Source organism: Centropristis striata, chromosome 18 (assembly GCF_030273125.1).
Source record: "Centropristis striata isolate RG_2023a ecotype Rhode Island chromosome 18, C.striata_1.0, whole genome shotgun sequence".
Classification (NCBI taxonomy): domain Eukaryota; kingdom Metazoa; phylum Chordata; class Actinopteri; order Perciformes; family Serranidae; genus Centropristis; species Centropristis striata.
In genome coordinates this window covers 12431198-12574956 of record NC_081534.1, presented here as the reverse complement: position 1 = coordinate 12574956, position 143759 = coordinate 12431198, and the positions used below count along the sequence as shown (strand labels likewise).

The following is a 143759-nucleotide window of genomic DNA, read 5'->3' as shown; positions in this document are numbered from 1 at the left end:
TTCAACATCTGCTTTATCACTCCAAAAAGCAAAAAGAGCAAGAGGAAGTGATAGAAAGCTGGAGAACATGATGGAGAGGATGCAGGGGAAGCAGGAAATTGAGGTGTAATACATTTTTTCTAACAAAAACGCTGTGTATCTGCAGTTTTTTTTAAATGTGATTAAACCTGCTAAAAATAAACAAGAAAGTCTTTTGGTTTGCCTTTCTGTTTTATTTTCCTACTGTGTCACATTTGACATTACAAACGTGCCACCAGGCTATTATTCCAGAACCCCAGTAGTCACATAAAGATCCCATTGGACCGAAACCCCATCAGTCCGGCAGCTCATTATCCCAGAAACAAAAGCCCACCGCTCTGAAGGCCTTTTACTCTGGAAATAGCTGACTTTTCTCATGAATGCTTCATATGATTTCCTGCAAAAAGTAGGTAGGTATTCGGCAAAATGTTGTCTACTTACGAAGCAATGTAATGTTAAAATCCACCTAGGTTGCATTTGGTGTGGGTGGTAGAAGAGGTCAAACAGAACACTGGTGTTCACACATTATGTCCAGACTTAAGTAACCCTGTTTTATTTTTAAAGTTATTTTTAACATTATGTTGTTTCTCGTCGCTGGACAAAATTCTGTGGGATAGCTACAAATTACAGTGCATTACTTTTCATAGGAATAACTATGAACAGAAAGCCTGGTTAATTTACATTTTAAAACGAGGCAAATAAAGTCTTGAACTGACTAATGTTGCATTGCATAAACAGACAGTAAGTCATTTGCTCATCTGCCTTAACAAAACATTTTCATAACTGCTGATTTGTGAGTGAAGTATGATGTCAAATTAAGTAAAAAAACTATAGAAAAGGACTTTTTCCCCCCATTATTACAGTCATAGCATCGCAATGAGGGGCAAAAATGATTCCGCCTACCCGGGTGTCATGTTTCCATCACTGCTAATCGGAGCCGGAGCCTATAAATACCCGTGACTACTGCGGAGTCATTTTTCCCGTGAATGAATGACAATAATAACCTATTCCTGCTAAAGACAAAAGCCAAATGTAGGTGTAAGTGGGCTTTTTGTCCAGTGGGAAGGGGTTTAAGATGCAAGGTGGGGGGGGGGGGGGGGGGGGGGGGGGAAGCTACTGTGCATTGGAGGGAAGGGGGGAGAGGAATGAGAGGGTGGGCCACAGTAGATACAGATGTTGTGATTGTGTTTGTGTCAGTGTGAAATATGATTACTGTTCTCTCTCATTAGGGAGATGATCACCCTCGTTGCCTGCCACACACACACATACACACACAGCAACAGCGGGAAAGCAAAGGCGCTAAATGGGTAAGCACGAGCATGTCGGGATGTCTTGAGTGTGACCTGCGTGTGTGTTTGCAAGTCTGCATTTTGCACATTTTTTGACGAATGGGGTTTCTCTGCATCTGTGCATGTGCCAACGTGCCTGCACGCGTGTGAAATTCTCACATTTGTGTGTTTGTGTGTGTGTGTACACATCGACATGTGTACGTCCTCTCCCCCGTTGTGGTAGCTGGTAAGTGATTCCACAGGCTGTTGGCGGAGCTCCAGCCCAGCTCAGAGAGGAGAGAGAGAGGGAAGTGAAGGGAGAGGAGAGGAGAAACAAGCAAACAGAAAGAGAGAGAGAGAGAGAGAGGGAGAGAGAGAGAGGCAGCGGCTGTGTAATTAGTAGCAGGTTTTCTCAGCCCTCTGCTTCTGTTTAATTAAAAACTGAAAGAGGGAAAGAGGAAACAAGGAAGGAGAGGGAGCCCGCAAGAGCGAAAGAGAGTTTTGCATTTGTTTTTGCCAGGGGCAGGTGTGAGGCTGGTGCTGGGAAAGATGCCCAACAGCTCCAGGCGTCTCCCACTAGGCTTCAGGAAGAATAGTTAAAGAGATGAACTCCACCAACAGTTTGATTCATTCAGAAAGCGAATTAAAAGTGAATATGTTGGCTTTCTCTCATATCGAACGATACACATGACAAAAAATTTTTCTTGTGTAGTCATAACAACGAGGCCGATGAGTGATAATGTAGGTGATGATGTTAGAGTCTTTTCTTTTTTTCCCCTTATCCTGCAGCTGTGTATCCGGGCGATGATGACTCAGCGATATCGGCAGAAGTCGAGGTGCTGATGAAGAGTTCTCTCCGTCTTCACTAACCCAGGGCTATGGATCCATATTGCTGAGCACGCTCTTTCTCTTCCACCACAAACTCCTTCCTTTGTCTCTTTACTCCACCTCAATCTTATCGCCAACTTTGTTGCTGTCATTAGTCTCGGCTTGTTGGGGATCACTGCCCTGTTTTTCTGTTTTTCAATTTCTATTTGTCCTTTGCGTTCTTGCTCTGTGCCTTTTTCCTTTATCTCTCTCCCTCTGGTCCGCCACATATAGAAGCTTCCACTATCAGGTTTGTTTTGTCACGCACTGTTTTCTCACTTTCACACAATCTTCACCTTAATGAAACACAGTGGCAGAAGCTGCTGTAGTGTTGATTTCCCAGCAACATGCTGACGAGGAAAATCCCTACTCCAGATTTTTCAGGACAATCTTTTTTATTCCCTTAAATCTGCAGTGATTGATTTTGTGGCCACTAGGGGGTGGCACAACTAGCTGTAAACACAGCATGGACATATTATCACCCTGTAGAGTCTTGATAGTGATTATGTTAGCAAACAGTGGCTTACACATCCAGCAGCAATGATTATTTGTTGTTGTGTTTCCGGCCTTTTGACAAATGCAATCAATAGATCTGTTTTGGTCTCCACCACCCCCTCAGGGGAATATTTGACTCTTTAGTTTATAAATACAAAGCTGACCGTTCTCATTCACAAGTTGTTAACTACTGATTCTTTTTCACAGCCTTCTGCATCTGATACCACTGCACAAAACACCCGTCTGTGGTATAATGAGCAACAAAGTCTGTGGAGAACCAGCTGGACAAATGGATCAAACAGACATTATTTTCACCCAGAAGACCTAGTTTGTTTACAACGTGACATCAAGGGGACCTAACAGTGAAGTCGTGGGCCCAAAAACCAAAACAATGAGCTGAAAGATGCTAAAACACTGGACAAAACCTAAAAAGTGCAATTTGGGGCAATAATTCATTGTGGTTTACACCCAGTCTTATTAATGTGAAATGCTGAATAGAGCATCTTTAGGACAAATATACATAAAGATTTAAAGCATATTTTCGAGACATCTGTCCCTGAAATACATTACGCCACCTCCCCAAAATAAATGGAATTTGATTTGTGCTTCTCCCACTGGATGAATCAAAGACATCACTGCCAACAGAATGTGATTAAAACTTCTTTTAACAAAAAAAAATAGTCCTTAGAACACAGTGGTTTCTACTGATAGCCAGAGTAACGACAACAAGCTGTTTTTTTAACAAAGAGATGCTGTTGAATTTTTGTACAAGCACCACAAACAAAATTTCACTCTTCTCCACTATGTTGTGGTGGAAACAAATCACAGAAGCAGATATCTTAAAAAGCAAACAGTTTTTTCCTCCAAAGAGGACTGACGGCATCAATCGTTTCAGCAGGTGCACCAAAACAGCATGTTTTTATTTTTTTTATTTTTTTTTACCCGAACCAGGATCTTTTGCTATATTCTAGTTTTTATGCCTAAATCTAACCAAACCAAACCTTAACCACAGCACTGACAGCACAAAAACAGGTTTATTTTTTTTTTTACAGTGATGTGTAATGGTTTTGAAAGGCACAGATTAATTACTATGTCGCCCTGCCGACAGGGACTAATGAGGTATTTTGTCATTTAATTTGGACCACTTGTTGCTTAAAAGCTGGACATATAACCAAAACCATCATGGCTAGATACCACGAGGAGTAAGAAATGTGTTTTTTGTTATTTGTTTGCACTGAACCTTTAATCATTTGTGTGGTAACTTTAAGGTAAGGGAGTAGATGCATTTGGTTGCTGTAGAAATTCTGGGAGCTGCACAGCACTGCCAATCCTGAGCTGCTGGCGATGGCTCACTGTGTGTTAGCTTCATTCCAGTGATACAACCTTGACACAAAAAAACTGTACAGCTCCTTCTGCTCATCCCCTCTGTCTTCGCCTCCTCTTCTTTCTGTTTCTCTCACTTTGTGTCAATATATTTCCGTGTCAAACCATGTTTTCCTCTCTTCCATACAGAGCTGCTTTTTTGTTGCAAAATGTGTCCATGACATGCTTCTTTTCTCTTTGCTTTTTCTCTTTCATCTTTTCAGTCTCCCCATGTTGAGAAGTAAATGAGAGAGATGAACTGGCATTCGGTCAGGTAGGGAAATAAAGACAGGAGGAAAATAGAGGTGGGAGGGAGAGAAAAAAAGAGGGGAATAGAGGCAGAGAAAAGGGGAGGGGAGTTGGGGAGTGAAGAGCCGCTGCCAAAGCCAGTCAGGTGGAGGAGAGTGAGGAGTAGTGAGATAAGGAGACAGCCAGAGAGCGGGAGCTAGCAGGCACCCGAAAGAAAGACACTGATACCCTCTCTCTCTCACTGTCTCTCTCTCGCTCTGTCTCCACCCCACCACCACCTCCTCCCTTCCTTCCTCCACTCCCAGCCTCCTCTCCTCCTTTGTGCTGTGTCTCAACGGAGCTGCGTTTGAGTGGCAGGCCGTCACAGATCAGCTAGCAGCTAAAGCAGAGGGCTCAGTGTGCGTGTGTGTGTGTGTGTGTGTGTGTGTCAGCCAAGGCAGGGGGCTGCCAGCCCAGAGCGAACAGATCAGGGGAGAGTCTAAGTGGGTTTATCAGTGCCGCCGAGAGCCAACACACACACATACACACACACCACACACACACACACACACACACACACACACACACACACACACACACACACACGGCATAAACATGAACACACAACTGTCACACACAAACAGAAAGTAAAGAAACAAAGAAGTGGGGAGTAAGACACACATACAGTCAGATTTAGGCATATGCTCATGCACGGACGCACACACACACACACACACACACACACACACGCATACATACACATACAGAGAGAGAAAGGGGTATTAGACCCAACCAAAGCAAACCTGTGAGCGTGAAAGCGCCTTACTGCCTGCCTGCTAGCAAGAGATGTGACTGGATTCTTAAGCAGCCAGCTAGAGAGTGAGGGCTGCTAAATACACTCACACACACACACACACACACACACACACACATACTGCTCATATCTCAAGGTTCAGACGAAGGCTCGTGCCTCATTCCTCTTGTAGCTCGGTGCCTCGGATGCCCCAGCATGCTTGTTGAGGTAACGATTAGGTGTGTTTGCTCGCTTCTGTCTGTGATTTCCCAGGGTGTCGTATCTTTACTTTGATCACATTTATTGACTATTTCGATTATTTTTAAGGAGGTGACGTTTTTATTGTAGTTTAGACAGAGGCAACAGAGGATATAGAAGGGGAGCGTTAAGCATAAAGTACACCTTAAGCTCAGTACATGCAAGGACATCCTGACTGATGCAATTTGTTGGACATTACGGCGGCCAGGGGAGCTAAACGCAACGTACTTTAAAGCTGCTCCAATCAATATCTTTATATCTAAAATGAATTAAATGACTATGTGTGTGTGAAAGGGGTCACCTGTAGTGATGAACCCACAGAGAATTATCACCGGGCTCTATGGTGCATTTTAACGTCTTTAAACTTATTATTTAGGGCCCAGAACTGAGGACACCTGTCTGACCTTTTCTGCTCTAAAGCTTGGAGAAGGAAGTAAAATTTGAGACTGTAAAAGCCAGAAACAATCATTAAGGTACGATAGCTTGCGTTACTACTTTAAATAAGCCAAAAGACCTCCACCAATTACACCAATACAACCTTAATATACCTGTGACTTATGAAGTTAGGAAAGGTAACATGAAGCAACAAAGTAAGTGGTACAAACCATAGAAGTTTGCTAACGTTAGCTAGCTATGCTAATGCCATTAGCAAACTAGCATTAGCATTAGCTGACATGATTACATTTTGCTTTTTTGCATTTTCCCCACTTGTTGTTTGCATATTTGTTTGTGTTATTAGCTAGAATTCTTGAATAATCAAGTTTTTATAGCAATGTCTCCTCTGCCAGAAAAATACACTGAGCTAGCTGGCTGCAAAAAGCTTAATGTTATCATCTCAGTTCACGTTAGCTAGCTACTGTTGTTTTTGGTTTACATCAAATTATGACAGCTTACCTTGATATCAGCCACTTTGCAAGGATCCAGGTGCAGTCAGGCTGTGCGTCCATAGTGTCCGAGCCCAACCCAAACCTTACAGGCAGTATGTTAATGTAAGCTGGAGAAAAGTACCCTGGAGTGGGGCAGACCGGATTCACCTAAATCTGTCTGATCTGTCTAATATCTAACCTGGTGAAGCTATGAAATAACTGGCATAAACTAACAGGCATTGAAATAAAAGGACCAGCAGAACCCAACCCAAACATAATTTGTGAATAGTTTTCCAAACGCTGCCCATTGGGCATGGGGAACTCTAAAATACACATCTTTTTCAGAGAAAATGCTAGAATTCCAAAAGACAAGCAAGTACAGAATTGCATCAAGTAATAAATATGATAGCAGAAATATGTGACAAAACACAGGCTTTACATCGAACCTGTAATGATGTCCCTCCTTCTAAATAATAAAGCCAACACCTATCAATATCTAATGAGTGGGTGACTTCAGAAAATCCTCTTTCTAGAGGTGGTTATTTTTGGCGTTTTTTTTTTTAAAGCATTTGTGTGATTGCTTTTTTTTTTTTTTATGTGTCATATATGTTGTTAAAGTGCATTGAGCTCCCCCAGCCATTGCAAAGGCTCATTGCACGTAAAGCCTATAATGGGCAATTATATTTATTTCCAAGTTGGTTTCCATATATGTTAAGTGTGCACGATTAATATGTTAATTACCACACGCGCGTGTGTGTGTTTGCCTGTGTGTGAAACCTTCTCCCTCCTGGTGCACTGTGTGATATCTCTTTGTGTAGCAATGGAACAGGCAGGCCTAATTACATCTTTAAGTGTGTAATTAGCAGCGAATGTAATTGGTGGTTTGCACACACAACACACTCTTGCTTGGAAAACACAAATCATGTCTGACACAATGCCTAACATGGCTATTTACTGCAGCAACGACAGGTGGTATATGCACTCACACGGAGGTTCTGAATGCACATACTGACACATCTACACAAAGGTGCAAACACATAGGCAGTACTATTTGTTTTAAGTTAGGACAAGATTACATTTTTGCGTTTATTTGATAGCTGACAGTATAAATACAGACAGGAAATGTGGGGGAAGAGAGATGTATGACATGCAACAAAGGTCCCTGGCTAGAACGAAATGTAAAAGTTGTGATTATTTGGTGTGCCTCTCAACCTCTAGGGCACCAGGACTGTTAATAACTTTTTTTAATTAATTGTTGTTGGGGTTTTTTCTAAAAAGAAGTTAGTGATAAATTCACATCACACTTCCCAGAGCCCAAGGTTACATCCTTAAATTCTATTGTGCAACAAACAGTCGAACAATACCAAAAGATATTCAGTTAAGAACGAAAGAAAGGCAGAAAAGAAGCTTCTCACTCCGAAGCTGGAACCAATATTTTGATTGATACACAAGGCAGTGTGTAGTTTTAGGTATCAGTGAGACAATGTCAAACACCAAACTGTGCACAGCAGTTTGTAACAGCAGTTTGTAATCATGCAAAATGATTTGACTCCCTGGAAACTTATGTTTGAAGGAAACATTTTATCATCCATCCTACAGTGATGATCACAACGACCAATGGACTAATGATGATTAAGTTTAATACTATTGAAACCCTTTTTAATAACAATATGTACAGATCTAAATTAAGTAACTAACCGAACCGGGAGCTGAATTATCTGCTGCGGTCTCCTCACCTCCAAAACAAAACGACCTGGTGATTTAAACCAGAATACACACTGACTGAAAGAAATTTTGTTAAAAATCTGTGTTTCTCCAATGCTATTCAGCATGTCTGTAGAATGTGTGTTTCTCTTATAATTTAAGATCCATATGGCCGAGGATTAAAATCCTTCATCTGGCTAAATTATGTAGTTAAACCGGCCCAAGATCTATAAAATGTATTGTAAAAACGGGCTTGAAATTGGATAAAAAGTTCCACAACACACGTGCAACAAGGGATATAATGACATTGACAGACGACGGACACTGAGCATGTCCTTGATTAAAATGATAGATTTGTCTTGGTTTGAAAATTGTTGGAACATTTATGATAATGTAAGTGTACAACTTATACAACATTATCCTTATACTCAGGATGAAGGTTATGTTCCTATAAAACTTATTAACACATGTTTTCTGTTACCAATTTAAAGTCACCGAGCTCAATATATCTAAGAAAATAACCCAGATAATAGCATCAGGGCTACTTTCTTAGACTTTACAGAGCTCCCTCCAGACCGCCAAATAAAGTATACAGCTGTTTTCACGGGCTGAGTAGTACTCCTCATGAGTAAACTGTCTTTATGTGTTGGTGGAGCATCCTTTTAATAAAACAATGAATAACTTCTGTGTTAATTTTAGAGAAAATGAACATTGTTTGTGGGCCTGACAGTCCATGCATGATTGACATGACAGTTCTCATACTGTACTTTCAAATCCACACACACACACACACACACACACACATAGAGGATGTGTAGAAGGACAGAGGCAGAGGCGAGGTGAGAGAGATTGACAGGGCAGGCCTCCAGCCTCTCTCCTGTCCACAGAAGGGCTGTTTGTTTAGAGGAAATGACACGTGCTGCAGAGGAGGAAATGATCTGCTTGGCCCCATGTAAGATCCTCCCTGGCACCAAGACCACTGCACTCAGCTCTTTTCTCTCCTCCAACACACCCTCACACACACACACACACACACACGCACACACTGCCCCCCTCCGTCCCTTTCTTCCCTTCATCTTCTCAGCTCTCCATCCATCGCTCGTCTGTCACGGCAGGAGTGCAGCCAATCCATCACGGGTCGGAGCTAGGCGAGCCGTTAGGGCGTGTGTGTGCGTGTGTGTGAATGACTGAATATGTGAGTTGTGTTTGTGTATCAAAGTACCACTGTAGCACACACTGAACAGCCTCTGTGCACGAGTCCACTTTATGTTTGTATGCAAGCTTTCACTCGCACACACACACACACACACACACACACACACACACACACACACACACACACACACACACACACACACACACCTACCTTTCCTCGCTCCTTCACCTTTAATAAACAGTGTGACTGGTGTGTGTGTGTTTGTACGTGACACCGAGGAAGTGGATTGGCCCTGCCTTCCCCGTGCTCTGCTGACAGATCGTTGGACCATGGCTGGCTGCAAAGAGCCACACCATGCTGGGATGGAGACTTATGATGAAATATCAAATTATGTAGCGGAGGAGTGTGTCTGTGTGGGGGCTCACATGCACACACACACACACACACACACACACTTGTATGTACGACAACACACCTAATCGAACTGTTGCCGTATTCCTCTATAAGTCTCCCACTGAGTCATTATGATCTGGTGGCGGCAACAAGCCAGCATTACTGATGGCCTGTTGTTTTATTTACATAATACATCTTCTTTAGCCTGCTGATGTGGTCTCTGTAAAACCACTTTGGATTTATGAGGCCATTTTCACGCTTGTTACCACAGGAAATATGAGTGTCTATCAGCATGTGTTAGAGAGGGAAAGAGTGAGAGTCACAGCTACAAGCAGCACTGACAGCTTCACTCACATACAGTACATGTGGACACACACACACACAGCTTGCCATGCTTTGTTTTCTGGTGACAGTGAATTGTGGCTGTGTGCAGAAAGCCAAATTCAGGCTCATAAAACATACTAGAGCTGAAGCTTCTGTGGGAAGTGTGTGTACCTCTCTCTCTCTCTCTCTCTCTCTCTCTCTCTCTCTCTCTGTGTGTGTGTGTGTGTGTGTGTGTGTGTGTGTGTGTGTGTGTGTAGTATGTTGCAGGTTAACCACAGAGTAAGTCTCCAGAGTTGCAAAGCCATCCAGGGGCGCATCGGGATCAAGCTAAGCCCAGCAGGGAGCTCTTGGCTGGGCATCAATATGCACCAGCACAGCCTCTCTGCACTAGATTTCATCAGTCGAGTGTGTGCGCGTATGATGGTAAGTACCTGAGCTGATATTGTGTGTGTGATGGTGAATACCTGAGCTGTGTGTCTGGAGTTATTTTATGTGAAAGCACTGATGTGTTTTTTGTGTGTGTTTGTGTTTGTGCCCATGAATCTGCATGTATGTTTGGACATTTACTCGGAGCACTTTGTGGTTGTAACCACAAAAAGGTTGAAAAGGGAAGACTGAGGTTCTTTGCATCTGTGTAGGAAAGAGGTCAGGATTGAACAAACATAGGACATTTACACCCACTTACATGTATTAATTTTAACCCAAATCATGATATCCCAAATATTTTTCTTAACCAGACCATGTAGTTTGTTGTCTAAACCTAACTAAACTGTATGAAAGAAGTGGATGTAGTCACCCATTGGTTTGAAGCCTTAACCCTATAAAGCCTGAACCGTGAAATAATTGCCAGAAAATTCAAAATTTTCAAAACTGGAGTGTTTGTTGAACCGGCTAACATTTTTTTTAATTCAATATCAATTTTCATATATAAATTTAATTTGGATCATATTTGATACATCAGGTCTTTTTGTGCAATTTGTTGCTCACAATTTGCTTTTCTTGAACTAACATAATCACATAAAACCTAATATTTTTAACCAAATAAAACTTTGACTTTCCTTTTAACATTTTCCTCAAACATACAAAATATTTTTTTCCATATAAAACAACATCATACATCTGCTGATATGAAGTTTTCACGCAGCAATGACAGATCCACCAGTGGAACCAGCAAATCATTTTTGTTACATCTTGTATTTTTGTGAAATTTGTTGCTCAGTTTTTTTAATCAACAATTCATGTATTCATCAGGTTTTTCAGAAAAAAAAATATCACACTGATGATGTAGAGGTCTCAAAAACTCATGTATCAAATATGATACACTTGGCTTTATAGGGTTAAGTTAAGCATTTTGGCCCTGAAACTGGTGATTGAGACCATTAACTCATTATATGAATATATACTGAGGTAATAAATCCAGCGAGAGGTAGGACCGTTTTCTCATAGACTTGTATACAGTCAGACTATGGTTTGCAACCAGTGGAGTCGCCCCCTGCTGGTCATTAGAAAGATTTAAGGCACTACAGCACTGACTTCACTTTTCAGGCCACTATTCGAAGGCTTCAGAATATATATTAAATAAACCTTGAGGTGAAATTGTTGGGTCAACACCTGTTTCTAATATGAAGAGTTTGGAACTTTGGAACTTTTACATAAATTACACTTAAATATTATCAATAATAATAATCACTATTAAGGTTGTTGTTTTTAAAGTCAAATTTAATTTGTGTTTCTCTCTGCTTATTAGCGTCATGACATGAACCCCAGCCAATTTTATTCTGAAAAAATCTGATATTAATTTGTATAAACCGAAATGGCTTCTCCAGTAATTTATTAGATGTGGGATTTATTTGCAAAACTCAAATTATGAAAAGAAGGTGAGTGAAATAACAATCAAATCCAAGTCGTAGTGCTCACTGGGGAAACAAACACTCAAAATCAAAAGCAATTTCAGTATCGATGGCTCATGTTTCAATAAAAATCAATGGTGCTTGCCTTGTGTCAGGTAGGGTCAACTCTCCAATTCAATTTCCTCCTGAGGTAGAGCTGCACAGACAGGGGTTAGAGAGAGCAGGGCATGCATGTGTGTGTCTGTGCTTGTGTGCTGTATGAGTATGTGTGATGTCCTGTGATCACATGCACACACACACACATAGAAGACCAGCATGAACTGGTCGTAATAGCCTCAATAAAGCTCCTCCAATCGGCAATAAGCTACAGTGATGACAGTGTTTTTTCACATGTTACATGTTCATCCTTCTGTCCCATACTTTCAAATTCTTCTTAGGAGTTATTGCACCTTACATCGTCTGTTTACCAGCTAAAATCCCTGCAGAATAAATGTTCTAACATATTAATTTTTATTTAGAAGTCATGAGTCATGTTTTTGACTGGTTTATTAACATTTAGCCTTTTACTCATAGGACTGATTCCACTTTAAGTTTATGCTGCACAAAGGTGATTGACAGTCAGCACTCATAAACATGAATATGATGTCATTGATCATCATTGACTGCATTTTCATGCACACTAATATTCCATAATAAGTCCAAACATGACAATATTTCAAGTTTGATACAGGTAATGTAAAGGAGATATTCTTTTTGGATATTCTAAATTCAGCCTTATTCCAAATAAAGCATCTTCTCATTAAGAAATGTGGGATGTCCTGATATTATTCAGGTTTTAGGAGCATTTTTTTGCCACTATTTGTGACACACGGTCTCTTGATTACAGTCAGCTCTGCGCGTTATATTAAAGATGCTCTTTAACTATTTTACTTTCTTTAGCGCATCTGGTTGTACACAAACCAACAAATTTACAGGGTAGGGGTAAAGATTCATGCCTTAAAGAAAAACCCAATTTTTTGGTTGGAAATAGTGAGATATCAACAAATATCTAACCTTTTTTCTAGATGATTGATTGAATGAAAGAGGTAGGCTGCATTCATACAGTCAAACAGTGGCTGAAAACATCCTGTTTTGGCACACAGAATCCCAATAGCACAAGCAGCTCCAGCAGTTCCACTATTCCATATTTAGACATGATAAATATTACATTAATTGGAGTATGCACAGCTCAGTGTAAACAGGAATATGAATGGAATATTCATTTTTTTATTAGTCTTCTAAACAGCTTAGCAGGAATATTCTTTTTTGGAATAAGGGCAAAACCCCCAAAGATTTTGTGCATGTAAACCACATAGTCTTTCTTCTTTTATTATCATAGACATTTTTAAAAGTTTTTAAAAATACTGGGCTCATATGATGATCACATGTGTTCTTTCTTCTTCTTCTTCTTCTTCTTCTTCTTCTTCTTTATTTATACAGGCCAAACTCAGAAATCCCAAATTTTCCACACGAGATGCCAACCTTGATTTTAGTGAGTAAAAAAGCCTGATGACAACAATGCCTTTAAAAGTTAAGGGTTAATGAAGAGCATTGCATTCAACTTCACCCATCCTACAAAGCAACACATCAGAATTCTAACAATCTCAATATAACCTTTACAACCTTACATTCTCATTCTCTTAAATGTTTCTTCCAAGCCTCAGACTTTCTACAGAAGTCCCTGTCAGAGTAACAGAGAACCTGACATCAGCAATCCAATAATTTCTCCTCTGTCCTTCTCTACAGTAAAATTGGCACCATCATGCATTTCTCTACTTGTCAATGCTGGAATGGCATTGTGAGCGATCATGAAGGACAGCACATTTGGAAGTCAAAGTTCAATTTATTTGAAAAATGATGGCGCTGTGCCACTTGACATTGAAAATAACTGTCTTAACCTGCACAATGTTGTACTTGAACATTTGGCGTGAAAGGAGGCTCTGTGTTCTCCTTCACAGCCCACCTTTTATTAGACGCAAAATTGGGAATGAATTTGTTCCCACAAGTTGAGGAATTGGCAAAGGTTTTTCAATTGTCTCCGGGCTCCTTGAAGCACACACTGTGTTACATTCTTATACATCTGGGATGTGTTTTACAATTCTCATGAGCTGTGTACATACAAAATACATCACGGATGAAATATAACCCTTCAAAAAGAAGGCAGAACACCTCCCACCTCCCCTGAAAACCCCATCTCCTTCTCTAACACACACACAGATACACTTTACACAGGCTCCGTGCTGATTGGACACGGGCAGGGGTTTGCAAACAGAACTGCTAGTGACGGGAACTACACTGAGCGAGAGAGATGAGAGGAGCCCCTGCAGTGCTGAGGATTGGGCCGCAGTCCTTCATGCTCTTAACGATGAAAACATCAAAAAAACAAGACAAACGGGCGAGGACACAGACAGCAAACGTCTTCATAAAGAAATACTGTCATTGGCCTTGAGGCTGGCGAGGTTTTATGTCAGCCTTGTAAACCAGAATCTGTCTGGTCATGTGAGTGTGGGGTTTATGAATGTTCAGGTGCTTTGAAGAAAGAGAAAGGAGGAAGAAAGGAGCATGGATCACTGACCCCCAACCATCCCATTCCATTCAGATTGTGTTGCTATTTCCCGACTGATCTATGCCATCTGGCTGTGGATCTAAATTTTGGCACCCTATCCATGTGGAATGCCCCGACGCACGGCTCAGCTCGCAGTGAAATGAAGGGAAAATGAAAATGAAATGAGCTGAGCTTCTTTCCTGATCCTGGTCTCAGCTCTGTCCTCTGCTCAATCTCATCACCCCCTCCCTCCCTCACCCCCTCCTTCCCCTCTGTATCATCCTCCTCCTCCTCCATCCTCTCATCCCTCCCACCTCCCCCCACCCTCCTCCTCCTCCTGCACCCCTCCTTCCTCCCGCCACCCCTGGGTAATCAGTGTGCTCTCTCATTCCGTGGCACACGGAGACACATTGATCTGGCGGTGCGCACTCACGCTCGTGAACACACACACATTCACGCACGCACGCACACACATACACACAGGAGTTGTCTCTCACACACATAAACACGCACGCACATACATTGATCTGGCCCGCAGGTCAAGTTCAATAGGAACAGCCAAGCGGCCTTTTTTTTTTTTTTTTTTTTACAGACTGGCTCTGCGGTACTGCAAGGATCTCTCTCTCTCTCTCTCTCTCTCTCTCTCTCTCTCTCTCTCTCTCTCTCTCTCTCACACACACACATACACACACACACAAATACACACCAAGGCAATACATACACTTTCTTTTCTTTTTACACATACAGACCCTGGCAGCTGAATTTCACAATAAAAATACACAATTAATGACCTCAATATATAGTAAAAAAAAAGACATTTGCGAGCATCCATCACCTCTAATTTTAACACCTTCAACACCAAGTCCAAAAAAACAACCTATTCACGTGGTCATAAGTAGAATTCAAGGTCACAGGTTATAATTGGATCACAAGTTTTCTTTTCGAGTAAGTGATGTTTTGATCATTGTTTCACCTATATTAAAGGGTACGTATTATGGTTTTCCTTATTTTCTGTCATATAATGTTACAGTGTTGAATGTTAAAACATTCATATTAAACCTTCCCATAGTTTCAAATTATGTGGTAAACATATCTTAAAGTAATCTTCCCACCCCCCCAAAAAACTTGAGAGAACATTGTGTCTAACTGTTTTTTCTTCTCTGTCAGTCCATGGTTGATTTCCATATATGGTAATTTGCTCCAGGCACGCTACTGCAGTGTTTACATGACATACACTGCAACATGTAGCTCCATCCCCATTTTTTAATCAGATTCCTGCAGGAAAATGTTCAACTGTGTAGCTTTTGGTTAAAGGTTAAAGTCTTTATTGGTGATGTTTAAGTTAAATAGTGCTCCTGCTATACACCACTACCATTCCCAGCTGCAATGACAGACAGTATATATTCCCATTCAAGTTAGTATATACATGGCAGTGGAAATTTTGGCTTCATGTGCCACTGAGCAGTTTTCATAGGAATGGACGGGCTCTGTCACCACTTCTCTTTAAACATCCATGACTCTCTCATTCCTATGAAAATTGCTCAGTGGCGCATGAAGCCAAAATTTCCACTGCCATGTATATACTTACTTGAATGGGGATATAAAAATGCAGCCCTTTTAGACTTTCCAAATGTTATTGGAACAAATAGATCAATATGCGAAAATAAAACGAGCCATTGTGTGGGTGATGTAACGCTCAAAAATAATGTATCCATGGATTTAATCTTTTCCCAATGTAAGGGCAAAAGTCTTTTTTAACTCTATGACATCATGTGACGGACCAGGAAGTTGTAATTTACCAGTTTGGCCACTGGCTTTTAAGTCTTTCACTCTTCTCGGTCTTGCCAAAAAAGCACATGCACAAGAACCAGAAATGCTGGCTAATCAGAGCAGACTTGGCATTTTTGGAACAGAACTTAAAGAGACAGGCAATAAAACGGAGCGTTTCAGAGAGATTGTGAATACTGGTATATGCAAACAGACTGTACAAGAAAAATAATATGTTTTTTAACCATTAAAACATCTGAACATGATCTAGTAGAAACCCCAGATACTGCTATGAATCAAAAAAATGAGGACAATATGTCCCCTTTAATGTCCTCTTGAATAAGTCCAAATGAGGTTGGTTTCCCTTATGTTAAAGTAAAAAAAAACACCTTAGCTGAGCCTACATGCTCCATCTGTGTTTTTGTACAAATAGTTGTTAATTTTTCTCTGAGTTCAGGCTGGTAGGAACACATAAATACAAGCATCGTACAACCAAAGAGACATGAACAGAAAGGCAGGAAAATCAGAGAAACACTCACAAACACGCTGGAGACACATAAGCCAACATCTCAGTAAGCAGGAGCATGCTGGGATTGTTTGGGAGGGGGAATCCCACTTGACTGAAATCTCTCTTTTCCTCTCCCTCTGTAATTTTTTTTTACTCTTTTATGATTCCGGAGTAATTTATCCCTCAGAGAGAGAGGGAGACGGACATACAGAGAGGGAGAGACAGCGGGGGAGAGAGAAAGAGAGAGAGAGAGTCCCACATTTGGCACTACACTTTGATTTAGCGAAATAAATTTAATTTTGTTTGCTTTATGCAAAAAAGCAGCGTCGGCCTCGACTCGTGTTGATTTCCACTGGAGGCAGAAACATCGCTAATGGGAGCTAGCGCCGCACTCACCACAGCTACAGGGCTACGACACTAACCGAATTAGCCTCATGCATATATTTAATACAGACCTGCTACACAAATTAGCCGAGTAGTATGTAGCCTAGCACCTCTCCAGTGAGGCTTTGAGATCTGAGCTGCAAATTAATTGGCAAGGTTGCCTCCAAGAGTAGCTCCTCTGTTTTTCCTCCACCCTGAATTATGCTTTCCAATTGCCGAAACACATTTGATATGCATGGGGGGAAAAGCGTGTAAAGCAGTGTTCCTTCACAAAAGCAGCGTTTGCTTTCGTTCCTTCACTTTTATGCATCTGCCACTCATCTAATGAGAATATGGGTTATATAGCTGTGTTATTGCCTGAACATATAGGCTAATAACATAAAGTATAGCCCTGCATATAAAAACATTCAGCTTCACATAGACCTATTGCACTGCTTTGATTCAGTATTTGAAGGTAAATTGTAAATTGGTTTTGTGTATATTCATTAGGAGTCACACAGATTCCACATGCTGAGAAACACTGTAATGAACTTGAACAAATCTGAACCCATGGTAACAAGAGACAGGAAATACTGGGGGACTATACTTTGACAATGTGATTCCCTGAAAACTTTACAGTAGCAGAGACATATCAAAAAACACAAAACCGCAACAAATGTCGAAGTGTCAGTGTTCAGAACACGGTGGATTGTGTTGAAAATTATATTATATTAATTATAATTAATTAATTAATTATTAATTATATTTAATGGGCCGAATATATTCAGCCCATTAAATGTCCATTATCAGTTGTTATCAGCCTCATACATATGGGTCAGAAAGTGTTCTGCTCCACCTATATCTGCAAACGGTTGTTATCACAACAATAAATGGTCAGTTGTAGTTTAATTTGGTTAAGGCGCCAAAACTACATCATTACATTTAGGAAAAAGAAACTGCATGATTAAATTTAGGAAGAACACAACATCAAGTGCTACTAAAGGTCAGGACACTTGATATAGAAATGTCATATTTCGTTTCATACTTTCACTTTGACACGGACTTGAAGTGGAAATCCTGTGTTTTGTCTTTGTTGATATACTGACACCATATCTCCTTATACTACGTCACTTCCTCCTTTGCTCCTGTAATAATTGCTACGGCCACTAGAGGTCAGCATACAGTGAACGTTAATATGAAATAGCATTTGCATTAACAATGTGCTGCCTTCTGAACCTACTATAAAACGCTTTTAGAACCCATTCAATCACATAACAATGTTCAAAAACTGGGTGCCTTGTTTATAGTTTTAACTAAGTGTGAGGTGGCTCTTTCATTTCTTCGGCCCAGCAGCATTTTTGGATTGCTAATGCTAGATTGTGTGTAGGCCTGGCTCATCTCAAACAAGCTTAATAATAGTTGGGCCCATTTCCATTTCCAGCATTTGTTATTGCTCACTTCTGGTTTTGGCATTTGTGTTATTTGTTTGCATTTGTTTGACACTTCTTGGCCACTGTAAAACTGTCTAGAGAGGGGGTAAAAACAATCTTGAAAGAAAGAGAGATACTTCATTTGTGCTTGTGTGTTCAAGATTGAAAACAAGTAAGAGAAGAAGACAGAGATTAGTTTGATTACCACACTGAGAACAACCATTATTGCTCCCTGAGGTCTCTCCCCCTATCCATCTTGGTTCGATCCCTGGACGTACATCTTGGCTCAGTTTCAGGATCTTTAAATGCAGCTGTGGTTTAAGTCAAGCCTCACAACTTCACAACCAGGTAGGACTCATTGTATATCGCAATTTGACCTTGATTTTAACTTTAGATACTGTTCAAGACAGTTTTGGGCATACTCTAATTAATTTCAGTACATGAAGTGCACAAATAAGTTTACTGGGATCAATTACGGACGAGAGGATGTGCTCAAGTTGGAATAATGTCATCTGGAAAAGTACAAGACCTTTTTTGTTGGTGCTTCTCAAGTTAAAGAGATTAGGTGAAAGTTGCTATATTAGTTTCTGTATAAATTTCGGAGGACATTTCTCAAAATGCCAGCTTTTGAATTTGGGCCTGCCGTGGGTGCTGCATGTTGCAGTGGGGGTGGGGGGGTCTGTGTCTTTGGGAGCGTGTTTTAAAAGGCGACACAAAAGTAAGAGGTCCATTGAATAGAGGCCTCCCTTGGCCCTGCCCCCCAGCTAGTAGGGCGCAGTGTGATGGCGGGACAGCTGGGTGGAGGGACAGAGAAGCAAGCTGCAGAAAGAGTAGTTGATGTAGAATAAACACACAACAAGTGACAATGCAAGCACATGGCCACAGTTCAAAAAAAGGTGATCCATCTTGTTTTCTATCTGAAATGGAAACCTAAATCTGCTATCTTAATTCAAAATAAATAAAATCCACCTTTTTATACATCTTTAGAAGGTACATACATCATTTTTACAACACATCCTCACACCTATTGAATAGGTCATTCACCAGTGCCAAAGTGACATACAGTATATGGCTGTTCTATTACCATTGTGAAACTATCAGTGTGGAGAGCAAAAAGAGACAGAAAGCATTGTCTCAAATATAATCTCAGAATCTATGGTTGACTATCCTCTAACATTGAATTACCTTTTTAATATTTATTCAGTCATTATCCCTATCCAACTCGTGTTGCGGGGGGCTGGAGCTGATCCCAGTTGACATTGGGTATACCCTGAACAGGTTGCCAGGGCAGCTTTTTAAAAAATGTTTTATATTTTTTTGGCCATTTTCAAGGCTTTATTGAGAGTGAAAGGGGGAGACAGAGGGGAAGACATGCGGGAAAGGGCTCTGAGTCGGATTCGAACCCGGGTCGCCATCTCATGAGGTCAATGCCTATGGTACGCGCTCTACCAGGTGTGTCACCGGGGCGCCCCCAAGGGCAGCTTCTTATGTAAATCTATACTTCTACTCCTCCACATTTTTTGACAAATATTGTTCCTTTTACTCCACTACATTTAGCTCCCAGCTTTAGTTACTTTATAGGTCAAGACAAGATTAGAAACATTAAAAAATTAAAATTAAAATTAAAAAAGCCCTATGTATGTAAAATTCCAAAACTGCTTACATAAATGCATTAAAAATTATAATAATTATCCAATAATATATTTGGACATAACAATATAAGTGGGGCCATTCTGCATAATGAGTACTTTCACTTGAAGTACATTGTGATGCTGATACTTTTGTACTTTTCCTTCAGGCAGGTTTTGAATGCAGGACTTTTACTTGTAGTGGAGTAATTTCACAGTGTGGTGTTAGTACTTTTATTTAAGTAAAGGATCTTAATATTTCTTCCATGACCTACAACTTTATTCCTGCATCTCAAGTTGTAGATCAGAATCTCAACAATGGCCTCTGCACAGAAGAGGATATCTGTCATCTGGATATCGCTGGCTACACAGGGACACCAGAAATGTCAGACTGATAGCCAATAGGTTCTGGGAATTACATAGAAAGTTAAGTGTAGCTCGCATGCATGTTTCCAAAATACTTTCAAAAAACGGCCACAACGTGATTGACTGAAGTGGCCCAGACTTCTTTTTCTACCATCCTCCTTCTCTTCATCCTCTTACCCTCTCCTCTTCCTCCATTTCTCTCTGCATTGTTGTCTTCCATTCATCTCCAAAACAGGAGAGCTCACCTTTGGCCGCTCCTGCTCTGATTTGTAATTGACCAATTTAGTAACTAGTGTTTGCACCTGTGAGTCTTCAGTGTAGCCAATTGATCAGCGTCAGCATTTTGAAGAACAATGCTGTCCGCATGAACACAAGAGTCTTTAGTTATGAAGATTGTGCCAAATGCAGTGAATTGTGTGCAGAGGATTTGACAAAAAATGTGTGATTTAGAATTGGCAGCTAAGTGAAAAGCAGAAACTGTGCCTGTGTTTTTGGAGAACTGATTTCAAGGGTTTCGGACAGGGGTGTCAGGTTTTGGTCATTGTGTTTCAGGTGTTAGCATGTACACAGTTCAAACACAAAATGTATTAAAACACTTGTGAAACAATCAGTACGTTGTCTTTTAAATAAAAAGGAAGTGTGAAAATGCTGTTGATGTAAAGCACGTACATGTTAGCTTTCTTGTTGAGAGTTGAGCACAGTTCAGACCAAAGATTTGCGTAAGACAAAACCATTTTAGAAGGATTCAGGGAAAAGTTGTAGTAGTGTGAATTGACCTTTCTCAGCTTGATTCAAGGTGGCTGGTGGTGTTGTCTGCGACTCAGCTGATCAAGTTGCTAAAGAGGATCACCATATCCATTTTTCTGATGTACTGTCATCAAAATTTGACTAAACAAGATACTTTAAGACACTGTCCAGCTACATCATCTCTAGTCACATTGATGTAAACTGGCAGGGGTCAGAATGTTCTAGACCAGAACTTGCAAGTAGCTGCAAATGAGTCTCATCATGAATTTTTATCTGAGCTGGGCTTTAGATAAGATTAATACTACTCTTATCTATGCAGTTAGCTTAGCTTAGCACAAAGACTGGAATCAGGGTGAAACAGCTGACCATAGTAACAAAATGTTATTAACGTGTGTGAAGCATATTGTTGTTTTATGCTTGGCTAGCTGTTGTCCTAAACTAAGCTAACTGACTGTAGCTTCATACTGAGCGTTCAGACTTGAGATTGTAATGATCTTCTAATCTAACTCTTGGCTATGAGATTGAGCATATTTCCCAAACTGTCAACATTATCAATTTTACTGTTTTGTGCTCAGAAAACTGTCCCTTATGATTAGGTGAACCAAATAACCATTTAAGAAAGAGACATAAATCTCTGCATCGGTAGAATTAGCTGATCAGAATATAGATGTGCAACAGTTTTCCTTGCTGTTGTCTGCCCACAGCCACATTGATCAGTATCGGTAATTGATACCCAGACCTGTGCTTGTAAGATCAATCGGAGCAGTGATGTCCGTCCTCCATTAGGGTGTGAAACAGTCAATCATGCATGTCAGCTCTCTGTCTATAAGTCATTCTCCCCTCCATTATTGCGGCGCTGTGTGTATAACCGCAGACTGTTTGTTTCTCACTCTTTCACACACACGCTGCACCTCCGTGAACACATTTATGAGAGCTTTACTCACTCTGCTCATCCCCATTGACGAGTTCAAATTTACTGCCTCAATCTCCTAACTGGACAGAGTGTACATCCACATAGATACAACTAGATATGTCGCTGCTGAAGGCCAATTCAGCACTCATTCATATCGACTACACTCGCACGGTAACCCATTGTGTGTCCATTTGCATGGATAGAGGTAGATTTATCTGTACTGTAGGCCATAGAGCCGACTTGTGTATGGACGTGTATGGAGATTTACTCCTGTTTTAACCCCAGGGTTAGCCATCAGTATTGATTGGAACAGACTTAGCCTGATTTTAATCCCTGCTTGGCCCAAGACTATCGATCAGGGCGCTGAGCTTTCAAGTGGGTTTAACGACCTACCTGCACCTCCTCCCGCCCCTCGCTCCCCTGTTCCTGATGCGCTCTTTTTCTACTTGGGTAGAAAAGGGAGAGGTTTGTTATTACACCCCAAAGCAGAAGTGACGCGAGGTGTTAAACTTGCACCCATGGGCCCACACACTCCTCTTCCAACATCAAGCCATTACAGTAGGCTGTGACAGCAAGCTGCCTGTAAAATATGACTGCACTCATGCTTTTCCTATCTGGAGTTTGTGTTGGACATTATAAAGCAAGAGACGAGATGAATCTGTGCACTGCGGCAGCAATGTCATAGCAAAAATACCTGCTGGTGAGTTATGACCACTCACCTAGAGGTAGGAGCGTCCCTTTATGTCTTTATGGGTTCTCTCAAGACAGTTATATGGGACAACATGGTGAGTCTTATGGGAGTCCTGGTGCCTTGGGAGTTGGGGAGTGTTGTGAATTTATAGTTCAACAGAATGGTCACCACTCTGATTGGTCCGGCACAGTAACACTGTAAGAACCGGGGCTTTATAAGTAAGCGAGTATGTACGTTTATATGCACGCACACACATATTTATTTGCCAGACCTATGCAGAAATACAAATTTGAGCACATTTCTGCTTGTTGAAAGACTTGTCATTGTGTGTGTGTGTGTCTGTGTGTGTGCGTGTGTGTGTGTGTGTGTGTGTGTGTGTGAAGGATGGATACTGTGCTTGGCGTTTCTCCTCCATTTGTCCTCCCAGAGGCAGATCAGGCGAAGGGGAAATAAATTGGAGAAAGAGAATAAATCAATGCTAAACTGAGCACCAGTGAGACCTCCTAACCCTGAAAGTGTCACACACACACTCACACACACAATGTGAAACGTGTCCAGGGAAAAAGGTCCACGTATCCATACAAACATTAACTCTCGCACACACACACACACACACACACACACACACACACACACACACACACACACACACACACAGGCTAAGAAAGGAGAGGCTGGTAGTTTCTACACTGGTGTGTATTGCACTTACTGATATTTCCACTATATACAGTGCACACTTCAACTATTACTACCACTTCATCTTCAACAGAAATTAGAGTTGCACCCAGCCTCTACACATCGACTGACACTTAATCTAATTTTTACTTTTTAATTGACATTTCAACTGCTTTTACTCCTTACATACTACCTCTCTGGTGCTTCAACTTTAAATGACATTTTAACTGCTTGCATCTCTTACTCTTTAATTAACAGTAACAGTAATTCAACTGCTTTCACTTGTCATACGTAAAGTGTTTAAATACCAACAAATTCTCACTCCCAACCTGTTCAATACAGCAGCTTGGTCAAACTACAGCCCCTTTCAAGCCGCCATAGTGACGTTTCACCTACAATCTGAACATGTCAAAGGCGTAATGGGGGGACCAAGTGATCCCAGCTCTGTACTGCCTTCAGAGCTAGTAATCGATTCATGTTCAGCAAATGCACAACAACTTTGCTTGAGTCTGTATAATCTCTACAACGAGGAACAACATGACAGGCAGTTCATCAGCCATGATTGTTTTGAATGCACTTGCTCCTGCTGGAAATGGACGCCAATATTACGGTGTTACAGAATCAGAATGAATATCCTAAGGTGAAATGATGGCAGAGCTTGTGGCAGCACTTCTGTGGCATAAAAGCAGTATGGGCTTTTGACACTCTGCATACACCTCTACCATTAGTGTTGCATGTGCAAGGCTGCATAACACATTGTGAAAAGGTCATCATTTTATACATATGGTTAACGGTGTGAATTGAAACAAAACTCCTTAGTTAAGTTTAGGAAACGTGCATGGTTTGGGTTAAAATAAAAACTTTTTTAGGAGGACAGTCTGCTATTGAACAGAATCTACACATGCTGACATGCATGTGAGGCGTCATGGTGTTGGGCCACTGACCAAGCTGCTATATATGATGAGTTGGGAGTGAGAATGTGTTATATATACATACTGACAGTTCAACTGCCTACAATGGTGAGACTTTTTAAAATTCCAACTGTTTTCTGTCTCTAAACATCAAGTGATACTTACATTGTTTAGTAGTGTTTGGTACAACTGACAACTCAAATACTCCAAGTGACATTCAAACTGCTTTCATTATTTACATACCATCTGACACTTCAACTATTCACGGTGCACTTAACTATCTCTGGCACTTCAACTTCTGTCATAATTTCAACTGCATTCATTACTTTTTAAATGACACTTCAATCGCTTTCATCCATCACACTTCAGCTGACCGCTCAACTGCTTTCACTGCTAAATTAAAATTAAAATTTCAAATTCTTTCAGCAATTTCACTTTCAAAAGCCACTTCAAACGCTTTCAGGGCCTCAACTTCAGCTGACACTTCAACTGCTGCAAGTGTTGCAACTTAAATTGCAACTCCCATTCAACATCTCAGATGCAAACAGTTTGACATTTTAAGACATTTTAACAGGTTCATTTTTTTAGCATAAGCAAACACAATTTTAACATTTTAGTCCTTGCTGGTAGATATCCAGGATGGATTCACACAACTCTTTCTCAAACACGCCGCAGTGCGCATCATATTGGAAGAAATCAATGTATCAGTGAGTGTGAGGAAACAAGCAGGATGTATTTTCTGACTGCAAAACCAAAAGACAGCGCACCATAACAGGACCTCCTGACATCGCTCTGCAGTTTTCACAGTCTGCACCGTACTGAGAGGAGGCTGCACAGTCCAGGCTACAGATGGAGCCGAGCCCTGGCGGTTGGGGGGCAGAGGGAGTGTATAGATTGGGATTATGGGGGTGCATTGGGGAAAGGCTCTTCAGTGTGTTTTCTATTCAACCTAAGTCCTCTAAGACCTCCTCATCTCTTCTGAGAGCAGCAAGCTGAGATCTGATCTAATGCCGAGTGCCACATGCGAGTGTGTTTGTGAGAGAGACACAACACTTTGATGAGGGCCTGCTGGGGATGTGAGTGTGTAAAAGTAATGAACGAGTCCAGAATGTGTGTGTGTGCTTACGTTTAGGGCTAATAAAGGAGTCCAAGGTTTATATATTTCTCTGTGTGTGCCTTGTGACTGTGCACTCTCCCTCATCCCTGAAGGGCTGTTTGGGGTATTCTGTGCAGGTTTTGCTCAGGGGGGAGGTGAGTTCTCGGGGTCTTGCATTCAGATGTAATTAGCCCAGACAATGGCCTGGTTAAAGCTGGAATCCTTCGAGCCCCCTCTCCCTTTGATTGTGTGGGCCAGCTGTGGAGGAATGGCCATTATCTCCCTGTGTCCGGCAGCATAAAGAAGCCCCCCCTGCCCCAGTTACCCCTGCGTTAGGGTTCCCACAGGGGGAGGGACATGGGTCGGTCACACACTGGTCTGGAGAAAGTGAAAGCAACCAGAATACTGGTTCGTTTGCAAACATTCGCTCACATAAATGGCTTCACCTCACACTTGAACCACTCTTCCTTTAACTAATGTGGGAGAGTGGGTGGCACTATTTACACAAGAGCAAAACAGTAGCTTTTCACATCTGGATCTGACTTGAAAACAGCTTTCAGGGATTTTACGAAATCAGGTTTTTAATATTTGGAATATAATTGAATGTACTCCTTGAAAAATGCTTGATTTTCAACATAACCTGACATTTCACAATGTAAACCAGGAATCTTTTAGTATTTTAAATATTTATAATATTCTGAAAAAAATAGAATATCTCAACATTGTCTCTTTCCAGAAATCATGACCGAATTACTTAAGATAATCCACAGATGTTGTTGTGAGCAGTTTCATGTAGGAACTATTTTATTTCTAGTATAGTTCCTTTTTTTGGCATCTATATACACTATATACAAGAGACGACAGATATCTTTTAGGTCGATATCTCCAACACACTCAGCAACTCCCTCCACATCAATCTAGATAAAGATATATTTTTGATTTTGCTGTGATTTGTCCCCTTAAATGAATCTTGTACAAAGCCACTGATGCCTTTATTTTCTAGGTGTATGTAACGTGTGTGTTTGTTTTTGTTCCGTCTCTGTGCGTTTCAATCATAAATATCTCATAGAGTTGTGCCTGCGCATAGGGACACTTAGGCCCATTAGACTTGCGAAGAAATTGAATCTTTACAGCACTGGGGCCATATAATTACTGTTAATTTAACGCTCAGATTCTTCATCATTAACTCTCACCGTTGAATACAGAACGAGGGACACGGAAACGCAGACAGTATGTGTGCGTAACCACTGCATGTGTTGACAGCATACCCAACCCTTTGACTGAATTAACAGCGACCTCTTCGTCTTGTAAGAACAGGACTCGCATCGTTTATGCGTTATTAAGTCCTGTAATTGGGCAGCCAGTAGTTTGCATATTAGTCTATTAGGGTAATATGTTTTGCCTCTCTCAACACACGGCTTGCCAGAGCCCCTGGCGACACATTTGGTAATTCTCAGAATTACACCCTAATCATAATCCAGTGTTCTTTCGATCCCCATAATTCAATATGCGTCAGTTTATGTCTGTACATCTTTAGCTTGATTACATTCAAAGCATTTATCAATTAACCTATCTCTTTCGATTTGGAATTTTATACATCTTTGGTCTTTAATTTACAGTATAAGCTGAATTTGTGTGCATTGATTATAGCTATGAAATTAAATGGAAGAGAAAAAAAGCAGACATATTTTCATGATGATGTTGCTCTGCACCTCTGTCTGAAGGTGAAACTTGAATATTTTTTTGGTCCTTTGAGGTTCCTGTAACCTCTTAATAGCTGTTATGTTTTATAGTCAGTGTCCCACTTTGAGCCAATAAAATCACATATCCTAAATACCAGTAGTTGCCAAAGTAGGTCCAGGGACCCCCCCAGGGATCTAAAAGGGTTTCGGGGGGGCTCTGCAGAATGGGGATTAGTTTAATTTCAGTAACGTTGCATTGATTTAAAGATAGGACCAGCAGATAAAGCAAAATTAATGCTTTGATGAATTTTTACTCACTAACTGCTATTTTCTTCCCAACAGTGCCAAGACAAAAAGACAAAACTGCATTTTGAGTCTACATCCTTATAGTCCAGTGCTACAATAATGCTGATTAAGTACAAAGTGAAAGTACAACAGTGTATTAAAAATATGATTTTTTTTGCATGACATAATATACTAAGAGTGGTATGCTCATTGCATAAAATGAACTGTTTGAGAGAAAATTAACACACATTGTTAAATTATTATTCCAGATGCATTTCCAAGTAGGCAACATTTCAATTTGCATTTCAATGCCATTTTATATTGGGTCAAAAACAAGGCATTACATCACATAAAATCATTTCATCTGTTTTGAATGTAACAGCTTAATCTGCAAAGCTGTAAGCTTTTACTTTCTCTCTCTTTTTTTCATGTACTTCTGTTTGCTTCCACTTTAATCACAAAATATCACAACTACTCTTCAATTTATGTTATTGGTATCCCACAAGTCCTCATACATAAATTAGCAAATTGGATGTTTGTCCTTAATTGGCTGAACGAGTAGATACTTTTATGTCATAAAATAAGCTCTATACTTTGCTTTTTTATGACATAAAATACTATGACTTTTTTATTGCATGCATTTTTGGACATCCCATATTATATGGTGTTTTCTGTCATTTCTGGCCATATTAGGCTCTAATATGTATCAAAAGACTAGAATTGAACCATTTAAAGCATTTTAGGCATTTAAAAAATTGACCATTTTTGACAAAAATCGACATGCTATAGTATTACTTTTTTTGAGGGTCATTTTTGGAAATCCCATATGGTGTTTTTCTTATAATTTCTGGCCATATTATGCTGTAATATGTACCAACACACTATAATTGACCCATTTCAAGCATTTTTAGGCATTTTAAAATTTGACCATTTTGGACAAAAATCAACATACTATGCTATGACTCTTTTTTTTTGGACATTGAATAATATGGTGTTTTTCTGTCATTTCTGGCCACATTATGCTCTAAAATGTATCAACACACTATAATTGACCCATTTGAAGCATTTTTAGGCTTTTTAAAATTTGACAATTTTTGACAAAAATCAACATGCCTTGTCTTGTATGACTTTCTTTTGACGTCGTCATTTTTGGACATTCCATAATATGGTGTTTTTCTGTAATTTCTGGTCATATTATGCTATAATAGGAACCAACAGGCTGTAATCGACCCATTTTAAGCAAATTTTAGGAATTTTAAAATTTGACCATTTTTGACCATAATCGATGACTTTTTTGAGGGGTCATTTTTAGACATCCCATAATATGATGGGTTTTTTTGTCATTTCTGGCCATATAATGCCGTGATTTGAATCAACAGACTGTAATTGACATTTAATTTAATTTTCTTACTTTTACTTGTGTCTGTGCGTATATGCCCTTGCCCTAGTAATTTTGCTCAATTTTTGTGTTTTGTGCATTTATTACAGCCAATGACCTGTTCCTATGTTCTTGATGTGTTGTATATTGGATTGTGAAAGTCTGCCATTGTTTATATGTTATATCAAGGTGTATTTTTGATGCTTTGTATGGCTTTCTTGAATTGTGAAAGTAAATAAAACATTTGATTAAAAAAACAGACTAATTGACTCTCTTTCTTTTTAAAGCATTTTTAGGAATTTTGAAATTTGACAATTTTTGACAGAAATCAACATGAGATGAAACTTTACTATGAAACTTTTTTTGAGGGGGACACACTATAATAAAACATTTTTTTTGTTTTACATTTTTGGTCTCTATATAATGTTATATGTTATAATTTTGCCATTATTAGCATCTTTCGGCATGCTAAACTCTCATATTTTCTTTACTAATGTTGGACATATTATACTACTACATTCATCAACATCCTATAATTGAGTAATTTTTTTTCTTTTAGCATTTTTGGTAAAGGCAACTCAAGAGCAGGACATAGACACAGGAAAGCCATCGAAAGGTTCAAACAGTTTATTAGTAATATGCAGCTAAAGGCAGGTGGGGCTGAAGGGGAATCAGAGAGGGTGAGGGATGAGGCGATGAAACAAGGCAGGTCCGAATGTGGCAGAGTGAATGGAGAACAGGACTTCAGCTGCTGCAGCAGAGATGAATGGGGTACAGGTGGGCAGGAGATGGTGAACCAGAAGGTAGGTGATCCTGAGCACAAGGGAAATTTTATTCGCAGACAGGTAGACAGCACAACAAGTTTTCAAAAAATAATCACAAAAAGCACTGGAAATAAGGCCAAATAACTACCAATATAGTTAGTACAACAATCTGGCAAAGAACAAGGGATGAGCCAGGGTTCTTATACTGAAGCTGATGAGTAGAGGAGAGCAGGTGTGTCAGCAGGGAGGAGTTGACTAACGGATCATGGACAGCTGAGTGGAGAGTGGAACAGCTAGCAGGAAGGAGGCCATGTCTACAACCATACACACACAAACAGACAGGGAAATACCCAAGGGAGGGGAAAACACCAAAGAACACTGGGAAGCTATAGCTTAAGGCCTACTTCTGGATATACGATAGTATGGTGTTTTATGTCATTTTTTAACATATTGTGCTATAAAATGTATCAACAGACTATAATTGACCCATTTGAAGCATTTAAAGGCATTTTAAAATTTGACAATTTTTGACAAAAATCAACATACTATATATTAGTATGACATTTTTCGAGGGGGTCATTTTTGGACATCCCATAATATGGTGTGTGTGTGTGTCCCCCCCCCCCCCCCACCATTTCCGGACAAACTGTACTACCACATGTATCAACACACTATAATTGACCCATTTGAAGCATTTTTGACAGAAATCGACATAGTATGGCATTTTTTCGAAGAGGTAATTTTTGGACATCACATAATATGGTGATTTTTGTCATTTTTGGACAATGACATGCTACTACTTTACTATGACTTTTATTCATAAAAACGTGAAGGCAAACTCTACTATGACATTTTTTAAAACATATTATACTAAGACATTTTTATGGTATTCTATGTTACTTTTTAGTAACTTACTAAGGGGCTTTTAAAATAATATACTGTGACTGTGTTCAACATACTATGCAATGACTATTCTATTCTGTGACTTTTATGACATACTATAATTGGATTTTTTTCGTCCTCTTTTTTTAAACTTACTATCCTAAGACATTTTTATGATATACTGTACCATGACCAGGCTAAACTCACACTTTTTATTGCATACTATATTGTGACATTATTATGTTACTCTGTAGTATGACTTTTTACAAGACATCCTAAACTTTGACTTTTTTTTATTCCATATATGCTATTAATGACGTTCCATACTAAGAATTTTAATGGCATACTATATTGTGACCTTTTTTTTTTATTATTAAATGAAGGGGAACACTCATGGAAAGTACACACTTGAAAATGTATTTTGGGTTTTAATACTTGTGTATATTTACTTTCATCTCTACACTTGAGGTTGATGATAATTTTTCCTCTTCAATATATTTAAAATCAAGGCCTGTTTCTGTTGTTGAGGGAGGTTTGGGAAACCAATGCTCGTGTGCCACTGTTTGTGCATCCGTCTCAAAGTTTACCCAACAAGCAGGTGTAAGGGGGTACGGTGGGCGCAGAGCGGGCTGAGGATCCATTCTTGCAGCCTCCTCTCCTTGGCCCCGAGCTGCCCTCTCCGCTCGCCCCCCATTATTTGTCCCGACGGCCGAGCGCGCGGCCCCAATGAGCCCTTTGGAACGGAACGAAAAGAAGGAGCGAATTGCAGCTGTGACGTGGGCGTTGTTGTTCCATTCACTGCGCTCGCCATGGCAACGGGGCAGAGGCCCTGGAAGCACGCAGCCCCTCTCTCTGGACAGCGTCCTGAGGGCAGAGAGGCAGCTGGAAGTTTCTCCTCATGATCACTGCTTAACGTTTCATTGCGCAAAATATCCCAAATATGTGTCTTTAGATGCATGGAAATTGGATTAGATTCATGTTTGGCAGTTTGGGGGATTTTGACTCTAAAAGTTGTATTCTTGAGCGCATAAACGTGGTCACTTCACTGATTTATAATCTGCAATCTGCAACTTTTACGCACCGTTTTGACGCACGAAACCAATACACGTGACCAACTGACCCAGATTAATGTTAATAAAGTACTTTCAAAATAAATACTTTTTTTCCTTATAGCTGAGCTTGTTCAGTCTGCTCCGTGTTTACACACAGCAGCCCGATTTCTCCCTCTACTTTGTACTCATGCATGCTGCAGGACTGCTGGGCAGAGTGATTGGGGTTTCTGTACAATCTCCCGTGACCAATGAGCGGGGTGCTGTCAGGGGTAACCACATCTGTCAACCGTTCTTGGCCAATAAAGAGCGGAGCGAGGCGGACCACAGGTGCGCGCCTCTGCGTCCCCTTGGCACAGCGCCCGGGAGATGCTGGAGAGAGACGCCTAGCTGCCCCGTGGCGCAAAAGAGTTACTGTCAAAGGCAGCCTCCTTTTAACTCCAGCTATCACTCTGGCTCCGATAGTTATGGCGACCGCAACATCCAACCACTACAGCGTCCTCACCACCCCCAGCAGCGCGCCGCCGCCGCACTCGGAGTCCGGGAGCATGCAGCAGGCGGCAGCGTACAGGGACGCGCACACCCTGCTCCAGAACGACTATAGCACGTTACCGGGCGGTGGACATCCGCTCAGCCACGCGCACCAGTGGATAACGGCGCTGTCTCACGGTGACAGCGGGGCGCCCTGGCCATCTAGTCCCCTCGGAGAACAGGACGTGAAGCCCGTGCTGCACGACAGTGACCGAGAGGAGCTGCAGAACTCCAGCAGTCTGCAGCAACAGCAGCAGCAACAGCGACACCCTCACCTAGCGCACCAGCAGGCGCATCACGACGCCAGAGCATGGCGAACCAGCACAGCCACCACGCACATCCCCGGTATGGCGACATCTGAGGGCCAGAGCCTGGTGTATTCTCAGTCCGGCTTCGGTCTGATGCCAGGGGGAGAGCAAGGGGGGATGCACCACCACCCCCTGCGGGACGAGGACCACCACAGCCACAGCCCGCACCTCAGTGAACATGGAGGCGGCCCCGGGGCCCACCAGCAGTCTCTCTCACACCATCACCAGCACGGGGGTCATCAGGACCACTCAGACGAGGACACACCGACCTCGGACGAGTTGGAGCAGTTTGCCAAGCAGTTTAAACAGCGACGCATCAAGCTGGGCTTCACCCAGGCGGACGTGGGACTGGCTCTTGGGACGCTGTATGGAAACGTCTTTTCTCAGACCACCATTTGCAGGTTCGAGGCGCTTCAACTTAGCTTCAAAAACATGTGTAAACTCAAGCCCTTGTTGAACAAGTGGCTGGAGGAGGCGGACTCCACCTCGGGGAGCCCCACGAGCCTGGATAAAATCGCGGCACAGGGGAGGAAAAGGAAAAAGAGGACCTCCATCGAGGTGGGCGTCAAAGGGGCTCTGGAGAGCCATTTTCTCAAATGTCCAAAACCAGGAGCGGCGGAGATCAACTCCCTCGCGGACAGCCTGCAGCTGGAGAAGGAGGTGGTGAGGGTTTGGTTTTGTAACAGGCGGCAGAAGGAGAAGAGGATGACACCCGCTGGGGGACAGATACCAGGAGGAGAGGACATGTACGGGGACACCCCTCCTCACCACGGAGGACAAACTCCTGTGCAGTGACCCCCCTAGTGCAGTTATTCTGAGCTAAACACGGACCCCTGAAGGAGGAATAATGCCTCCTTATTTGTTTGATTCTCCTGTGCTGCTGGACCGCTTGGAACTGGACCTGATCCAGTTTAAATGTTGGACCCACGGACACGCACAGTGGGGATTTACAGTGGCACTCAAGCACTAAAAATACGCATAGCAGAGGAGAGGAACTGCCAGGCAGACTGGGATACGGCTGGTGTGTGCTAACCAAAAAAAAGAAAAAAAGAAGAAAAAAATGCTTTTCTATACCTTCTACCGAGGCGCCGATGTGTCGTTATGTAATGTGTCATTAAAGAAAGGCAGAGTGGGATGTGGACACGAGGTGTCCGCGAGGGGGACAAAAATATAAAAACAAGCTCGTGGGGCTCGATGATAAGTCGCAGTCAGTGTGGGTAAATAAACGCCATCTTTCCATCATAACAAAAGCAACAGGGGTTCTTCACAGCTTGTGGCAAAGAGAGGGCTGAGATGGCAAACACCTGCTGTACAATGTTCAAAAATCAAGCCAATACCAGCCAAATTATTTTATTATTATTATTATTATTATTATTATTATTATTATTATTATTATGGAGATACATTTAATTAAATGTGATGTATTGATTGTAGTGTCAGCACCATAGTTTATTTAAATATGAAAAATAAATTCTTACATTCAGACCACAATAATAATAAAAACAGTAATAATAATAATAATGATAATAATAATAATAATAATAATAATAATAATAATATTTTTTCCATAGAGACTGGTTCACTTTACTGCTTTCCTTTCTGTGCAGACATTTCTGTGCGCCTGTTTACAGTGTGTCTTTGCTGTTTGTTATTTCTGTACTTTTTCCAAAATGCTGTGATGAGAAAGACCGAGACTGTCCGGCTGGAACACTCAAAGCACTCCAGCCCATTTTTGCCTTCCTTTTACTAAGAAGAAAAACAAACTGAATCTATCCTGGTACCAGCTCTGGCCGCAGTGGCTATATTACTACTACTACTACTGTATGACTCATTCATCCTGAGAAGACTATTTGTGGGATGTATCTCAAAATGTTTTGTATGGCTTCGTTTGTTTGTTTGTTTGTATGTTTGTTTGTTTGTTTGTTTGTTTGCTCAGTTTTTTCTCTGTCAGTCTGTGCCAAAGCACAAACACAGACACGTGTTGTTGTGCCACTTAAATCCTGTGATTAATAACCTGATCTGATGCTGGGAGGATGAGGAGGGTGGATGAGTTGGGGAGGAATTCTCTGACTGAAATCTAAAGAAAATGTAGAAATTCAGAAACTCAAATTCAACTGAAGGGTGTTAATGAATGGAAGGAAAATGTAATATTTTAATAACCCATAATGTAAATTTTAGACAATTTCCACGAGACGTTTTGCGTTTCAAAAACTTTATGAATGTATTAGGAAAATGTCAATGAGATGTCCCACTTTTTTAAAACTATTATTTTATCGCCAATCATTAAAAGCAAACAGCAATATTTTACATATTGTTTTGAATATATATAATTCGCCCTTAATTAATATGAGGCCTAATGTTTCTGTAATTCTGACTACATCACACGTAATCCTTCAGCAGAATTTGAGTTTCTGTGAAAAAAAAAATCAAAACCAAAACAAAAATAGCATCGACCTGAAATCTGTGATCAAACGAGAAGAGGAAAAAGAAATCAACGATTGCACAATTTCTATCTGCTTTTTTGTCATTAAATCGTATTTGTTTTCTATATCACTGCAGTCTTTGCACGTTTATTGAGCCTCAGGAAAAGTCGCGAGCTTTTTATTATTATTATAACTATTAATATTATTATGTATTTATTTATTTTCTTCGCACGCGGCCTTGCATCATAATTATGGATTTTATCAATCCGTCTCGGCTGCTTTAAATCGTCCTTCAGCTGTTTGTGTAAAGTGTTTATACCGCTGCGCTGATGTGCTCTGATATCCGTGAAGATGCTCACACACACGGTCACTGTTCTGACATTAAAACACACCGCAGCGTTAATTAATATTTCCATCACAATAAATATGGACACTAATTGACAATTATGACGAGACGTCATTTAGAATATCAAAACAATATCTGATTGCACACAGGCCTGCCTGTAAGAAGGTCTAAACAACAACAACAATAACAACAGTGAAGGCCTGACTATACGAGCTGGTGTATTTATAATCAAGAATTATTAGTGTGTAATCTGGCCTGCTGCCTTCATTATACAAAATAAAATAATTATAAACACGTTCTATGTATCATTTTGATGTTCTAGGAAATCATTTGAATAATTGTAGAAATGCTAAATAATATGTAATACAGAAATATTGTAAAATTAAAATTGTTTATTAAATGAGAGAGCTGAGAAGCCAGGACCACAGTGTAAATTTAAAAGTATTAGTGTTATGATTGTTTTCAGACATTTTTCAGTATTTTGTTGCAGCAGGATTTAAAAAAAAAAAATCTATTTTAACCTGTTAGAAATGGGCTTTCATATTTTTAAGTACACCTTCTTCCTTATGGTTGCTTTCACCTCATGTCTAATATTTATTACGTTTTGGCCAAATCAGAAACAGTGTGTTGGTGCCACCTAGTGGCTGCTGCTAGTTAAAATCAGACTTGGGTTGGACAGAGTTTGGCTGCTTCATCATCAGTGAATCAGTAATTGTTTTATTTATTTAATTTTATTTAGCTTTTTTTATGTGACAATATTCCTTTCTATATTATAATATGAGCAGGGCTATAGGTACAAATTAGACACTGGGTCGACATCATGTCCTTTTTAAAAAAAAAGCAGATTCCAGTATTTTTCAATCATAATTCTTCATCATTTCACTAGAACTTTTAGAACTTGTATGTTTGGAGATGAAATTCTTTATTTTACAGATCTGTAATTTCCTAATAATTTCACAGGTTTCATTAATATATTTATCTAATGTGGTACTAATCAAAGGGAAAGTAGTGATCATTTATTTTAGGTTAGTTGGGTTACATTTACAAGCAGTTGATGTATTTTAGAGGAATTTTTCTTTGAAATGGCAACTCAAGGTAAATAAAAATTTGCCAAAAATTTAAATGAGCAACTATGGAAAATAAAAACAATGAATAAAAAAAATTAAATCAATGCTACAGCCCTGGTTAAAACTTGAGTTATAAGTTAAGTCAATTTTATTTATATAGTCATCACTATTAACACAATACGGCTCGCTGGGCAAATTTAAGAAAAAATGGGAGTAAGATTGAACAATGTCAGTTTTTTAAATGTATTTATCATTTCTAAATAACTTGAAAGTAAGGCTTCAATTTGCCTCTATAATGTGCCTACTTACAACAGGTATTTTATTTTTTAGTTTCTATAATATGATATAGAACTGTGATATCCAAGCTTTTATTTTGAAATTGAAACTAGTAACTTGTGCAATTTAAGCACAAGAAAAAGGTATAAAAAAGACATTAATATTTTTGGGTGTTTGCGGATGTTTGTATTTGTATTTGTGTGTTTCTGTGTGTGTTTGTGTGTGTGTGTGTGTGTGTGTGTGTGTGTGTGTGTGTGTGTGTGTGTGTGCTAAAGCTGGTCAAAACCCAGCTCTCTGGAGGACCCTGTTGCCTGGATTCTGTCCTATCAGCAGGCGACCATCTGCCCTCCTCCCGGCCCTCACACTCGTACAGGCATCCTCTGCATTATTCATATTTTTCACACACACACACACACACACACACACACACACACACACACACACACACACACACACACACACACACACAAAGGCACATTCACTCCTCCCTGCACACAGCGTCCCACCTCACACATCATGCACACAGCCACGTGTTAGACAGCCACACACACACACACACACACACACACACACACACACACACACACACACACACACACACACACACACACACACACACAGCTGCTACCTCTGACACTGTACTCCATCCCTGACTCACCAGAGATGCTTTATACTCTGGTGTCATTGTCAGTTCTGAATTGTCTTGTGTGGATGGAGATCTCCCAGGGATTCTGCACAATGGCCACAGAAACGCAACCAGCCAAAGTCATCAAATATCATTCGACTGTTTGTCTCTTTTCCCTTTTCATGGCCTTTTTCTCTCACCCGAACCCCGCGCTCCGTCTCCACTTTCTCTTTCTTTGCCCTCCTTTTTGCTCTCCGTTTCTCCAGAGCTCCTGCACAGGCACAAAGAAAAGGGCAGAGAGCTAATTCTTCAGCATTGTTGGGTGGGCTTTGTATTATCATATGGCAGCGAGCACAGAGGGAGAGGGATTATGAGACAGATATATGCCAGAGCACAAGTGCTTTTTCCCCCCTTAGGTATGACTTTTCATGCACATCTCACTAAACACCAAAACAAGAATAAAATACCACAGCTATATTTAATGAAATATTATGAGTAATCCATTGTCATACAGCTTTTTATCTCTAGGTATGATACATTCATAAGAATCTTTTTAATGAGTACAGATCGTGTTATTTTGCTGTTTTTTTAACCCCTCGGCTCTCTTATTTACAGTTTGATGAGATTCCACAAGTGTTTCAGCACACACAACACCACAAGACAATATGGCTTCTAAAGTTTACAAGCAGAAATCTCAATGGAGAGCGACACACACCTCGACCCCTGACCTCTGACTGCTGAGCAACACTGAGACAGATGAAGTCGCCCACAGATCTGGAAGGACAGTGTTTCCTGTAATGGGTGAGCTTACAAGAGGGACTTTGATCATCAGCTGATCAGCGGGACGGCTGACCTCACCATGCTGATCTGAGCTCCAGCACTCAGTTTGGTATTTTACCTCAATGTTTGTTTTTTTTCAACTGGACATGAAGCTCTGCACAGTAAAAATTCCCATTTTTGACGGTTAAATTTGCAGCAGATGAGGGACTGTAATATCTGAACACAATGACACCGATATTATGACATGAATATAACATTTACCACACGTGACGGCTCAAAACATGGACACGCATGCAATCACGGCAATGACTGACTGGCAACATGAGAATATGCACTTTGTTCAGTGGGAGTCGCAGAATCAACACCAACACACAGATCAATACGCCTGATTGACTCTCAGCCAGAAGAAAAACAGGTAAACAGAAGAAGAAAAGTGCAAAAAAAATTAACAATAGTATTGTTAAATTGGAATATATAAATATAAACAACGTTAAATAAATAAATAATAATAAATATGACATATAAAAACATAAGTCATATGCTGGCACTGATATAAAGTAAACAGCTTTCAGTTCCCATAAGGCCAAATCTGACTAATAAGAGAAGGCAAGAACATGCAGGCGCAGGGTTTTAAGACAAAATGACATTTTTAAGTTAATTTTTTTTGCTTTAGACTATTATATTATTGTACTAAAATGCATCTGCAGCTCACACACATAAAGGCTCTACTCTCTCTGAATTAAAGGTCTGGATATGAGACCATTGGTGTTGATGTTTTTGATATAATTCTGTAAAACTGAGAACCCAGAATGCCTTAAAGTGAAGAAACTCTCATCAACATCATGGTCTTACTTTAACAAAATTTATGACAACAAAACCCGATCTCCTAAAAAATATATTTTTCCTCTCAGATTACGGTTGTGGTATTAAACACATTAACATTGTGAATTGAAACAAAACTACATGGTTAGGTTTAGGAAATTATTGTTGTTTGGGTTAAAATAAGTATGTTTGTTATGTCACAAGTATGTTATGTAAGTACATTTGTCTGTAAGTTGAAATAAGTCAATAACGACTTTTGGTCCTGTATAAGTTTGACCCATCCATTGACCCTGAACTTTGATTCAAAACGTGATATGTAAAAAACAAACATAATCTGGGGGAAAATATGTTTCCCTTGAAACAAAATTAACAATGCAGTTTATTGCATATGGTAATTTTTGGGAGACCCTTGCCTCTGTGTTAGATATATGATGCCATATTGTTCCTATTTTACAGAATACTGCTACACATTAATGCTACATCTTTCTTTATTAATTTATTTTTTGTGCCACACCTTCACACAGAGAGCCTGACTTATTCTGGATTTTAGAGTTTAAAAAAAATCTGTAAACAAAATTTTGGCCTGTATTAATTAATTAAAAACATAACCAAACACTGTTGATTATAATTAAGGTTACAATTTGGTCACAATATAACAGTAACTAAGATATGTACTCAGCATGTTACATTTTGAGGTTGAAATAAACTCATCACTGCCCTCTAGTGGTCATGGAGATTCTTCTAAATGAGTTTAAACATATTTTTGGCATTTCAGTACTGCATTTTCTTGATATATGCACATTCCAAATTGTGTGTGTGTGTGTGTGTGTGTGTGTGTGTGTGTGTCAGGTAGGAATGGTTCAGCTGTGAAACTTCGTCAGCCATCATTCTCACTCAGAGTGTGACTCATCCATGCGCTATGTGGACAGACATACTGTAAACCTCTTGCTTGCATCCATATCAGTAGCCTCATCCGATAAAAAAATTACAGTAAAGTACACATCATTTAAGTATACTTAGTAAACCTTAATGTGCACTTCCTTAATGTACTAAATGTGCTATTTTTGACGTTCTAACAATGTACTTAGTATCATAATGATATCCCCCTTAGATGTACTGAAAGAATACTTGACTGTTCTACTCAGACACACCATTTAGATGAACTTAAATATATTTAAGTTATTTTTCTTTTTGAGAAATGCTTACATTATCCACTTTTCAGATAACTATTTATACACTCGTAATATATTAGAAATGCATTTATATTTCAAGGAAAATATTCAAGTTGAGACAAAATAAGAATTAAGTGCATTTTTAAAAGTACCATACTAGTAAAGACAACTTTAAGTACATCATAAAATGGTCTAAGAATAAAACAGTGAAATACACTGCATTGTTAGCAAATCAGAAAAAGCACACACTAGTACATTAATCATGACTACACTAAGTATACTTAATTAAGACTACTAAAGTGTACTTTTTTTAACCTGGTTTACACACATAGTGTTTATGTGCATTTGCTGAGTGACAAACACACATGAAACCTGCAGCGAACCATCACACAGCCTGAACAGCACGCAGCTGACAGCACAGCATTAACCTGCTCTGTTATTGCTCCACATGTTTCTGACTCACTCCATCATTTTGATTCAAACCAAACAGCTGAAAGGAAAAAAGTCCTTTTTCCGGATGGCTACATCAGAGGCACGACAAACAAACTGCATCATCAAACTTAATAAATAAGCCAGCTAAGATAATCTACATAGATAACATTGTCCACAGTAAGTGAAGTGTAAAGGGTCATTTCCATTGGCACGTACCAGCCATGCACTTTCATTCAGACTATATATCTATTTGATCTGTTTCTACATGATTGTTTGACTCGCTCAATGCTTGTATGAATGTAAAATATCCTAAAGCTACAGTCCTCAATGACAATCCTGATGATGTATGTTGCTAATTATGCTTCTAACATGGGAAAAATTATGTTTCTTTTTGGCAAAATAATCGTCTTAATAAGACAAAAGATAGTTTCAAAGTGCTTGTGGCAGATTTTCTATCAATTATCTTCCATGAACTTTTACTGCGCTAGTTAAATATGAGCAGCAGGCATTACTTTAACATCCCAGTTGTGTAGACACATAGGTGGAGGACATCAGGCTCCTCATACTGATCCTAGACCAGCAGAGTGGAGACTACTACAAGACAACTTCCAACATAAAGCAGAAACACCTACAGTATTTACACCATATGACGGAGGGGATTATTCTATATTTGCAGGCTATCTATACTATTTATACTCATATATAATCAAATATTCTATCTATTAAATCTGATCCATTTATATATTTACACTGTTCATTCTCATGAATCCCTGTACAGTTCCCTACGTGCCGATGTCATATCATTACAAGGCGTTAAGGGTTCAGTTAGTCAAACACACACAAGGCTGGGCGGTGCGAGTTGCTACAACAATGGACGACGGGGGGCACGCACACACTTAGTTGCCATGGTAGTGGCAACATGACGACAGGTAGAAGTTGTGACTGCAGATGACGTCGAACACGTGGAGGAGTTTCTCGGCAGCCGCGTCATTTACTCCTGGTTTTTAATCTGCCTCTGTTTTCTCTTTACCTCAACTTTTTAATCCTTTGACCCAATCATTCCTCCACTACAGTGTGCAAGTTAGACCTCCTCAACTTCTCCACTGACACAGGAGACACCACTCCCCACTTATGTTCTGTTCCCAGAGGTAGGGGGCATGTGCACAGGTGAGACGCAGCTCCCTCCTGTGCTGTGCGTTTGTGTGGCGTGTACGACACGTGTATGTTTCGTCAACACTTGTCGATTTCAGAGCACTCCGTGTCCATGTCAGAGTCATACAGCGAGTGGCCTGTGGGGTCGCTGTCGGGCGACAGAGGGTCCTTTGGTGTGTGAGTGTGTGAGGAGTGCGTGTGTGTATTGTCCTGAAAAGTGTCCGTGCGGGAGTAGAGGCCCAGGTCCTGGAGTTTAGAGGGCGAGAAGCTGCCCTCCGTGCTGTCGCTGTAGCAGAAGTCCTCCAGGTCCACAAACCACTCGGGCCAGAATCGCCGGCGGATGCGCTCGCAGTACATGGCCAGGTTGATCAGCTCACCTGCAGGACACACAGCTGAGTGGGTAAGGTGCTCTGGAAATGTCATGCCATCCTTTAGATAAAAAAAACTGGTAACTCTTGACTAGTCATTTGGCAATAATTTTGATAATTAATACATAATTCAAGCAAAAATTAAATTTTCCAGCTTCTAAATTGTGCAGATTTGCTTTGTTTCTTTGTCTCATGTGATAGCAAACTGATCATTTTCAAGTTTGTAGGTGCTGATTGGACAAAAGAAGCATTTTTAAGACATCACTTTGGGCTCTTGGAAATTGTGATGGATTTTTGTCACTATTTCCATGATATAAGCCTACAAGTTTGCTGTCAAACTGTATAAAGAGCTAAAAATTGGACACTGAGAACAATACCAATGTTATGTGCAATATGACCTTTCTTAGTCATGTGCAATATGACTAAATAACATATTTTCCTAATCAAGTGTTTTCCAAACTGGGAGTCAGGATCTAGTAAGGTGATTAACAAGTGAAAAAGACATTTCTTGTAACACATCTTTTTCTGACTAAGAGAAAATGCCATCGATTAAGAAATACAGCATTACAGTTTTACCTAATGCTTAAATTATGTTTACCTGACAGAGTGTACGCTCAAAATAGATTCATTAAGAAAGCAGTTTGTTCTTTATACATAAGTAAAAGATAAATATGTATTTGTAAAAGTAGGACATTGCTTCTGGATAGACATAAAGCTGCTGACTTTTTTTTTTCCTCTTACAGATGAACTTTTATCCTCTTTTATTGTATTGAATTGTTTTGGCGGTTTAGTGGTGGGTATCTATAATTCTCAACTAATAAAGTTTAAACTGTCATTATGAATGGATTTTATAATAAATTACTATATGTTTCTTCATAACGTGGCTAAACTCACCTTTGATGAGCTGCTCCGGCCGTGTTCCTGGTAGCGTCCACATAGCAGGGGCCAGGTGACTGAACACTGCAGCGTCTACTGTTGAAAGCTTAGAGCCCATAAGATACTTCTTATCACCTGGGAGAACAAACAGAAAAAAATATGTCAAATAACTACACAAACACAATCAAGACACTCTTTAAACTCTGAAAGGAAATGTTCCACCTTTTGGGAAATGGTCTTATTCACATTCTTTGGGAGATTTAGATAAGAGGATGATGACTGTTGTGCCTGTATGATAAATATAAAAGCAGAATCTGGTTAGACTAGCTTAGCATAAATACAGGAAACAGTGGGAGAGAACTAGCCTGGCTCGGTCCATACATGCATTTGTGCAGAAAATGTAGAATGAGAGGATACTGAAAGAGAAAAGAAAATCACTTCTGGCCACAAAGTCAAAGGCATCAGAGAGGTGATGCCTTCAGGGTTATAAAACTTTAACCTTAGCGAGGGCTTTTTCTAATGCAACAACACTTCCCTCCAACGCTCTGCAGTTCTCAGATCTGCCTCTCTTACATCTCCGACCATAAACTGCCAGAGGTTATGTATTGATTCTACACTGCAGTGCGACCTTTTCACCACAGGAGGTCAGCATTGTGCTACTATTTGATCAACATGATGTCTCCTGTTACAGTTCTCACGGCACACATTGAAAAGCCACTGCAATGGTTTTTACTTTGCCAGTAAAGTCCATATGCACTTTATGTGTTTTTTATGCACACTGTTCACTGCACCTTGTTTTTTCCATGGCACCTATATTTTTATACTGTATATTTATATTTTATTCTGCACTACAATCAATACTACTTCTTTAGACATTTTAATTTTTATAGCATTTTATCGCTTGAATATGCCTAGGTTGTTTTTTTTCATTTAATTGTGTTGTTATTGTCTCTGTGTGTAATGCTGCTGCTACACTGTAATTTCCCAGCTTGGGATAAATCTATCTATCTATCTATCTATCTATCTATCTATCTATCTATCTATCTATCTATCTATCTATCTATCTATCTATCTATCTATCTATCTCTCTCTCTCTCTCTCTCTCTCTCTCTCTCTCTCTCTCTCTATCTATCTATCTTAAGCTGCTGATCTGCTTCCAGAGTAAACTATGTGAACACAAACCTTTCTATAAACTGCTATACAATACAAATATTATATATTTATTTTATTTTCCATTTCCCCTAAGTGAAATATTTTAACCAATATCAGTCCTGATCTTAACTTTCAAATATTTATCAATTTTCAGAATTGTAACACTTTAAATGTCAGTTTGTTTACATAGTGCTACTGTTGTGTTTAAAAAACAACAACTAAAAAACAACAACAACAACAACTACTACTATTTTTTGTATACTAAATCCTAGGGGAAATGCTCAATCTGGTGTAAAGTACAAACTGCAATTTTGAAAGCCTGATGCAATATAATGCTTCATTTTATACTGTAATGGACATAGGATAAAACACAACAACAACCTTAACCTGTTTCAATGGTGACCTTTTTGTCTTTTAGAGTCTGAGTGTCTGTATTTTCTCAACCCTGTTTATTGATATACTTATTCTAAGAGGTTGAGGTTGAACATCCAAAATTTACACACTTGCCAAAATGTATGCCACATGTAGTTACACAGCAAACATGATAAACAGGTTTAAAATTAAAATGCCAAAAATATCTAAGTAATGCACAAAGGTTAAGATGACTGGCTTGTTAGTGTTAATTCACATTCTTTGAAAATAACTTCAATAACTTCCACACATATTAAAATCGATGAATCTTATAAATGACTAGCATCATCATATTTATAAATAAAAAGAGTATTTCCAGATTTCTTACCTAGTAGAGTGGCCAGGGTGCGCATGTCCTTCTCCATCAGGGCATAGACCTCCTCCTCAGAGAACCGTCCAATCCCGTGCCCGTACATCTCTCTCTTAACGATCCCGCCGGTCAGGTGACTCAGGATCCACTTGAGTAGGTCACTCAGCGGCCCGCTCACTGACAGCATCTTCTGGGTCTCCTCCAGGTTGTCCACCCACTGACAGTAAGCTATCGTCCTGCAAAACACACAAACATAACGATCAAAATAAAGCATTATATTATACATTTCATGGTGGAAACATAGGCTGCAATTTAGTTTTAATTCCACAAATATTTTTTCATCTTAAAAAAAAGAGATGATTATTTCTATTTCCCACTTCACTGGTCCCTCACCAGTAGAAATGTTCCTCCACCATTTTGGTGATGGCACGAGACACGGCCTTCTCCTGCGGCGTCAGGCTCTTGTTGAGGCTCGCGCCCAGCCTCTCCTCCAGGAAGTCGATGATGAATTCGGTACCAAAGACCTGCTCCTGGTTGTATTCAATCCATGGCATTTTTCCCTGTGGTGAAAGCTTCCCATCAAAGTAGTTCTGTGAGAGATAAAGGATCCAGGGAATGAGATACAGAGCAGAGGAAGCATTTTGTGATAATGTTTAAATTGGAATTGGATCAAGACAAAACATATAAGTAATATTTTAACTATCCCTTGGAGGAAAATGTGTGACAGTAGCAACAGAGACACAGATAGTAATTAACCACAGCAAAGTAATTACAACAAAAATATCTAAGAAGAAATGAGGATTAAAACACTCAGCTGTAAACACACACTGGTAGAAAATGACAAACAGAAGAACGGCTGTACCTGGTAGGGCAGGTCCACCATACGGAGGTAGGTCTCCATCTTAAGGCAGAAAGGGGACAGGGAAGGGACGCCAGTTTTGGGCCTGGAGAACTGGTGGAGTATGATGGCATCTTTAGAGTCCAGCTCTTCCTCCTTTCTGTATGGGGGACAGAATGACAGAGCTTCTAGTCACACACAAGGAGAGACTTGAAAAAACAATTATATCTGTGTGTATATTTGTGCTTATTAGGTTGCAGTAACATTATTATTTTCACTGAACATTCAGTGGTGGTGGAAGTATTCAGATCCTTTACTCTAATAAAAATACTAATACCACATTGTGATACTCTTGCTATGAAAATGTTATTTTAGTGGTAAAGATAAGCAGGAAAACGTACTTAAAGTATTCAAAGTTAAAGTACTTAATGCAGAAAAATGCCCCGTGACTGTTTTAAATGTGATTATTAGATTATTATTAATAAACATGTATTAATGTAAAAGCATTTTACATTTTTAACTACTACTTAATGATTGTTCTCATGATGGATTCATCTTCTGATGATTTTCAAACATACTCAATCAGCTAATTGATTCATTAGCTTATGCAGGCTGGACTTGTATTTACTGCCGGGTAGTTTAATTTATAACAAAACATTATATTTTAAAAACTCTTCATATATTTTTTGAGTAAAAATCCTAATTTGTAAAGTAACTAGCAACCAAAGCTGTTAGACAAATGTAGTTAAGTAAAAAGTATGATGTTTCCCTCTGAAATGTAATGGAGTAGAAGTTGAAAGTGGGATGGAAAAAAAACAATCAATCAAAGTAAAAGTACCTCAAATTTGTACTTAAATGCAATACTTGAGTAAATATACTTTTAAGAGATTTTTACTAATTTCAAATTTAACACAGAATCCATATAACATATGGTATCAACTTAAAAACAGCTACAACAACTTATGAGACATAATTGAGCAAGAAAATGTCTACTGTTGACCTTTTATTTACCCCTGAACATCTCCTGTCCCCAACCCTCTAAAAAGAAAAGGGTGGCAAACACAAAGTTACACTTTTTTAAGTGTTCTTTACCTGTACTGGTTGTACTGGACTTAAAAGGAACAAGAACAGTTTTCATTTTGAGTGCACTCTGCTAAATGCTAAGTTAGGCTAACAGCTTAAGTTAGCCTAATTTAGCATAAAGACTGAAAACAAAGGGAACACAAAGCATTGCTCTGTCCACTTGTAACAAAATCCGTCCTGCAACACCCTTTAAAGCGTACTAATTAAAATATTATTAATAATTAATTATGAGGCTCCTACATTTCCTTGGCTGGTGACCTCCTGGAGTCTCTGTAACCTCACAGAGCCAGGCTAGTTCACCAGTTCCTAGTCTTTATGCTAAACAAGCCTAAGTGTGGTAATATAAAGTGTGTGTGTGTGTGTGTGTGTGTGTGTGTGTGTGTGTGTGTGTGTAATGGGTGGACTGGCCTATCATATGATTTAATAAATCAAATTGCTCTGCAACCAAGGTCCTTTAACCGGCTCTGAATGATCGTCAGCCCCGGGCCATTTACACCAGCCAAGGGAAAACTGCAATGTCAAAATAATGAATCATACCCTGATGAAAGATTATTCACATGTTGGAAGCTACTTCACGGACAAGGACGGGCTCTGCAAACAGCAACAAATTCACGTGGGCACAATGCAGCATTAAAAGGAGCTATCCGGCCGTGTGAGGTGCTGAAAGCCAGCAGCCTCTGAGCTCCGGAGCTGTCTATTCCAGTGTGGTGCTGAAACGCCCGCTCGCTATTAAAAAGGCTGGTTTTGGTGCAATAACCTGATGAGTGTACCGTGCAGTGAAGCCTAGCATACAGCTAGAGACCAGGGTGTAACACTGAATATCACACTGGACAGAAACAACCGCTTGTGGGCAGAAAAATGTCCCGGAAGCTGGCTAGTCAGTCTGAATTAACATTTCACTGCACAACAAACAGCCGGTTATTTCCGTATAAAAATCGACCCTGCATTACCGACTATCCGATATAATGTATGTAGCCTATAGGGCCTGAACACCAGGATGCTACTCACTGACAGTTGAGATAAAACCACTTATACATCATGTGAACATAATTTTAATATTCCTAGTGAGGTTAGAAGCTGATGGTAAAGCATAAATGTCTTTTATTTTGACACCGGCTGTGTTGTAGTATTGCTGTGGGCCTGTGATCCGTCAACAACAGAGGGCCTGGACTGCAGGCATTTTTTTAAAGGACAACAGACTTAAACCCTCATTTCATCCACTGAACAAACGTTAAAAAATATATGAACATATAGGCTGCATATTTATATTTATATTGCCATTTCCGCCCCAGCGGCTTCGCCCCCTAGTTGTAAATAACCAATATGGTTGGGGCTTGTTTACATCAGAGGGTTTTTTCCACACAACTGCAGTGCTTCAGACTGAGACCAAACACCGGAACGTGTGTGTGGAGCAGCAGGAAGGGGATCGCAATAAAGAAGAGGGGAAAAAAAGAAAAAAACACAAGATGACCCTATACATAATGTCCCCTCGTCCTTGAGGTAAAGCCTACAGACAAACGGAAGTGACCTGCTGTCAAAGTCTATAATGTCAGTTCATATGACAGGAGAACTGTTTTAATAGGCCTATGCGTACAGACTAACTTCTCCAACGAACATTAGAAAATAGCCTTTGTAATTGTTTTGAACGACTGAGCTCGATATGAGCCATGACACTTGCCCTAGGTCGCTCGTGTTATTAAACCGCAAAAATAAGCTAATTACAATGGGAATGTCAAAATGTGTGTTTGTGAGGAGGGGGTGTTGGGGGTGGTGGAGGGGTCCGTTACATCACAACCCACCCACTCACGATTCCTTATTCTCCACTGACTCCGCTCTCACCCCGCCCAGCCTGACTAGATTAAGTAATATGAAGCCCTAGAGAAAATACAGCAGAACTGGGAGGTTTGGGGGTAAAATTATGACCAGAATATGATCAGCACTGGGTTTCAGATGGATGTGAGGCCTGTGTGTGGAAAGTGATGAGCTCTGCAGCTTCTACAGTGACTCCTCTGTGTGTTTTGTACCTGATGGCCAGCAATTCGTGCAGCAAATAAGCAGCAGCAGCGAGCAGAGCCCCTCCAGTCAAATACAGCGTTTTCCGCCACCACGAGTCCGACCCCAAAGCTGACATGATCCCGCCGTAGTCCTGCAGTGGGTAGGCGATGATGTACCCATAAAACGAGAGCTGCTCATCGGAGCCCAGCAGGCCGGAGGAGAAGCTCTGGTTCTGGCCAAGATCAACCACACACGACCGCGTCCAGGCAAACCCGACGCGCCAGTACATGCTCTCTGTCTCCGGCCACTTTCCGCCTCACTCTGGCAGCTCGGGGCTTCATCAGCGGGGGCTTCATGGGTGCAGAGGGCTGCAGGTGCGCGGCGACTGGGCGAGGAGCGGCCGACTGGACACAAGCGTCCCGCCCGGAGCTTGTCCCCGCAGCGGGGTAGACATCCTCCGCAGCCCGCTCGGAGCTCGCTGGCTGTAAACTCCCTCGCTGATCTCACGGTCAAGTAGGACGAAAAAACCACAACGCTTCCGGATATCTTTCAAAATAAAAGTCGACCTGTACCTGTATTGGAACTCTCTAATTCATATAATTCATATAGGTTTACATAAATAATACATTAAGCAGTCCCATGTTGAGTTTTGTTGCATTTTGGTAATTTACAGGGTACAGATTACTTTGAAATGTAGTCAGTTACTGAATAATGATGGCAATTTTTAACTAAGTAACGTAATTTATCGGATTCCAAAAGTAGCCTAAATGGAATCTGATCTAATCTACTTCTGTATTATTTTAAAAAGACTGAAAACATTGCACCTTATACAAAATATGGCATATCTAGCAGCTGCAGTTGGCCAATTAAAATTATACTTTTACATTAAAAAAAAATCAAAAATACAAAATACAAAAACAGCCCTGTAATGTACTAAAAGGCACAGGGCCTTCTAGTGGGGGTAAACTGGTAGTATTATATCATTTTAGCCTTTTTAAGAAAAGATTTTTGTGATTGAAACGTGAGGCATCAAACAAAACAGTTTTAGGACTAATCACGACCAAAGGAATATGATGGAAAAAGAAAATATGCACACTAGGAAATGCATATCAAAACACAAAGACAACTCTATAACTTTGAGAAAGAGTAAGTGTTACCAGTTATCCCTCTGCTGTAGCACCACTCATTCAAATACTATTTTGCTTTACAGGGATTGATCTTAAGCATTATCCTGAATCCACTATTATTTACACATGTGCTGCTATAATTGCTGAAAATGTCTTCCATTAATGAAGCCTCCCAGTTATGTCAGTTTATTCTACCTGATAATCCTGTTGATCTTGATTTTTTTTAATGCAGGGGAGGAAAAATCGGTTTTATTTTGAAGGGGAAATGCTGGTTAACGGACTTCTCCGCTGGCTTTACGCAGCTGATGTGACGTCACTGGTACTGCCTGTACCACAGATTGTACCCCATGGTACATAACAGCTAGAGGCAACTAAAGGTAAATACATCTTCAGATGCTATTCAGTGAATTAAGTTACATTTTATTCACCACAATCAGGAGAGAATGTGTACTTTTTTGTTTCTACTTTGTTGACAATAACTCCAAGTTGTTATTAAAAATATATGGTAGTTTTAAAATATCAAAACTGATACACAATATGTTACATATTACATATTCTGTTTCTGCCACTAGGGGTCCTACCACAGCCTGTGTGTTGAACTGACATTGAGGTTCCTTAATGTGATTTAGGTAACATGCTAGAATATTCTCCTCAAGTCCAGCTTGAATAACAGCAGTGAACCACTCGGTTTAGCACACCATACATTTTATTACAATAAAGGATTTTCCAAAATAATAAACAGACTTTCAAGTAATAAAAAAAATTGGGGGATTTTTTAAAAACAGAATTAGCAGGATTATTTGTTGGGTGAAGCCCTTTAAATTTTCATGTCCATTCATGTGAACGGTCACGTAGCAGATGGAGCCTGCCGAAGGGCAGGAAAGTGTTGGGCGGCTCAGCAGAACAAGGCTGCATCTAACTTTCCTCATTGGCTTCCATGTCTCACTGTCACTATGAGAGAATGACAGGCTAGTGGCTTTTAACACCATATTTTTGTGCCTTTTCAAGTTTTTTATTCCAAAGTGACAAAATAAGAGCACAGAAAGCTACTGAGGAAAGAATTTGAAGATGCATCCGTGCAATGCAACAACATCCAGCCTTAAAATGCATCATACCATCTTTCTGAACTGGAAAATGTGCTTTTATGAAGTGTTTTCTCTGTAACCAGCAGCTTTCATTTTGTAAGGCTTTTTAAAGCACCTTGATTTGAGTACAGCCACACACAGCTCCCACTGTATTACATCACAAAAATATAGACATCTACAGGTATATGCACACAAATATTGCCACAATTCAGCGATTAAATAGATGGTGGATTAAAAGTAAAGAACGTACAACCAAAAGTTTGCAGACGAATCTAGAACGATTGTAATTTAGTCCAAAAAGGCCTTCCCAGACAAATTGAAATCAAATTTACAAAATATAGCTTTACGCGACACATTATTCTACAACTAAAGCAGAATAAATGGAAAAAATAATTACAACACAAAAAAAATAAGCTTGGCAGCACAAACAGAATCATGACGGTGAAACAAAAAGGTGCACTTTTATCTGAAGCACTTGTACAAAAGCAAAACCAGCTCGACTTACATTTTTCTTATCAAGCCAAACATTAAAGATAATAAATGAATAGAATTATAAGGCTATTTACAAAATGGAAGAGGGAATGGGATGGAGAAGGTGGAGTTGTCATGAATCAAAACAGTAAATTCTTGTATTCAAAGAGTTAATTTCTTCCATAATGAGGAGCCATGGCTCATGATTAACCAGCAGAGACCTCACAGGGCAGGAGTATCCAATCACATCACAGTTACACAGGGTGATATCCAATCAGATCCAAACAGGATCAAAACATTTTACAGAGAAGACTACTATAGTCCCTGAGGAATGAAAACCCACCCAGACTGGCCACTCACACTCACTCACATTGCACACACACACTCATACACACACAGTACTTGTGATCAAGTTTTCTCGAATCCCACGGAGCTCCACATGAAAGGACTCACTCCTCTGGGCTGTTCAAGGATGTCAGGATCATCACAATGACATTAAAGCAGGTTTCTACTGAAGCATCACATCTGTTCCATCAGTTTCCTCCCCTAGCTCCCCTCTCCTTCCCCGTACCTCCAAAATGTTCCTCAGTTTTTAGTTCATTTCAAGTCTGGAGCAGAGTACAGAGCCTCATTAAGACAACAAAGCTGTTGTCACAGATTGGCTGTTCACTGCAGGCGTTTCAGCGGTTGCTCGCTCAGTCCATAAACCCATAATGATCAGAGAAGGGAAAGTTAAGACATGGCTTTTTCCAGCCAGTATCACAAAGGTCGCGCTGTGTGAAATATTATAAAAAGATCCATCCCTCTCTACGTCAACATCATGGATTACTACGGAAATATAGACACCGTGCTAGGACTGGCTGTAGGAGTTGCTTTGGTTCCCATTGGAGCTCTGGTCACTCTCACTGTAGATAGAAGAAATAATTACGGCTCATTAAGGTAGAGTACAAGGTGTCCAGTTTGCCAAAATTTAGTTAAGTTACTTTGACACCAGGTAAATGCAGCTTTACACCGTTTTAGCAGAATTCAAACATTTACTATATATTTTAAATGAAAACAAATGAAGCAATCAATTAAAATATGCAGGTTCTGCATACAGGGTTAAGACAAGTTGGGTTTAAGACTTTTTCAATGCCACTCAGGATCATTTAAACATTGTAGGGGGGAAAGGAAGCAACATCAACTACTTAGGGTGAGGAAAATTTGTACATTCGTTTTTCTTTTTCGGCTGAAAACAAGGTTAATGTTCCACTATCTTGTTCTGTGTGACATAATTGTCAGAGGCATTCTGTAAATTATAAATATTAAAAAAAGATGTTACGTTTTCTTTTGAAGCTTTACAATGCAATGTTTCAGCAGGATTCACAAGACTCTGCTTCCCATGTCATTGCTTTTTTTTTTTTAAGAGATTTGAAAGATTGATTTAAGACAAATTAGAACAAATGAAGGCCTTATTTTAAGATAAATTTAATTCTTTAACAATTAAAGGGTCTGCAGGGACCCTTAGTAGATGACAGCAGGGTTACACAGAGAACAGCGTCTGTTTCACCTGTTAGGAGGAGGTTTGGGTTTAGGCATCTTGTTCAGCACTGCAGCTATTTCTTTTCTGTCGTCAAAATTTTTCCACTGGTCATAAAGCTTCAGAATGACACGGATGATCTCCAGGATCTGGTCAGAAAAACATAAAGACAGACGTAAACATGTTGACCTACAGCTTCTAAATAGAAGAAATTGTCTGTTCAGAGCGGCCAAGTCACACAATGACAATTTAAAAAGTTTCATACATTATATATCCTGACATTGCATCAATTCACACAAGGTCATGCTCTAGCTCACTATTTGCCTACATAATAATGTTGAACCAGCTTTTCTCATGTTAAAATACCTATAGAGAAAATGGATATATTATACAGTATGTGATCAGTCTGTCTGTCAACTCTTTAACTGTGTTCAATGCCAATATTTTACATTTTATTACATTATTAATTTGTGTTTGCTTTTTAGGCCAACACAATTAAGTGTGTTTTTAATTCTCATGAAAAAAACAAAACAAAAATAAAAACACAGGAAGCAGTAAGCCTGTCTGCACGCTTAAACAACAGTGGAACATCAACTGTTTTACTAAAACACATGCTGCCTGCATTCATCATCTACTTTTACAACATCTGCCGTGACTTTTGGTGTGCCGGCTAATGTCTTGAACATAAATTAGATAAAATTCTACAAAATCAAAACATTTGAAAAGGATTTATGATAAAGCTTCTGCAGCTGTTCTTACTTTGTCCATGTCAACAGAAAGCTCTGCAAACCACTGCCTGGCATCTTTCTGCTGCACCACACAGGCGACATGCAGACAGGCTGTGGGAGGAAGAGAGCTGATCATGTTCCATCTAATAAATCTTATTTCAAGTCAGTAAGTGCATTAAAAAGATGTAATGAGAAATGCACGGGGACAAATCTTACCCAAGGCAATCATGAAGGGAGGGTAGAGCAGACACAGATCCGTCCTGTACGTGTCATTCACTATTCGCCTGGTGCAGATAGATAACAGACACTGAGTAAGTTGACCAACAAGAGCTAAAGCTAGTGTTCAAGGATGTCAAAAGAAACAGATAAATGTACACAAAGAGTACAATACCAGGCCAGGGGCAGCAGCATGTCCTCCTGTCCCATATCCTGCACATACTGCAGCAGTGGTCTGTAGGGGTGGTACACGATCAGGCAGCAGTCCTGAAAACATAAAAGATTATAACAATAACTTATCCAACAGAGTTTAAAACCAAGCAAAATACAAAAGTAGAAAAGATCCACTCACCATCAACTCCAGAAGGTAGAACTCACATTCTAATATCTGTAAAGACAGAAAATCAAATAGTTTATCATACAACACGTCAGACCAGTTACACTGAACCTGATTTTACAATGATTGAAGGAAATACAGATGATGGCTTCTTTGCAGAATCCCACAAGAAAAATCATATACTTTGAGGAAACATTGGCACCTAAGCATCCTATAAAACCTGAGGCAGGCAGTTTTAACCACTTTCATTCAAAATGAAAGCACTTTTCAAACTTTGAAAACATCACATTAAAACTAAAGTGTTTTTAGGTATTTTGTGAAAACGAAGGAACCCTGAAGTTAATACTTCATCCATTCATTTTTAAAATCAACCAAACAATAAAGAGAGATTTCTAAGTATTTTTTTTTACCTCTTAAAGACCAGATTTAGATTTTTTCAAACCAAAGCTCATAATAGAAGAACTATAAGGCCAAAAAGCATGTATGATGCTTCATTTGAAAGGTGGAAGGTCACATGTTCTCAATTCTGAAAATTGTTTGGCATGTGGCGTTAATACAACCTAAACAACAGTTCAAACATCTAACCGTACCCGCCGGTGGGCAGATGGATTCTAAGAAGTTCGACTACATTTTAGTCTCGTCTTTCTTTATCAACAATATTCCATGTTGATATAGTTGTAGCTAGTGTTTAATGATGTTTGTGCAATCTGATATGGCATTTTGAAGCTTACACTACCTCATTAAATCACATAAGCATGGTGTGTTCACTGGTGTGTCAAAAGGATGGTTAAATGCCGATGTTGAATTTCACCATTGTGGGAGTCAATTAAATTAATATCAAATATTTAATGTATATCTAGCAAAAACTAAATTTTACTTTTGGCGTTGCCAGATAAACCATAAACACTTCTGAACGACATTTACGAATCACAAATATGAAACACATAAACTTTATTAACCTGAACACCAAGGCTGTTATTGTTACGCCCCGTTTGTCCCCGTGCCACCATCACTGATACTATGTCTGCAGGTTGGACATTAAAAATTAACTTTCAGAGTTGCAGCATCCCACTAACTCGCTCTCTGCTGTGTGAACCACTCCCTCCTTTTATCGCTCCGCGGTGGCCCACTATAAATAATAGTTTACACAGCTTTCAGACAGGCAGCGTGTCGGAACAGCCCCGTTGACGTCCTGGCAACTGGGTGGAGATGCGGGATAAATAAAATACTGACAGTGGACACCACTTAATGCCACAGTGAGAAATGCTGCACAGAACCTATACATGCTCGCAGGCAGCCGTGGTCCAAGCCATCTCCCACAGCAACAAGATTTCTATCGGAGGTTTGTGAACATTAGCTGTGGAATCTCACGCACCGAGAGACACCGACATGGCAACACTGTGATACAGTGTAAGGGGCTCCTGGTATGCTGTAATGTAGCACAGCAGTGCATAAATAACTTTGCAGAGGAAGCAGGAAAACAAACAGGTGGTTGATTCATAGCATAGCTGATACACTAGCATATAGTTATTTGAGTGGTTCTGTATAATAATGGACACACTACAGTTAAATTTGAACTACAGTCCATCTCTGTCTAGTATAAAGTTGAAACACACTCACTTTGTTATTAGATTGCTGAGAGATTATGACTGCATTTACTGTTTAACAAATGTAATTTCTACTGCCATTTTTGACATTGCATTTTAGTGTATGTGGCTCTAGATACCAGCATCTAAATGCCTAACGTATAAACTGTTACGCAGATATTTTACTTACATGATTCATTCTGTAAGGGAACTCCTTTGGAAAGGCATAAGAAAATCTTGTTTTCACTGTTTGACAAAAATGAAACATGATTAAACCATGTTCACTGAAGAAGGAACACAATTTGACTTTCAAGCAGAAGAAATATGTTTCTCAACATGGTGACTTACACACAGATGTTGCTGCAGAGATCAGCCTGGTATTGGACACAACTCCAAATTCCTGAAAGTAAATAAAAGTTTGAGTTCGGATCAGATAACAAAGTACATATACAACAGGAGCTACTACTTCACTAGTGTAAAATTCATCACAGAAATTCCATACCTCAACTTTAGAAGCTAGGAAAACACAGGTAGGAGCCATAAGCACCGGATCTATACTTTTCAGGGAATACCTGCCATAAAAGGAGATTACAATTCAGCTTTAGCCGAGTAAAATGTAGGCATAAACAAAATGCAGTGGAGATTATGTGAGGATGAAGATCCTAAAAGTTTTTCAGGTTTCACCAAGTCAAATGTAAGACCTTTCTAAGACCATTATAAATGAAATATATTTTTTTCTATTTTATACTGGCAAATTACAAAGGATCTGAAGGGTGATCAGAATATCAAAATAACTAAAATGTAGGTTTTCTCGCAGAAGGTGCAGCAAGTTTCAAATTCGTTATTTTTTATTTTTGTGCCAGGTCTTGAAATAACTTATTTTAGATTAAAGTAGCATTAACAGCAAAGTTTTACCTTATTACTTGTAGAAGTGGATATTTATTAAAGAGAGGAAACCGTTAAGGACATGTTAGCCTACACACCACATCACGACACACTAGCTGGATGAGCTCTGGTAAATTCTGAACGGGTTGCACAGTTTACATTAGTGGTTATTGGCTCAACGTTGGTTTTGTTTGCTGTTTATGCTGTAACAAAAATATCAAACAAAGTTCAAAGTGATACTGAAGTAAATAAAAAACTAAGAATAACTTAAGAATCCAACCAAATTTAAGACATCTTAAGACCTACATTTCAATTCTGTTGAAGATAATATGTAGTATACATTAAGGGTATATGGATAGGAAATAATATAGCATCACTGGCAAATAAGACACTTCACGTTTTCAGATAAAACATTAAGTATAAGTAAACCAAGTATTCCATAGAATTACATTTAAGTTGTACAACCACATTAGTTTAATGTGTATGTAATTGTAATGTGTTCTTTTATCTCTTCATCAGTATAATACTGAAACCTCTTCCGTACCTGGCATAGAAGCGTTTGAAGTAAACAGTTGCAGTAGCAATGACCTGCTGCCGCAGCTTAAGGTGTTCCCCCAAAGCCTGGATCACTGTAAGAGACAAAATTAGACATTAAATACCTTTTAGTAAACAAGCCTGGCTTCTTCATCAAGTTATAAATACGTGTTGGGCTGTGAGTTAAAGAAAACAGAATTTTAAAAAGGCAAAAAAAAAGCAATCTAACATACTTCAGTTGGACGGTATAAGTAACATATACATGGTGCTGTGTTACTTAATGCAGTCTAACAAGTCAACAGGTATTGTAAATGAGTGCAAATGTCAGACTACAATATGACGTGAAACAGCTTTAATAAATACCATTGGCAAAGAAAATCTGCAGCTTCCAGTACTCTTCTTCTGAGAGAAACTTCAGGTCCTTCTGGCGCTCTTTCATCAGGTCCTGCTTGTCCAGAACCCACTGCAGACTTTAAAGAATAAAATAAAAATACAGTTACTGAAATATACTCAGAGTTACGCTGGTACTTCAAACTGTCACCAACCAAGCTAGCGGGTAGCACATAATGTGTTAGCCTTCTTTATTGCTGTCGGGGAGCATGGACAACATAAAAGGAAGCTAGTCTAATAAAGCTATTATAAACAGCATTTCTCTTTAATAAGTTTGCGTTTCGTCTTAATTAAACTGCTCTTTTATATCGTAGCAGCTGTTCAGGAAAAACTGTTAGCGTCGCTGCCGCACAGACACAGCTAGCTTAGGCCTCACAACACACACACAGACTTATAAAATAAAGACGTAACATGACAAAATGTCATTAAAAACGTACTAATGAGAACTTTGCCAGAAGTTTCCCGCCATCTCGTAACAGCTGAGGTAGAAAAAGACACTTTCTAAAGATGAAACTTTCCGACAAATGAAGCGGATAGCAACAGCAAAGTAGTTGTGCTAAGCAGACATTAGAGTGACATCAAAAGCGTCCCGGTGAGGAACATGTCAGACGAGTCGTTCCGGAATTCTAGTTCCGCCTTTTAAACGTCTAAATCAATCTATCTATCTATCTATCTATCTATCTATCTATCTATCTATCTATCTGTCTATCTATCTATCTATCTATCTATCTATCTATCTATCTATATATATATACATATATATATATATATATATAATTATTATTCTTTTTTCCTTCAACAAGACCTGTATACAATTTTGTTGTATGTTATTAAATTTCGATATAGTCTTTGCATCAACGCAATCATAAAAAATAAGAAACTGATTGGTAGTGTGGACGGATCGGAATGGATGGTGTGCTACGGAATTAACCATTGTGCCTCACTAGGGACATTTTAAAAAAAGTATTTTTTAGGTAGCCTCTGTTCCTAAAAAAGTCCATAACAGATGAAAAATGTCCACTGTGAAAGCCATTAACCGCCCAATTTTCCGTCTCAGGACCATTACAGAATGCAAGCATGAATAATCATTCCACATACAATCAATCACATTAAGCCTGTTTTTTCCACGTTTGCCTTATGGGGCAAATACATTGCTAAAATGAATACTATTTAGCATTTAGTTCACAGAAAATATGTTCATGTTTTTTCCTCCGTAAGACTGGCATTATAAACAAAGTGGGATATAAAAGGCTAAAATTCTGAAAAGTAATAATTTGGTGTTATCAGGACTGAATTTGGTTAAATGATTAAACTCAGTGAAAGTGGAAAATAGCATTCAAATATAATTCTATAACACTTAACACAGCATTGTGAGTACAACGTGCAGTAATGCGGGCACACATTCCTATGCAGGTAAGTCAATAGATTAGTCATCATATAAAATTAAGATTCTTTCAACCTCCTCTTATAAGTTAATTGACGTAACCTTGGTAGATGTTTGTGGGGACATTCCCCCTCGGGTTGGGAGGTTCAACATTCCTCTGTAGTGTTCAGGGAAGGGCTGAGGAGGGTATAAAGACCCACCACAGACTCAAAGGTGTGAGTGACCAGTTTCCAGTCTCCAGTTGAAGTTGCAGAAGTTACAGGAAAGTCAACATGAGCCGCAGTCCAGAGAGGATGTCTTCATACCGCCGGCATTTCGAGGGCGTCTTGGCCGCTGCTCCTGCCTACCAGATCCGGGTGTCCAGTCCCTCTCCCACCCGCAGGGACACCCGCCACCGGTCGGCCAGCTTCACCCGGAGCGGTGGGACGCTGGGGCGCAGGGCCACCTCCAATAAGGCTCGCATGACCAGGTGAGTCACCTGAAGTACTCAGATCTATTACTTTCAAGTAAACGTCTTACGTAAATGTAGTAACAGCTAGCATAAAAATAGGCCTACCTAAAAGTAAAAGTGCATACACAATGTCGAATAATGTGCGTCATATGTTATATTAATGAATTAATGAAGTTCTGATTCAGTAATGTGTGCATTACTTTAATGTTGCAGCTGGTAAGTGGGACTTATTACACCAAGGGAATATTTATTTATTTATAATACATTCTAAGTTATTTGTTGATTTTATTTGGTTTAATAATGTAAATATGCAAAGAAACTAGTAACTACATGTATTAACTATTAAGTTAAATAAATGTAGTAATTATAAAAATGTTCTGCTGCTTCCTTGGTCCCATCTGCAGCAGTGTGAGTATGGGAGCGCTGTGCTTTGGTATGTCCATGGGACTTGGACCAAAACTGGACCTGGATGCGGCTGCAGCAGAGAACCAGGCCTTTATGACGACTCGCACCACTGAGAGGCAGGAGATGGTAGCCCTTAATGATCGCCTGGCCGCATATATTGAAAAGGCAAGATGACGAATCACACATTTCCTCATGTTTTACTCCTAAAAGACCACACAAATCATCATCATCTTAATTTTCTGACAACTGAACCTGAACCAACTTCTACTCTTTTCATCTTTAGCCCATATGTTTTTCTTCAATTATTCTTGCATAAAGCATTATAACAAGAAGCAAGACATGTATAAAACCAACTAACCCTAACCCTAGGTCGGTCTCTGTCTCCTGTATTTCTTCTTGTAGGTGCGAAACCTGGAGTCTCAAAACAAGCTGCTGGAGGTCGAGATTGAGGCCCTAAAGAGCCGCCATGTCAGACCATCAGGCCTCAGGCAGCTGTACGAGTCTCAGCTGAAGGACCTCATCAGGGACGCTGAGAAAATGAGAGTCCAGAGGGTGAGGGAGGTTATATCTCATGGCCGCAACACATTTCTATCATGGTTTGTTGTGACTGCTGCAGAAACTAGATGTTCAAATCATGGTACCATTTGTGCTCATTATCTGCTGCATTTTTTTCACATTTAACTCCTGTTTAATTATGGTACGTATGATCTGTCCAGGATATGACCTTGGCTGCCAAGGAGGCGATGTTGGGCCAGCTGGACATGCTGAAGGCCAAATACGATGATGCTGTGGATGCCCGGAAAAAGGCAGAGCATGACATTGAGAATCTCCGTCCGGTAAGAAACAGTGGAACATCTTTTCACAATTTTGAATCCAACATAATTCAAGGCTTGAGAAGAAAATGTGGCTTTTATTTCACTAAATCATTCAAACCTTATGGTTCAATGTCCCAGGATGTGGATAAAGCAACATCAGCACGGATTGCTCTGGAGAAACAGCTGGAGAACCTGGAGGTGGAGCTGGCCTTCCTGCAGAGAGTTCACAAGGAGGTAACGTATGCTGGTCTCTCCATCCACTGCTACTACTGTACGTGAGGCTGATGGCTGGTGACTGGCATGCCTTTCATTTTATCAGTAATGGTTTAATGGATTGGTAATTACTGCAATGACAGGTTATACTTAAATCGAGACCTTGATGATGGATAGAGTGAGTAAGGCAACAAACATGGTAATTATCAGCATGGTGTGAAGGGGCTCATAGGAAGCTAAAGAGGAAAGCTGTGACTAAAGTGGTCCAGAGTGGAGGAGTGAATATTTCCATCTAACTACTTTCTTATTACTTTGGATACAGGCCATGCTGTTTTAGTGCCGCATGTATCGCTATTGTTCTAACTCTGGTTATTTGTGATCCACTGACAGGAAATTGAGGAGCTGGTGCAGCAGATCTATTCAGCAACCGCCAAGGTGGACCTGACCTTTGGCCTCCCGGACCTCTCCTCTGCTCTCAGACAGATTCAGTCTCAATATGACAGCATTGCCGCCAAGAACCTACAGGTAATATGCAACAATGAATCGTGTCTAGGTGATATATAAATACTGTGAAAGCATCACAACTCAGTGAACAGCTCACAAAATGAATGAATAGATGCTTAACTGATGATGCATGGTGTTTAAATCCATCTAAATTTGTGTAAGCCATTGGTGAAGAAGAGGTCGTAGTCATTGTTTCAAGCGTTGAGTTTGGCCTTTGGCTGTTGCCATCTTGTTTTGGATCCAGAAATGACCATATTTGGACAAGAGGGTGGAGCTAGTGATGTTGCACAGACTACCATCCCAGAAGGGTGCGGTACCATTATGCTAAGTTACCCACTAGTGTTTACTGTGATGTTAAATTACAGCCGACTATGGATTGAGATCAAAAACTCACAAGGAAAATTATTATGGAGGCCATAAATCAAGGGAGAAGTAGGGTAATTTTTTCATAGACGTCTATACAATATAAAGTGGTAGAAAGTGACGCTACAGGATGGTGATTAAGAGCACAGATAAGGATGACCTGGAAAGACTGACCAATCAGAGCATACTGGGGTTTTTTTGGGAGGGTGGTTTAAAGAAATAGACGCTAAAAACAGAGAAAAATTTGTTTTTTGAACATTAAAGCAAGTAAACATGTTCTAGTAGAAACCTAAAGCACATGTTTGAAGCTGTAAATAAGCATATGTCCCCTTTAATGTCTGTTCTTTTCCAGGAAATGGACACTTGGTACAAGTCAAAGTTTCAGGACCTGACCAGCGCCTCCACCAAACACGTTCAAAGTGCTCGAAGTGTGAGAGAGGAAATCGCAGGTTATAAGAAGGATGTGAGTTTAATCTTCTGGTCTTGTTTATTATTACATTTACCTCTTCTTAGCACAAACCAGCTATGGGTGTATTTGTCTGTCCAGCTTCTGAACAAGGAACGTGAATTGGAGGCGCTGAAGACGAGAAATGAGTATTTGTACGCTCAGATTCGTGATGCAGCGGAGAAATACAAGAAGGAAGAGGAGGGCTTGCAGGTGACTGACATGATGTGCCCCTTCAGGATATATATGAGATATTTCAAATGACTGTAAAGACCTTTTCTAGTCACCCTCTGGCCCGAAACTCCTTAAAATTAAACAATTGTGTTGTATTCTATTGCACCAGGAGCGTATAGAGGCGATTAAGCTGGATCTGAAAGTAACAAAGGAGAAGATCGCTCTGCTGCTGCGAGAATATCAGGACCTGCTCAATGCCAAGATGGCTCTTGAGATTGAGATCACCACCTACAGGTGAACAAAACATCATATTTCGTACCTTTTTTACCGAACATAAACCGGACTTGAAATTGTAGTAAAGAATTAGTGTCCGACTGATTGCTTGGCTCCTGATCTTGCTACTTGCATTGGAGATCGGAGGCGTGGACAGTCGGAACAGTTGCCTGTTTGGAGCAGAAAACTCTAAATACCAAGAAAATTATTAACATTTAAAGATTCCATCAACTTTACACTCAACACTGCACTGCCTTGGGTCCTCAGCAATAAAACTGCCAAGTGGGACTTCCATTTGCTGAACATTACTTGAGACATGCAAAGGACAAGCATACATACACAGACACAGAGATTCCTTCCTTTACAGCTAAATGATGCTGCTTCAGCACTTTTGGCCAAATACCACGTAATTTATCATGGTTACTCAGATATCATTTCTACATAAGTCCACAAAACGTGGTTTCAATAGCACAAAGTCTTCAGGAGATATGAAAATTTTTGCCCAAGCATTCAGGCAAACTTTTACAGTTATGGAAAGGAAACTTTTCCAACTTAGTCCAGAGATGTTGGTGATGATTGCTCCAAATTTGTAGGTGTACCAGTGAAAAACTGATTGGAAACGGCAGATAATTGTTCTAAATGCACATAAGTGTGGCTTATATGGATAGATTTGTCTGGACCCACAGAATTCAGGAAAAAAAACCTGAGTGTAACGGTTCAAAAGTTAACACCAAAATGTAAAGTTTCTTGTTATAGCACCACAGTCGACGCTGCACTCCTCTGGTTCCTCACTAATAGAGCGGCCAAGTGTGAAGTAGATGAATAGTTCTCGAGATATGCGAAGAACAAACACACACACACAGATTCATTGTTTTACAGTTAGATGTAAGACGCACAGGATATTTTTCCCTTTGTTTGCAGCATTCATTCAAACTTTACTTTCCTCTGTTTGTTCATCAGGAAGCTGATCGAGGGGGAAGACAGCCGTCTGAGCACCATGGTCCGAAACCTCTCCCTGACTGGAGGCATGCATCTCTCATCCAGTGTCAGCATGCGCTCTGCCTCAGCCTCAGTCTCAGCTTCAGCTTCAGCTTCAGTCTCTGAGAGCTCAGCCCCTGCAGCCGCTTTAAAGCTAGACGAAGGCCCCAGTGGCACGACCAGCGGCGGCGCTGAGAAAGCTCCAGGTGCTGCCCGAGTGGAGACGGCCTCATCTGACACCCAGACAGATGGTATCTTAGAGGAGCAGGCAACTGAGACGTCTGAGAGGAAGACTGTCCTCATCAGGTAGAGGGTGACTTTGGCACAGAATGTCTGTCACCTAATATTTTTGATTTGTTCTCATTTAGAATCTCTTACTGAAACAGTAAAACTTCTTATTTCCCAGAACAGTTAAGACAGATGAGGACACTTATGAGAGTGACACACAAGAGCGCACCATCATCATTTCTGGAGCAGCGGACGACACAGAAGAAGAATAGATCAACCCCAAATCATACTGAGTGACCCTTGCGACCCTTCCTTCCAGTTCCAGAATTCCATATTGATTTGGAGGGAAAACCCAAATGGAGAGTTTACACTAAAAGCTTCAAACTGTGACCCGTCACTCTGCTCTACCTGCTCCTAACTCCCTGTCAGCCTCACATGCCTTTCTGCTCTTTTAATCCCTAATCCTGTGTGTCAGGAATGTGTCTTTGAAAAAATAACAAAATAAACAGCAAGCAATCATAGTTGTAGTTGTCATTTGTATCAAAAGAGACACTTACACCCTCTCTTTTTTTCATTTCCATTATTTATTTAAACCAAAGCAGCAAAGGTTTTCCAAAAGACATTCACGGGAAGAACAACTTCTACAACTCCCCTCATGTAAACTTGTGATTTCACTGTTTCATAAAGCAAAGAAATTACATCTAGTAACAGATTCCATTAGTAGGAAGTTAGGTGAAAAGTTAATTGAAACCATTAAAACCTTCTTCATTTGTGTGAAGACTTGATGTTTTAATCATGGCATATATACAGTAAATCAGCCAATTTAGACTACATAGAAACCCATAATTTACAGGGACATTGCAGCCTGTTGGAGAAATAATAAGAAGCCATGATTAGAAATACTTAAAGTAGCATAAAATCCCTTCATTGTCTCCCTCCGTGTCCCATATCTTCACAATGACAGACAATAACAAAGAAGTAGAAAATGTGAGTAAAGTACCAAGTGCAAGTAACAGTACAAAATAATCTGGCACCTCATTGAAAGGAAGCAAATTGATAAATAGCAACATTAGAGTATGATGTCGTCATCTGAGATTGCATTCAAAAAGCACCGATTGATTAGTTAGTGTTTTGTGATTGTGCGTATCTATTGCAGTGGTTTGGGTTCGCCCCCCACTCCCCCAGCGAGACGATAAACAGCAAGGCTGACTTCATGTGCCAGGGCATCAGCGCTCTCCTACAACACAAATATGTATCAGAACACAAAGGGATAGGGAAAGGTCCAAAAGAGGAATAAAGAAAGAAATCTCACCTGTGTTTCTGCCTCGGAGTAAACTCTCACTACATCCTCGGTGCCGGAGGGTCTCACGAAGGAGCGGGCCTGTTTGTACTTCTTCACTAAGCTGTCGATGGCCTCCTGCAGTCCTGCTGGGCTCACTGCCTTTCTCTCTGCGTCTGTTGTGTCGATCACCCTGCGGTCTGACACCTGCAGAAGAAAAATCAGCTGACTTTAACTGCTTATGTACAATATTCGTGTCGAAGTGGCACTGATGGGGGTACAGCAACAGAGATCAAGAGCTCTGATCTCCGGAAGTCTTTGAAAGCATTCTTGAGCAAGACACCGACACCTTACCAGATCTCGGGTTACTGCAGTCACAGGTGTATTAAATGTATTTATTTTTTTTAAATTGATAATAAAGGCCTTAAGGAAGGACACTTAATAAAGGTCATGTTTGGTCAAAACAAGAGAAGCAGGGCTAATTTCTTTCTATGAAGTGCTGATAAAATGGGGAGAGATGACTGAAGCCCACACGTTAATCTAGGTGTAATATTTTTAATAGAGGAAGGAATCAGCAAAGGCCCCACGATACAATTTTATCCCGATACTTGAGTCACAATATATTATATATATATATACACGATATTTTTGCAATATTAAGCATTTTGCAAAATGGTGAGTATTGCGATACAATTTTTTTGTGTCCACAAAATTAAATTCAATCAAGAATTGTTTTGTCAAATAAGTCTGCTTGTAGCACACCCTCCGAAAGATGGTGGACCCGACTGATGGTTTTCACAATGTTTATTTCCATACAAGCTCCTTATTAAGTCCATAAATCAACGTGAAACCAACGTGAGAACTGTAGTACAGAAAATAAAGAAGATACAGTTACATTCCGTTCTCACTACTGTATACACAAAGCCATACACAACAACAGCAGGTACGCAAAGTTAACTTAACATAGCTTTCCAACACAAAAATAAATACGACCACAAACACTAAACACTCTACCTTGTGCCTCCTCGGGGGGTTGCTATTACAGTCAGCCGTCGCCGTTTTATTCTTGTGTTACCGTCACGGCTTTATTTTCCTTTTGTTTCCTTCATTTACTTTAGCTTTTACTGCCTTTACCGTCAGCTCGTACCGTTGCAATTGCTTGGTTTTACCGCAAGACACAATACTGCCAGGAAGTAGGAAGAGAAAGCTCATTACAAAACAAAAGCTCATTACTAACATTAGCTCAAAAACGAACAATAGGCACATAAAAACAGATGAATTGCATTTTTACCATTAACTTAAATCATGAATAATATTTTTTATACCCAAATCATGTTAGAATGTATTTTAAACACACTTTTTAAGGACTTTTTAGGATTTAACCCATAAAACAAACACAAGCTGCCCTCTAGTGGACAAAACGAGAAACAGCATTTCACAAAGCCAAAAAGTGGTTTGTTACACTGTTCATCTCACTTCAATCTTTTTATTTCTCCACAGTGAGAGTCAAACCCACAGACTGACCAACAAAGTATTCAGTCAAACTGAACTGCTATCAAATGTATGGATGACAACAATTGCTGCATTTTCTCAAACTTTTCTCAACTTTAAGCTTCACTGCTCTGAATTATTCTGAATGAAACATAAAGAAATCCTAGCTTTGGAGCATTATTTCCACAAATTCCCGACGTGATATCCACATGGTATCTATAGTTCCTTAGATCTTCTTTTTTCATATGATACCAGTATCTCCAGTATATTCCTAAAAGTGAGCCTGTAGAAAACAGTGAAAATACCGACAGTCCACCGGGTGTTGGAACACTAAATATCAATACTTGGCGGTCACGAATCTATATAATATTGCCACACAAAATATTGCTTTACTATGCTGTATCAATTCCCCCCTCCTTTTATTTTTACCATATACAGGGCTCAACATTAAGGATTCCCGATTGCCTGGGGCAAGCAAAAATGCCACGTGGGGCTAGTAAGCTAGTAAATCTAGCCCAATCAAGAAGTAAAAAAGATTAACATGGACTTGATTGGGCACTTGCAAGACAATGGAGGTGGATAAAGACAACATTTAGGGGCTGAAGTGCAAGCGACCATTATAATTAACCTGAAAACAGTTGCACAGCGAATAACACAAAACTGTTTTTCAAAGGCACGTAAAATTTCCAAAAACTGTCGTGTAATAACAAGAAAGCAACTTTTGTTGCTTCAACACCCTAATTAATTTGATTTGTTACTTACATATTGAATATGACAATTAACCTTAGTTAGTATCTATCTAACTAACTAACTAACTAACTAACTAACTAACTAACTAACTAACTTTGCCATCAACCGGAAAAAAAAGAAACTTTGTAAACTCTTTGTAAAGAGTCATGGAAAAAATTTTAATGTCTTGTTCATTTTACTGCCTGGTGCAACTAAAGGTACATTTGTTTGGATAAATATAATGATAACAACAGAAAAAGCTCAAAAGAGTTTAATTTAAGAGCTGATATCAAGCCATTTTTCATGGTTTTCTTGATAATAACCAAAACTATTATCAAGAAAGCCATGGAAAATGGCTAGATATCAACTCTTGTAGCTCTCCTTTAGTTGTACCAGGCATTAAATGAACAAGAAAGCAATGAGTGATGGGTGGCGGGTGGTCTAATATTTTTTTTACATGACTGTAAATTCTAGTATAAACTGACTTTGAACAAGTGCTGGAAACTGATACAATAAATCCATTCAATGACCCATTTTCACTAAAATTCAAGGACTTCCAAGGCCTGTTTTGTAGCCGCCTCTGCAATTGGCAGGTGCAAGAAAAACACACAACCGCACAGGATTAACTATCTACTAAATATTACACATCATAATACATAAATGATGAGTACCTTGACTTTGAGCTGTCTGTTTGGTAGGTCACTGTAGATGGCGTCCCAAAGCTGCACAGTCATACCCTTGATGGCTAAAATGGCTTCGATCAACAGCATGTCAGAAATAGCATCACCTACAGTCTTCAGAAGATACAAACACGAAGTTACGCATCAGAACTGTGAGTGAGTGTAATAATACAGCTGTGTGTTTGTGTGTGTGTCCACCTGGTTGATGAGGTTGATGGTGTTCTGCAGAAGGAGAGCTGCTCTCTTCCTCTCGTCGTTGATGCCGGAGTCCTCAGCGAGCTGCTGGACCTTCTCTTCTGCTGCGGCACTGAACAGCACCTGATTGCAACACAAACACATTATGACGCACACCTCTGCTCATTGAATTATGGTTGGGCCTGTGTAATATAGTCAGTGTTTTACCTACAGGAGATGGTGGGTGGCATACTGCCAGTTTGGAGAAACAGGCATATAGTATTAGGAGGATACTGACACAGAAGCTAAGCAATAGCAGTACTGCAACAGTTTTCAAAGCCACCAAACATCCATTGACAAAAACAGTCATTTTAACTTGTAGAAAATAGAAGTTGCTAATCTACTGTTGCCTCAGTCTTGCCTCAGTTTGGTTATTATTGTGTGTCTTTGGTGAATCTGAACTAACCCTAAACATCAAAGTCACACAATAACATAAACAAACTATTTGATCGAGGCAGCAGTAGATCAGCAAATCCCATGTTCTGTAAGGTAAAATTACTATTTGTCTGGCAGCTGTGAAGCAAGCATAGCTAATAGGGGTGTTGAAAATAATTGTATAATTGATGCATCGCAATCTAGATGTGGATGATTCTGCATCGATGCAGTGACAGTCCATAATCGATAATCAGACAGATAATGTGGGTAGTAGACTAGGCCTATACTAATTATTTTGGTTTACAGAAGTTTTGGTTGTCAGGAATGTCCTTAGAGCAGCAGGAAGTTGTTAGAAGTTACAACTTGACTCCAAAAGTCAGCTATACATTTTGTAAAGCACTTTAAATAATAAAATGTGAACCCACATTTACCAGACCAGTAGTATTTATCTATGAAAAAGTAACCATGTCTTGTAATATAAAAAAATCGAAGATGTAACGCATCGTGATGCACCTGGGAATCGAATCAAATCGTGGACTAGATAATTGTAATCGAATCGCGAGACCAGTGAACATGCACAGCCCTAATAGATAATGGCTTAATTTCCCCACAAACTGAAACAGGGCTATACACCATCTGCTGTAGGTAATACAATGATTATAGTCATCCCACTTTAACAAATCCAACCTATCCCTTTAGTGACACCAGAATGTCAGATTGGTGATTTATGTGATCTGTTTAAGTGTTTGATCTACTCACTGTTCCATGACCGTTGGCCTCAAAGTACACGCCAATATCAAACTCCTGGGCTGCATGATGAAGGTGCTTCACTCCAGTTTTAGTACACCTCACAATCACCTACATCACATGACAAAGTGTGAACTTATTCATACAGTATGGATAAAAAAAGGGATTAAAGAATCACACTTGTGTTTTCTCACCTTCATAGTGTCTTCTAAATAGTTTGTTGAGCTTCCGTTAGCGTAAGCGGTTTGCACCACTGCTATCTTTAAGTCAAGACCAGCCTGTATGAACAGAAACAACGTAGTTTTGGTATTTGTGGATATCTTATATTTATTGTTGTCTTTTTTGTATTTGAGAGCATACCTGTGTGAGCAGCTCTTTAAGGAAAGTGCTGATGAGAGTAGCGATTTTATCTCCATCCAGCAGGTGAAAGTGTCCTTCAGAGTCGGCGTAGTAGTAAACGATTCGATCAGCGTCACCATCAAAGGAACAGCAGCGCTCCCCTGGGCTCATCTCCATGCCTTCACACAGAGAGAAGAAGAGATCAAAGCTGGAAGTGGTATAATAAAAACATACAAGTACATATGTTTCCAATGTTAAATTTTTCTCTTGGTCGTATGCATTTATTGGGCACTTCTCTAACAAAAACTACATACAAAGAAATGAGCACAAATGTTATACAAAGTGAGTGTAAGACCAAAAATGATGGTCATTATATTAACAGTTTGATGATTAACAGTCTCCATCTTGTGGTGGAACATTGCATCTGTGATTTCATAAAACAAACCACAAATATAATCATATCACATCATATTTACTGTTCTGTTGTCACTCAAGTATTTTCCTTATAAGACAAATTATTTCCATCTGTATCACAACATTTTGCTTCATAGTTTTTGCAAGTCTAGAAAGTTGCACCTGTTGGAGGTTTTTGCTGCACTTTGACAAAGTCTGCCCCGCACTGGTGGTTGAGCTTTCCTTTACTGCCGTCATTGAACAGCGATATATGCAGCTCCTTCTTCAGGTGACTCTCCATCTCACGCACCTTTAGAGCCCCGATACCATTGGCGCCATCCACAGAGAGGTGCTTCTGGTCGTCTGTGCAATTGGACGCCTAGTGAGAAAAAGGTGGAGGGAAAGAAAAAGGAGTGATTCCTGAATGGATGAATGGATATATGCAAAATCACACCCAAGTGGGTGGAGTTTGAATGAGTCGACATAACTCATGACACACCCTGGTTTCTTACATTCTTTGTGAGCTGAATGAAAGCTTGGCAGAGTTTCTTATAGTATCCTTCCACTGTGGCTTCTCCGTATTTACCCTGCGTGTTCTGACAGCAAACCATGAAGTGGAGCTGTGGGGTGGTCACCAAACCATAGTCTGATGGAATCAGAGAAGAGTTAGAGGACAGATAAAGAGCAATACGAGGAGAGAGAAAACTGATGAATTAGTTAATATCAAATGAGTGATGAAATTAGTTTAATATCACAGTAAACAAGTTTATTCACACCACCTTTGCTGTGGCCACCGAGTGCAGATACTCCATCCAATACTGCCTGTGAAAGGCTGGCACTGCTGCTTCTATAGTTAGGGAACACAGGTGTTTTTTTAGTCTTTTGTGTAGTGAATTATTTGCTGCCAAAGTTAGCTTTTTAAATTGAATGTTAGCTCACCATTCTGCACTGTTAACACATGTGTATTTATTGTAATAATATAAGATAATTTACCTGGTATCTTTGCCCACAAACACATGAGCTTCCTGGCTCATGTTTATGGCCTCCTTCTCGATAACGTCCTTCAGAGCAGTGAGCAAATCTGCCTGCTCAGCGTTGGCCAGCTGGGTGGCATAACCCTCCCATGTCGGCGTCACCATCTCCCCCATGGGGTCAATCAGCTTCACCCCGTTGTCCTCCTACACCAGTGTAGATATAAAGAGACAAACAGGAAGAAGTTGGAGGGGAGGATATGATTTTAATGTGTTTATGGGATTGTTTACATTGGTAGGATCACATAAAACTAGCTAAGGGAAAGTAAGACATGTAACCGGTAAGTTTTATCCTAAATATATGAAAAGAAAACAATACTACTGTCTTGAATAAACTAGGTTATAACTGTAAACAAATCCAATCATTTAAAATGGAAACTAAATCATAGATCTATAGCAAAATGACGTTAACATTTCAGAATGCTTTTCACCTCAGGGTTATGTGATGCGGTGACCATGACTCCGATGGTGGCTTTGGTCTTCTTGGAGCGGAGGGCAGCCAGCAGTCCCATCCTGAACATAATGTGGTCCAGCTGTTTGGCATTAGTCCTGAAACCAGCGGTGCCATACTGCAAAACCAATCCTGCAGGTTTGGGGTGCAGACCGGACTGCTTTGACACTGCCTCCTGAAATTGGGCCATCACTGAGAACACATAATAAAGATATAACAAACACAACAGTCAGTGGTGAAAGATGTATTAAGGCTAACAACAATGCAAAAATAAAACATAATAAATAAACGTTCACATGATGTTAAAAACAGAGGTATTATCACCAAAATGTATTACTTTTTTATTTAATGAATTAAACTAAAGAACATAGCCTAATAAAGATTCAGTATACAGGGGTAGGGCTGGGCAACATGAAGAAAATAAAATATTGCTATACTTTTGACCAAATACCTCAATTTTGATATTACAGTTCTGTAGGATTAAATATTGGTTCTTTCACTAAATATATATACACAATTACATTTTATGATAATCATCAGCAATGTGGATATAAGAAAGAGCAGTTTGTGTATATGTTTTTTGTGTTTATGTTGTTAAATTATTGCATGTAGTGATTATTATTATTATTATTTTATTATTATTATTATTAACAACAGTAAAAGTAGTTGTTATGCAGCAGAATGATCCCTGTCACAGTTACGTCATCTTATTAGAGGCTTATCATACCAAATTACTGCATAAAGAAGCCTTTTGATGTTGTAACTGGTTGACGCTGAGCAAATTTGAACAATATATATGTAAAAATTTGTACTCAGAAATCGTTAGAGCTTTTTTTAAACATTCTCTAATAAAACTAAATCACTATAATTAAAACGCCCAGTGAAAACAACGCCTAGACCAAACTTTCATGGAACATGTCAAAGGAGAAAAAGAGGGCAAAGTTTGCAAATTACAGCTGCAGCCTCGCCTACTGAATAGATAAACTCAATAAAACTGAATTACACCAATTAAATAACAGAGTAACTTGCCTAGTGTGCAGAACAGAGTGTGTCATCATGTACATATAATTCTACCAACTCAACTATAGCTTCAGCTACGTGTAGACGTGCCCTATATCTGTAAATGTGTTAACATTATCTTCGCAAATATAAGCAGCAAATTGAAAAAGAGGCGGGGAGTGATCTTCATCAGATGTCTTCACCTCGGTCTGAGGCCATCTTTCTCCAAACTGTGAATCTTTATTTTAGTTAAGTTATTGTAAAGACTCCTGCTGTTAAGTTTATCACAGACAAATCCGTCATTCTAAATTTAAACTCCCCCTTAGAAAATACTTACAGTTCATTATGATGTTTATTTTCTAATTGATAAAGTTTGTAATCGTTGAAAATCAAAAGGCTTCCTATACCAGATTTAATGAAGTGGGACTTTCTTGTATAGTTACTTAGCTATATAATTGGATGTCCAGTTCAAAGTCTTTTCTTACATCTACATCTTCAAGAGGCTTCTGAGTAGTGCTAGGGCATGCAGTGAACAGGCTGCTATGCCTGCTCTGTGTAAGCCAGGGGAGTGTTATCTTGTGGCTTCCTCTATATCTCTTGAAAAGTAATTCACTTCTATGTTTAAATGGACAATGTATCTGCTCCTAAGAAGTGCTGACAATTTCTAAAAATGTCTCGTCACTCACCATTCCTGCCATTTATCAACCTTTTTTAGACATTAGACATATTAAAATGTTTATAGTATATTCTATAGTTTTGGCAGACAACCTGTGCAGAAGCAATTCCTTTATAAGATTAATTTTATGTCTTTATATTTCCAATTTATATTGTATCATTCTAGGACATTTATTGACCCTCCCCACATGTGAGTCTATGTGTTTTCAAACTTTACATGTGATCACACTCCCGTTAATTTTAACAAACAGTTATATGCAATTATTATCATACATTTTAGCACTCAGAGAATAACATTAATCAGACAATTTTGTGTCAGATGGTGAAAAGGTTTTCTGCTCTAATATTTTACACTCCTTTAACGTGAGTTCAAAAGGATCTAGGCTGCCTTTCTCTGTCCCTGCCATTTCCACCTCGCCTGCTAGTTTCTTGTGTGTGTGTATGTATGACCTATGGTCAGAGTAAGGTCAGAGTGCCTTGTTAAGGGTAGGGTGTGTGTCCCCCAGTTCTCTGCTATCTGTCTTCTCTCCCTGCTTGTGTGTGTATGTGTGCCGAGTCTGAAGTCCTCACAAAGCCTGTCAGGAGAAATATCAATGTAAACACACCACAGTATACATTTTAGGTTCTAGCCAATAGACATGAAATGTATTAATTGTATGTTAGCCTTAGCAGGTAGAACATATCTTTCAACACTTTTTGCAAACACATATATATGTATTATTACTTTCAACAGCAAACACAATAAACTCATGATGAAAATGGGGACTTCTAGTGACCAAACAATAAAAAATAAAAAATGGTTACCTGGTTGTTTTTAGTTCAGAGCCAATTCAATTCAATTTAGATTTCTTACTGGTCTTTATTTAAAGTTACTAATGGAATCTAGCTCATTTAAATTAAATTAATCTTAAGCCAAAACAGTAAAGAATACCTGAGATAAGCAGTTGTTGGGCAGTATATAATTTTAAAGGGGTCTACCTGTGAGTATAAATTTATGTGTTTTGTATGTTGTTGTCTCTGAAGCCTCCCATCCTGTTTCACACTTATTCTGCATACCTTCCCTGAACTCTGACCTCTCCTATCCTTAAATGACCCAGTCCTGTCATTAAGTAACCCTGGCCATAATTTAGGAACTAAGGCAACCTGAGTATATTCCCTCGCTCCCACACTAGACTTACATTATCCAGCTGAAAACACTAGCAAAAACTAGTGCTTTAAGCGCCGAATGTAAGAGACAGTGCTAGTTATACATGTAAGCATATAAAGTTGTTATTAATTCACTTACTGTTTTGTTTTCTGGGTCTTCAGCAGTGTAGTGCATTCAATGAATCTGTCTTCCTGTTTCTCCGGTTCCTCCTTCCTTGCATTGACGACGTGGCTAGAGTTCCGTGTACGTCATGTGACGCAATGACGCACAGCGTGCCTTTTCTCCATGCATGCATTACTCTCATTATAGTACTGTGATACAGGGACGCCCTGCACGCCACAACCAAGCCAAATGAATACATTCAAAAAGATTTATTAATTTAATTTGTTACATGCATGTGATACATGCAAAAACTAAAAGGCTGATTGCTTTTGTTGCATTTCTGGTTCACCTTATTTCAGGCAAATATATCCAAGAAAAGCAATAATACGCTATTTTGGGTCATTATAGCGCAAATATGGAGCCTGCTGTTTGTTTTATTGTGGGTCAAATTTTAAACTGAATCTATAGGCTTCTTTGGCAAATCATAACCATAAATGTAAACATGTAGTGGCATATTAGCAAGCACTGTGTTTCATCCTCATGGTCAGCCATTCTGCATGCTGTGCGTGCAAACCTGTGTGATGCATACCTTACATGCAGCAGCACATACAGTCACGCTCGCATATTAACCCTTTTGGCGCATACGAGTTTCTTATATAGTGACTCCCCTTTAAGACGAGACTTGGGATGCGACGCGTGTCATCCAACCCTGTCCAAGCACCCGCTGGGGGAGGAGAGTCTAGATGGACGTATAGATAGGCCAAATAAATAAACAAACGACAAGCAGGAGGGGGGGAAGGAGAAAAAGGAAATTCCCTTCTGTCTTTTCCTCTTCCCGAGCATCTTGCGCTGCGCAGTGTTGGCGACACCACCGGGGAGCGGTGCGCATTTCCGTCGATCTGTGGAGCGGTACACAGTATCTGAGCCGAAAACGGACTGATCGAAGAGGAAAGACCGCAATCTGACAACCGAGGAGGAAATTGCAGGTTCTTCTTTTATTTTGAAATCCTTTTTTAATGCATTGAAATTGAGGAAAGAGGCAAACCTGATGCCCCCTCCAGAACGGGATATCTGACCGACCCATGGAGTGTTGATTTACATTCCGTCATTTTCTAACAATATTTTATTGGACACTCAAAGGAGTCTCCCTTGCACCGCATTTTTATCGGCCTATTTAAAAAAAAAAAAAAAAACCAACACATAAATTGCTGCAGGGTGAGAAAATAGCTTTCATTGCCAGTTGAGTGTTACATAACCGAGTGGCATTAGCTGTCCAAGGTGCTGAACTGAACGGTCGGAGCCTATAACGGGACGAGCCGAAGGGAATTCACAACCTTGCGTAAGTCTACTCATGTCACCGCGCATATCATCAACGTGACCGCACGATTTGATGCGAAAATAACGTTTATGTAGCGCTTTGAGCTCATTTTGTGTGCTTTATTTCCGCCCACACAGAAGGTCACAGGCCTATCGTTTGGTGGAAGAGGAAAAAACACGGGATCCGCTCACTGGGAAGCAGCCGGGTTATATTCATACTATTTTCTTTTCATCGTCTCGTGGTGAAACACATTCCTGAGGTGGTCGACTGAACAGAGAGAGAAAATGTCGGGGCAAACGCTCACGGATCGCATCGCCGCTGCGCAATACCAGCTAACGGGATCAGATATGGCCCGGGCTGTCTGCAAAGCCACCACTCATGAAGTGATGGCGCCCAAGAAAAAGCACCTGGAGTGTAAGTGCACTTCTTCTTCCTCTTCTTCCTCTCCGTCTTCTTCTTCTTCTTCTCCTTCCCTATCCTGGCCTCGTAGGGCCATAGTTAACAGGCAGCACTATTCACTAACACCACATGCCACCACAGCATTATAATTCTGACCAGTCGTTTAGCTTAAATGGGTGTGGTGCCATAATGAATTGATGCAACCATGGTGATGACCCCTCTGCTGACCCTTTGTGTCAGCCTCCAGTAAAGATGATGGAAACCCAGAGAGAGAAAGGGAGAGTAGGGGGGAGAGAGGGAGGGAGAAAAGGTCATATTTTAAGGCAGCCTGACAAGTCATGCTCAGAACAAGAATATTTCATTTCCGTTCTCAGCAAAGCCACTTCCTTTAACTTAACATTCACACTTTATTGTAGCAGAACTGCTGAAGCCTGGATAATGAAGGGAGTGTAAGTGTTACACACACTAAATGAATGCTGAAAGAAACCTGTTTCATGCTGCCTCTCAGTGGGTTTAGGCAGGTATAGGGCCTTTAAGTCACTACAGAATATAATTATCAGACCTCACAGCTTTATTGACACGTCTCGAGATGACAGCAGGGGCCAACTTATGACAAATTATGATTAATCGCTGTCATCTACCACAAATAGTGAGTCAGACCGAAGCTTGGCGTGGCGCTGCATACAGATGGGTGGTCTGATTGGCTTTAGGTGTCTTTTTATGTCTGTGTGTGTGTGTGTGTGTGTGTGTGTGTGTGTGTGTGTGTGTGGTCGCTGGTCCTGTGTCTTGGTCTAGGACCTTATATCTTGTGATCCACTCCCCTGCTGAATAATTGAATAATCAGCCAATGACTGCCTTGCATTATTTACACAGCCAAAGGTGACAATGCTAATGCTAGCAATGCACAAGGGACCATTGCATTCCGCTGTCTCTATCTCTGCTGTGTTTGTTTTCTGTGTGTGTTCCTTCCACTGTGCAGATTTGGACTGTTTTGCAAACTGTGACTGATATGAGCAACGACCTCTTTCTCCAAACTACAGGAGACTGGTTCACCTCTTGATACCCCAACCTCACAGACACATGGAAATATGCTTATACTCTTTATGAGACGTACAGCAGGATGCAGTACACGCATATGGGTGTGTTGGTTCCATTCGTGAGGTTTTTAGTCTATGAGCTTGTGCTGTATCCATTTCTAGGGCAGTTCAACAAGCTTCTTGTATGTAGGCCACTGTGCTTTTCTTGCATGTGTGTCTTGGCTGGAGGAAATTCCTAACCTCAAAAAACTCCACGTTGATGAATTTTTTATGTCTTGATATCATTTAGGCTGAAAATACGAAAGTAAACATCAGTAAAGTGCAAGTAATAACCTCCTAAATAACATCTTTCAGTGTGTCTGATTTAGGGTATTTGGTCGTATTTCTTCCTTTGTCACGGTGACACAGTCAGTGACCCTTGGGGTGGCTGTGGGTGTGTTGTTGGTTGTGGTGGTGGTGGTGGTGCAGCACAGTTGCCATGGCAACAGATTGAGAGTGTCAAGGGATGACACTGTAATGACAGAGGGCGATTGTGAGACGGAAGTGCCCAAATGACAGGCCTGTCATCTCTAGAGTGCAGAGGTGATAATAACTGTATATTCCTTTTACTAAAACCAATACACCAAATGCATTTGTAATGGATTTTTAGGAGGACTAGGAGGCCATTACTATCTGTGTAAGCGATGAACAGCCTGAGGCGGTTGGTGTGTGTCATAGGTGCCTTTTGACTTGTGATTCAACTCCAAATAAAAGCTGCAAATGTAATATATGTGTGCAAGACTTTTGCCCATATGGAAAGCAAGCGTCTCATTTTACTTTTGCTTTGATGCCTGCATTTAATTTTAGCGCAGGTAATGAAACCCAGGTGTGAAATGGGTGTTATTTCTTGTGAATAGCTGTAAAGCACACTTCACATTTCACATGTGAATATAGACGCAGTCCATGGAGTGAAACGAGCACTGGAGGGCTTCTGTTACAAATTTCTCGGGAACATGTGGTCCGTGCAAGGTCAACTCAAAGAGTTCACTAAACACCAAAGACATTAGGTTAAAATCCATCTGAGGCCACGCTGAAAATACACTGGGTGTAGAAATAGAAGTTTTTTGAGGAGTGGAATCAATATACTGACCTCAACAGGAAGCTGATGATCACATCTACATGAGTGAATAGCTGTTAGATGTATGCAGTCTGTAGTATGGTGTGCATGTGTGAGTCACTTTTGTGTAAGCAGCGTGTTTTTCTGGATGTCTGGGCAAATTGTATCTAATTGCGGGGCTGTTGGTCTTAAAAGTATACCTTAAAAGTGTACCTTTTTTCGGGGTAAATGGCTCATATTTGCGTTCTTGCTAAGAGATGGAAAGACTGACCACGCTCATGTCTGTCTGGTACTTCAAATATAGCCGGCAGCCGGTTAGCCTAGCCTAGCATAATGACTGGAAACAGGGGAAACAGAGCCTGGCTGACTGAAGGTGACAAAATCCACCTACTAGCACTTGTAGCTAACTAATTAACACGTTGCATCTCAGCTATCTAATCCAGACAAAAACTGTAAAGACAAGCTGCTGTTTTGCAGTGAGTTCTGTGCCAGTTCCTGAAGTGTTGTCACTGTGAGGCTGGTTGGTGAATGTTGTTTCCTTACAAAGCCATGCTAGCTGTTGCCTCTGTTTCCAGGTGGGCATATGTTCCCAGGGTGCTGGGAATGTTCTTCATACAAATCATTTTGTGAGGGCTACTGTAGGTTTGCAGTTCAAATTGCAAAAAAAGGCGATTGACTTTTCAAATGCAGTTTATATGATAAAAATCAGTTTAGCGACTGTGGGGATATCAAAGTCAACAGAACTGTCTTGCACACAAATTTGAGGGTGTAGGTTTTAAAGAGTAATATCAGTATCTATGAGGTCTAGGTGGTTTATTTCAGCATATTGACCCAGGGAAACATACACTGAACATTTGATAGAAGGAAAAACATTGCTGAGAACATAAAACCCTTTGAAAGGTCTCCTTAATGTGTCTGGTGATGTTTCCAGTCTTAATGCTAAGTTAAGCTACCTAGCTGCTGACTGAGGCCTTATATTTCTGTCTTAAACCACCTCTAATGTTCTATATCATGCACAATTTTTACTGTTTGACATTTTATTCAGGTTGCACTGATGCTAAAGTTCTGGGATGATGCCAATGTTTGAAATAACAATTTGTCCAATAGCCAGTGTTGATATTTTTTGTTGTTATTTGTAACCTCTTTTGCACCAGAGAAACAAAGAAATGTTTATTTAAAAAAAAAAACACTTTAAGGTCCAAAAGGACTGTTTTGTCCAACACATAATTTAACCACTGCAAAACTGATGCAACACATCAGATAAACAGTGGATTCATCAAGGCAAATATCGGCCGATTTTGAAGTTCTGCCAATATATCAGTGCATCATAGTCTGAATTTTCCGCATAATATTTATGTTCTGTTCTCATAATGTTGGGATTGAGCTAACAGTCCAACAATGTGATTTGTCACATATTATTAAGGCAAATATTACCAGTTTTGTTTAGTGTTCAAAATCTTAACTTACCACTATAGAGTGTGGGCTACACAGTGGTGTAGTGGTTAGCGCTCTCGCCTCACAGCAAGAGGCTGTGTGGAGTTCGCGTGTTCTCCCTGTGTCAGCGTGGGTTCTCTCCGGGTACTCCGGCTTCGTCCTACAGTCCAAAAACATGCACTCATGTTTAATTGGTGACTCTAAGTTGCCCGTAGGTGTGAATGAGAGTCTGATTGTCTGTCTCTATGTGTCAGCCCTGTGATAGTCTGGAGACCTGTCCAGGGTGCACCCCGCCTCTCGCCCAATATCAGCTGAGATAGGCTCCAGCCCCCCGCGACCTGAGTGTGGATAAGCGGTTAACGATAATGGACTATATAGGGTCTGTTATATGTTGAGTAGTGAAGGAGTGAAAATTTACAGTAATTTTGGCCCCTCAGTGTGAAACCTTCTAAGAAATGCTGCCAGGGCGTGAATAGCTGACTGGAATAAGACTTTCAGTTCTGTTTAATTTTATCTAGATTCTACTACTACTACTATTACTATGGACTACTAATAGAGGGGTTTGCTGTGTAAACCATAAACAGCAATTAGAGTAGACATGGGCTGGAAAAAGACACATTTACACACGTGTCACACACAAACATACACTCACACAGCATGAGGCCTCAGTTCATTCTTAGAGCTCTCCTTTGGGCCGTGGATTACCGTCTACAGTCTTTATTTAGCTCAGCCAATCCTCATTACACACACACACTTGTATGTCAGCGTGCGTTTGTTTCAGGTAATCATACCACAATAAAAGGCATGGATTATATCCCATGTTATGGCCCTTTAGACATCACAAAACAGCTGTTATTACATACCTACATACGCAGTTATTATTGGGTATTATGAGCTGAAAGACTCCATGGATAGAGCTGTGCTAGTATGAATATTAACTTGTAGCTGTGCCAGTGACATGATAATGTTACATAATCGCATTTCAGCCATTGTGGGCCATGTCTCTGTGTGTCATTTGAAAAGAGCTGCAGTGAAGTGTAATTTCCAGTCATTTCACACAGAAGAAGTGAAGCTAAATGAAAGAGAAGGGGAAAAAATACAAATCAGAGGATGGAATAAAAAAGTGGGGCTCTTCAAGCTGATATTATCTGTTCCATTTTGTGCCAGGCAGATATTTAAATAAACCTGAATCATTATACTGACTGATGACAGAAAAGCTGATAATAGAGAGATGGTGTGAAACAGGTGGCGTCAAGACAGGTGTGTATGTATGTGTGCTGTAGGGGGGATGGGCGGTGAGGCAGCCCCCATAGAAAGAGCAGAAGCAGCGATTAGTAATAATCTGTTTACAACTACCCCCAACCACGCTAACCCCCTACCCCTCTGTCCACACTGATGTGACCTTGAGCAGCATTTCTTACACATCCATGTCCACATTAGTGCTTCTCAGCTGTTCTCTTGAGAGTCTTTCTCTTGCCCCTCTCGGGCCCATGCCCCTGCTGCTTTTGTGGTCTGCAGTATCTAACTACTCAAGGCAAGGCCAAGGCCTGTTCGATATTACAGTGTTCCACTCCTTCCATTATCTGAGGTGCCTGCCAATATTTGCTGCAATCCTCTCTGGCAGTCTGTATGGATACACTCAGTCCTGCCCTTGTTGCTCTGCCGTCAATGTCAGGGGGATTTGTAATGTTTAATATGTCAAGAACCTATAGTAGTGGGGCGGATTAGCTCAATATTTTACAACAATCGTTCACTTTGTGATAAAAGCATGAAATTTGGTAGATGTGTTGGTGAATATGTTTCGAACAAATCTGGATATTGGGCCACCTCAAAAGCGCCCCCTAGTGGCCGTGGCAGGCATTTGTTATACGAATAAATCAATGATGAATAAAAACTGTCCTTTTAATAATACCAACTGGTAATGAATTGTATATTGTTGGAAAGCCTGATTAGTCACCTTTACAACGAGGTACAGCTTGTAAGGATCGTGCATTCATGGAATGAGCAACGGGGCTAAACGTGTGGGTAGCACCCCCCAAAAATGTGCATCCCCTGTGTAGTGGGGCAGATTAGCTGAACAATTGTTCATTTTGTGATAAAAGCATCAAATTTGGTACACTCATTGCTGAATACATGTTTAATGAATCTGGATATTGGGCCATCGCAAAAAAAATTCTGATGGCTGTGGCGGCCATTTTCAAAAATGGCCATTTAAAAGCGGCCATTTTTAAAAATGGCCGCCGGTGGTTACTGGCGAGGAATGCTTTGCCTACCCTACAGCTGCTGTTTCATGTTTTCAGCACCACAAATATAATTTAGAGACATGTTAAAGTGACAAAAGCTTTATTACAGTCTAATAGAAAAGAACATTAACTTTGTATAACATTTTATTAGGTCTTGATATTCCCATTCACAGGCTACGGCCTCCTCTTTGGCTTGTATTCTTCTGTTGCTCCTTAAAAAGAAAAAATAATTTTCAATATTGTATGACCTGCAACAATAAAAACAAAACACATTTAGACAGAGAAAAAAATCATACATTTTAAAAATTCTACTAGGGTTACTTGTAGCAGGTTACTCTTTCTGGCAAAATCCTTGTACTGAGGTGTGTGACTTAGTCAGGCGGCTTAGCCAAATAAACGGGACACGCCGGACAAGAGCACCACATTTTTTCCACATACTCTCTATCATTATAGGTTTCAATTTTTAGTAGGAGCCACTTCATCAAGATTGCGGTGATGGCAGCCATATAAAGTCTATGAGAAATGCTATATCTTCCAAACCACTTAGAAGGTCAATCTTGGTGTCAAAATATACATTTTCTGGGTCCAGGAATCATTTAAAGCTATTGAGAATATCACTAGATGATTATTTGATCAAATAGATATGTTCATTTTCACTCAGACTGGGCAACTCGCTTCAAGTTGCAGCAGGGAATCCTGAGTTGAAACTGTTTGGAATCAATGTTCACGGGAGAGTGTGGATTAGCTGCCATGTACACTGCTCAAAAAATATCAAGGGAACGCTTTCATCTCATGTCAGATCTTGATCAACAAATTATTTACAGTGAGTCATCCAGTGATATTCTCAATAGCTTTAAATGATTCTTTGACCCAGAAAATGTATATTTTGACACCAAGATTGACCTTCTAAGTGGCTTGGAAGATATATTGGTTCTCATAGACTTATGGCTTATGGCTTATATGGCTGCCATCTCCGATCTGCAATCTTGATGAAGTGGCTCCTACCAAAAGGTGAAACCTTTGGTGATAGAGAGCATGTGGAAAAATTTTGGTGCTTTTGTCCGGCGTGTCCCTTTCTTCTCAAATCTGGTCCTAAGCTGCCTGACTAACTGTGATGGAGTTATAAAATACATTTAAAAAAAAGAAAAAAAGAACCACATGGGCAAAGGAGACATTACATATAGTGTGTGTGTGTGTGTGTGTGTGTGTGTGTGTGTGTGTGTGCAGAGAGGGATGTCCACATTCCACAGGACATAATTTAACAGTGTCTTATTAAGCTTTCACACCCAACAGCCACTGATACATGTTCCAAGCTAACTAGCTAGCTTAAGTACCTTGCTATCTTGCTAATTTGCTTTTCCGCCAAGGCCCATGATGATTGTTTTTCTCTTTAGCCTTTATGATGTTCATAGCATATTTTATTCATAATTATAACAGGTGAAATAAAATATTTAGACATACCTTGATGGACAGTCCACTGCACTGCTTGTCCCAGGAAGCAAATGCTAGCTAGCTCATTTGCTAGCTAGCTCGATGGCTAGCCCGATTGTGGTGGGGCAGGAAAAATAACTGAAAGAGTGTCTAACTGGATTTTTGTTAATTTAATATGTGTATTTACATTTTTTAATTTACGTTTGTATATTTAGTTTAAATTTTTTAAATATTTTAAGAAAAAATTTAAATATTTTTTGTAATTTTAACGAAGAAAATGACTGCTATGGCCACTAGGGGGCGAATTTGCGATGGCCTAACATACAGATTTGTTTGAAACACATCCACCAACACATCCACCAAATTGTGTGCTTCTATCACAAAATAAACAATTCTTGTGATTTATTGAGCTAATTCGCCCCACAGGGGATGCACATTTTTGGGGGGTGCTACCCACACGTTTAGCCCCGTTGCTCATTCCATGAATGCACGATCCTTACAAGCTGTACCTCGTTGTAAAGGTGACTAATCAGGCTTTCCAACAATATACAATTCATCACCAGTTGGTATTATTAAAAGGGCAGTTTTTATTCATCATTGATTTATTTGTATAACAAATGCCTGCCACGGCCACTAGGGGGCGCTTTTGAGGTGGCCCAATATCCAGATTTGTTTGAAACATATTCACCAACACATCTACCAAATTTCATGCTTTTATCACAAAGTGAACGATTGTTAAGCTAATCCGCCCCACTATAGAGGATATTGTTATTCTGTTCTTTTATTCTACCACAACTGTGCCCTAAACAACCGCAATACTGTACACCCCTTATTCATTTATGTCAGGTGTGTCGAACATGTTCAAGGCCTATATCGTAGCAAGGCATGATTGGCAGACAATCTGCAAGAAAAATATCATGATCCGTTTTTCAAAGTGTTACCTACTCTGCCTGACCAAATCCCCTCGCTCTCTTTTTATATTTGCATGACAGTCTTTGTGGCCATCTGTCTGCCTGTCTCTCTCTCTCTCTCTCTATCTGAAGAAACTCCCACATCAGACAAAGAATGAATAAAATGTGAGATTTTATGTTGATTATCTATTGAAATCATGATTGCAACATCATTTTTTAACAAATTATTGTTGAGTATTATAATAGTATAATAACTGATAACTGGACTTTATGATACTTTTTGCACCATTATATATATATATATATATATATATATGCATATTGTAACATATCATATTGTAACATTAAAGTGATGGCCACATGAATGCATCAATGATTTTAATCCAATAATCATTTTACTGTGTTTTTCAATGAAATTAGAATATATATATATATATATATGTGTGTGTGTGTATATATATATATATATGTGTATATATATATATATATATATATATATATATATATATATCCTTTATTTAACCAGGTAAAAGCCTCATTGAGATAAAAAAAAAAAAATCTATTGTTTAAGAGAGACCTGGCCAAGAAAACAGCATAAAAAAGAGACAAGTTACAACATTAAACACAGTTATCGTACACAATTAAATACAAATACAGCTATCACAACAACACTGAGTGAGCCTCAGTAGCCAACTTATATGGAACAGTCACACTGATCAAGGGAAGCAATTTCTTTGTCCTTTAAAATAATTTCAAATTCCCTGATTGTGGAGTTATATGAATTACTTTATATACTGCTGGGTAGCTTAACCTATATTAATCCAACATGATTTATTATTCAATTTATATTTTGCAAACAAGTAGTAAAAAAAAAGGACAATATTTGCCTCCAAAATGCAGTGGACAAGAAGTAAAGTATCAGAAAATAGAAATACTCAAGTAAAGAACAAGTAACTCAGAATTGTAAATGAGTACTTGAGTAAATGTACTTGTACTTGCTTGTTTGACCCACAGAAGGAGATACAGAACATTTATTTGTACTTGAGAGGCTGAAGAGAGAAATGAGATGTTTCACACTTTATGCAGCAGTCGGGACACTTAGTGTTGGACACCTCTCTGTCTGTCTGAGTATCTGAACTGGCATCGGGAAGGAGAGCTGACTCAGCATTATTCTGTCTTTCTGCATAGTCAGCCTGCATGTGTGTGTGTGTGTTTGAGAGAGAGAGGGCCTGGGCACCAACTTCATTTTGTATGTACATCAGGTCTTCCTCCTGGCTTAATATTCTCATGGGTGTCTCGGGCAGCTCTGCAGCGAACACTTAGCCTGCCCACTTAATCAAAGTTTAATCAGAGCTGCTCAAATTAGGGAGGCATTTATCTGAGACTAAACTAACCATACCTCTCCTCTTACATACCACTTCTTATGAAATGTCAGCACACCTGCAAATTTCACATGATATTAATGATGATAATGGGTTTTTTTGTGGTTTGTTTTGCAGACCTGGTGTCAGCCACCAACACCACCAACGTGAACATCCCTCAGATGGCTGACACACTGTTTGAGCGCGCCACCAATGCCAGCTGGGTGGTCGTCTTCAAGGCGCTTGTCACCACTCATCACATGTGTGTCCACGGCAACGAGGTTGGTGGGTGAGACCCAAGCAGACCAATCATATCTGGTACAATTCTGTTTAGAATCAGAATCAGAATCAGAAATACTTCATTAATCCCTGGAGGGAAATTGCTTTGTATGTAAATATGGAGCTAATAAAAATAGAAGATTATATGTCTCCTTAAACACCTTTCCTTTCCATCGTTTCTGGTAAAAAAAACTTCCAATAAATGTAGATAATTTCAACGAACGTCTGCTGTATAAGAATGAAATAGAAAGTAATTCTGTAACAAATAAAGGTAACATTTTTTTAAAGCACTCTACACTAAATATAAAACAATATAAATACAAATGCACTTACTTTAATAAATGACTAGTTACAAAGAATCAAAGAAATAGCTAAAAACAAAAGCGAAAAGTTCGAAAATAACGAACAGGAGCAACGATAACACGCTGCTTGCAGGTCACGCATGCACACTATTACTAAATGGATTTGTTAAATTGTCACGCAGTCCAAATGTATAGTAAATGCTTTGTTAATTAACTTGTGAGGTTACCTTTGGAGAGCTGAAATTGGTCTTCTGGGTGCTTTGAGAGTTGTCTGTGCTGCTGAGAGGAGCCAGACAAATACAGGCCTTGACCACAATTCCTCAAAGTAATGAAATGAGCCCTGTGGGTTTAGTGTGGGTGCAGTCATCCATGCAGTTAGATCTGTAAATGCTGCTATGTGATAGAGTAAAATATAATTTAAAAAGTACAAGAAAAGGCTACTTACAGGCATTAAAGTGTTTTTGTTGTCGTGTTAAAATGTGACCTTCACAGACCCACCATAGACTAATATTTGTCTTTTTTTTAGGGGGGCAGGGGATATTTAAGGGGTGATAGCAGGTCAACAGTGATGCCACATTAAAGTGGTGTATATCATCTGAAGATTATTTTGAGATGCAGCTCAGATCTTTTTAAGTGTCGAAAGTGTAGAATGTATAAGGGCTTAGAACATCATGATATGAGTATTAAACCATTATCTAGCTCAATTATGTCTCAAAAATTGTTGCTGTAATTTTTGGGTTGATACCATTTGTTACTAGCCTGTTGAGACCATCCTATCATGTGAACTCCACAATTCTTACTACAACAAGAACTATTTTTGGACACTAGAGCATTGATAAAAATGGTTTAAAAAATATATATATATTTTTTTAATAAAGTCCTCCAAAATAGTGTATTAAGACACCAAGACCTTGAGGAACACCAAAGAAAAAAGCATGCTGTGATTTGGTATCAAACCAAAAAAGGATTTTAAAAATGCTCTTACAATGAAATGGCTACTACAGGGACAAAGATCATCAAACCTGAATATATATATATACTATATTATATCATATATAATATGAGTATATTTTGGCTCCAATTTCAGCTTTCCAGCAATACCCAATTTCTGCAATTCTAAGACTGTTTAGGGACCTCAGTATGCAGAAATATTCATGCGATAAGCATAAAGTGGGCACGCCTGTAAAAGGGAGACTCGTTGATACCTATGACCCCATTTTTAATCAGATATGTTGAGGTCAGAGTGTCAAGAGACCCTCAGTTTTTCCCTCACCAAAATGTAGTCCAACTTTGGAGTTAGCTAGCGTGATAGTACCAATTGATGTCTTAGGTTGCCTAGCTTCATATTATGCCAATATCTTTACCCAAACTTTAAAAGTAAGCCTGCTAAAAGATAATATTGGCTATGACTATGAACTGGCTGCAGGTCTCAGAGGGTTAACTTAATTTCCTTCCTCTATTGCCCTTGATAGGTGTAATGTTTATTGTGTTCTCTTCATCTTCCTCAGAGGTTCATTCAGTACTTGGCTTCCAGGACCTCCCTGTTCAACCTCAGCAATTTTATCGACAAAACTGGCTCTCACGGTAAGAACAATATCACAGTATCTGGAAAAAAAGAAACAGGAAGAGAAAAATACAAAGAAGCCATCTGGCAAATATATAGGAAAGACTGGGCTTGATCACACACACACGTAACTGAACACACACACACACTCACACATGCATGCAAACAGCTGCTGGGATTTCTGTCTCGAATATCTAATGTTACATGTAGAATTACCTTCTTTTATACATACATTTGATTACTATGTTTTTTACAGTCTAAGTCAACACAGCTGTACTGAGGTGCTCTGGATCTTTTTGCTGTTTTTCTTTGACAATTGTATGTGAAAAAAAATCAATTTAGATGTGCTAAAGAAAATAATAAAAAGGCCTGGTTTATCCAAAAAAATAACCATTTGTGGTTGAAATGTTGTGCAAGACAGTGCGTTCGTCTATTTCTCCAAACCTACAAGAATTGATCAATAATAGTTAATTAAAAATTAATTTTGGATACATGGCATTAGGTTGTAGCTCAGTTTATTGTTTTTTTGTAATGGGTTTTTAAAGGAACAGATTTGTTGAATGGGATTTTTTTTTTGGTGTCCTTCGTTGGTGCATGCAGTAGTGGGCAGTAGTTTTTCAAACAGACAAACAAACAGCCGAAAACATGACCTTCTTGTTGGAGGTTAAAATAAGCACCAATTGATATGCTGAGTATCTGAAAAGTAAATAGAAAATATAATGAATCCTGCTTTCTATACATCTTTTGTTTAGGCTATGACATGTCTACATTCATCAGACGGTATGGACGATACCTGAACGAGAAAGCCTTCGCCTACCGCCAGATGGCTTTTGATTTCACCAGAGTCAAGAAGGGGTACGTCAAACAAAATTTTGCTACATCAAACCTTTACTTTCTACCATCTAGACAGGTTTTAACTTGTGCTTCATCCAATGACAGTTCCTACGCATATATACGATCTAACGCTGTGCTAGCACCACACGACAACTCTCCTCCTTAAAGAATTGTCACTAGCACTTATGCTGCACTAATGGCTCTTATTGCACTATACCTTGATTGTTCCCCTTTTTTCCTTTAAGTCGCTGTGGATAAAATCGTCTGCTAAATAACTAAACGTAAATGTAAATTTTGTATTTCAGTGCTGATGGCGTGATGAGGACCATGACCACTGAGAAGCTGTTGAAAGGCATGCCTGTTCTGCAGACTCAGATTGACACACTCCTTGAGTTTGATGTGAGTCAGACTTTTGCTTGATATCTTATTTTACTGTACCTTAAAAGGATCACACGACAGTTCTTCCAGGGCTTAACATCATCTCTCAACTGTTCCCTTCCTTCTCTCAGGTTCATCCCAAGGAGCTGAACAATGGCATCATTAATGCTGCATTCCTGCTTCTCTTCAAGGATCTGGTCAAACTGTTTGCATCCTACAATGATGGAATCATCAACTTATTAGGTTGATATTAAGAGTATTTTTCACTTGGCATCTCAAAGATGGAAACATGGATAACGATGGTTCTGAATTTGCAAATCTCTTGTTTCCTGTACATAGAGAAATACTTCAAGATGAAGAAGAGTGACTGTAAGGAGGCCTTGGAGATCTACAAGAGGTTCCTGACTAGGGTGACGAAAATTGGGGAATTCATGAAGCTGGCTGAGGTAAGGACCAACCACCAGTCCATAATCCCACCTTCATAATGATATATATATGTCATGACCAAAGACTCTATGAAAGAAGTGGACATAGCCTTCGAGTCTGAAAAGTGAAGCAAATGCAGAGGTGCCTTAAACCTACAATCTTTCTAATGGCCTCCATAGGTAGAAAAAAAATAAATAAATCAGATTGTATAGAAGTCTATGAGAAAACCACCCTACTTCTAACTTAATTTCTAACCTCAGTAAACATTTCCTTACTAAGTTTATGGTCTCAATCACAAGTTTAATTCTTCTTCAACGCAGCATGCTGTTAATTTTGTAAAGTATGGTCCCATTTAGAGTAAAATAGACAACAAAGCTTTAGGACACAGCTACGTTGTGATTGGCAGCAATGTGTCAATCAAGATAGAGGCGTAGCAATGTGTATCCATGGCTCTGTGTACATTTAAGTAACTGTGAACTTCTTTTTTTGGTTTATCTTAAATAATGGAAGCTAACTCAATGCTCCCAGCTAACGTAGCCAGTCAGATTGCCGGTAAGCATAGTGTCTTTGGGTTCCCAGTCCGATCCACCATCTTGTCTAAATATGGTCACTTCCAGCTTAGAAAACCAAGATAGTGATGGCCACAGTGCAAACTTGAGGCTTCAAAAAGTTATGACGGCTACGTCCACCACTTTTATTTGGTCCATGGTCATGACAAAACAGTTTGAGCTCTGTGCAGTGTGTTAATGCTGACTTTTTTGTCTTCGACAGACAGTTGGAGTTGACAAAAATGACATTCCTGACATCAACTACGTAAGTTAAAAAAGATCACAAATTTGTTTGTTTCTTCCTGGAAAGATTTTCAACCAAGAATGCAATGCACATGAATACCACTGTCTCACTTCACACACACACACACACACACACACACACACACACACACACACACACACACACACACAGACACACCCACGACTCAACCACCATAATCTCCCCACCCCAGTGTCTCCACCCGGGGGTAGTAGTGGATCTAGCAGACTCAGATGATGAAGACTGTCCTTTTACACCTCTCGAGGACCCGGTAACCACAGAAACACAGGGTGCCCTGGCTGAGTGCCTGTTTACAGGATGAAGTGTCGGCATGTTGATCCTAATTGAATTTCAGACACACAAATCGTGTGTATTGTGTGTGTGTTTATACATGCATGTAGGTTTGCAGTGAGATTTTCCAAAGCCCAGCCTGACATGGCAAAGTAGGAGATGAGTGGAGATGATTATTAATTCATTGCTTCCCTTTTGATTTTTGGTCAGGCTCCAAGCAGTATCCTGGAGAGTCTGGAAACACACATGAACGGCCTGGAGGATGTGAAGGGAGGAAAGAAGGGGTAAGACATGTCTCTCTGTGCCTTTTATTCTTAGTGAGCTACTCAAGAAGGAGGATCACATCACAACAAAAGAAGAATGAAGATCTGAGAAACACCCTCTTTGTTATTCATAAAAAGTTTTTTTAAGAACAAGAGCATTGTTGGGCCTGAACAAGTGCTACATTTCTATAATTTCCTTTAACCCTTCCTCTCTTTTATCCCCCTTTATGTTCATTTGGAATCACCAGTGAAGGGTGAGCATATCTGTATGTTTTGTTTGGAGCTTACTAACTTCTTAGAAAACTGTGTAGATTAATTTTTACTGTCATTTCCCCTACCATCAGGAAAACTCACTCATTATTCACATGTGAATTACAGTATGTAGGTGTTCACCATGTGAATAGAAACATTACTACACCACAGAGTGCCGAATGCAAAGATTTGGTTACAGTTTTCTAGCTGATATATGTTGAATGTTTAGCCCACTTTCCACGTATTTAGCTATTCTTTTTAAATTTAGATTGAACATTTAGATGTAGATTTAACTCTTAAAGATTTAATATGTACAAATAAATTTAACATTTAGGTTAAGATTTTACATTAATGTTTAGATTTAATATTTAGACTTACATTTTTTTTTTTTGGACCCCAGGAAGACTAGCTCGTCCCACTTTGGTGACAGCTAATGGGGATCCTTTTAACAATAAACAATTAACATTTACAATTAAGTTTAACATTTACATTTATATTTTAGATTTATAATAGTATCTATATTTAATTATAAATAATAATATTTCGATTTCGATGTAACATTTGAATTTAGATTCAATATTGATATTTAGATTAAATTATTATTTTTTTACATTTAAACTGTTAATAATTGCTTATAACATGTTGTTTAACGTGAATTTCTGTATCATAAGTAAGGAAAATTAGCTAAACGTGAGGAAAGTGAGCTTATTATTCAAAATATTCAGAACATTGTATCAGAATTTTTACATTCAGCGCCACATACACAGCTAACTAGTTCTACGTGTGGAAATGTGTGTATTGATGTGATTACATGTGAGAAACACGTTTAATAATAAACAGTAAGTCTCCTCAGGTGTTTTATCACATCAGTGTGCAATGTGAATCAATATATGAAGGGTTTTTTTCCAAAGTTAAATTGATTATTAGCAAGATTTTAAATGTTACTTGACAAAATTAGAGGATTTTAAACTATTGGATAAACAGTGTATGGCTTTGGAAATTACCTCTTTATATGATCACATATGATGCAATCTGTCTTGCATATTTGTTCTTGAGCGATTTTTTACCTTTAAAAATCAAATAACCTTCAGGCTGTGCCCGGGAGAGCTGTCTATTTCAAGCAAAAGCACTAACAAGTCCTTCCACTCTTTCATGCTTTCAGGTCTCCAACAAAGGTGAGATGAATCATTCAAAACAGTCTGTATCTTTTTTTAAGCTCTTCCAGTCTGACACACCACTAAAAAATGGGGTTCTCTGTCTGTCTTTCAGGGATCTCCAACAAACAACGTGTCTCCAACATCAACTCCAGCCAAATCTTCAAACGCTGTTCCCACACTGCAGCCCCCTCCTGGGGAGAGTGCTGCTGCCGCGGCTGCTGCTGAGCCAGCTGAAGAGTAAGTGCCTGTAAACTCTGTGACCTCCTCTCTCTTGTCTGCCTCTCCCTTTCTATTATTCTGAACAGTTGGCATTAAAATAGTCCTTGCTACCTTTGAAAACCCTGCTTAAGAGCACATTTTGCAACCATTATTTGGACTTTTTGCTGATAATGTTTTGATATTTGATAAACTCTTTCTAGATATATCAATCTTATTTTTTAGTCATGCTACCATTGTGGCTCTAGGGGAGCATGTTGGTTGGTTGTTCAACCACTTTGGTCTAGACAGAAATATCTCAACAACTATTAGATGGATTGCATTAATGGTCCCCTGAGAATATATCCTATTACTTTGGTGATCCCCTCGCTTTTTCTTGAGCACCACAAGGACAACATTTTTCTTTTTGAGTGAAATAGCTTGACGACGGTCGGATTGATTGCTGATAAATTTGTTACAGTAATTAATAGCCATTCGCTTCAGCCCCAGCTCTAGTTCACGTTAAGTGCGTTGTGGACTTTTTTAATTTTACACGTTTTAAGTACAGCCTCACTGAATGGCGGTAGACTTTTAGTTTTGTTTGTGGCTATCACTGATAACAATAATGTACACTTACTCCTGTAACAAGCAGAAGTGGGACCGAGTCATTGTGTTGGACCCCAGGAAGACTAGCTCGTCCCACTTTGGTGACAGCTAATGGGGATCCTTTTAACAATAAACAATAAACAATTAACATTTACAATTAAATGCAACATTTACATTTATATTTTAGATTTATAATAGTATTTTTATAATAGTATTTATATTTAATTATATCTAATTAATTAATTATATCAGAAGTGGGACCGAGTCGTTGTTTTGCAAGTCACAAGTAAGTCTGAAGTCTTTGCAATCAAGTCCCAAGTTAAGTTCCAAGTCCTTAGCATTGAGTTTTGAGTCATAAGGCACTCTTTACCAAATGTTTTGTCAATGCTTTTTAAAATTTACATTTATTCGTTCTTCCTGGTTCTCTCATACAACATGCTTTCGGATTTGGATTCCTTTCAAATAAAGTGGATTTGGGAAAATAAGTGTTGACTTGCTGAGAATGATTACCATTAACACTAGTTGATTCAGGAAAAGGACCAGTAACTGAGTCATGGGACACTTTTAAATGACATGCTTTTAAATCTTTGGGCTTGGGGGAAGATATCAACTATTTTCAAATCCAAAGGGTTTAAGTCATGAGTCATTGGTGTTAAAGTCCAAGAAAAGTTGCAAGTCTTTTTTTAATTCATCACTATGAGTCTTAAATCATCAAATCTATCAGTCGAGTCTTGTTTGAGTCCAAGTCATGTGACTAAAGTCCACACTTCTGTCAACGAGTGAATGTAAAATAATTACCTTCTACAAAGGATGATGAACTGAATGTTGGCTGGTCTCTGTTTCTGTCGTCCTCTCTAGTTCCTTGTTGGACCTGGATCCACTGTCCTCCTCGGGTCCCTCAGCGCCATCAGCTGCCCCCACGTCTTGGGGAGGTAAGTCAACTTTCTTCCTGTCAACTCAGCTGCTGGTTCATCTGAAAAATGCATATCGGCATTCTACTATTAACAATACATTAAGCTTTCATATAAGTCTATTTTCTTTTATTGAACAGTCAAAAAAAACTGTTTCATTGGGCTTGAACTAACATGTATTTTCCTTGTTCCTTTGTTTTCTGCTTCCATAGATCTTCTTGGATCAGGTGAGTGTCACTCTACCTTTCACTGTACCTATTGCCTCTACTCTAGACTAGTGTAGGATTAAATCCCCCTCCAGGACATCTCAAGTTCATTGACTTCTTTTCTGAACAAACTCTGATCTGAATCTGAGGTGACCTGGAAAAAATGTAATTGCTTTATTCTAAATTAAGCATATAGATAGAAATTGTAATGTACAAATGTCACATGGTTACCTCCCTGTTTGTCTCCTCAAGCTGTTCTCTTAAGTCTGAGTAGTGTCTTTGTTTCTCTCTGCCTTCTCTCTCCCTTTCCTCCACATACTCCATTGTCTGTTTCTGGTTTATAACGGGGGCTATTTTTGTTGGTTGTTATTATTTGTTGGTTCTGAACGGATGGCGTTGGATGATTTAACTTTAATTTGGTTAAAATTTGGATTTTACTTTGCTTCGTCAATTCTACAATTTTGTAATTGGCTTTAATTTGAATTGGACCTTTGTTTTGGCTTGCTTTTGTTCACTGTTGCTACGGTGACTCACCTGGTTATTTTGGTTGCTCTTTTGGGGTTTCTTTTGGTACCTTTCTTTGGGGGATTTCGAACACCCCGTTGGTACTCACAGAAATGGGCGATTCCTTGCTATCTGAACCCACCCTCACGGCAGAGCCCGCCCCCTCCTCTGCAGCAGCAACGCCCACTCCTGCAGCAGCAGAGCCCGGAGTCTCTCTAGCTCCTCCCACTAGCACAGCAGCCGCCACCTCCCCTGGCGCCGCCAATATGGATCTGTTGGGAGGTCAGTGGGCTTCCAGAAAATTCTCTACGAAAGAATCACTCTGGGAAGCTCAAGCCTAAAACCATCACACAAATATGAAAACACAAAGACGACTGCATGCTCAAACACACACAGTATGTAGACAGAACTGATTTATCACTGGTATTGTCTGTATTCTGCTAAAGAAGCTGCATCATCAAAAACAGTGAAGTCTTAATGATGCATTGATGCACACCACCATCATTTTCAGCTATTAACTGCTTAGTGTGCTTCCAAAAGTATCTAATAATAAAAAGCTAAATCATTATTAGATCAATTGGTCAAAATATATATAAATTAACCAAGTTGTTATTAAATATTTAAAGAAATGAACTCATTAGAAAATGTTATTTCATTAAACATATTTGTATTTAATCATTGACGTCTACTTAATTTCATAATGGTATTTCCTTAATAACACATTCATCTGATAATGTTGTGAACACTCCCTCCACCTCAACTTTCAGCCAGTGTTGGCAACAACTTTATTTTTAAAAAGCAACTGGCGACAAATTTAACAACAGACTCTCATGGAAAAAGCAAGAAATGTATGACATTGTAATTATTTTCCATGCATGCTGCTCAGTAAACACAGTCCATGGCTCTTTAAGCCAAAGCATAGGGTCTCTATATCTCCTCTTGCGCCGTTTTGAGGCGCAAACTATACAATTTGTATAAATTATAAGTAAATAGTGTAATTTAGCAACTTTTTGAGCTAGTGCTAGCTGCATGGAAAGGAGTTAGCAACAATACTTTCAGCCAATCACAGGCCTCCAGCCTCAATAACTGCTAACAGTTAGAAGCCAGTAAGCTCCTGTTAGCGAGAGCAACAAAGTCAAACTTAAAATGAATTAGCAAACTAGATGATTCCGCTGTAAATAAACACAGTAGATACACACAATAACCAACCCCTTTTTATTTCGCTCAACATGGCTGCACATGCTACCGACCTAGCTTGATTGTGAGCTTACATTGTTATGACTCAGCATCAAAGTGTTAGCAGTGTTAGCTAGCTAACAAGTACAGTTAGCTTAGCTGGAGTGACAACAGTGAGAGGTTGTGTATCTTTGTTGCTCATTGCTATGATTGTGTGTCTTTCTTTGAGAAATATTATTATAACCAAAACACTGCTGTTAACTGTGCAATATCCAGCTAGCTGCTCCAGTTATCATGACAGCTAACTGGCTAAATTAGCCAAAAAGGCTAAAAAGGAGAAAGGATAGTGAACACTGTTGTCATGAAAAATGAGATTATGACAAAGTGAAATTTAAGTGTCATTAGTGCGACTTTTGAAAAAAGGGCATAAACCTCAAAACTATGAAAATAATGATGAAATAACATTTCTTAATAATGAGTTGCATTTCAATCATTTCTGTTATGTCACACATTATTTTCTGATTAATTAGTTTAACACAATGTATTCATGTGATTATTTATTTTATATGTATTTATTTATTTAATAACGACCACTTTGGTGCTCCATACAAAAAGATCCTGGATAATATACAGAAATCTCATTTGTCTGTTGCACAGATTCAATATGCCTGCACAAATACTCAAACATATACACATACTCCCAGACATTTCTGCATTATGTAATTATGTATAGCCACACAATCACCTTCGGCTTGCACATAAACATACTGCTACAGTCATTCTGCACATGCGTCTTGTTTGATAGGCAGACATGCTTTTCTTTGCCCTCAGTGAAAAGCAATTCTATCAAACCCTGTCACATGGCTACAGCTACAGATGGCAGCTGTAACACTTGTAGATTTCAGGCTTATTCTGTACGTTTGTGCAGTAGATTAATCCTTGCTGTAGTGCCTCCTGTCTGTATTCCCATTTCTCCATTCACCTGTCAGTCATTAAATGTCTGATATCAGTGCTGCAAGCTATCATTTTTAAAACTGAATACTCTTACCTTTATTTTTCTGGTGCTCTCTTTTCCTGCTTGTGTATCTTGACTTTCTTCTTTTCATCTTTACTTCTTCATCTGTCTCCTGTCTCTCTGGGCGTCTCTGTCCTCTGCTGGGGTTTGTGTGAACCCCAGATGCCTTTGCAACACCTGCTCCTGCCACTGAGGCCTCCGCAGCAGCCGCTGAAGGTGGGGCTGCTGCAGCCGCCGCCACCGCCACCACGCCCGCCCCTGCTACCAACGCTGGAGCTGGTGGGTGATAGAGAGTTTGCCTGTGTGTGCGTCTGTTTGTGTGAGTGAGTTAGAGGTGGGAAGTAACTGAGTACATGTGTACTCAAAGTATACAAAGTATCTACTATTGAATGAGCTCTACAATTCATACAGGGGGTGGAGCAAATCACAGCTGACATTGGGCTAGCAGGTTACACCCTGGACAGACAGAGCAGACAGAGAACATGCGAACTCCAAGCCGTTTTTTTGAACCCGGACAGTGCGCACCGCTGCACTCAATCACTATTGTGTTTCGGCAATAGATAGTAATTTCTTTAAATAGAAACTCTTTGAGATTATTCATTTTTCCACCATTGGTTCAATTCCATGACCCTGAATGTAAATATGTTCAATATCTTACAGACACATACTGTTTGTGTCGGTATGTTTCATCTCAAGGCTTTGTGCGGGGACAGTAGGCGTACAGATTTTTCATCACTGCTGGGGTGTGAACAGCACTATTGTTGTTACCATGGCGATTGAAGACAAAGCTCTTATTTATCTTTTGGCATCAGAAGATCTGTGTGTTTTCTCTTATGGAGATGGCTGACTGTGGCGATAGTTGTGGTTTGTTTCTCAGGTTCTATAATGTGAAGGTGTTAAATATTCACTTCATTTGTTTGTCATTTTTTCCACCACAGACGCTATTTGTGGTTGTTACGACTGACAGGGGGAGTGTGTTGGAGCGCTGCACGTTCTCTCCTATCATTCCTCTCATTCCTTTTCTCCTCAGATTTTAATATTTTCATCCTCATCATCATATAAAACGCATTTGTTCTATGTTGCATTAATGTCATTTACTAACATCCTCCCTTCCTGTTCATGTGTTACATTTCTTCCTCATACCCCTGCCCCTCTTCCTCGCCTAAGACCCCTTTGGTCCCTCGGATGGTAGCACCAACGCAGCGTCTTCAGGTCTAGATCTTTTCGGCATGATGACCGTGGAGAATAATCACCCGGGTAGTTCGCTGGATGCCTGTTTTAGCTCTGTGGTGCCCCAGCCTCCCCCCTCCCCTTCCCCTTCACCGCTCTTCACCTCCACATCCAGCACCATCACCACCACTGCGACCATTTCAGCTCCCACCGCTGCCAACCCTGCGACTGACCTTTTCAGCGGTAAACGTTAGAGATGTGTGTGGTCCAAAATAACCTTAATGCGTTGTGCTCATATTGATTAGCATCCTCCTGGTTTCCCCATCTCATACTGCTTGTCACCCTCTCCTCTTTTATTCTTCTTATTTGGTATCATCTATGGAGGACGGAAGCTGACAAAATAAAAAATAAAAAAATGTTAGCAAGGCATGTGTCCATCTGATGTGCTCTGATGTCAATCAACTATTAGGCAAAAAAGTTGACCCAGTGACCCACTTTGAATGACAGTCTCCTATTTGCACAATGAAGAAGCAATACATTAAAAAATTGTGCATAAATACATACGTTTGGATAAATAAATATTGAATTAATGGGCAGTCCGTGGCCTAGAGGTTAGGAATCGGGCTTGTAACTGGAGGGTGTCGGTTCAAATCCAGGTACTTACAGGTCTAGGACTGAAGATCCCTTGAGCAAGGCAAGGCCCACTGCACAGCTCCCCAGGCGCAGTAATGTGCTGCCCACTGCTCCTTGCTCTTTACACTTGTGTGTAAAAAAGGATGGATTAAATGCAGAGGTTGAATTTCCCCATTGTGGGATTAAGAAAGTAATCTTCTTCTTCTTAATAAATACATTTTACATAAATTAATAAATTAAAGGGTAAATTAAATAGGAAAGGAAATAAATAGGGGAATTAATACAAAGGTGGATATATAAAGAAAAAAACAGAAAGATCAATGTATGTAACATTTTATCACTAAATTCATTTTTTTAGATTTTTGCTACATTAAATGGCATATTCATTTGTTCATCAAGTCACATATTTATTTATTTTTGGTTTTGGCAGCTTCTGTCCTCCGTAATCATCTGACTAATGTGCACATATTGAAGGCCTTTTTCAGTTGGCTGCTGTGTGTGAATCTCCCCACCATTTTGAAGTGTTTGAGTGTTTTAATATTCCTGTGTCTGGGTGCGCATGTGTTCGTAGATCTCTTTGATTCCATGCCAGACACGAGCTTCACCAAAGCAGACCCCGCTCCCAGTGTTGACTTGTTTACAGCAGGTACCCTGTTGCACCTACTCTGCCATCTCTCATATCCTGTCTTGCCGTGTGTGTTTCTCAGCTTTGTCCTTGGCTTTGATCAGAGAAGAGAAAAAAAAGGAAATGAGATTGCTCTCTTATGGGTCAGCTAAAAGCTATTGAGCTGTCTGAAACGTTTACTAAATCACTCTTACCTACTTTCCCATTACAGCATGTACTGCGTGCACTGCAACTGCAATTCATAAATGTGCATTATAATGATTCACAGTCAATAAGTTGTGTGTATATGTGTGTGTTTGGGCTCTAAACATCATCTCCACCTTGCCCTCCCCAGCGGATGTGTTCAGCTCCCCTGCCCCCATTCTCTCCTCCGCACCCCCACCCAAAATAGACACGGGAGCCATCATGAACCTATTTGGTGGTGGGTAACTCACATGACTGCCTGCCCTCACTCTGCCTCCCCTGTTCATGAATGCATCATCAAAGAAGGAGTGGATTTTTTGCAAAATTAAACGACAAATATTGATATTAGGCTTCATCAATGGTATGAACACTGGGTAGTTTTTTTGTTGCATATTGTACTTTTGTGTTGAAACAAAGGGAATTATTTCTTTGTGGGTCGGTCTACAAGCAGATACCTGAGATGAAGCTTGATCATGCTGAAATAGTCAAATAATTTATGAACTGCAAGCTACGACCTCAGACTTGGAATTCTGCGGGTTTTTTACGTTCCTCTTTTTTTCCTGGCCTTAGTGCTTTTGAAAATGCACGTGGATGCTTTACTGCGCCTGCCAACTGAGTATGGCATAATGCTGAGATGTGTGAATGTGTGCATTTGAGTGTGTGTTTTAAATTCTAAAAGCAATGTTTCCTGTATTCAGCCTTCCAGTCTAACTCTGAGCAATTTGTTTGGCATTACCAGCGTGAAGCCGCAGGCTGACTATTACCCCTTCTTTGCCCTTATGCTGCGATGGGAACGGCTCATTAACCTACTTTGACCTGGCACGGCATGGTTGGGTATATTTTGGGTTGCCCTGCCAGAGTCCACAGGAGGAGATGCCACAGCTGCTGCTGCTCCCGCCGCCCCCGGTGCTGAGCTCATGTCAGGTAAAGAAAACAACCCTAAAATGTGAAAAGGCACTCTGCATGCAACGTGTATACAGTGGAGGAGAAACAAACATGGTACAGATATATTTCCATTTCTGTGAAATGTCTGCAACATGTTAGTCTTCCTTTACACAGTGTACTGTATCCATGGATGAATTACTTACAGTAAAGTGAGTCAGGGGGCCCCTGGGTCAGGGCATCTGTAACCCCTTTTCGACTAACGCAAACCTAGTTCTAGTGCTGGGCTGGTTTGCATTTGGTTCAACTAGTAAACCTTCTCAAAACCTGTTTGCTTTTCCACAGACTAGAGATCCACGTCATTACATCACTGTATACGTCTCTGCTCTATGCACATTTAATAAAACTAAAGTAATAACAACAATGGCAGACTACATCATCTCTCTACAAATGTTGCTCCTGGCTTTGCGCGCCTACATTCGCATCCAAACACACTTGTCTTGAATGCTATGGACAACAATTACGTTGTTATTAACACTGAATGTAAGATGATATTTGTTAGCCTTTGTTATAAGCTAACGCTAGCCTGACGCTAGACCGAATCAATCACATTGCAGTTAAACAAATAAAATAAAATAAATGCTATGTGTTTTAGTTGGTCTTGTTTCTCAAGATAATACCGCCCCCAGGCCCTGACGTAAGCAGCTCATGGTTAGAAACCAGCAAAGAGGAACCAGTTTTTCTGGGTAAGGGTTAGACCGAGAGAGAATTTAGGCACCGACTCCGAATCATACCTTGTACTGCCTTGGTGGAAAAGGGGTAAATGTCACGTAACAACTCTTATCTCCTCACAAATTGCATTACCATACATGAAACTGCATTCTCAGAAAACTTATTTTCTCCCATATTATGATTGCAGTTTAAAACACATGGTTACTGTTGTGACTTAAAAACAAAACTTGGTTAAGTCATGGTCAAGATCATGGTTTGGGTTAAAAAAGTCAAAATACAAAGTCTCCCCTTTGCAGATAAGTATCCATTATTCCAAGCTACGGTCTTAAAACAAAACAAAAAAAGCAATTATTATTATATTTTGTATTGACTTTTATTTCTGGGGGGCTTTTACATATCTGTGCTCAGGGGCCTGATAATCCATCCATGATTGTAGTTGTTTATTCATTTGTTATTACATGACACCATGTTATTGTCCTAACGATACTTTGTACTCAACTGCCACCTTATTGACATCTTCCTTTCAGTTGTTTCTGACAGTGTTTGCCTGGCGAAATGGCTGTTGTGTGCAGTCACTGTTTCTATTAACTTTGGTAACAGTTAATGAAATAGTTTGCTGTTAGCTATTCTTGCTGATTATCACACTGAATACCTAACCGTTATTGGGTGTGATTTTTGTTACTGCTTGTCGTTGGTTCAGTTTTAAAGCACAGTCATTGTCAAGTCCTGTGGATACAAACTATGTCCATATATGGTTGTATTAACGACATCATTGCACCACCTCATTTGCATAGTATGACCGTGGTCATCAGTCTCAGGGGGATTCCTCCAATCTTTCACTGTACAACTGGTAACCAGAACCCTGCTCACCTGGTTCCCAGTCACCTCCTGTCCCATCGGTCTTCATGTAATATAACTGACAGTCTGCAATACTACTGCTTTAAGGCTTAACTCTTTCTTTCCCCTCTCTTTCTACCATTCATGCAATAAACTCTAATGGTTCACTGTCACCCGCTCCTTTAAAACCTCATTGCATTTTTTCTCTCTCTGGCATCTGTGCTTTTTACTTTCCCCCCTCTCTCACTCTCTCTCTCTTTTCCTCACTCTCCCTCTCCATCTGGCTCTTGGGCTGGCTCATTGCTTGCTTCCTGCCATTTGATTGGGTGAGTTTCCCTGCTCTTTAACACGCTAATTTCCCACAGTGCACTGCTGCATTGCAGTGGTGCAAGGCACACTCAGCTGCACTGTCCCTTCCACCACGAGATGCTTGACGGTTACAGAGAGTGTGAAGTAGCAGTATTATTTAGTGCTTCTTTAGTTATTAACCAAGCCTCATTGTAGCTGCAGTGCTTTTGCCCTCATCATAACTTCTGCAGAAATCAAACACATTCAGCAAAAGTCAAATTTACCACCAAGCACTAAAAATATATTCTGTGCATGTTGTTATGATGGTACTATTTGTCACATATATGGTCAAAAACTTCTGCTTAATATTTATACCACAGACACATTTTTAAAGTAAATGTTTCAAATTACCGCTGTAGTAAGCAGCTGACCTGACAGATGTCTCCTGTAGCAGTTATTTTACACACAGGCTGCACTAAATGACAAACCATTTATCATCACCTTAGTGCTCCAAAGCTATTTACTATTTGTTTCAGATCTTATTTAATTTACTATTTTATGATATGAACCATCTCTCAAGCTCACATCCCAATGCCCCTCTCTTCTCACTGTTGTCATGGAGACATCTATTGGTTGTCATGGCAATCCCCAGTAGTAAGGAGGACTGCTAGTGTGAGGACCGCTTGCATTGCAGGATGCTAATATCTCCCCTCCTCTCCCTCCTTTACCCCTTCCCTCCTCTCTGTAGTATTTGATGGACTAGGGGACGTAATGAAGCCCACTTTGACCCCTCAGGGGGGCGATGTTGACACCTCCATGGCTAACATGGCAAGTAGTAAGTAGTCCTTTAGATGCCAAAAATATTGATTTAAATACTTCGGGAAAATATGTTTATTTGCCTTCTTTGTGAGGTTACATGAGAAGATTGATGCCACTCTCATATCTGTCCACTAGACATCTCTATGAACAGATATCTGCAGAATCTGTAGGCAATAGGAAAAGAAGCTAACTGATTGGTAGCATATATATAAAGATGGATGACAGGGCTCCACTTCCTTCCACTGTTCAAAAATGAAGCCAAAATATCCTAGATACGGAAGCAGCCCTCATGCACATTTGGAACCAGTGTCTGCACAGTAGTGATTAGCTAGCTGTGGTATCAAGGTCCCGCCCATACACCTGCCTGACCGAGCTGCCAATCATGACATTGCATCGTCAAATGCTTCAAATTACTAACTAAAAACAAACTTATTTAAAAAAAAAAAAATGTATTCAAAAATGAATTTCTATGTAATTTTTTTTAGTTTGGTCAATGTCGCATCAGCTAACATGGAGGGGGCGGGGCTAAACTACATCCAGCCACCAGGGGGCGATTGATTGTTTGTCCATCTTTATACACAGTCTGTGATTGGAAGCTATGGCTTTATACTTGACAGACTGATATGAGAGTGGTAGAAATGTGGTTAAAGCGTAATTCCCAAAATGCTGAAATGTCTCTTAAAGTACAGGGCTTGAGATAGGAGGCGATTAGCTTGTCTTAGCATTTAGACTGGAAACTAGGGAAAACAACTGGACTGGCTCTGTCCAAAGTCAGTCAAGATGAAGTTGCAGCACTTAAGTTTGCCATAAACTACAAATTGGCATTTTTATATTTCAGACTGTGAAGAGATTTAAAAAGGAGGATACAACCTGTTGATTGTTGACCTTTAGAGGTGCTAGCTGTTTCCAGTCTTTATACAAAGCTAAGCTAATCACCTCCTGGTTCCACCTACATAATTCACTTTGTTGGTCATAATAATGTCAGTAATTGAAAACAGTGATTTTGCAGTACTTCTCTCTCTCTTTCTCTCAGATCTCACAATGGGAACCGCAGCGGCACCTCAGGTAGCTCCCCCCTGTTGGGGTGCTCCCATGGTAAATGTTGTCTGTGTCTTATAGCATGGAGTGGAGCCGCATGGCAGCGACAGACAGGGCATAGCAGCAATCACAAGCATTGCCTTCATCTGGCTCTCCAGGTTCCAGGTCCAATCACAGACCCAGGAAACTGAGAGGCGTGGCAGTGAAGAAGGGAAACTAGACTTATAGCAACACGTAGAAAACTATAAGTGGATTGCATTCAAATGACATATCTCATACAACCTTTAATTATGGTGGGGCATTTCTGCCAGTAAAGAAAAAGATAAGTAGAAAACTAAGCCTTGAGATATGTCATTATAATGAGAAACCTTCTTAAAATAATGACTTAGTATCTCAAAATAATGAGAAACTTTATCAGGGGATGCTTACTCATTATTTTGAAATACTAAATCTATATTTTAAGAACTTTTTTCTCATCACATTGGCGGAAATGTGCTTCCATATCTAAAGATATTTATATCTACAGAGCACATGTACTGGATGTAAATGTTGAGAAAATCCACACAAGAGGCTGAAATGTTAGCATATAAGCATATTTCAACATGCCCCAAATAATTTTTATATTTCTGGAATATCTACTGGAGAGTGATGAAGTGGCAAATGATAGTACCAAATTAAGAAGCTGTTGCTTGGAAACAGTTTCTTCTTCTCTTAAGTTCATATTTTCTTTTAAGCTTGAAAGAGTTGAGGCAAGCCACGCAGTTCTCCCGCTCAAAGCTGAACTCACTCCTTCATTAACACATTTGCTTCTTCTGGATATTTCAGTTGTGTTTTTTGCCAACAACAGAAATGACACACTCATCTGAAGGCCACCTGCAAAAAGCTTCCTCCCTGCTCTCTAAATCCTTGTGCATGTGTAAATCAAGCTCTATTTTTAACAATTAGGTGAAGTTAGGGCTCTTGTTTTGATGTTTTTGTGTTTTTTCTGTCCAGGTTTGGCGTGTCTGTCTGTCTTCATTGTCATTGTTATGTGTTGCCTAACTGAACTCATTGTGTAATTTAAGTTGACATGTTTGTTTGTGTATTGTTTTACAGTGTTTGTGTGTGTGTCTGTCTTATATGTAGTGTAGTAACGTCCCAACTCCTCCTCTCCCTCCCCTCCACACCTTTAGACCGTACCCATGGGTGTTCCTCCTTTTATGGGGACTCACCCCGGCTTCAGCATGGTAAGACCACCAGTCCAGTACGGTCTAGTAATGTCCCTGAACCAATCTGGACATTACTGGACATTGATGGACAATTACCCTTCAGGTGGCCCTCACACCCATCAGATGGCCGACATTGTGTCTCATTTCTGTTCTTTCTTCTGTCTGTGTCTGTGTAAGCCCGGGGCAACAGGAGCTCCCATGATGCCGATGGTGAGGCCAGGCTTCCCTGCCACCGGAGCAACCCCCGGAGCACCGGTAATGAAACTGTACAGCTCATGAGAGTTTCATACATAAAGGTTACAGCTTCTCTTATAAAATTAGTGCTAAATGTGTCTGCAGATGTCTCCTGGAGCAGCCCAGAGCCCCAGAAAGCCTCCACCACCGAGGAACGCTCTGGATGACCTCAACATTAAGGACTTCATGTAGACTGACTGACCTGTAAACCCCCAAGGTACAGAGATACAGTACATAGAAGGCCGTAACTTAAAGAGAGTTTTTTTTCCCCTCTGCATGTCAAAGTAAAGGTTATGGAGCAGAATCTTCAGTTGCGCCAGACAACATTTTCCACCTGTGAGCTATTCTGCAGTCGCTAACAGGGTTAATGCATGCTTAATGTGACGTTCTAATATAATCTGTCAAAGTGTCACAAGGTGATTAAAGGTGATTTTTTTTCCTCCAGACATACTTTCCCCTCTTCAGGCCTGCTGCTAAAAAAAATCAAACAATCTCGGAAGGCAACAGGTTTTTTTTAAGTAATTAGTAACTTTACAATACTAGCGTAATGTGTTGCACTACTTTTGCATCACTTTCACTGAAATAATTACAGAAATACAACAGGGCATTGTTAAATGAAAGAGGGGAATGTTGCTTCATAGCAGTTAATCAAACCACAGAAGGGCATGTGTACATATAGTGTTTCTCTCTGAGTCCGTTTCATGCGCTGGGTTTTGTTTCAATGAACACGGAACACCGATATGGACACTAGCATTGCTCTTTTGCCTTTTTATTATCCATTTGTGCTACTATCTATTTGTTTCAAAGTGTTTTTCTACACACTAGGATAGATAAATGATGGAAATAATAAACACTTACAGCAGCATTACGTACATAGAATATGTACAGCTGTACACATGCATTTGTTATGATTACATTACTTAGTAGTTGACAACTTTTGTAACAAAGCCAAACATCAAGCAAGTGCAGCAACACAAGACATAGCAAGCCAGCTAATATTACTTGCTAGTCCAACAGCGATGATGCTTTATTTGCACATTTAAAGATAACATTTCAGAAAAGTCGTAATACAAAAAATAACTTCTTAATGCAAGTAATCAACTGACATTTTATGGTTATATCTATTAGTTTATTTGACCTTATTCACCTGTAGTGTCTCCATTTAATAGAAGTGCAAACACAAGCTACATGTGTCAAAAATCCAAGCTGGGCTGCCAGTCTGTACATAATGTTTGCCTTCACACTTATGAATCTCCTTCTCTTTCTGTCATATCAGAGCATATATACAGGGGGCTGCATAAGTAGGTATACAGTAAGGGTTATTCCAATATTACCGGTATTATGATACTGGTGGTAGGATGTGTGAATGCCGGGGGCAAACAGTTTGAACATTTTGGGGATCAATATGTTTGTATAATCAATAAAATACCTTTTGTGTGCACATTTTGTTTTTCATTACTGTATACCTACTTTCGCAGCTCCCTGTATAATAGTATTTAACCTATTTCGTCTGAGTGTCTTGTTTTAATCTAGCCTTTTTTTCTCGCCCTCCTCTGCAGGTTTGTCATTGTGTCTGGAGCTCTGTGGATGTGGATGTCTGCACTCCCCCCCTCCCACTTTCTTCCCCTCAGTCATGCCCCAGCCCCTTCAGCCAACCAGCCATTACATCTCTGATCATTGCCCTCTGACTTCCTACCAGCCGCAGCCCCTAAAATAACCTGCCCCTCCTTATCTAATGTTGTAGCACAACTGTGAATGTGAACCCTAGATACAGAAAAACAAAACTCTGTTTATGTGTGTGTGGGTGTGCGTGTAATTCAGTGTTAACCTTTACTTAATATACTATGGAAAATGAACAAAAAAAATAATAAATGTGTATTTAGATTCATTCTGGATTTCCGCGTATCAGCTGACTTGGAATGGTGGATAAATGTTGGTTTCTTTGCGCATCTCCCAGACGAGGACTGTGTTGTTAAATGTGGACTGTGTTCGGTGTGTGTAACTTCACTGGCCAATCCCCACTCCCACTCCTCCACCCCTGTCGTCCAAACTAATACTGAGCTGTTTATGTCATTAAAACTTGGTTGTACCTATATCTGCTTGGCCATCCATCCTCCCACCTGTCTACTTTGAAGTTTTTGGAGAACAATTTAAAATGAAAAACAACTTGCACTGCGAATCTGGACTTATCATCGAACACATTCATTTGTGTTCAGTTTCTTTTCTTTCTTTCTTTGCTTTTTTTTTTTGATTGTATGAAACATGCAAAAATTTGTGAACTGTGTTCAAATTGACATATGCATTTTAGACTATTTTAAATGATAGATTATACATATTTTCTTTAATCTTTATTTTGAGAGAAAAAAGTGTATCATATATTTTTAGTTAAATTATACAGTTGAAAATAAGGCAAGTAGACTAAAAAAAAAAATCCCCGCCTTCTTTGTACATACCTCTCAATCTGTAATCAGAGGCAGTATTGAATGGAAACGTTGCCCTGAGTGTTTACTGTTGCGCCCTCAGCTGGTGTGGAGTGGTACTGCATCGTAGCATGCAACAGGTCAATCTGGGATGCATTATAATACTCTGAGACTCCTTGTCTCGGTCTCCACTCAAGATGACCTAATGTCAACCTGGAAATCAAAGAGACAGAGAAGTGTTTGTGTATGTGATTGGGATGTGGCCTCAGTCCTCTTTGAGTGACGCTGCAGCAGTCGGTACATGTACTGCCACTGGAAGTCTCGAGGACTCTCACTGTAAAGCACTCAAGTATACGCTGGATGTTCTGTGTGTTGTTTATTTCCAAAAGTGACTGTATCTTAATCCATTGTGGCATTAACAAAGTGTTGAAAGCAAAATAAAGATGACTATGACACATAAAAAAACAAAAAGAATGTGGATAAATACTGTTTGCTAAGTATTCAAATGAAGGCTGTGTTGTTTTTCTTTTTTGGGTTATTATGGATGGCATCGTTCTTTCTCCCTCACCCCCACCTGCATGTGAGTCCAAATGAGATGCAATAAAAGACAAATACACTGATCCAAACGACCCTCACGGCTCGTCACTTATCTCTGTCCTGCTTCCGTCAGCATTTTTATTTGTTGCCAGCATGATTTTTTTTTTTTTTTACAAGAAAATGTGTTTGTTGCATGAACATTAACTTCTTTAACAGACAATATTACAACACAAGACATTTTAAACGTCAGATGATACATTTATATATTGGTGGACCAACTGGTTTTACGTATTTATGCTTCAATACAAAAGTAAACAAAGCATCATGTTTACATTGTAAAAACATAGGAGAAAAAATAGGGCTTTTGTCTTTTCCTTTATATAATTAGATTTTGTGAGTGATATATGTTGGTGTTTCAGAGACAAACAAACAAATGTGGTGTTTAGAAAAAGTGACAATGAAACTCTAATGTCAAAGTCAAATACCTTGTGATGTTTTTAGCCATTTTTGACTCATTGACGTAATTTCCTACAGCCTCTAAATGGACTGATAATATGCAGAAAAGGCCACAAATCCAGAACCAGGAGCAACGGGCCACATTCTTGGATTATAGATTTGTGTGACAACCTGTCACTGAAGAGCTGAGCTGGTCTTAGATCAGTATTATAAAGCTGCTCAGAGTGAAATTTTCATCTTAAATGTGTCAAAATTTGCTCTTATTCTTACAGTACATAAGAATAAGGCTTATGAATAACATTATTAAGTGTCTCAGTTATTACTCCAGAGGTCTGCTACATTATGCAGAAGTGACCAGCAGAGACAGTGGCTATACACTTTCCATAAGAAATGTATGACGATAAATTAATAAAAGATACAACTGTCTGTCCTAATAGCCACACTCTTATACAACATGAAAAAGGTCATGACATGATTGTTATGATGTTATGGAAAGGAACATACAGAGGAATAAAATATTTTTCTTTACCTTTTCCGTCATCTGGTCTGATATTGTGTCTAACCAAGTATCTTATGAAAATATCTCTCTTCCACATCTCAAAATCATCCAAATATTCAGCCATAGTCTTGAAAATCTTTTGACGTAACAGCTATGCTTTCTGTTCTCAAACACAACTCCTTCCCAAACATATCTCTCCAACTCCCATTTACTCTTCTGGCAACAAGTCACCTCTCACGAGATTTCAGAATGAGACTTTTCCTTGATTGAGACTTGGTCAGACACAATAACAAACAGCCTGAATCAAGTAAAAGGTAAAGAAAAACTTTAGACTTGAAATAACAATCTAAGCCCTTCAGAGGGGAAAGCACTGTTAGGAGACATACAATGACAATGCGCAATTGTCCCTCAATACTGTATCACTTTCAAAAATTGAAGAAAAAAAAACATGGGTTCCAGGTTGAAAAATACCAAAGACTGTGTGCATGAAGCTGTGACACATAACCTCTGGAGGTGTGGTATTGGCTGTTTAAGTGCTAGAGGAAGTGCATTGACATAATTGTAATCCTTAACTGACGAAACTGCAGTCTGTGCTCAGGTTTTATACTTATACTTTGCTAAACTTTAGCGTCTTTGTACAAAGCTTCTAAGTCCTACTTTTTACTACAAAAAATCAACTCATAAGTCAAAGCTTAGGACCATCCTTAAGACGTGAGTCTCTGTGAAACATATGTTTTCTAGATCCATCACTTTGCAGTCAAATCTCTTTACAGAGACTTGGATCTCCATGGATCCAGTGACAGATCTGGGCATATTTGGGTGGTGTAATCCTCACTGCAACATTAAAGTCCCTCTGCTCCCCTCCCTCCACCTCCACCCACTGATGGCCTGAAAACACCCCGATCACCCTCCGCTGCCACTTCCCTTTCCTGCCCTCCTCTCCCTGTCTCAGTCGAACGTAAATGCCTGCACCGGTGGCGCCCGGCTGGGCATCACAGTGCTGGTACATCAAATCGCCCGACTCGTTTGCCACTGAACAAAACCGGTAAACCACCTTTGCATTTCCACGCCCGTCCAGCAGGCTTTTGTCAGCGTCATAGCCTGAGAAGTGGATCCGTGCCAGGGGCGAGGCAGAGGGTGCCACTCCCAGCTCCATGTGCTTTTGTTTAAGGGGTCGTCTCAGCTCCAGAACGGCGTAATCGTAGTCAGGGGACAGTGAGTTGGTGGAGCTCTTGGCTTGGATCCATCCTTGAGGGATTCTGGTTTGTTTGACTCGTGTCCAACGGAAGACAGGCTGCTTATTTGGTTCAGCACTGCGTCGTATACGGCCTCTTTGTCTCCCTTTCTCCAACTCACCCATCTTCCCATGATCAGCTACGCCCTGCTCACCCTCTCTTCTTCCCCTGCGCCTCCTGCCTTTACCTCCCTTTCCCCTTCTCATTTCATCCCCATCTATACTATTCTGCTCCTCACCTTCCTCCACTTCCTGCTCCTCACCCTCTCCTCTCCTCCCACCCCTCCGCTGCCCTCCTCTCCTCCGGCCCCCTCCTCTTCTCTTAGTCCTGAGCTGCAACACTCCGACTCTAAGCCTTCTGGCACCCTCTAGATAGTCCCTCCCATCATGGATGCAGTGTGCCGCTGTTAGCACGTGTTTCGGGGAAATTAAGACTCCAGAGCAGCCTGTGGAGAGACGAACAGCGGTAGAGAAAGGATAGTTGGTGATGAAATGCGAGTCAGAGATCACAAAGCGTCCATCTGCTCCATAAACTTGTCGCTTCCTGCGAGTGCGAGCTGGTGAGTGGGCTGCCGCTCCTCCAGAAGACTTGTTTAAACCCTGCAAACTGATATCTGTGTGTGTGCGAGTGCCGTTCTCAAACATTGTCTCATATCCCAGAATCCTCTCTTGCTCAGTGTGGTCCATAGGCGGTAGGCTGCTTTGACACTCTATACCACAGAGTGTCTTCGCCCCTCCTCTCTCCTCATCCTCCGCCTGCCCTCCGAACAGCGGCGTGTTTAAAGGCTCTGTGTGTGCGTCCAGCAGCACAGGAAGACTCTGCCTGGTCCACCTGTACGCCGCATGGTTCTCATCTTTAGCAAAAACTGTCAGGGCTGCTGCACAGAGCAGCACACACAGGAAGTGACTGAGTCCCATCCCACTGAAAAGAAAGAGACACAGAGATAGAAATTGCAAATACGAGGGTGAAAGAAAGAAATATGATGGATCCAAACTACTTTACCATGGATTGTAAGAAAGAGACAAAGAAATAGACTCAACATTAGCATAAAGAAATATAAAACGACTGCAAAGAGACGCATAGAGACTACAGAGAGACCGAAATAGCTAAGGAGAAATGCAAAAAGACAACAAAGGGACCTAAATAACTACAAAGAGATGCAAAACAGCTACAAAGAGGCACGAAAGAAAGGTGCAACAATAACCACAACGAGGCACCAAATGACTACATAAAGACTCAGCATAACTTCAAAAGATACTATGCATGTCCCCACAGCTCATACAAGTAGCATTCATGTTGCTTTTATATAACACAAGGCCAGCAGAGGGCGCGCAAACTTAATTTTTAAACAGCAAACCACTGAGCAGCAAGGCATAACTGTGATATCTCACTTTACATTAACTGCATTAATAGTTCGAATGTAGCTAATGCCATCGTTATTATATATAGCCAAACATTCGTGTAGTGACACAAAGTTGTCACTATTTTATAGACATATAGACATATTTATAGACATCATAGAACTGATTGATATAAATAAAGTCTGAAAGTATGGGAATACTCTATTAGATTATTCTAAGAGTTTTAGAAAAGAACTAAAGCAGTCTCAAACCCAAAATAAAAAGGTTAATAATAGTGATAATAATAAAAAGGTGCAGATAAAACTTAGCTTTCGTAAGCAATATTAAGATGGTAAGGTATTTTTTTAAAGATTGTCAAGAAATACAAATGTCTCAAACTTTTCCTACCTGCAAACACAAAAAAACACCCACAAAACCTGCAGTGAATTTTCTCCTTCTTATCAATAAAAAACCCTCTCCATCCACACGGCTTCCAGCAGACCGGCTCCCATCATTATATTAAAAAAAAAGAAGAAATCTGGAGTGCGAGGGGAAGCTGCGTGCAAGATCCTCATAAAAACTTACATCCCACTCTGATGCAGAAAAAAGCGACGAGGCAGAAAGGGGGGAGACAGTCAGGAGGGGGCAAGCATGAATGAAGGTTTTGATCATGTGATGACATGACATGTTGGGTCAAAAGTGGAGCCGTGTGGAGAGAATTTGGGGTATTTTTCTTAGATTCCGCAAATATTTTGATAACGTTAGGAATACGCGCAGAACAGTGACGCTTTCAATAGAAGGAAATTAATTTAGATGTAACGCTATTTACAGAGAGGTCTACCGACAAAATGTTGCCTTTGAGCGCGTGTTTATCCGGTGCTTCTGCGGTCATAAACGTAAGTTTAGATTTATTTCAGGTGGCGTTTGAAGTGTGTCCGGGCGCGCGCGCACACACACGTGCACAACGCTACACCTCTCAGATCTGGGGAACCTGTATTTTAACCCCTGCTGGTTTATTTTGACAAGTGTCTCTCAGCTTGGCGCAACAAGAGTTCATTCAGAGCAGGAACTCCTCCTTCTTCCTTCATTAGACGTTTAACGCCAACATACACAAGCGCCTGCAAGCAAGCACACACACACGCACACGCACGCACGCGCTTTCTGAGAACTAGTTGCGCTATTATTCAGCTCGTTCTCACTTTAGGTAGCATGCTTTTTCAGTGCCCATCTGCGTGAGAACCGGACGCATAAGGAACCCTTTTGTGTCAGTGTCATTATGAGACACACTGAGCTTTCCATTAACTCCAGCTCCAACCCATTTGCGTCAATATAAGATACATAGGCTACATCCAGACTGCAGGTCTTAATGCTCAATTCAAATTTTTTGCTCGGATCCGATTCAGCTTTTACAGCGGAAGCCAGGCAAGTGCTGAGCAGATGATAACGACAACAAGGATGAAGAGAAAGAGAGTGACATTTTTAACAATGGCTCTTTGTGGAGCAATGGCTACTACGTCTGTACGAAAGTGTGTGTGGATGAGGAGTCTGAGCCCGGAGTGGTGGGATCGTGACGTGCCCCGTACCCCTGAAGTTTAGCTTGCACACAAGTGTCACCCAAAATACTTCTGAAGTCTAAAACCTCACTGTCCTTCCACTGACTACCTCCATCGAAGCTGTTTGTAACAGTATCAACAGCACAAATCACACTGAATCAGATTTTTTCAAATCACACAGGCTACTTCTAAATGTGGTCCTAAATCAGATACAGGCATGATGCTTGTGAAGTCACTCAGATGCAGTGATTACATGATCAATTATGATCACACCACTCCCGGCTCCGACTCCTCGTCCACACACACCTCTGTGTGAAGAAGCAGCAGCCTTTGCACCACAAAAACCCATTGTTAAAACATGTTCTCCTACCATCTCTCTTCTCATTAACATCTGCTCATGACTTCGCTGCCATACACAGCGAGCTGCGTGTGACATCTTTCTACTTGTTGTTTAGTGCATACGGGTCAGTTCAGGACCGTGAGCAGTCTGATATAGGCCACATTTAAAAATAGACAAGCAAAAAATAGCCTTACTGTTTTCACACAGTTCGATCACATTTGTGTTTTTATTCATGTCTCCTGCACCCATTTCTTTCATCATCATTTCATAATTTCTTTCTCATCAGCCATTCTTTGTACCTGTCACCAGCTTGGTGAATTTCATGGCCTTCAGGATCTGTGTCTGGATGGCTGCCACTACAGCACAACTACAGTGATATGCCATTGCCATTACAGGAAGTCTATAATCAGATGACAAACTATACATGCATAGAGAAAAACACCAAAAATTGTCTTGTTCCAAATTACAAATAGTTGCTCATCACATGTATCCAAATTAAGTAAAAATATATATATATATATATATGTATATACATATATATGTATATATATATATATATATATATATATGTATATATATATATATATATATATATACACACACATAGACTTACACTTATATATTCTAAATGAAATAATATTATCACATTTTATGCATTTAATAGTCTTAATGAGTAATTGTACTGGACAGGAAACATGACCCGATCCACCTGCCTTTAGCCAGCACACTTTAAGAACAAATACTACTGGGAACACAACAGAAAACTGCAGATGAACATTTGATATCGAGGAATTCATATAATAGACACGGCCGCTAACAATTTGTAACAACTCTGCAGTAACACAGTTCTGCACCTTGACTGACACAGTCAGACCATTTACAGGGTTTCAACATAGTCTTGTTACTGTTGTGGTAACAGCTGTTCCATCCAGGGAAAACAAAATGGGAAAATCCATCCAATTATGAAGCAATGCAAAACTGTGCAGCCATGATGGAACATCATTTGCATATGAAAATACTGTTTCTTTGTAATTCATTCCTCTTTGAAAGCACAAAAAAATATCCTGTTCCTCTGACTGACTCAGTCTCCATCATCACTGTCTCAGTGCACATTCAACTTCTCTGACAGCAGGTTTGCAGCATGGAACAACTCAACTCCTCTCTGGTCCCTAACATCTCTGCACATCTCCCTACTAACAAAACTTACAATGAGTATGTAATGTTAGATCGTAACAATACATTGCAAAATGATGCAAAAATGGCACCCAGCTTGAAAAAAAACTGATCTCAACATGGACATGCAACATGTACACAAAGTCCTTAAAGTTTCCCTAAAAAACATGAGATTTATACATCTGCATAACAAGTGGGTAAACTTTATCTACTGACGAAGATATTATATGATGTATGGCTGTAGTACAGGTACAAAACAGACAAAGTGTTTTTACTTTGCATGATGTTTGAATTGGAATCATCACTGTTGCAGTATATCTGAATGTAAAGGGGTTTTATACTTCTGTGTAGGTCTGGTTTTAGCTTTCTGTGCAAATGCATCAGATAATGGTGAGGTCATGCGACACTATGTAGCCATAGTAGAACATGCAATATATATATCTATATATATATATATATAATCTCATTTCAATCTCTTAGTTTATTTTTAATTCGTTCCTCTTTTGAACACAACATCTCTTTCCTCGAACTGACTGACTCAGTCTCCATCATCACTGTCTCAGTGCACATTCAGCTTCTCTGACAGCAGGTTTGCAGCATGGAACAACTCAACTCCTCTCTGGTCCTTTCTAACATCTCTTCTCCTGGACATCCACCTCCTGCCTCCTGGGACTCCAGGGGTCTGGTTCCTTCAGTGGTGCTGGCCCTCTGCTTCCTGCTGGGAGTTCCTGGAAACATCGCTGTGATCGTCCTCAAACCAAACTGGCAGCACCTGTCCAGTCTGAGCCAGACTTTGATGCTGAATTTGGCCATATCAGACCTGCTCTGCCTGCTCCCTCTGCCCCTGTGGATTTACCCTTTACTGTACAACTGGACCTTCGGCCTGGCAGCATGTAAGCTCCTAACATATGTTATGTACTGCAGCGTGTATAGTAGCCTCCTGACTGTGACGGTGCTGAGTGTCCAGCGCTTCGTACAGGTGGTGAAACTGCAGAAAAGCTTCGATCAGATGGGAAAGAGGAGGCTGCTGGTTCTGCTCTGGCTGGCTGTGATGATCCTGTCCATCCCTTCTCTAGTGGTTCGACAGGTGACCACAGACCAGCAATGGACAAAGTGCGAATCTCAATACTCTTCCCAGACTCAGCAGGTGGCCGTGCTGTTAGAAAAGTCCTTGCTCGGATTTGTTTCAATTTCTGTCGTGGTACTTACATACATCGGCCTTTACAGAAAAGTGAACCAGGCAGCTTTGTTCAACCACCCACAGACGACCCGGCTGGTCACAAGCATCATTGTGACCTTTTTTGTTTTGTGGATGCCTTATAATATCCTGCTTGTGCTTCGTGTGGCAGCCATCTCACTCAAAAACGAGGGTCTGATGAAGTTTTGTATGGACAGAGAGGACATTGTTGGATCACTGACATTTGTGAATAGCTGCCTAAACCCACTCCTTTATGCGTTTGCTTCTAGAAATATTTGCACTGTGTGCCAAAAAACCTAACATTAATACTGCTGTTGATGCTGAAGCTCATCCTTCCAGTAAGTCTAATTATTTGAAGAAGTATGATTGATATAAAACAAAATATCGGTGCAGAGTTCAGAGACCTGATGATGACAAAACATAGAGACATTATTTGTGTTCTTGTGGATCTGAAAAAATGCAGTTATAGTTAAAACATTTGATCTGATACTGAGTTTGAGGGTGTGTTCTCTCATTTGTCATAGGGAGTTGTGGATTATTCCTTTTTTATATCTCATGGCGGTCAAGAGATCATTAGGGGTCGCCATGGGTTGGGGAGGGTGGCAATGTTTGTTCTGTTTCTGTAAGATATAAGATTTTGTGATGTTTAAAACTCAACTTGTACTATTGTGGAATTGCTACTTAATATAAAACCAATAAAGATGTGTTTTAAAAAAAGAGACTTGATGATGATTTGTTGTTTGATGATAATTTTGTTGTTAACCAGTGTCTTCACTCAAATTAACTGTGTGCTGATTACAACTGGTCCTCAGCCAGAGCTTTACAAATACAGGTTTGTAAAAAAGAATCTGGCAAAGAGTCAAAAAATCAACGTGGAACAGACCAACAATAATCAAAGGCTCAATTATTACTGTTATTAAAGGTGATATATGATGCTGATGGATAGCAGAATTAATGAAATTAAATCAACTAAAAAGTTTCTATTGCAGACAAAATGTGCAAATTGAGATTTAAAGCATTCTGAGAACTTTCCATCCCATCACTTGATCTAAATCAGCCAACACATACTTGTTACATTCAGATGCTTGGTCAGGGTCTCTACGTGTCACATGACGCTCCACATACCCTTCTAGTGTCAGTTTGTCATGTGCAGGGCAGCTTCTAGTGACCACAGTAATTAAAGGGGAGTAAAGGAGGAGAACAGGTCGGTAGTATAACCAACAGAAAAGTCTGCGTAGTGAGGATGTTGGTGTGGACGGGTCTGTCTACCAAACACACAACCTTCACCCAGTAGACCGCTGTTTGTCTCATATGAAACCAAAAGTCAACTTATTTTAACTGAGGTACTTGATTTGCATTCAGTACGTATGTAAGATCGTAAGAACACATTGCAAAATGATGCAAAAAATGGCTCCCAGCTTGTGAAAAAACTGATCTCAAATTCTAAGGCAACATGGACACAAAGTCCTTATAGTGTCCCTAAAAAACATGATATTTATACTTCTGCATAACAAGTGGGTAAACTTTATCTACTGATGAAGATATTATATGATTGATGGCTGTAGTACAGGTTCAAAACAGACAAAATGTTTTTACTTTGCATTATGTTTATATTGGAGTCATCACTGTTGCAGTATATCTGGATATAAAAGGGTTTTTGTACTTCTGTGTAGGTCTGGTTTTAGCTTCCTGTGCAATTGCACCAGATAATGGGGAGATCATGCAACACTATGTAGCCATAGTATAACATGTAATATCCGGGCAAGATTTGATCTCATTTCAATCTCTTACTTAACTTTTAAATTCTTCCTCTTTGAACACAACGTCTCTTTCCTCTGACTGACTGACTCAGTCTCCATCATCACTGTCTCAGTGCACATTCAGCTTCTCTGACAGCAGGTTTGCAGCATGGAACAACTCAACTCCTCTCTGGTCCTTTCTAACATCTCTTCTCCTGGACATCCACCTCCTGCCTCCTGGGACTCCAGGGGTCTGGTTCCTTCAGTGGTGCTGTCTGTCTGCTTCCTGCTGGGAGTTCCTGGAAACATCGCTGTGATCGTCCTCAAACCAAACTGGCAGCACCTGTCCAGTCTGAGCCAGACTTTGATGCTGAATTTGGCCATATCAGACCTGCTCTGCCTGCTCCCTCTGCCCCTGTGGATTTACCCTTTACTCTACAACTGGACCTTCGGCCTGGCAGCCTGTAAGCTCCTAACATATGTTATGTACTGCAGCGTGTATAGTAGCCTCCTGACTGTGACGGTGCTGAGTGTCCAGCGCTTCGTACAGGTGGTGAAACTGCAGAAACGCTTCGATCAGGTGGGAAAGAGGAGGCTGCTGGTTCTGCTCTGGCTGGCTGTGATGATCCTGTCCATCCCTTCTCTAGTGGTTCGACAGGTGACCAAAGACCAGCAATGGACAAAGTGCGAATCTCAATGCTCTTCCAAGACTCAGGAGGTGGCCGTGCTGTTAGAAAAGTCCTTGCTCGGATTTGTTTCAATTTCTGTCGTGGTACTTACATACATCGGCCTACACAGAAAAGTGAACCAGGCAGCTTTCTTCAACAACCCACAGACGACCCGGCTGGTCACAAGCATCATTGTGACCTTTTTTGTTTTGTGGATGCCTTATAATATCCTGCATGTGCTTCGTGTGGCAGCCATCTCACTCAAAAACGATGATCTGATGAAGTTTTGTATGGACAGATTGGACATTGTTGGATCACTGACATATGTGAATAGCTGCCTGAATCCACTCCTTTATGCATTTGCTTCCAGAAATATTTGCACTGTGTGCCAAAAAAACTAACATTAATACTGCTGTTGATGCTGTAGCTCATCCTTCCAGTAAGTATAATTATTTGAAAAAGTATGATTGATATAAAACAAAATATCGGTGCAGAGTTCAGAGACTTGATGATGACAACACATAGAGACATTATTTGTGTTCTTGTGGATCTGAAAAAATGCAGTTTTAGTCAAAACATTTAATCTGATACTGAGTTTGAGGGTGTGTTCTCTCATTTGTCATAGAGAGTTGTGGATTATTCTGCTTTTTATATCTTGTGGCGGTCGAGAGATCATTAGGGGTCGCCATGGGTTGGGGAGGGTGGGAACGTTTGTTCTGTTTCTTTAAGATATAAGATTTTGTGATGTTTAAAACTCAACTTGTACTATTGTGGAATTGCTACTTAATATAAAAACAATAAATGAAAATATTTTTTAAAGAGGGAGTTGTGGATTTTTTGTTATTTGATGATAATTTGTTGTTAACCAGTGTCTTCACTCAAATTAACTGTGTGCTGATTACAACTGGTCCTCAGCCAGAGCTTTACAAATACAGGTTTGTAAAAAAGAATCTGGCAAAGAGTCAAAAGATCAATGTGGAACAGACCAACAATTATCAAAGACTCAATTATTGCTGTTATTATAGTGATATATGATGCTGATGGATAGCAGAATTAATTACATTAAATCAACTAAAAAGTTTCTATTGCAGACAAAATGTGCGAGTTGAGATTTAAAGTATTCTGAGAGCTTTCCATCCCATCACTTGATCTAAATCAGCCAACACATACTTGTTACATTCAGACGCTTGGTCAGGGTCTCTACGTGTCACATGACGCTCCACATACCCTTCTAGTGTCAGTTTGTCATGTGCAGGGCAGCTTCTAGTGGCCACAGTAATTAAAGGGGAGTAAAGGAGGAGAACAGGTCGGTAGTATAACCAACAGAAAAGTCTGCGTAGTGAGGATGTTGGTGTGGACGGGTCTGTCTACCAAACACACAACCTTCACCCAGTAGACCGCTGTTTGTCTCATATGAAACCAACAGTCAACATTGACTTATTTCAACTGAGGTCCTCTTCTTGCATTCAGTACATATAAGATCGTAAGAACACATTGCAAAATGATGCAAAAAATGTCTCCCAGCTTGTGAAAAAACTGATCTCAAATTTTAAGGCAACATGGATACAAAGTCCTTAAAGTGTCCCTAAAAAACATGAGATTTATACATCTGCATAACAAGTGGGTTAACTTTATCTACTGATGAAGATATTATATGATTGATGGCTGTAGTATAGGTACAAAACAGACAAAATGTTTTTACTTTGCATCATGTTTATATTGGAGTCATCACTGTTGCAGTTAATCTGGATATAAAAGGTTTTTCGTACTTCTGTGTAGGTCTGGTTTTAGCTTCCTGTGCAATTGCATCAGATAATGGTGATATCATGCAACACTATGTAGCCATAGTAGAACATGTGATATCAAGATCTGATCTGATCTCAATCTCTTAGTTAACTTTTAAATTCTTCCTCTTTGACCACAATGTCTCTTTCCTCTCACTGACTGACTCAGTCTCCATCATCACTGTCTCAGTGCACATTCAGCTTCTCTGACAGCAGGTTTGCAGCATGGAACAACTCAACTCCTCTCTGGTCCTTTCTAACATCTCTTCTCCTGGACATCCACCTCCTGCCTCCTGGGACTCCAGGGGTCTGGTTCCTTCAGTGGTGCTGTCTGTCTGCTTCCTGCTGGGAGTTCCTGGAAACATCGCTGTGATCGTCCTCAAACCAAACTGGCAGCACCTGTCCAGTCTGAGCCAGACTTTGATGCTGAATTTGACCATATCAGACCTGCTCTGCCTGCTCCCTCTGCCCCTGTTGATTTACACTTTACTGCACGGCTGGACCTTCGGCCTGGCGGCCTGTAAGCTCCTAACATATGTTATGTACTGCAGCATTTATAGTAGCGTCCTGACTGTGACGGTGCTGAGTGTCCAGCGCTTCGTACAGGTGGTGAAACTGCAGAAACGCTTCGATCAGGTGGGAAAGAGGAGGCTGCTGGTTCTGCTCTGGCTGGCTGCGATGATCCTGTCCATCCCTTCTCTAGTGGTTCAACGGGTGAACACAGACCAGCAATGGACAAAGTGCGAATCTCAATACTCTTCCCAGACTCAGGAGGTGGCCGTGCTGTTGGTGAAGTCCTTGAGTGGGTTTCTTTTCATGTCTGTTGTGGCATTTTCATACATCAGCCTTTACATAAAAGTGAACCAGGGAGCTTTGTTCAACAACCCACAGACGACCCGGCTGGTCACAAGCATCATTGTGACCTTTTTTGTCCTATTTATGCCTTATCGCATCCTAAATCTGCTTCGTGTGGTAGCTATTTTACTCAAAAATGAGGGCCTGCGGAAGTTTTGTAAGTACAGCTTTAACATTGTTGGATCACTGACATTTGTGAACAGCTGCCTGAATCCACTCCTTTATGCATTTGCTTCTAGAAATATATGCACTGTGTGCCAAAAAACCTAACATTAACACTGCTGTTGATGCTGAAGCTCATCCTTCCACTAAGTATAATTATTTTAAAAAGTATGATTGATATAAAACAAAATATCGGTGCAGAGTGCAGAGACTTGATGATGACAACACTTAGAGACATTATTTTTGTTCTTGTGGATCTGAAAAAATGCAGTTTTAGTCAAAACATTTAATCTGATACTGAGTTTGAGGGTGTGTTCTCTCATTTGTCATAGAGAGTTGTGGATGATTCCTTTTTTATATCTTGTGGCGGTCGAGAGATCATTAGGGGTCGCCATGGGTTGGGGAGGGTGGGAAGGTTTGTTCTGTTTCTGTAAGATATAAGATTTTGTGATGTTTAAAACTCAACTTGTACTATTGTGGAATTGCTGCTAAATATAAAACCAATAAAAATGTGTTTTAAAAAAAAGGAGACAGTTGTGCATGATTTGTTGTTTGATGATAATTTTGTTGTTAACCAGTGTCTTCACTCAAATTAACTGTGTGCTGATTACAACTGGTCCTCAGCCAGAGCTTTACAAATACAGGTTTGTAAAAAAGAATCTGGCAAAGAGTCAAAAGATCAACGTGGAACAGACCAACAATAATCAAAGGCTCAATTATCATTGTTATTATAGTGATATATGATGCTGATGGATAGCAGAATTAATGAGATTAAATCAACGAAAAAGTTTCTATTGCAGACAAAATATGCAAGTTGAGATTTAAAGCATTCTGAGAGCTTTCCATCCCATCACTTGATCTAAATCAGCCAACACATACTTGTTACATTCAGACGCTTGGTCAGGGTCTCTACGTGTCACATGACGCTCCACATACCCTTCTAGTGTCAGTTTGTCATGTGCAGGGCAGCTTCTAGTGGCCACAGTAATTAAAGGGGAGGAAAGGAGGAGAACAGGTCGGTAGTATAACCAACAGAAAAGTCTGCGTAGTGAGGATGTTGGTGTGGACGGGTCTGTCTACCAAACACACAACCTTCACCCAGTAGACCGCTGTTTGTCTCATATGAAACCAAAAGTCAACAATTACTTATTTTAACTGAAGCACTCGACTTGCATTCAGTACATATGTAAAATTGTGACAATACATTGCAAAATGATGCAAAAAATGGCTCCCAGCTTGTGAAAAAACTGATCTCAAATTTTAAAGCAACATGGACACAAAGTCCTTAAAGTGTCCCTAAAAAACATGAGATTTATACATCTGCATAACAAGTGGGTAAACTGTATCTACTGATGAAAATAATATATGATTGATGGATGTAGTTCAGGTACAAAACAGACAAAATGATTTTACTTTGCATCATGTTTTTATTGGAGTCATCACTGTTGCAGTATAACTGAATATAAAAGGGTTTTTGTACTTCTGTGTAGGTCTGGTTTTAGCTTCCTGTGCAAATGCATCAGATAACGGTGACCGCTGTTTGTCTCATATGAAACCAACAGTCAACAATGACTTATTTTAACTGAGGTACTCGACTTACAATAAGTACGTAATGTAAGAGCATGACAACACATTGCAAAATGATGTGAAAGAGGCACCCGCATGTAAAAAAAAAAAAAAAACAATCTCAAATTTTAAGGCAACATGGACACAAAGTCCTTAAAGTTTCCCTAAAAAATAAGAGATTTATACATCTGTATAACAAGTGGGTAGACTGTATCTACTGATGAGGATCTTTTGTGATTGATGGCTGTAGTACAGGTACAAAACAGACAAAATGTTTTTACTTTGCATCATGTTTGAATTGGACTCTTCACTGTTACCGTATATCTGAATATAAAGAGGTTTTGTACTTCTGTGTAGGTCTGGTTTTAGCTTTCTGTGCAACTGCATCAGATAATGGTGACGTCATGCAACACTATGTAGCCATAGTAGAACATGTAATATCCGGGCAAGATTTGATCTCATTTTGATGCCTTAGTTAACTTTTAAATTCTTCCTCTTTGACCAAAACGTCTCTTTCCTCTGACTGAATGACACGACAACAAGAATGAAGAGAAAGAGAGTGACATTTTTAACAATGGCTCTTTGTGGAGCAATGGCTACTACGTCTGTATGAAGGTGTGTGTGGATGAGGAGTCTGAGCCCGGAGTGGTGGGATCGTGACGTGCCCCGTAGCCCTGAAGTTTAGCTTGCACACAAGTGTCACCCAAAATACTTCTGAAGTCTAAAACCTCACTGTCCTTCCACTGACTACCTCCATCGAAGCTGTTTATAACAGTATCAACAGCACAAATCACACTGAATCAGATTTTTTCAAATCACACCTGGGCTACTTCTTAATGTGGTCCTAAATCGGATACAGGCATGATGCTTGTGAAGTCACTCAGATGCAGTGATTACATGATCAATTATGATCACACCACTCCCGGCTCCGACTCCTCGTCCACACACACCTCTGTGTGAAGAAGCAGCAGCCTTTGCACCACAAAAACCCATTGTTAAAACATGTTCTCCTAACATCTCTCTTCTCATTAACATCTGCTCATGACTTCGCTGCCATACACAGCGAGCTGCGTGTGACATCTTTCTACTTGTTGTTTAGTGCATACGGGTCAGTTCAGGACCGTGAGCAGTCTGATATAGGCCACATTTAAAAATAGACAAGCAAAAAAATAGCCTTACTGTTTTCACACAGTTCGATCACATTTGTGTTTTTATTCATGTCTCCTGCACCCATTTCTTTCATCATCATTTCATAATTTCTTTCTCATTAGCCATTCTTTGTACCTGTCACCAGCTTGGTGAATTTCATGGCCTTCAGGATCTGTGTCTGGATGGCTGCCACTACAGCACAACAACAGTGATATGAACCCCCCCGAAAAATCTTGCTGTAATTTAATTGTCATAAAATTATCAAAAGTATGCCACAATGACTACATGATGACGATGATGTGTAAAACCTCTAATTTCATGCTTTGTAAGGATCAGTCCACAAAAAAGACTAACAAACTACTAAAAATGCCTGTTTTCCTGATGGAGTTTGGATCGATCGGGGCTACGCAAGAAAATCTCAACACTGAAAGGCTCTCATGACACAACATTACAGAGATGCTCCATTAAGTGCGTACAATAACTGCATTCAACCATGTGGGCACAACAGCAAAACTGCAAGGAATCATGCAAGTACATCAACTTCATCAAAGGTTCCAAACAACTTCAAGCGCTACATCATAAACAGTAAGAGACAGAGAAGATGTGTGGGGTTTCACTGGCCTATGTCAATGGGGAGTTTTTTTCCCATCATTGTGGCTCTAGGACATTAAACAGTCCTGACTTTGTTTTTTTTAGTGTGGGAGAACTAATGTACGTGGACAGCGTGGAACACCACTGACGCATTGTAGTTCTGTTTATATGATCAGCTAGAAGGATGCATTCCACACATGCGCAGTAGATCGTATCATTACCGTTTGTGACATAATGGTCATGCAGACAGTCCTTGTGCCGTCTCATCATATTGCTGATATGCGGATGTCCACATAGAGCCTCTGTATACACCTTTTGATCATAAAGATCACATCACATAGACAATAACGAACTGATATGTATGATTGTATTTCACTTTAGTCATACAATGGTTTTTGTTCCTCTTTAAACACATCAAAGGGAAAGATCTTGTTCCTCTCACCGACTGACTGACTCAGTCTCCATCATCACTGTCTCAGTGCACATTCAGCTTCTCTGACAGCAGGTTTGCAGCATGGAACAACTCAACTCCTCTCTGGTCCTTTCTAACATCTCTTCTACTGTACATCCACCTCCTGCCTCCTGGGACTCCAGTGGTGTGGGCCCTTCAGTGGTGCTGTCTGTCTGCTTCCTGCTGGGAGTTCCTGGAAACATCGCTGTGATCGTCCTCAAACCAAACTGGCAGCACCTGTCCAGTCTGAGCCAGACTTTGATGCTGAATTTGGCCATATCAGACCTGCTCTGCCTGCTCACTCTGCCCCTGTGGATTTACCCTTTACTGTACAGCTGGACCTTCGGCCTGGCGGCCTGTAAGCTCCTGGCGTATGTTATGTACTGCAGCATTTCTAGTAGCCTCCTGACTGTGACGGTGCTGAGTGTCCAGCGCTTCGCACAGGTGGTGAAACTGCAGAAATGCTTCGATCAGGTGGGAAAGAGGAGGCTGCTGGTTGTGTTCTGGCTGATTGCGATGATCCTTTCCATCCCTTCTCTAGTGGTTCGACAGGTGACTCCAGACCAGCAATGGACAAAATGCGAAGCTCACTTCTCTTCCGAGGCTGAGATGGTGGCTTTGCTGTTGGCAAGGTCCTTCATGGGTTTTTTTTCAATGTCTGTTGTGGCATTTTCATACATCAGCCTTTACAGAAAAGTGAACCAGGCAGCTTTCTTCAACCATCCACAGACGACCCGGCTGGTCACAAGCATCATTGTGACCTTTTTTGTCCTAATAATGCCTTATTGCATCACAAATGTGCTTTTTGTGGCAGCTATTTTACTCAAAAATGGGGGCCTACTGAAGTTTTGTATGTATGCCCAGAGCATTTTTGGATCACTGACATTTGTGAATAGCTGCCTGAATCCACTCCTTTATGCGTTTGCTTCTAGAAACATGTGCACTGTGTGCCGGAAAACTGAACATTAATACTGCTGTTGATGCAGAAGCTTGCCATTACAGGAAGTCTATAATCAGATGACAAACTATACATGCATAGAGAGAAAATACACCAAAAATTGTCCTGTTCCAATTTACAAATAGTTGCTCATCAAATGTATCCAAATAAAATAAAAATATAGAATAAAGTATTTTGTAATTATATATATATTCTAAATGAAAAAATATTATCACATTTTAGGCATTTAATAGTCTTAATGAGTAATTGTACTGGACAGGAAATGTGACCCGATCCACCTGCCTTTAGCCAGCACACTTTAAGAACAAATACTACTGGGAACACAACAGAAAACTGCAGATGAACATTTGATATCCAGGAATTCATATGATAGACACGGCCGCTGACAATCTGTAACAACTCAGCAGTAACACAGTTCTGCACCTTGACTGACACAGTCAGACCATTTACAGGGTTTCAACATAGTCTTGTTACTGTTGTGGTAACAGCTGTTCCATCCAGGGAAAACAAAATGGGAAAATCTATCCGATTATGAAGCAATGCAAAACTGTGCAGGCATGATGGATCCTCATTTGCATGTGAAAATACTGTTTCTTTGTAATTCATTCCTCTTTGAAAGCACAAAAAAATATCCTGTTCCTCTGACTGACTCAGTCTCCATCATCACTGTCTCAGTGCACATTCAGCTTCTCTGACAGCAGGTTTGCAGCATGGAACAACTCAACTCCTCTCTGGTCCTTTCTAACATCTCTTCTCCTGGACATCCTCCTCCTGCCTCCTGGGACTCCAGGGGTCTGGTTCCTTCAGTGGTGATGTCTGTCTGCTTCCTGCTGGGAGTTCCTGGAAACATCGCTGTGATCGTCCTCAAACCAAACTGGCAGCACCTGTCCAGTCTGAGCCAGACTTTGATGCTGAATTTGGCCATATCAGACCTGCTCTGCCTGCTCCGTCTGCCCCTGTGGATTTACACTTTACTGCACGGCTGGACCTTCGGCCTGGTGGCCTGTAAGCTCCTAACATATGTTATGTACTGCAGCGTGTATAGTAGCCTCCTGACTGTGACGGTGCTGAGTGTCCAGCGCTTCGTACAGGTGGTGAAACTGCAGAAACGCTTCGATCAGGTGGGAAAGAGGAGGCTGCTGGTTCTGCTCTGGCTGGCTGTGATGATCCTGTCCATCCCTTCTCTAGTGGTTCAACGGGTGAACACAGACCAGAAGTGGTAAAGGTGCCAATCTCACTACTCTTCCCTTTTTTTTTCAATGTCTGTTGTGGCATTTTCATACATCAGCCTTTACAGAAAAGTGAACCAGGCAGCTTTCTTCAACCATCCACAGACGACCCGGCTGGTCACAAGCATCATTGTGACCTTTTTTGTCCTAATAAAGCCTTATTGCATCATAAATGTGCTTGATGTTGCAGCTATTTTACTCAAAAACAAGAGTCTGGTGAAGTTTTGTATGCACAGCTGGAAACTTGTTGAATTACTGACATTTGTGAATAGCTGCCTGAATCCACTCCTTTATGCGTTTGTTTCTAGAAACATGTGCACTGTGTGCCGGAAAACTGAACATTAATACTGCTGTTGATGCAGAAGCTTGCCATTACAGGATGACAAACTACACATGAAAAAATACAACAAAAAGTGTCTTGTTCCAAATTACAAATAGTTGCTCATCAAATGTATAAAAAATAAAATACAGACATGAGAAAAGTATTTTTTAATTAAAAAAAAACATTCTAAATGAAATAATATTATCAAATTTTAGGCATTTAGTGGCTTTAATGAGTTACTGTACTCGACAGGAAACATGACCCGATTCACCTGCCTTTAGCCAGCACGCTTTAAGAACAAATACTACTGGGAACACAACAGATATTTACAGGTGTACATTAAATATATAGGCAATGCAGTATTGCATCATAAATGTGCTTGGTGTGGCAGCTAATTTGCTTAAAAATGAGGGCCTGCAGAAGTTTTGCATGACAGCTGAAACACCGTTGCAGCACTGACATTTGTCAATAGCTTCCTGAATCCTTTTCTTTGTACCAAAAAACTGAACATTGATATTACTGTTGTGAATACAGAAAATCAACTTTCCAGGAAGTTTAATAATTGAATGTAGTATGATTGTTGTGAAGACCCAGATATCAGTACAGAGTGCAGAACCCTGATGATGATAATAAGAAAACTTAGAGAGAGATTTTTTTTCTTGTGGAACTGAAAAAAGGTGTTTTTAGTCAGAGGATCTAAGCTCCGCTGCTGACACACAGTTTGAGAGGGCGGTTCTCTCGTTTGTAACAGAAAGACGTGGATGATTTGTGGTTTAATAATAATTTTGTTGGTAATCAGTGTCTTCCCTCAAATGAGCTGTGTGCTGATTACAACTGCTCCTCAGCAGGAGCTTTACAAACAGGTTTGTTAAAAAAGAATCAGGCAAAGAGTCAAAATTTCAATGTGGAAATGATACAGACACACAGTAATCAAAGGCTTAATTATTGCTGTTATCATAGTGATATATGATGCTAATGCATAGCAGAATTATTTTTAATTGAAATCAAGTGAATGTTTCTTTTGCAGACAGAACACATGAGTTGAGAGTCAAAGTTCATCCTTGGCTTTTGAAACAGCATTCTGAGACTTTGACCTGATCACATGATGTTCATGGCACTTGGTATTTTTCTGAGAACTTTTAGGATTTCCTAAAAGTGACAAGAAGTTGTTTGTCAGCAGCTGTGTCCGAGATAAAGAGTGAATCTGATCTCACATTTTTAGACCAACGTTGACAAGAAGTCCTTGGTGCCCACCAAAAATAAATAAATCTGCAATTTTATGAGAAGAGGGAAAAATCCATCTGCTGATGATGTAAAAAAAAAAACCCCGAACAGCTACAAAACAACTTCTTAATGGATTTTGTGGTGAGATTATTAATATTTTTTTTATTTTTAATCTGTATAATATATCTATTTAGGTTTAATATGAGGTTATTTTGAAATTGATATCTTACATGAAGGGTACAAGCCTGTTTCTGCCTGTAAGCCTGTAAACAATAAAGTGAGTGATGATGAATGTAAAACAAATTGAGATTATTATTTCACATCATATTGACAAATAGTGTTATCCTGTTTAAATATGTGGAGTCTTCACTGTATCTTGAGGCTGTGGGCGTGTTCATAATTATCATGGAGCTTGACCGAGGTCAAAGTATCATAATTACACAAGATGACACAATGTGTTTCTGATAACATCACTATTATAATGTAGAATTAATTGAAGTGAGGCAGTGATCAACTATTTCTCACAAACCCATACCATGTTATATGACACAAATATTACTGGAAACAGAAAACTGCATATGAACATTTGATATCCAGGAATGAATATAATAGACACGGTCTCTGACAATCTGTAACAACTCAGCAGTAAAACAGTTCTGCACCTTGACTGACACAGTCAGACCATAGTCTTGTTATTGTTGCGGTAACAGCTGTTCCCTGCAGGGAAAACAAAATGGGAAAATCCAATCCGGTATGAAGCAATGTAAAACTGTGCAGCCATGATGGAAAATCAATTTCATATGAAAATACTGTTTCTTTGTAATTAATTCCTCTTTGAAAGCACAAAAAAAAACCTGTTCCTCTGACTGACTCAGTCTCCATCATCACTGTCTCAGTGCACATTCAGCTTCTCTGACAGCAGGTTTGCAGCATGGAACAACTCAACTCCTCTCTGGTCCCTTCTAACATCTCTGCACATCTCCCTACTAACAAAACTTACAATGAGTATGTAATGTAAGATCGTAACAACACATTGCAAAATGATGCAAAAATGGCACCCAGCTTGAAAAAAAAAACTGATCTCAAATTTTAAGGCAACATGGATACAAAGTCCTTAAAGTGTCCCTAAAAAACATGGGATTTATACATCTGCATAACAAGTGGGTAAACTTAATCTACTGATGAAGATCTTATATGATTGATGGCTGCAGTACAGGTACAAAACAGACAAAATGTTTTTACTTTGCATGTTGTTTGAATTGGAGTCATCACTGTTGCAGTATATCTGAATATAAAGAGGTTCTGTGAAGGTCTGGTTTTAGCTTTCTGTGCAAATGCATCAGAAAATGGTGAGGTCATGCAACACTATGTAGCCATGGTAGAACATGTGATATCCTGGAAAGATTAATCTCATTTCAATCTCTTAGTTTATTTTTAATTTGTTCCTCTTTTGACCACAACGTCTCTTTCCTCTCACTGACTGACTCAGTCTCCATCATCACTGTCTCAGTGCACATTCAGCTTCTCTGACAGCAGGTTTGCAGCATGGAACAACTCAACTCCTCTCTGGTCCTTTCTAACATCTCTTCTCCTGGACATCCACCTCCTGCCTCCTGGGACTCCAGGGGTCTGGTTCCTTCAGTGGTGATGTCTGTCTGCTTTCTGCTGGGAGTTCCTGGAAACATCGCTGTGATCGTCCTCAAACCAAACTGGCAGCACCTGTCCAGTCTGAGCCAGACTTTGATGCTGAATTTGGTCATATCAGACCTGCTCTGCCTGCTCCCTCTGCCCCTGTGGATTTACAATTTACTGCACAGCTGGACCTTCGGCCAGGCGGCCTGTAAGCTCCTGGCGTATGTTACCTACTGCAGCATATCTGGTAGCCTCCTGACTGTGACGGTGCTGAGTGTCCAGCGCTTCGTACAGGTGGTGAAACTGCAGAAACGCTTCGATCAGGTGGGAAAGAGGAGGCTGCTGGTTCTGCTCTGGCTGGCTGCGATGATCCTGTCCATCCCTTCTCTAGTGGTTCGACAGGTGACCACAGACCAGCAATGGACAAAGTGCAAAATTCACTTCTCTTCCAAGACTCAGCAGGTGGCCGTGCTGTTGGAAAAGTCCTTGAGAGGGTTTGTTTCAATTTCTGTCGTGGGATTTACATACATCGGCCTTTACAGAAAAGTGAACCAGGCAGCTTTGTTCAACAACCCACAGACGACCCGGCTGGTCACAAGCATCATTGTGACCTTTTTTGTCCTATTAATGCCTTATTGCATCATAAATGTGCTTCGTGTGGCAGCTATTTTACTCAAAAATAAGGGCCTGCTGAAGTTTTGTATGGACATCTGGGAAATTGTTAAAGCACTGATATTTGTGAATAGCTGCCTGAATCCACTCCTTTATGCATTTGCTTCTAGAAATATTTGCACTATGTGCCAAAAAGCTGAAGTCTAAGAAGAAGTATGATTGATATAAAACCACCAAATATTGGTGCAGAGTTCAGAGACTTGATGATGACAACATGTAAAGACATTATTTATGTTCAGTCGGAACAAAAAAAGGCAATTTTAGTGAAAACATTTCTTCTGATACTGAGTTTGATGGTGTGCTCTCTCATTTTTCATAGAGAGTTGTGGATGATTCCTTTTTTATATCTTGTGGAGGTCAAGAGATCATTAGGGGTCGCCATGGGTTGGGGAGGGTGGGAATGTTTGTTTTGTTTCTGTAAGATATAAGATTTTGTGATGTTTAAAACTCAGCTATTGTCGAATTTCTAATTAATATAAAACCAATAAAAAATGTGTTTAAAAAAAGAGACTTGTGGATGATTTGCTGTTTGATGATAATTTTGTTGTTAACCAGTGTCTTCACTTAAATTAACTGTGTGCTGATTACAAAAAATAATCTGGCAAAGAGTCAAAACATCAACGTGGAACAGACGAACAACAATCAAAGGCTCAATTATTATTGTGATTAAAGGTGATATGTGATGCTTTTGGGTAGCAGAATTAATTACTAACTACAACGAAAAAGTTTCTATTGCAGACAAAATGTGGAAGTTGAGATTTAAAGCATTCTGAGAGCTTTCCATCCCATCACTTGATCTAAATCAGCCAACACATACTTGTTACATTCAGACGCTTGGTCAGGGTCTCTACGTGTCACATGACGCTCCACATACCCTTCTAGTGTCAGTTTGTCATGTGCAGGGCAGCTTCTAGTGACCACAGTAATTAAAGGGGAGTAAAGGAGGAGAACAGGTCGGTAGTATAACCAACAGAAAAGTCTGCGTAGTGAGGATGTTGGTGTGGACGGGTCTGTCTACCAAACACACAACCTTCACCCAAGGTTGTGGTTCACTAAAACCAATAAAAATGTCTTTAAAAAAAAAGGAGACAGTTGTGCATGATTTGTTGTTTGATGATAATATTGTTGTTAACCAGTGTCTTCAGTCAAATTAACTGTGTGCTGATTACAACTGGTCCTCAGCCAGAGCTTTACAAATACAGGTTTGTAAAAAAGAATCTGGTAAAGAGTCAAAATATCAACATGGAACAGACGAACAATAATCAAAGGCTCGATTATTGCTGTTATTATAGGGATATATGATGCTGATGGATAGGCAAGGCAAGGCAAGTTTATTTATATAGCACAAGTCAGACACAAGGCCATTCAAAGTGCTTTACAGGGGCAAGATTAAAATACATAAAACACATTAGAAGACATTTAAAAGCGAATTCAAAAAAAAAAAAAAAAGTGAATGAATAAAACATTTAAAAGCGAATGAATAAAAATTACAGGTTAAAATGGAAACAGAAAAGTCTTCAGACTTGATTTAAAAGAGCTGAGAGTTGCAGCAGACCTCAAGTTCTCTGGGAGTTTGTTCCAGAGATTTGGTGCATAAAAACTAAACGCTGCTTCTCCTTGTTTAGTCCTAACTCTGGGGACTGTAAGTAGACCTGTCCCAGACGACCTAAGGGCTCTGGACGGCTCATAACGTATCAGCAGATCGGTAATATATTTTGGCCCTAGACCATTTAGGGCTTTATAAACCAACATTAATATTTTGAAATCAATTCTTTGAGTGACAGGAAGCCAGTGTAAAGACCTCAGAACTGGGGTGATGTGATCCAATTTTTTGGTCCTGGTGAGTACTCGAGCAGCAGGGTTCTGAATTAGCTGAAGCTGTCTGATAGATTTTTTTGGAAGCCCTGCAAGGACACTGTTACAGTAGTCAAGTCTACTAAAGATAAATGCATGGACAAGTTTTTCTAAATCTTGCTGAGACATAAGCCCTTTAATTCTTGATATGTTTTTAAGGTGGTAATAGGCCAACTTATTAATTGATCTAATGTGTTTTTTTAAATTCAAGCCTGAGTCTATGACAACACCAAGATTTCTGGCTTGGTGTTGTCTGGCTTTTAATTGTTCATCTTTGGCACCAAAGACAATTACTTCAGTTTTGTCACTGTTTAATTGAAGAAAATTTTGGCACATCCAATCATTGATCTGTTCAATGCACTTACTTAGTGTTTGAATTGGACTATAGTCACCTGGTGATATGGTTATGTAAATTTGTGTGTCTTCTGCATAATTGTGGTAGCATAATTTGTTCTTATTCATAATCTGAGCTAGTGGGAGCATGTAGATGTTAAACAGAAGAGGCCCAAGAATGGAACCTTGGGGAACCCCACATTCAATATTTGTTCGCTCGGATGTGAAATTGCCTATTGACACATAGTATTCTCTGTCCTTTAAGTAGGATTCAAACCAGCTTAGCACAGTTCCAGAAAGTCCAACCCAGTTTGCAAGGCGATCTAGTAATATGTTGTGGTCAACTGTGTCGAAAGCAGCACTGAGATCAAGTAAAACTAAGACAGAACTTTTGCCACTGTCTGTGTTTAAGTGGATGTCATTGAGGACCTTAACCAGAGTGGTCTCAGTGCTGTGGTGTTGTCGAAAACCTGACTGGAAGACATCAAAGCAGTTATTCATTGCTAAGTAGTTATTTAGCTGTTGATAAACAGCTTTTTCAATGATTTTGCTTAGAAATGGAAGGTTAGATAATGGCCTATAATTGTTCATGAGTGATGTATCTAAATTGTTCTTTTTAGGAGTGGCTTAATGACTGCTGTTTTCAGGGCCTGTGGGAATACACCGGTGCGAAGGGACATGTTTACAATTTGTAGAACATCTGAGGCCATACAGCTAAAAATGGTTTTAAAGAAGCCTGTGGGCAGAATGTCAAGGCAACAGGAAGAGGAGTTCAGGTGTTGTATAATGTCCTCCAGGTTTTTGTGGTTGATCAGATAAAATTCTGTCATTTTATTTGCATTGATTTTAAGTGGGCACAGGGAAAACACATATGTTGAACTTGGTATTGATGCGGTGACCGCTTGTCTAATTTTGTGAATTTTGTCTGTGAAAAAGGAGGCAAATTCATTGCAGGCTCTTGTGGAAAGATGTTCAGATGCTGCTGGCACAGGAGGGTTTGTTAATCTGTCGACAGTAGCAAATAGGGCACGTGTATTGTTGTTGTTTTTGGTAATGATGTCAGAAAAGAAAGACTGCCTTGCACTTTTCAGCTCTGAGTTAAAAGTGCAAAGTTGCTCTTTGAAGATGTCATAATGAACCTGGAGATTAGTTTTTCGCCACCTGCGTTCTGCTTTACGGCACTCTCTTTTTTCTAGTCTGACCTGTGGGGCATTACTCCAGGGTACGGAAGCGCATTGCATTCACTGGATAAAAAAAAATAGACACCTTTTCTCGTAATTATGAGATCCTGATCTCGTAATTATGAGATCCTGATCTCATAATTATGAGATCCTCGTACGATAAAGAAAAAGGAAACGTCTGTAAATCCTCTCTCAGTGGCAATGATGGCACTATCGCAGTTAATCTGCTACTACTACCTTCTCGGTTTGAGACGGGAAATACTGATGTTTCTTAAAAATGAGGATGGGAATAATATTAGTATGTCAACACTGCGTGACAAAATAAAAGTCCTGTATTAATAAATACTTATTATCAAGCATAAAAAAGAGGGGAAAAGTATCATCATACACTAGTATAGGCTACTGTTCTCTGAACCATGCACGGTTCACATTTATTAACATAATTATTATTGATTATTAATTATAGGCTAATCATAACTAATGCCGGCGGGTGAGACTGATGTTTTGGGAAGGCCACATGTTATACACAGCACCGGGCAGAAGTTGACCAGGCGGAGCCCGGTCACCGGTGCTGCTGATCGCTTCTGAAGTAAGCTACTTTCATGAGGTTTATCTCATCACCATGGCAACGCAGTAGCTGCATCATAATAAATCCCTGGAATATGGGGGAAGCTTGTTCGCGATTGCGCGCATAGAGCACAAAGCTCAGAGCTGGACAATAACCGGAAAATAACGCCAGTTAACTCTAACCGGGGCTAAAGGTTTTGCCGGAACATGAACACAGAGCCTGGTTGAGCCTCCTCTGTACTAAAGCCCTCAGGTCTACTCTTCATGTAATAACTGCGCCGGGTATCGCCGGTGCTGCTGATTGCTTCTGAAGTACTTTTATGTTGTTTATCTTATCACCATGGCAACGCGTTGTCACTGGCAACTTGTCAGCATAGTGACGAACGGGCAGCAGCTGCAACGACAACCTCACACACATTATAAACATAATAATCATTGGAAATGAGGATTTGTGAAGTTATGGCTTCAGTGCTGATGTTTAGCCACAGGGTGGTTCAGAGAACAGTAGCCTAGTGTATGATGATACTTTTTCCCTCTTTTTTATGCTTGATAATAAGTATGTTAGGGGGTAGCGGGGAGAGGCTCGAGCGCACAACACAGGAGGCAGGATTTAGTAGAGTTCAGGGTTTTATTAGTAGGGTGATGTGGGGGGAAAGGCTGGGTGAGCTGGAGGTGAGCTGGAGGGGAACCGGAGGTGAGCTGGAGGTGAAGAGCAGGTGAGGTGACTGGGCTGGTTGACGGGCAGGCAAGCCGGATCACTGCTGGAGAGGGGAGATCAGGCAACAATCAGGGAAGATCTGGCGATGACTGGCAGGAGAGCTGGAGTCTTGTAGGCAGAGGGGTTGATTGGAGAGTAGCAGCAGGTGTGCAGTGATCCGGCTCATTCACCTCGTCAACTAACCTGTTGCAGCTGTGTCTGAGGAGTGCCCGCTGGGAGCGAGCTGAGGTGCTGGGAGTGGCTGAGGCCGGAACAGAGGGGTGTGAAGGAGCAGAGGAGGAGGGTGTGGGTGGAGCCGTAACAGGACCCCCCCCCCGAGCGAGCACCTCCAGGTGCGGCCATCCGGGGCCCACCCGGGGCATCAGGGTGGGCCCTGTAGAAGTCCCGGAGGAGGGCAGGGGACATGATCTGCGACCTGGGAACCCAGCTCCGTTCCTCAGGCCCATACCCCTCCCAGTCCACCAGGTACTGGAACCCCCGGCCCTGGCGCCGGGCCCGAAGGAGCCGCCGAACCGCCCACTGAGGGTGACCATCCACCAGCTGAGGAGGGGGCGGAGCAGGAGCCGGCGGCACAAGAGCATTTGTGATGACGGGCTTGACCCGGGAGACGTGGAACACCGGGTGGACACGCCGAAGGGAGTGGGGGAGGACCAGCCGGACAGCCGCAGGGTTGATCACCCGGTCAATGACATAGGGGCCGATGAACCTGGGCGCCAGCTTCCGGGAGGGGACGTGGAGGGGGAGGTCAGCAGTGGACAGCCAAACCTGCTGGCCGGCCTGGTACTCAGGTGCAGGGGAGCGGCGCCGGTTGGCACCCCGAGCGGCCCGCGACGTAGCACGGAGCAGAGCCGAGCGCACAGAGGCCCAAACCCGCCGACACCGACGGATGTGAGCCTGGACAGACGGGACCGAAGCATCAGCCTCCTGGAGTGGGAGCAGGGGGGGCTGGTACCCCAGGGAGCACTCAAAAGGTGACCGGCCGGTGGAGTCGCTGACCATGGCATTCAGGGAGTACTCAACCCAGGGCAGGTCCTTGCTCCAGGAGGATGGATGGAGGGAAGCCATGCAGCGGAGTGCCGACTCCAGACTCTGATTGGTCCTCTCGGCCTGCCCGTTGGTCTGGGGGTGGTAGCCGGATGAGAGGCTTGCCGTGGCCCCAATACCCCCACAGAAGGCCTGCCACACCTTCGAGGTGAACTGGGGACCACGGTCGGACACCACATCCTGGGGGAGCCCGTACAGCCTGAAGACATGGGCAGTCAGCAGCTCTGCAGTCTCCGCTGCGGTTGGCAGCTTCGCCAGGGCCACCAACCGCACAGACTTTGAAAACCGGTCCACAATGGTGAAGATGACTGAGTCACCCTGGGACAGGGGGAGACCAGTGACAAAGTCGACCGCGATGTGGGACCATGGACGACTGGGTACGGGGAGGGGCCGCAGCAGACCAGACGGGGGCTGATGGGATGCCTTGCTGCGGGCACAAGTGGGGCAGGCTGAGACGTACCCCCGGACATCCTCTGCCATAGTAGGCCACCAGAACTGCCGGCGCAGGAAGGACAGGGTACGTCGGGCCCCCGGGTGGCAGGCAAAGCGGCTGGCATGACCCCACTGGATTACCGTGGCTCTGACGGCCTCCGGAACGAAGAGACGACCAGGTGGACCAGTCCCAGGGTCGGGCTGGGTGTGCTGAGCCCTTATGACCACTGCCTCGATGTCCATCTTCACCACTCCGATGACCCGGGAGGAAGGAAGGATGGTATCTGGAGCCGCCGCATGACACCGAGACAGAGAGTCAGCCTTATTGTTAAGGGACCCCGGGCGGAACGTGATGGTGAAGTCGAACCGCCCGAGGAACAGGGCCCAGCGTGCCTGGCGGGAGGTCAACCTCCTGGCCGACCTGATGTACGTCAGATTTTTGTGGTCTGAAAGAACAGTGATGGGGTGCTCTGCGCCCTCCAGCCAGTGCCGCCACTCCTGGAATGCCTCCACAACAGCCAGTAGCTCCCGGTTACCAATGTCGTAGTTGGCCTCTGCGGGGGAGTAGCGACGGGAAAAGAAGGCACAGGGGCGCATCTTCTGGTCAGCAGACCGCTGAGAGAGGACACCGCCCACGCCCGTGTCTGAGGCGTCCACCTCTACTATGAAGGGCTTCGCTGGGTCTGGGTTGACCAGGATCGGTGCAGAGGTGAAGCGCCTCTTCAGGTCAGCGAAGGCGGTACTGGCCCCTGGTGTCCAGGCAAACGGTCGCAGCGAGGAGGTGAGGGCAGTGAGGGGGGCAGCCACCCGACTGTAGTCCCGAACGAACCGGCGATAAAAGTTGGCGAAGCCGAGGAAGGACTGCAGCTGCTTGCGGGAGGTAGGCTGTTCCCAGTCGACGACTGCCCGGATCTTCTTAGGGTCAGGCCGGGTCCGTCCCCCCTCCACAATGAGTCCCAGAAATTCCACGGAGGGAGCGTGGAAGGTGCATTTCTCAGCCTTTATAAACAGTCGGTTCTCCAGGAGACGCTGGATGACGAGGCGGACATGCTGAACGTGTTCTTCGGAGTTTCTGGAGAACACCAGGATGTCATCCAGATACAGGACCACAAAGATGTCCAACATATCCCTCAGCACGTCGTTCATCAGGGCCTGGAAAACCGAGGGGGCGTTGGTTAGGCCGAAGGGCATCACTCTGTATTCATAGTGGCCACGGGGGGTCTTGAAGGCCGTCTTCCACTCGTCCCCCTCACGGATCCGGACCAGATGGTATGCGTTCCGTAGGTCCAACTTGGTGAACACCGTGGCCCCGAGGAGGGGCTCGAAGTTGGAGCTCATGAGGGGGAGAGGGTAGGTGTTCCGGATGGTGATGGCGTTGAGCTCACGGTAGTCAATGCATGGCCTGAGGGACCCATCCTTCTTCTTCACAAAAAAAAATCCCGCTGCCACCGGGGAGTGAGAAGGTCGGATAAGCCCCTCGGCCAGGCTCTCGGAGATGTACTCATCCATGGCGGCCTTCTCTGGAGGGGCAAGGTTGTACAGGCGGCTGACCGGGTGTTTACTGCCAGGGCGGAGCTCAATGGCACAGTCATAGGGCCGGTGCGGGGGCAGGGTGCGTGCACGCTCCTTACTGAAGGCCTCTCCTAAGTCGTGGTAGACCTCTGGCACGGAAGAGAGGTCGGGGGGAGCTGGAGGGGGCTGTGGTGGTGACGACGGGGTATGAGCAGCACGGAGACACCGCGCATAGCAGGCCGTACTCCAGCTGAGAATGCGCCCCTCACCATAGCTGACATGGGGAATGTGGAGCTCCAGCCATGGTCGGCCCAGAATGAGGGGGGCTTGGGGAGAATTTAGGACATAGAAGTCGATCGTCTCCACATGGTTCCCGGAGATGGTCATGGAGAGGGGTCTTGTGCGGTGGGTGAGGGGCCCCAGACTGTGTCCATCAAGGGCAGATACTGCAAGTGGGGACTCCAGGGCGACGAGGGGGAGGGCAGCCGAGCGGGCAAACTGGGCGTCCAGGAAGTTCCCGTCTGCCCCTGAGTCTATGATGGCCCCGACTGAAATAGTCTGACCCTGCCAGGAGAGGGTGACAGGGAACCTGGCTGGGCTGATAGGTGGTGGGGAGTGAGTAATTCGGCTCACCCGCAATCCCCCTTCGGGTGAGCCTACTCCTTTTGACAGGGAGGGGCAGGTGGTGGCTGGTTCTCGAACAGGGGGGTTGGCCCTTGGTGGGGAGGCCCCGAGGACGGTGTTCCAGGGCCGTGATGAGCTGGTCGGGGACCGCCTCTCACGCTGGCGCTCCCTGATGCGCTCGTCCACATCAATAGCCAAGGCCACCAGTTCGTCCAGAGTGGAGGGCTTGTCTCTGATGAGTTCGTCCTTGATGTTCTCACTCAGCCCCTGACGAAAAGCGCTCCTTAGCCCAGCGTCATTCCAACCACTCCCAGCGGCAAGAGTGCGAAACTCCGTCGAGAAGGCGGCTGCTGTCCGGTTCCCCTGGTGAAGGGACATCAGCCGTGCCCCAATCTCCTGCCCGGCAGTGGGGTGGTCGAAGACCCTCCTGAACTCAGCGAGGAAGGTGGTGTAGTCATCAAACAAAGCTGGGCGAGAGCTGAGGATGGCCTGGGCCCAATTCAGGGCCTCGCTGGTGGTGAGGTTGGTGATGAAGGCCACACGGGCTGCTGGTGTGAGGAACTGGCTGGGTTGATGGGAAAATATCAACTCACACTGCATGACGAAGCCACGGAACTGGGAAAAGGTCCCGTCGAAAGGGCGGGGACTGGCCAAGTTGGGCTCACGGGGCTGGACGGAAGACAGGGCCGGAGGCGGAGCAGCCAACGGGGGTGGACCTGCGGCAGGGGCAGCCAGGGGGGTGATGGCAGCCATAAGTGCAGCCACCTGCTCCGACAGGGCCTGGACCATCAATGTGAGGTTCTGGACCTGGGAAGAGCGCCCCTGCTGTAGAGCCTCCTGGGCCAGGAGCCGGTCACCCAGGGACTGGACAGAAACTGAAGCCTCCCTGAGGAGACGGCTGTGGTCCGAAATAACTCTCCCTTGGGCCTGGAGAGCCTGCTGTGCGGGTTCAGGAAGCGGGGTTTGGGTCCGCTCTCCTGTGTCTGCCGAGCCTGGGTCCATGGCCAGATCTTCTGTTAGGGGGTAGCGGGGAGAGGCTCGAGCGCACAACACAGGAGGCAGGATTTAGTAGAGTTCAGGGTTTTATTAGTAGGGTGATGTGGGGGGAAAGGCTGGGTGAGCTGGAGGGGAGCTGGAGGTGAGCTGGAGGGGAACCGGAGGTGAGCTGGAGGTGAAGAGCAGGTGAGGTGACTGGGCTGGTTGACGGGCAGGCAAGCCGGATCACTGCTGGAGAGGGGAGATCAGGCAACAATCAGGGAAGATCTGGCGATGACTGGCAGGAGAGCTGGAGTCTTGTAGGCAGAGGGGTTGATTGGAGAGTAGCAGCAGGTGTGCAGTGATCCGGCTCATTCACCTCGTCAACTAACCTGTTGCAGCTGTGTCTGAGGAGTGCCCGCTGGGAGCGAGCTGAGGTGCTGGGAGTGGCTGAGGCCGGAACAGAGGGGTGTGAAGGAGCAGAGGAGGAGGGTGTGGGTGGAGCCGTAACAAAGTATTTATTAATACAGGGCTTTTATTTTGTCACGCAGTGTTGACATACTAATATTAATACCATCCTCTTTTTTTTTTTTCAACAATATTTTTTATTGAAGTTTCAAGTGCATATCAAACTTTATGTCGAATATACAAACATTTTCATTTATATCCCCTCAAACATACATTCATTCACACAGACAAAGAAAATGAGTAAATAAAATGGACAGTGACAACAAACATCAATCTAATGCAAAATAAGTACTAAAAAAAATAAATAAGACTAAAATGGAGCAAAATAAAAAATAAATAAATAAAAATAAAACAAAAGGCAGGATCATTTCATAACCTATTGTTCAGTCAGTGTTATCCGTTCCATTGGTCAAGAATGACATAAATGATTCCCAAATCCAAGCAAACTCCTCCTGTTTACCTTTAACAATGTATGTCAATCTCTCCAGTCCAAGACAAGTCATCAACTCCTTCTTCCATATTGCCATTGATGGTGGTTCTACATTTTTCCAATATAGTGCAATCACTCTCCTTGCATGGAGAAGTCCAGAGTCGATCATTTTTTATTTCCTCGTTGTTCTGATGGAGTCCTTGGGGTTTATTCCGAGGATACAGACTGTTGATGTCAATGGAATGCTGCACTCAACCATCCGTGACAAACATTTAACAACATTTCCCCAAAATACCAAAATCTTAGGGCATTCCCATAGGCAGTGAATCAGAGTTCCCTTTTCAGTCAGACATTTAACACAAACATCAGGAATGTTAGGAGAGATATGATGAAGTTTTGCAGGTGTAATATAAACCCTCATTAACCACTTATACTGAATCAGTTTTAATCTTGTGTTAATTGAATTATTTTGTGCTTTTAGACATGCTCTCCCCCAGTCTTCTTCACTAATATCTTCTCGTGTGTCTGTTCTCCAAGCATTTAATTTATCTAATGCCGATTCTGTCGAGTAATCCACTAAAAGGTTATAGAATCTAGATATGTGTTTTTTACCATTCAAATTATTAATCACTGTTTCCTCAATAATCGATAGCGGGGGTGTGGCCATGAATGTCTCATGTTTTGATGATATAAAACTTCTTAATTGCAAATATTTGAAAAAATGTTTTTGGGGAACTCCATACTTATGAGAAAGTTGATCAAAACTGAGAAGAGTACCTTCAAAATAAAGGTCCGAAACAGTCCCAATTCCCTTCTCTGCCCATAATTTGAACCCCCCATCCAATCCACCAGGCCTGAATTGTCTGTTGCCCCAGATAGGAGTAAATTGTGACAAAATTATTGTTTCATCAACAAAATATGTACAGCATACCATACTGATATTGTATTTTTAACAAAGGGGTTTCTTGTCTGTTTTTTCAGTGTCTTAATATCCGAGGAATATAAATACTGCTTTATGGGCAAATCTGACACTGATTTTTGTTCAATATTTACCCAAGCAGGTGGTGTGGATGAAGAAAAATAGTACAATGCAGAACTTAATTGGGTAGCCCAATAATACCATTTCAGGTTTGGGACCCGAAGTCCTCCCCTTTCATAGGGTAAAAATAATAACTTGAGCCAGAGTCTACCCTTTCTTTTGTTCCAAATGAACTGGCTAAATATATTATCAATTTTTTTATGGAAGTCACTTGGTAATGGAAGCGGGAGTGCTTGGAAAAGATATATAAATTTGGGTATAATAGACATTTTAGTAAGGTTTATGCGACCAATCATTGATATCGGCAAATTAGACCACCGGTCCAACTTTTCTGTCACTTCGTCTACCAGCAGGTTATAGTTTGTAGGGACAATATCGCAAAGTTTTGGGGTAATCTTAATACCCAGATATTTGAATCAATCTTGTGTGGCCATAAATGGTGTATTTATTTTAGGATTGCGTCTTTCTTCTTCATTTAGAAATAACAGTACCGACTTAGATTTGTTTATTCTGTATCCAGAAAACTCACCAAAATTTTCAAGTAAAGTAATCAAATTTGGAATACTACTCCTCAGGTTCGTTAAGAAAAAAATAATATCATCCGCATATAGTGCCATATGATGCTCTATGTCCCAAATCCTGATGCCAGATATATTCCTACGTGTCCTAACTGCGATCGCAAGAGGTTCTATTGCTAAAGTGAAAAGCAGAGGAGACAAAGGGCAGCCTTGCCTAGTTGAGCGTTGTAAACTGAAAGGTTTAGAAATTGTATTATTAGTCAATATTTCTGCTCTTGGGTCTGTGTACAGTAATTTAATCCATTTGAGAAATGTTTCTCCTAGACCATATCTAGGGAGTAGATCAAAAAGGTATTTCCATTCTATTCTATCGAATGCTTGACTGGCATCAACTGATAACATTGCAGTGTCTTGGGTATTATTTTTCTCAAACAGTACATTTAAAACTCTCCTGATGTTATGGAAGCCTTGCCGTTGTAATACAAAACCATTCTGATCATTACTGACCAATTGAGGAAGATATTGTTCTAATCTTTTAGAGAGAGCTTTGCATAATATTTTTGTATCGCATCCCATTAAACTAATGGGCCTGAAAGATGAACAACTGATTGGCGATTTGTCAGGTTTTAGTATCACAGTTATCATAGCTAATCTTAACGATGGTGGAAGAGTTCCTGTTTGATATGATTCGTTAAACATTTCTAATAAAGGTTGTGCGAGTTTCTGTTTAAACTTCTTATAAAATTCTATAGGTATCCCGTCAGGGCCCGGTGCTTTCCCAGTGTTCATACTGCTCATGGCGTCATAAAGATCCTTAACTGTTAATTCCTTGTCCAGTACTTCCTTTTCATCTTCAGATAGGCTCTGGAACTGTAGCTGATCGAGAAATGCCTGTTGTTGTGTAGCTCCTGCATATTCTGATTTGTATAATAGTTCATAAAAGTTTCTGAAGGTAGCATTCATTTCAATTGGGTCTGTTGTTAAATCTCCTGACATTGTCTTTATACTGTTAATTGTTCTTTCGGCCTGCATTTTCTTAACCCGCCAAGCCAGTAATTTGCTTGGTTTTTCACCCTGATCATAGTATGCTTGCTTTGTCCATAAGAGGGTTTTAGCAACTTTGTCAGTAGTTAGTTTATTGTATTGAGCTCTCATTACTGTTAATTGGTGCTGTTTGTCCTCGTCATTATTCTCGTAAAGATCCAATTCTAG

At 40.7% G+C, this 143759-nt stretch overlaps 12 protein-coding genes and 1 pseudogene across 17 annotated transcripts; 9 read left to right on the top strand and 4 right to left on the bottom strand.

Annotated features, from left to right (window-relative positions):
• The first annotated feature begins 31552 nt into the window (after positions 1 to 31552).
• Positions 31553 to 33526, top strand: pou3f2a (POU class 3 homeobox 2a). Its single transcript, XM_059356343.1, has one exon. It carries the CDS (start codon positions 31553 to 31555, stop codon positions 32933 to 32935), a length of 1383 nt encoding a protein of 460 aa, XP_059212326.1. The 3' UTR covers positions 32936 to 33526.
• Positions 33527 to 37336: 3810 nt separating this feature from the next.
• On the bottom strand, positions 37337 to 48839 carry faxca (failed axon connections homolog, metaxin like GST domain containing a). The gene is made up of 6 exons (XM_059356176.1): positions 48298 to 48839; positions 45215 to 45350; positions 44746 to 44942; positions 44371 to 44588; positions 42498 to 42614; positions 37337 to 41612 (listed from the first exon to the last, which is right to left on the bottom strand). Exons 1-6 carry the CDS (start codon positions 48555 to 48557, stop codon positions 41314 to 41316), a joined length of 1227 nt encoding a protein of 408 aa, XP_059212159.1. The 5' UTR covers positions 48558 to 48839; the 3' UTR covers positions 37337 to 41313.
• A 2480-nt stretch (positions 48840 to 51319) lies between these two features.
• On the bottom strand, positions 51320 to 57748 carry ccnc (cyclin C). The gene is made up of 12 exons (XM_059356177.1): positions 57584 to 57748; positions 57120 to 57226; positions 56767 to 56851; positions 55840 to 55909; positions 55686 to 55737; positions 55528 to 55583; positions 53767 to 53802; positions 53590 to 53681; positions 53415 to 53482; positions 53230 to 53309; positions 52501 to 52619; positions 51320 to 51856 (listed from the first exon to the last, which is right to left on the bottom strand). The coding sequence occupies exons 1-12, from the start codon at positions 57613 to 57615 to the stop codon at positions 51802 to 51804; spliced, it is 852 nt and encodes a 283-aa protein (XP_059212160.1). The 5' UTR covers positions 57616 to 57748; the 3' UTR covers positions 51320 to 51801.
• A 1659-nt stretch (positions 57749 to 59407) lies between these two features.
• On the top strand, positions 59408 to 63867 carry ngs (notochord granular surface). The gene is made up of 10 exons (XM_059356765.1): positions 59408 to 59551; positions 59789 to 59938; positions 60103 to 60222; positions 60340 to 60435; positions 60805 to 60939; positions 61634 to 61744; positions 61829 to 61939; positions 62070 to 62194; positions 63134 to 63457; positions 63558 to 63867. Exons 1-10 carry the CDS (start codon positions 59417 to 59419, stop codon positions 63649 to 63651), a joined length of 1401 nt encoding a protein of 466 aa, XP_059212748.1. The 5' UTR covers positions 59408 to 59416; the 3' UTR covers positions 63652 to 63867.
• An 83-nt stretch (positions 63868 to 63950) lies between these two features.
• pgm3 (phosphoglucomutase 3) lies at positions 63951 to 74489 on the bottom strand. The gene is made up of 13 exons (XM_059355788.1): positions 74088 to 74489; positions 71109 to 71320; positions 70640 to 70824; positions 70426 to 70493; positions 70159 to 70292; positions 69830 to 70025; positions 69275 to 69432; positions 69109 to 69192; positions 68927 to 69025; positions 67757 to 67876; positions 67550 to 67672; positions 64692 to 64865; positions 63951 to 64616 (listed from the first exon to the last, which is right to left on the bottom strand). Coding segments are annotated over exons 1-13 (1644 nt in total). The 5' UTR covers positions 74089 to 74489; the 3' UTR covers positions 63951 to 64526.
• A 404-nt stretch (positions 74490 to 74893) lies between these two features.
• On the top strand, positions 74894 to 108139 carry snap91b (synaptosome associated protein 91b). Of its 6 annotated transcripts, XM_059355794.1 has the most exons (22): positions 74894 to 75390; positions 75507 to 75783; positions 85420 to 85562; positions 87371 to 87446; positions 88179 to 88281; positions 88566 to 88659; positions 88770 to 88881; positions 88978 to 89084; positions 89836 to 89877; positions 90376 to 90449; positions 91843 to 91855; positions 91950 to 92074; positions 93497 to 93570; positions 93762 to 93776; positions 94371 to 94541; positions 96613 to 96729; positions 99920 to 99985; positions 102549 to 102635; positions 103653 to 103714; positions 105043 to 105120; positions 105205 to 105316; positions 106659 to 108139. In XM_059355794.1, exons 2-21 carry the CDS (start codon positions 75654 to 75656, stop codon positions 105289 to 105291), a joined length of 1776 nt encoding a protein of 591 aa, XP_059211777.1. In that variant the 5' UTR covers positions 74894 to 75390; positions 75507 to 75653; the 3' UTR covers positions 105292 to 105316; positions 106659 to 108139. The 6 variants fall into 6 exon arrangements, with proteins under 6 accessions (XP_059211777.1, XP_059211773.1, XP_059211772.1 ...); XM_059355790.1 differs by lacking the exon at positions 94371 to 94541 and having other exon boundaries at positions 74898 to 75390; positions 102564 to 102635; XM_059355789.1 differs by lacking the exon at positions 94371 to 94541 and having other exon boundaries at positions 74898 to 75390.
• LOC131990686 (serine protease 23-like) lies at positions 107886 to 112119 on the bottom strand. Its single transcript, XM_059355795.1, has 2 exons — positions 111995 to 112119; positions 107886 to 111167 (listed from the first exon to the last, which is right to left on the bottom strand). Exon 2 carries the CDS (start codon positions 111161 to 111163, stop codon positions 109769 to 109771), a length of 1395 nt encoding a protein of 464 aa, XP_059211778.1. The 5' UTR covers positions 111164 to 111167; positions 111995 to 112119; the 3' UTR covers positions 107886 to 109768.
• A 3107-nt stretch (positions 112120 to 115226) lies between these two features.
• LOC131991647 (C3a anaphylatoxin chemotactic receptor-like) lies at positions 115227 to 116497 on the top strand. Its single transcript, XM_059357137.1, has one exon. It carries the CDS (start codon positions 115251 to 115253, stop codon positions 116148 to 116150), a length of 900 nt encoding a protein of 299 aa, XP_059213120.1. The 5' UTR covers positions 115227 to 115250; the 3' UTR covers positions 116151 to 116497.
• Positions 116498 to 117734: 1237 nt separating this feature from the next.
• On the top strand, positions 117735 to 118876 carry LOC131991561 (C3a anaphylatoxin chemotactic receptor-like). The gene has a single exon (XM_059357023.1). It carries the CDS (start codon positions 117759 to 117761, stop codon positions 118656 to 118658), a length of 900 nt encoding a protein of 299 aa, XP_059213006.1. The 5' UTR covers positions 117735 to 117758; the 3' UTR covers positions 118659 to 118876.
• Positions 118877 to 120242: 1366 nt separating this feature from the next.
• Positions 120243 to 121411, top strand: LOC131991593 (leukotriene B4 receptor 1-like). The gene has a single exon (XM_059357058.1). The coding sequence runs from the start codon at positions 120267 to 120269 to the stop codon at positions 121164 to 121166; it is 900 nt and encodes a 299-aa protein (XP_059213041.1). The 5' UTR covers positions 120243 to 120266; the 3' UTR covers positions 121167 to 121411.
• A 3443-nt stretch (positions 121412 to 124854) lies between these two features.
• On the top strand, positions 124855 to 125784 carry LOC131990642 (leukotriene B4 receptor 1-like). The gene has a single exon (XM_059355722.1). The coding sequence runs from the start codon at positions 124879 to 124881 to the stop codon at positions 125782 to 125784; it is 906 nt and encodes a 301-aa protein (XP_059211705.1). The 5' UTR covers positions 124855 to 124878.
• A 675-nt stretch (positions 125785 to 126459) lies between these two features.
• On the top strand, positions 126460 to 127464 carry LOC131990629 (C-C chemokine receptor type 4-like; annotated as a pseudogene).
• A 2605-nt stretch (positions 127465 to 130069) lies between these two features.
• Positions 130070 to 130999, top strand: LOC131991524 (C3a anaphylatoxin chemotactic receptor-like). Its single transcript, XM_059356979.1, has one exon. The coding sequence runs from the start codon at positions 130094 to 130096 to the stop codon at positions 130997 to 130999; it is 906 nt and encodes a 301-aa protein (XP_059212962.1). The 5' UTR covers positions 130070 to 130093.
• The last annotated feature ends 12760 nt before the right edge of the window (positions 131000 to 143759 follow it).

Bases quoted from the DNA above. Each gene is read 5' to 3' on its own strand.
- pou3f2a (XM_059356343.1), top strand. From the start codon at position 31,553: ATGAGCGGGGTGCTGTCAGGGGTAACCACATCTGTCAACCGTTCTTGG.
- faxca (XM_059356176.1), bottom strand. From the start codon at position 48,557: ATGTACTGGCGCGTCGGGTTTGCCTGGACGCGGTCGTGTGTGGTTGAT. The intron at 44,943-45,214 runs GTACAGCCGTTC...TATCTCTCACAG, and splicing joins TGGTGGACCTGCCCTACCAG to AACTACTTTGATGGGAAGCT. The intron at 42,615-44,370 runs GTAAGAAATCTG...TTGTTCTCCCAG, and splicing joins CACCCTGGCCACTCTACTAG to GTGATAAGAAGTATCTTATG.
- ccnc (XM_059356177.1), bottom strand. From the start codon at position 57,615: ATGGCGGGAAACTTCTGGCAAAGTTCTCATTA. The intron at 53,803-55,527 runs GTAAGTAAAATA...CTGTCTTTACAG, and splicing joins TCCCTTACAGAATGAATCAT to ATATTAGAATGTGAGTTCTA. The intron at 52,620-53,229 runs GTAAGAACAGCT...TTTTCTGACCAG, and splicing joins TTTCTGTTGACATGGACAAA to ATCCTGGAGATCATCCGTGT.
- ngs (XM_059356765.1), top strand. From the start codon at position 59,417: ATGTCCATGGGACTTGGACCAAAACTGGACCTGGATGCGGCTGCAGCA. The intron at 60,436-60,804 runs GTAACGTATGCT...ATCCACTGACAG, and splicing joins TGCAGAGAGTTCACAAGGAG to GAAATTGAGGAGCTGGTGCA. The intron at 61,745-61,828 runs GTGAGTTTAATC...TTGTCTGTCCAG, and splicing joins TCGCAGGTTATAAGAAGGAT to CTTCTGAACAAGGAACGTGA.
- pgm3 (XM_059355788.1), bottom strand. The intron at 70,494-70,639 runs GTAAATTATCTT...CCCTAACTATAG, and splicing joins TTTGTGGGCAAAGATACCAG to AAGCAGCAGTGCCAGCCTTT. The intron at 64,866-67,549 runs GTACTCATCATT...TTTCTTCTGCAG, and splicing joins ACAGACAGCTCAAAGTCAAG to GTGTCAGACCGCAGGGTGAT.
- snap91b (XM_059355794.1), top strand. From the start codon at position 75,654: ATGTCGGGGCAAACGCTCACGGATCGCATCGCCGCTGCGCAATACCAG. The intron at 88,282-88,565 runs GTACGTCAAACA...TTTGTATTTCAG, and splicing joins TTCACCAGAGTCAAGAAGGG to TGCTGATGGCGTGATGAGGA. The intron at 105,121-105,204 runs GTAATGAAACTG...ATGTGTCTGCAG, and splicing joins GAGCAACCCCCGGAGCACCG to ATGTCTCCTGGAGCAGCCCA.
- LOC131990686 (XM_059355795.1), bottom strand. From the start codon at position 111,163: ATGGGACTCAGTCACTTCCTGTGTGTGCTGCTCTGTGCAGCAGCCCTG.
- LOC131991647 (XM_059357137.1), top strand. From the start codon at position 115,251: ATGGAACAACTCAACTCCTCTCTGGTCCTTTCTAACATCTCTTCTCCT.
- LOC131991561 (XM_059357023.1), top strand. From the start codon at position 117,759: ATGGAACAACTCAACTCCTCTCTGGTCCTTTCTAACATCTCTTCTCCT.
- LOC131991593 (XM_059357058.1), top strand. From the start codon at position 120,267: ATGGAACAACTCAACTCCTCTCTGGTCCTTTCTAACATCTCTTCTCCT.
- LOC131990642 (XM_059355722.1), top strand. From the start codon at position 124,879: ATGGAACAACTCAACTCCTCTCTGGTCCTTTCTAACATCTCTTCTACT.
- LOC131991524 (XM_059356979.1), top strand. From the start codon at position 130,094: ATGGAACAACTCAACTCCTCTCTGGTCCTTTCTAACATCTCTTCTCCT.